General features: G+C 35.1%; 4 protein-coding genes across 4 annotated transcripts in view; 2 read left to right on the forward strand and 2 right to left on the reverse strand.

Annotated features, from left to right (window-relative positions):
• The window catches only part of mAChR-A (muscarinic Acetylcholine Receptor, A-type), a 2,674-nt gene extending 141 nt beyond the window's left edge, over positions 1 to 2,533 (forward strand). The window contains exons 2-3 of the mRNA XM_077438763.1: positions 619 to 770; positions 1,727 to 2,533. Of these exons, the coding sequence (XP_077294889.1) occupies positions 619 to 770; positions 1,727 to 2,525 (951 nt within the window). The 3' untranslated portion in view covers positions 2,526 to 2,533. The remainder of the gene's footprint in view (positions 1 to 618; positions 771 to 1,726) is intronic.
• A 30,092-nt stretch (positions 2,534 to 32,625) lies between these two features.
• bs (serum response factor blistered) lies at positions 32,626 to 120,348 on the reverse strand. The gene is made up of 5 exons (XM_077438705.1): positions 119,731 to 120,348; positions 110,100 to 110,354; positions 36,177 to 36,295; positions 35,341 to 35,447; positions 32,626 to 35,259 (listed from the first exon to the last, which is right to left on the reverse strand). The coding sequence occupies exons 1-5, from the start codon at positions 120,220 to 120,222 to the stop codon at positions 35,120 to 35,122; spliced, it is 1,113 nt and encodes a 370-aa protein (XP_077294831.1). The 5' UTR covers positions 120,223 to 120,348; the 3' UTR covers positions 32,626 to 35,119.
• Positions 120,349 to 132,511: 12,163 nt separating this feature from the next.
• LOC143917225 (cytochrome c oxidase assembly factor 5) lies at positions 132,512 to 133,489 on the reverse strand. Its single transcript, XM_077438709.1, has 4 exons — positions 133,401 to 133,489; positions 132,958 to 133,125; positions 132,753 to 132,854; positions 132,512 to 132,678 (listed from the first exon to the last, which is right to left on the reverse strand). Exons 2-4 carry the CDS (start codon positions 133,063 to 133,065, stop codon positions 132,637 to 132,639), a joined length of 252 nt encoding a protein of 83 aa, XP_077294835.1. The 5' UTR covers positions 133,066 to 133,125; positions 133,401 to 133,489; the 3' UTR covers positions 132,512 to 132,636.
• CysRS-m (cysteine--tRNA ligase-like protein, mitochondrial) lies at positions 133,378 to 140,101 on the forward strand. Its single transcript, XM_077438700.1, has 3 exons — positions 133,378 to 133,631; positions 133,734 to 135,709; positions 140,002 to 140,101. Exons 1-2 carry the CDS (start codon positions 133,521 to 133,523, stop codon positions 135,234 to 135,236), a joined length of 1,614 nt encoding a protein of 537 aa, XP_077294826.1. The 5' UTR covers positions 133,378 to 133,520; the 3' UTR covers positions 135,237 to 135,709; positions 140,002 to 140,101.
• Positions 140,102 to 144,179: the final 4,078 nt, after the last annotated feature.

The following is a 144,179-nucleotide window of genomic DNA, read 5'->3' on the forward strand; positions in this document are numbered from 1 at the left end:
AAATAAAATTCCCTTTATTTACAACCAAATAATAAAAAAAATCTTATTCTACATATATGTATTTGGAAGTTATTTTTTACCGAAGATAGGAAACCTCATATCCACTAAATACCTCAATGTTTCAATATCATCATCAATTATAAAGAGAAATAATAAATTTATTATTGTTTAGATTAAAATCAAATAAAACTAATTCAAAATAAAAAATCAAAACAAAAGTAAAGTTTGAAAGCTTAATGTTAAAGAAAGCTATGTTTCTGTAATAAGTATAGATACTGCGATGAAAATAAAATATGAGTATATGTTCTATAACAACATTTAATTTAAGTTAGCAGGTAATTTAGACTGGTGATCGAATCGATGTGGTTTCAAGCTATTAAAAAATAAAAACAAATATTTTAATACTTTTTGTAATTGACAATAGATGGAACTAATTAAATTGTGCCCGACATTTTTTAAAACTTGTTTTACTATAAATATATAGATGTCACTAGTAAATAATTTATAAGTAAACGATAAATTTATCGGAAAATGGTGGAAAATTAGAAAATCTCATACAGGTAAAAATTTAAGATATTTTTCGATGGCGAAATAACGTTTTTTATGGTTTTGTTCCAGAAGATGGGTGGATGGGGTGGAGTTAGAGCCTGGTGTGTCGCCTGGTGGCACTCCGGTCGCGAGGACTACGACGAGGACGGTGATGAACCCTCAGACATGGGGTATGCCACCCCCGTCTCTATAGAAACACCCTTGCAGAGCTCCGTATCAAGGTAAATTCACAGCATTCCATCTACATTAGACAGTAATGAAGTAACCCTAAACCGCCTCACACTCTAACACACTCTTGAATATATCTATATGTACATACATACAATAATATACACTCGCATACCACCCTTAACACCGAAATCCCTTTAAGGAACAATTTAGGACTAGAGTGCGCGCGTGCACTTTCTTCCATTATTAAATTATTATAAATCGTACGAAAATAGCTGACAACGTGAGTGAAACCACATTTACACTCTACTGTGTACATATCCTCAAATTTACACTGTAATAGCAACGCTCACATTTGATATCTAAAACAGATTTATGAGGCACTAATTTAACTTGAATCTACATAGATTTACAAGTGCACGTTTCGTGTAGTTTTCACCTCCCTTGGGCCCAGCCTCCCCTTCCGTCATCGAAAATTAGATCTCACCGTTACCCAATATAATATTGTGATCTCATGACCCACGTAAATTATTTGATAATAGCCTAAAGTTATCGTTATCAACTAAGTTTAATTGGCGATCTCTACTTCAATACATTACAAGATAATTATCTCCTTTCCTTAGTAAATCCAACCATTTCTAATCAATATTTTACTTTGGGTTACAGGGATGGGAAAGTGCCAACACACTAAATAACATTTAATTTGTTGCAATTTTTCTTTATATTATACTTACTTTGATTTAAACACTAAAAGCCTGTGTATTCTTCAATGTCTCCAACGCTTAAAATTACATAAATCTTGTTCAGCTGGTAGCCGCATCTTTCAAGCACCATAGTCGAGCGTCTTGAAATATGTAAACCAGTAGTCTACATAATGTGATTAATCGAGCTTTGTTCCTCTCAGAACATTAACTTGCTCGCTCTAAAAGATTAGCTATCAACAAGAAAACCAACTTGGAATGTTTTGAATTATGAGAGCATTCTAACTTTTTTTTTTTTTTTTTAATAGATGTACGTCGTTGAACGTCATTCGAGATCCTTATGCAGGTCGTGGAGGACAACCCGTAAATGCTACTGGAGAAGGAGGAACTTCTCCTTTGAAACCTCCACCAGTTCCACCAGCCTCTGCACCCAGAGACTGTCGGAGTTTACCGGCAGCTCGTTCAATGTCCACAGACTCCGTTTACACCATCCTCATAAGACTACCACCGGATAACACGTCGTCGGTAGACCCTGAGAGAGCACCCAGTATCAAGATGATCCACGAGGACGTGCCGGCGGCGCCCAACAGAACAGTGAGAACTCCTCAACCACCACACAGAGGCGACAGTGAATTTAATTTGTCTCTCAATCCCTCTGGAGGACACAACCACTTAAACAGGAGAGCCTCGCACATACCGGACATAAGAATACCATTAAACGCTAAGATAATTCCGAAGCAGTTAGCTGGAAAAACGACACTAATCGCAGCTCACACTAAACAACAAGCTAAGAAAAAGAAAAAGACCCAGGAAAAGAAACAAGAGACGAAGGCGGCAAAAACCCTTTCAGCCATTTTGCTTTCGTTCATTATCACGTGGACTCCTTACAATATCCTGGTGTTGTTGAAGCCGTTGACTGTCTGCGCTGATTATATTCCGGAAGAGCTTTGGCAGTTCTTCTACGCGTTGTGCTACATCAACTCCACCATCAATCCAATGTGCTATGCATTGTGCAACGCCTCGTTCAGAAGGACATACGTCAGAATATTAACGTGTAAGTGGCACAACAGGAATAGAGAAGCCATGACCAGAGGTGTCTACAACTGAACCAGCAGAAAAGAAAATATAAAAAGTAAATATTGCATCACTTCACATCGTTCAATGCCCATCATTCAATCATACGAAAAAAATGCATCATCTACTTCAAGTACCTAATGTTCCCAGTGCTCAAAAAATTTCATAGTTTTCTTTTTTTATTTTTTATTATTATTAGTATGATAAATTACGTCGAATGAATAAAAACTTTTTCTGTGAAAATGTGATGTAATTTATAATGAATATGACAAAAAAACAACTGAAATTCATATCCATTACAGTGAACCCTCGCTCGATGTACATAATTTCATTCCGAATACTAAAAAGTACGACCAAATACTGTAATATGTATGTATAATAGAATTTACTTTTACCTTTTCTAGTAAACACCATTCTAGTATAATTTGTGACTTGTTTTTTTATTATTATCGTAGGTAATGCACGTATGAGAGTTCACTGTAAGTACGAGTCTATAATAATATAAATAAAAACTTTTGATTATATGTGTCATTTTTTATAATAATCATATACAATTTATGAATTAATGTATTTTCGATATTGATGTGTAACATTTAGAAAGATTTACATTTTTCTTTTATTAAATATTAACGAATAGTTTATGATCCAAAGCTACAGTTACACATAAACACACACAAACACACATTTTTACACCAACACATTTGTGGCATTCCATTCAGAACAAACACTTAATTTTTGTATGCGAGATCATATTGCCAAGTATTTTATCAGTGATATGAAAAATGTTGCTTTGAAGATATGTACGTAGATTTATCTGCTCAAAGCTTCTCGATAATGATACACTATGTAAAATGCATTCCACTGATAATATGAAGTTATGAAAAATATTTTATTAAGCTTTTATTGTAGGTTTTTAAATTAAAAAAATAGAATCATTAAACAAATGCTTTTAATGTATTCATTAAAATTCAATTGTTTTTGATATTTCGTATATCTTTTATAAAAAAATCAAGTATGCCACTGTTCATATATATTACACAAAATTCGCACGTAGCAAATATGAACCCCGACTGTATGATTTATATATAAATATATGTAAATAAATTTCATATTTTTAATTGATATATTTGTACGTAATGTGTGGGTAAATAAGATTATGATTACAATAGAGTATATTGTATGTATATGTTCACAATTTGGTGTCTCTTAGTGAGGAATAAGCTATCGATAAACAGTACTGTAATATTTTAAAATATATAATAAAATATTGTAATATTTATATATAAATATAAAATTACACCAAAAAACGCTCATCGACCAAATATTTCTTCGCGATGCTGCGATCAGCATCGTTATCCTAAAATTAAAATACACTAATGTAATATAATTGCACATTTTCGGTTACGAAGAAATTTATTTGACTTTTTTGATGTAGATAATTATGATAGAATAAATTCTCCAAAGCATTTTTGTTGTTGACCTCTTTCGATTTTGATTTCATATTTCTTTAGCGATTGTTAATATGATTGACGGTCAAGAATCACTGCACGTTTGTTATTATATGGTGTAAATATGGTGTAATATTATGACTGATTGTATAAGATTTTTTGTATTTTATTATATAGATAAAACATGTGTATTTTGTAATCTCTCTCTCTCTCTCACGTTTGTAACTTTTGCACACGACAAATGAGGATCGACATTTTGCATCGTAGGGTCCCAATGTGTAAAAAACATACGATAACATCACACGCGTTTTGTATTTCTATCATTTTTTATATTTATTGAATGTATTCGAAAGTGATGTTTGAGCTTATATGAAGATACCGTTTTTTTCATAAGACGTGGTACATAAAATATGTAGATAATGAATGGAATTCATTTTATTATTGTATATTTCATATAATTATTTATAATCATATTTTCACCTTACACCAATTTTACTTTCCTCAATTTGTATTTAAAATTATTATTATTATGAAATTTAATCAACCGAATTCTCGTAACGTTTCGTAAATATTCATAATGTGTAAGGGGAATTTCATATATAAATATTATTATTCGATGTAAATGTGTGAAATAACTACTATGTACTACTACTACTACTATTATTACTACTAGGATAGACATTTTTGTAACCAAAAGTAGTCGATTAGTTAGTAAAAAAAAAATTTAAATGTGGAATTGATGTCTTTGTAGGTGACCCATGAATACATTATGCATATATATATATATATATATATATATATATATATATATATATATATATATATATATATATATATATATATATATATATATATATATATATTTATAAAAAATACTCTACAATCCCCATAATACTCAAATATCAATGGAAACAACCCTTAAAGCTTTTAGATATTTTCCCATCCATATGTGGTTTTTCGTAAAATTAATTATATTTTTAAAATACGTAAAAAAGATTTTTATAGATTATGGAACTATTCTGTAACATTCAAAATATCAACGTACCTTTCGATAGTCTGACAAATCTAAAATTATTCTTTCAATCGCATTAATAATATAATTTAATTTAATTAGGTTAGTTTATGTATTTTGAAAACATAATTTTTATATTGGCTTTATTTTCATTTATAAAAATGCATTTTAATAATATTGTTTGTTAAAAAAATATTTGATTTATTTACACATATTTCAATGTTATAGGATAGTTCTATATAATTAAATTATAATATACGAGTTCATATGTTTTGTATTTTATATCTTTTTTCTAATTCCATCGTTGTGATTTATTAATTTTAATATAAAATACATACATATATTATAAATATATTGATCGATGTGCCGATTGATTCGCAACGATATATAATATAAAATTAAATGTGCGCATGTATAAAATGGTTTAAATCGTATTTTATATGAAAAAAATTGAAAGTTTGACAATCTTCATATAAGATAATAAACACGTTTCTTTCAGTTTAATTTTTTTATTCATTCAAAATTAAATCAACGACGTTGTATTTGTACGTGTTAATTTTTTCCATGACAATAAATAATAAAAAATAACAAATTTTACATAAAAAAGCATGTTTTCGAATTATATAATATAAATACATATGTATTATAGCTTAACTTTCATAACACGAAAATACCGTTTCATCGAGGTAATAATGTGTAACAAATATAGGTGAAAAAAAAAACGGAATATTTTTATTTATTATATGACATCATCCCACTAGCTACCAACAACGCACATTAGTATTGAACAAATACAAAAATAACAAAAAAAAAATCATTTTATTTATAAATGAATAAATGTATGTATTAATTGGTTTTAAAAAATCGGCGAAGGTGAAAGGTAACACGCATACTTTTAAGTGTTGCTTGCATGAATGGCGTATAACGCACTCATTTAACGAACGTGTAACTAAATTAAATTATAATTATGATTAAAAAAATTTGTAAATCATGTTAATAATATGAGAGAAAATAAATGTTGTTTTGTATATAATATAAAATGTGAAAAATAAAATGTGTTTTTGTAATCATCCTATATGTGTTGTTCATATTAATTCATTTTACTTATCATAATATCCTAAACTTTCAGTTTAAGGTAATACACTATTAAAAAATGCACAAAATCTACATATTTCTTCTCATTGAAAATACCAATGACTTGAGCACCAACTTTAATTTAGACTTAAAACATTCACTTCCTTATCGTCAATAAATATTTTAATCGATAAAAAATTGTATTATCTATTAAATCTATGCAGTCACTCCATGCTCTTCTGCGTTGATTATGTTTTTCAATTCAGTCATATCTTTCGTGGGTGATTGTAAAATGTCATCCTAAAAATATATTCAAAGCACATATATAAGTAAATTTCATTTGAGCGCATTTATTTATCGTAACTGCATAAATCACATATGTACGAGTATGTAATTGCAGAAACAAAGTGTTTACACAATAAAATCGCAGAGAAAATGACGCACTGCTAAATGATTCGATTAATCAATACGCATTCGTCGCTTTAATTTGAAACGACCTACCAACAACAGGACGGGTCCGGGGCCCCAAATCAAATTTAAATTTTCCGAGAGGAAAAACCGACGAGCGTAAAACAGACTGGCGAAAATTCAAAATTAATTTGCGTGCGCGAACTAATTGACGTTTCATTAACTCGGACGAAACGCCGACGAATCAAAAGAATATAATTTTAAAAAACAATCTGCAAAAGCGGAATAAATTTTTATTTAATTTATTCCAATTGAATATCATTCAAGTCTAAATTGTACGCAATCTCTTTTATTATATAAAATGATTCCGACAAATTATATAATAAAAAAAAATAGATTCGCAACCGAGTGAATGAGAAATCAATACATCCTACGTTGAAAATACCCGATAAGAAAACCGAATGTAAAATGCAAATTTAATGGAATTGAAGATTACTCACTACTTCCATGTTGTCTTCGTTCGGTTCGTTGAGCATTTTATTCATCTGTCTGTTAACTTTGTTCGCTGAAGCTATACGACTCTGCAAAATCTGTAAAAATAATCAAATGAAAAAGTTGCACGTATCAAAATCCACATTGACTTTATTTCGCTCTACTCATGGTCCTACGATTTATATTACCCAACTTAAATATATTCTGATTCTACAGGAAGCCTACAGGAAGACATAATACCATGAAAATCAAATTTATTTTGAAATATTTATCTTACCATACTATTGTAGATATTTTTATTTATTTATATTAAATACATATTTACAATGGTGTACAACAGGTTGCCCCAGGGTGACACCTATGGAAAATGTTTTACATAAAAATATGTACTACAATGTAAATTTATAACATTATTAAAAATTTTAAATCATATTATATTCAAATAATGTTGTCAAATTGAGGATAGGTGACTAATTTGGTGAGGAACCATTTCAACAATATGACAAAAGTTGACTTCTAAAATATCTAGATTCTAGAATCGATTTCTTGCATTTTTTACCTACTCTTTTCCATACAGATGATAAACTTTTTTATTCAATTTATTTAGCTCGATGATAGTGTTTATGCTAACCACCGAAAGGTCCCTATTTCAAGCCATGGTTTGGCCTCGATTTATAAAGAATTTATTTTGAGTATTTCTCCAGTGCCGCTGGTCAGACATGGATATTTGTGACTCCAAGTCAATCGTTTCACTATCAGAGTTTGCCATTTTATCTGATTTAATTGTTGAAACGGCTCCTCATCAAATTGTAAAATCAATCTACCTACTATATGTCACTACTATTTGTATATAATTTCAAAATTAGAATGTATGAATTTATATTTGTATAAGTTCAAAAACCGTAAGTTAGGTAAGAGCTACTGCAATTGCATGGTAAAATATTAATTTTTAAAAAAAATAATAATAAAAAAGAGTAAATTTTCTTTTTTAAATCAAACTAATTAAACTTTCTAAAAAATCTTACACAAAAATCATGTTTTTATATTATGGAATAAAAATATCATACATACATATATGAGGATAAAATATACGATGAATACTATGTAATAGTCGCGTTTTCGATAGCTTCCATTTGCCTATTGACTAATAAATATTAAGAACCCCTCTAGATGTAGACAAACCCTACTCACCGTCTGTCTTCTCTTCTCAGCAGATTCCAATTTATCTTGCAATTCTTGCAAAGTAGGCGGAGGTGCTTCCACAGTGTTGAGCCTCTGCAATCGTTTTGGAGGACGAGGAGGATGTTTTTTGACTAAACTTTGAGAGCCTTCACCTTCTCCATCGCTCTCCAAAGGCACTTCGAAGGCCAAAGCTACACAATTTCATACATTTATTAAATTGAAAATTATGACATATAAATAGTACGACATTGAATTGAGTGCTTACGGGGTTTAACAGGTTCCGAAGGAACTTCTGGAATTACTTCAGTAGGAATATCATCATCAGAAGCTCCAGTGGGAGGAGGCCGAGCACCTTGAGATGAAGGTAACTTTCCATTGGTACCTCCATCCCCTTCAACCACGCTGGATGGAGCTGAAGATCCACAACCCATTTTTGAATCACTTGTAAACCATCACAAACTCAATAGTTATATGCATACACTATATTGTTATTATGTTCATCATACTTCAGTCAGAAACATATGTAGTTCAGTTAATAAATCCGGAGACACGAGTAATCCTAAATTCAATGAAATTATACTTGTAATTTTAAAAACATTATGAATATTTTTGAGTTTCAATTTCATAGATACAAAATATGATTAAAATAAAATAAATTTATTCAATATATGAGACGTTATAATTGAAAGTGGCATAAGTCTACTTATCTTCAATTCCAAAAATCTCTCGCAAAACATTAAATTTAATATAATGTTTTGCGTTTAGCAATATTAAAAAAGAGCTGGTGGCCTGTAATATCTACGTTTATTCTGCTTTTACGGGATTCTGAACATTTCAATGAAAATCAGAAAAATTGACAATCTCTGATACAAAATGATCTACCTGGAGTCACAAATCAAAGTCTGGCCAGCAGCGGGACTCTAGTGGGACTCAAACTCGTGACTACTCTGCTCGAAAGCATAATATGTTAACCACTAGTCCACAAAGCTGGTGTTTATCTCATGTATTGTAAAAGTTAAAAAAAATATATCCACTAATGTACCCAATATATGTATGCATGAGTCGTTATAGTTGAAAGTGGCATAAAACGCAAAACATTAAATATAATGTTTGGCGTACCAATATTTAAAAATACAGTTGGCTTGTAGTACCTTCATTTTGTTTTTTCCGAGACTTTAGACATCGAATTAAAAGAAGTGATAACAATTTGTGAATGAAGTCAAAAATAAATTTTGTTTTTGGAACTGAAAATTGTACTCCCACCGCTTTCAAATATAACGGCTTATTTCTTGAACGTTCACATCGAATAATATTCTAATGTGGAATGAATGGTTAAATCAAAAGTTCAATTTGAATATAGGAGTATTTGCTTACGAACGAGTTCCTAGAACAAGTATGACAAGCGAATGCGTAAGTTAATTCTAGATTTATATTCTGGAAATCTGGCGACGAGCCGTGGCTCACTTTGGGCAAAAATATTTTCCAAGTATATACACCCACGTAGCTTTGGTCGAAATCGTTTTCCGAAAAAGAGAGAGAGAAAAAAAAGAGAATGAAAAGCGAGTCTCAATTGGTATTCGGGACAACGCGCCCACTAAAATATTTACAACGGGTAAAAACACGTCGCGGAAATCGAGGAAATTTTAAAGGTCACTCGAAAAAGGTCATCAATCAATCAGATTAAAAGCGTCTCATTACGACTACCTGTTGTTGGAGCACGACACCTCCCCTATAACAACACCAAAAAGAAAACCCATGCAAATTGGCTAAATTTCTCAAGAAGAAACATTTCTTTGTGACTTTGTTTTTTGAAAGTGAGTTCATTTTAAAATCATTTCAGCAACGCCATGATACATTTTTATCGTTTTATAATGTATATAGTATCGACTGGCGGTAATTATTTTTAAATGTACTCTACAATTTATTATTTTTGAGATTTCAACGACTTCGAATCAGCGAGTAAAAAATCAATACAAATTCAATAGTCACTTCAATGTTCAACTGCGTGTATTCGACGCGTTTTTACATTAATTTGAACCTTATCGACATGCTTCATCAACATGTCAGTCGAATGACTGTGAAAAGAAGTGTGTCGAATGTAAGTCAGCAGCAAACACAAAATTTATTTACACTGACCGAAAATTTACGAGGAAATCGATCGAATTCCTAAAACAAATTACGATTATTCGAAAAAATTTTTATTTTATGTACATATTTGAGTAAAAATCGAAAGCAACGTAAGAAGAGACTAGTAAAAATACAAATAAATCCTTTTAATGGATATCGATCGGAATATTATCAAGGACGTCGAATTTTACGGTGATAATAATAGCAGTCGTGAAGATATTAAAAAATCGTACCATTAATATTCACGTTATTAAAAATATCTTGTATGACATGAAGCCTTATTCATAGAATACACGTTCCTTGAATTATCGATTTGGTAATACTGGATGATTTTCTGGAAAAATTGGCTTGAAACTATTACAATGTTCTTGTATGAAATACTTAAAAAAGCCATTAATATTATGTATGAATTATATACATACATATGTATTTATATACTTATGTAGTTCATAAATCATTAAATTTCGTAAATTCATGTTTTATACGTTGATATTATTTTTTTATAAAAGTTTTAATTACGTCTGTGACGGTCACGTCGTTAATTATTTATAACTGATCACATCGGGGCCATTTTTAATTTATGTGCAAGCAATATCTTCCGAGAAAATAATGAGGAAATGTTGGCGGGGGCGTATTGGGAAAATTCGGAATCGTCAGCATTCAAATTATTGCCGAGAAAATGCCCCTAGCATTTAGAATACGTGGGACGCATTCGTCGAAAAAACTTCAAGAGAAAAATTCCTATCGGTTTTCTCCGTAAAGCGGCTTATTTTTCGCAGAAAGGTCGATAAATCATTCTCGTTCTTAAATGCCGCCTATTCTAATATAATTTCATTAAAACTTGTGCGCGAAAATTTCAATTAATTAATGTTCCCCGCGTTCAGTTTTCCAAACCGCACAGGAAGTGATCGAAATATCACTCTTCTACTATACTTTTTGACCATATAATATAAACACAAAATCAACATCTTTCATTATGAATACAATAAATGAATGTTTAAAAAAATCTTATATAATAATCTCTCTATATGTAATGCGGTAATAAAATATATGTATGTGAATGTGTATCACCCGATGTCAATAAATATTTCACAGTAAAATAGATTGGTAGCTGTTACACGATATTGATAATAAATCGTGTTGTTATCAGATGTCGATCGACTTGTCATAACGTTGCTTCCTCTGAAAATGCACTTACAATTTGCCTCACTTTATCTAGTCAATGGTTAGTAAAATGACATTTGATTTCGTGTAACGAAATGTCATATTGATCGTATGAAAATTTGATGCAAAAATTATTCATCAAAGTAAGTTTTTATTTTGTGTTCGCATTTTCAAATCATAAACAGTATTTCCCATTTTTAACTGTGCACAAATATCTACCGACTGATCTTTGTTGACCTTAATGACAAAAAAATCGACAGGTCGTGTTAAAGTGAGCTGATTTTGCAAATATTTAAATCCACATATACATACATATGTATGTACTTATATATGCATGTAAATCTCAATTTTTTGACGTAAAAATATATATGATTCATATGATAGTAATATTCAAAATAATAAATAAAATTTAATGGATTGTGAAGGAATTACTTTAAAAAATTTGATTATTTTGTATGAACATTTCATTTATAATATCGTAGATTGAAAAACACAAGGTCGAGAAAGACTAACAGGTGAAAGGTTAGCCACCTCTTCGCCTTAACAATGAACTTGACTATTATTATCGTTTACTGGAACCATTAATTTTACACGGGAGTAATTTATAAATTCATTACATCGCATGTTGAGAAATTTCATTTAAAAATCGAATTGTTTCAAAAGATTTTTTAATGTCAAAAATTAGCATTTAAATTTAAAATGGAATATACACAACTGATACACAAAAAATAAGTATAACATATCGAAGGCAACCATTTAAACGGTTATTAATACCATTTAAACACATTAATATATATGAGCCGTTATAATTGAAAATGGCAGAAGCCCACTTATCTTCATTTCGAGAAATGTTTAGCAATATTTAAAAAAAACCGGTGGCTGTGATACGTTTATTCTGCTTTTCCGAGATTCTGAATGGGTCTACGTGACGAGCCAGAATGTTAAATTACAGAAAATACAAATATCGCAAGGCAAAGATCGAAAATCGAAAGATCTTAAGTCGAAAGATCAAAAAAAAAAGGGTGCATGGTAAACGGTACATACTCACTTATTTGCGCGAGCAGGGTACAACAGGAACAAGAGGAACAGGCTTTTCTCCCGTATTCTGCGCGCGCACATTAATACGGGAGGAAAAGCCTGTTCCTCTTGTTCCTGTTGTATCCTGCTCGCGCAAATCAAGTGAGTATGTACCGTTTACCATGCACCCTTTTTTTTATCTTTCGACTTAAGATCTTTCGATTTTCGATCTTTGCCTTCCGATATTTGCGTTTTCTGTAATTTAACATTCCGGCTCGTCACGGAGACTGGTAAGTACTATAGTGCATATCACAAAGCATTAAAAAAGTCAATACAGGTGCTTTTCAATTAAACTTTTATGTGCATACTAATAAATTCTAATGCAAAACATCTGACCGAAACAATTCCAATGCAATCAGTGTTCAATTTCCCACACAATTTGTAATGTATTAACACAATTTGGCCACGCTATCGATTGTGCTTATACTCGTATACGTATGTATATTATAGCGATCGATTATAGTTGTTATTGGACTGTTTGTGCGGGAGTTTACATGTCGTATGCGACTACCGGCCACAGTTGTCGTGTGTGTGCCACTAAAGCTTCGGACAATCGAGCCTCTACGTTTATATCGGGTGGACGTGGGGGCATTTGGGGTGGTTCAGGTGAGCTTCTAGCCCCCCAAACTCCTGGTGGGGGTGCTCGATGGAGGGTTAAGTCGGCTAGGAACGCCGCGAAAATTCACGCGGGTGAATGAGTCATCGCGGCGAGCTTTCGTATTAAAATCGGCCCTAATAGGCAACATAAATACATATATGTATATTTATCTTGATCACTTTATTATCGTGACATTTCGATCTGGTCGTAAATTAAACGAAATTAATCCGTTGACTCTGATTATAGTTTGTTTTGCCCGGAAAACCGGCCTGAATGATTTGTAGGAAAGTCTAGAAACTAACAGAGTTTAATTCGTTTTCTGAATAATTCATTGCACTATTTCTAGTGTTATTGAGGTTTTTTTTATGATATAGACGTAAAACTGTGTATATTAGCGATATTAAAATATATTGCCTTTAGAATCACTACATATAATTCCGAGATCATCTTTCACATAGCAATAATACTTATATCGTTAAATAGATCAAAGATTACGATTTTTAAAAATTACTTAGCCTGGTTTCTTCACAAAATTCTATAAATCCTGCAATGATTTTAACCGTTTTCAATTCCAATGTTGTTCGTGAAGCACATTTACCAGGCAATAGTAACTTATTTTTTCAATTTTTATAATTGTTTTAACTTTTAAAATATACATGAAAGATGATTTTTTTTTATTAAAAAATATTAACCGGCATTTCAGTACTGTATGTACATATGTATATCCAATTCAGTGGTTCCAAATTAAAAACTGTGAATTTGCATAGCGGATATGTACATGTATGTACTTGAGCATAATTAAAAAAGGGCGGCTTAAACTTTCGCCCAATGAAAAATAGTAATTCAATAGAATAAAGAAATATATACATATGTATGTATGAATCTACGAAGCTACAGGTAGAAACAGCAATTAAATATCGAAAAATTAATACACAAATACAATACAATAAGTACGATAAGAAACGACCAATATGAAGGAAAAGAATAAAAAGGCAGAGAATCTTTAAATATGGTTCATCGGACGATGTTGATCAGGAAATATTTTAAGGCTTCAAGTGGCAAGCTTGAAATGATCAAATTCTTAATTTAAGCTTTTGCTAGCTATTTGATACCGCTGTGAAATCATAAAACTTCATCGAAAGTTTACAAACCCAGTCAGTATTGAATGCTAACAAATTCAATCAGATCAATTTGTAATATATTTTTTTTTTTCTATCCACGAACTCCGTCTATTGTAATCAGTTTCACTATATCCTATAGTACTCCTTTATTTTTACCAAATAAATAATGTGATGTTTCAATATATACATATATGGTACATATGAGCTGTATTATATTGATGTTTTGATATGAGCGCATAAAAAAGGTGTCGCGTCGCGGCTTCACCTGCGGTTGCCGAACAGCCCTCTTCCGGTTCGCATTATCGTTCCGGTTTGGCCCTTTCACCCTTTTCCGACCGAAAAAGGGAAATGTGGGCCGACGTGTCAATCGCACCGGCCCACCCGACAAAACACCGCGTGCTGCCACTGGATTTCACGGCGAAGGGTTGATCTACACGTGTATTCACCTTATTGGTAAGTATTAGTGGGAATATACATTCTTCAAATATTAATTTAAAAGAAGCGGATTTCTGTGGAAATTAAAATAGTATAAAAATTATGTCCAGAGTTGCAACTATTCACATCATTTGAATCAACAATAGTTTCAATTTTATACGAAAAAACTGTAAAATCAATATCGTTGCACCCATTAATAGATCAGTTCAAGTCCATCTTTCAAGGTTTGCTCTGTGATTATTGTAGGAACTTTAGATACTATGGGTATAAATAAAATTTAATATGATACATACTCAATGAAAATTTTTTTTTGATTTTGAAATGCTTTTTATTATTACGAAATTATGTCCACAATACATCTTATATCTATTTTAATAGCTACTGATCTACTTATAATTTTCTATTTTACAATTTTATTTTATTTGGTTAGTAATCATAGTATTATATTATTCTAATGTTAATGTACAGCATAATAGGAAAAATAGCTCAAAAACCTATTTACAGTTCAATGAAAAGATAAATATGTTCTAATATATGAGTTCCTATTAATTAGAAAAATTGAAGGACCCAATATAGTTTGTTGTAAATACAGGTATATAAGTATAGTATTTAATATTATATTTGGATCGCGTTAAGCTACATAAGTAGAGGAAAAAACAACATAACGTGATACCACACTAGCGATAATTGCATATCTAGCGTGATGTCGTTCGCTTCCGGTTTTGATGCAATGATGCAAATGTACATTGTCGCTAATGTGTCATTGTGTTTTGTCGATCGCATTTTCGCACACAAATCCCCAGCGGACTATCGATTTGAATATTCGATTCACGCTAGGGACACCTGAAACGTGTTTCCTATTTATGCAAATATTCGGGAACGTGATCAATGAAAATTACTTATTACTGGAATCTAATTAAATTAAAAAAGCAGCTATGTATGTATATTTTTCATCGAATATGGTTTGGTTATCTGAAAGCGATTTCCTTAAAAACAACAAACTACTAACAAACGCAAACTCTAATAACATTTTTCATCGTTATATCTTGTAATTTTCGTTATTTCGAATTGCTAAATAAATTTTCAGTTCTTCTTTCCTATCGCTTTTCTCGTGTTAGATGGTCTTCTAACTTCCATAATCGTATCTTCCGACTACCGGTTTCCCAGTAGCAACCCTGATCTGGTCATTCCATCTTGTTGGTGATCGTCCTCAACGCTTCCCAAAACGTCAAATTTTTCCAGGATGTCCTGAACTCACCTCGGGATGTTCCCAATGAGGATATTTCTAAGAGAGATTAATGATAGCTTATCCCCAACCTTCAGCGCTCGATGGAGGCATTGGTTCTTCTCGCTCTCCAGGTGATTCTAAGTATCCTTCTCCAACACCACATCTCAAAAGCATCTATTATCTGCCTTTCTCAAACTCGTACCGTCCATGTCTCCGCTTAGATCCGAGATAAATTAAATAGTGTACAACATCAAAATCAGATAGAGCATCCATCCTCAAAAGTTGAATTTTCAGTTATTATATTATATCAAATTGCTTTATTAGAAATGTAAAGTTGAATATTTTTTAGATTCAGTCCCACCGATTTAAAAAACGCTACCACTAATAATTGGATTTTGTGGAGATTTCACCTCAACATGATTAAATATTATTTAATTTCTAAAAAGCAGGAATAGCTCAATATAATTTATTATAATCTTCATTAAAAAAAAGTGATTAATGTGTATACTTGATTGATTGCCTTAATGATTTACATACTGACTAAATTTCATCAAAGAAATTTCCCACCATAAAGAAATTAGAGTTTATAGTGACATCTATATATAAAAAGTAAAACTTTTCATACAGACAACGAAATTTCCAAATAAATAAATAAATTATAATATTATTTTTTTTTCATCAGCTTAAACATAATTAAATTTAAGCATTTTTTTACAAGCGCAGGCCGCTTAGGCCGCAATAGATTCGACCCTAAAACCGGCCGTAAAAGGAAAGCGACCGTAGCCGGATAACCGGAGTGTAATTACTGTTTACGCGGAAAAACCGGCCAGAGAAGCCGAACCCTCTCCCGTTTTTACGAGTGGGACCGCCGCCGCAATTACCCGGGTCCTCTTGTTAAATTAAAATAAATTAATTGTACGCGCAATTAATTAATATAGGGCAAGGCGCAACCTGCGGGGCCAATTGTGCGTGAATTTCGCGTGAAAACTTTCACCCTGTATACCTAGGTAATATGTATATATAACGCTGTTTGATCGGTTCGAGTGATTAATGGGACGCTCTGTCGCCATGACACCGTCGCTTTATTATTATTGTAATTTTTTTTATTATTTTGCGCGCCGCTATCGATTTTTGTTCGCAAACAAATCCGGAACATTCAACCCTTTGGGTGCCGCATCGCCGACAGGCAAGGGTAAAGTTTAACGACCACAATTGCCGAACGGCACTTTTCAGGACAGTGGTCGTAAACGAAACCATGTCACAATTGAGTCCAGGGATAGCGAATACCTAATAAACGACGTGTGCTCAGAAAGTTTTACGGCTGCTTTAATACAATATGATATATACAAAACGATATTATTTGTGAAATATGTACATACATAGGTTCTTCAATATCTAGAGTAAGGCCGTCACTTTGACACATATTTATAAAGGTGAATCGCAACATGTGATATAAACATTGAAAAGGTTTTTGATCCCCCATTAGTAGGTGAGAATATTTCAAAGAAAAATGAGAGAAAATAAATCCTACCCACATACTAGGTGAGAGTTTTTCACATACATACATACATACATACACGTAGAATTCAATCGGATGGGACACGTGACAGAGCGGATAAAATAAGACACATTTTAAATATACATATACAGGGCTCAAAATGCAAACTTTCACAAATGGACTCGATAATTTTCAAAACATGCTTTTAATTTTTTTTATTGTATTATAATACATAATATATGAACATATCCGAGATGGGACTAGACATTTTTTCACCTGGGGCAAAAGGAAAGATTTACGCCCCTATTTATATATTTTGTATTTTCAATAAGGATTTATTAAGCAAAAATAAGATATTACAGGAATAATAAATAAGGAAGGACTTAATCATAGTTTAATGAGGGGCGATAGATGACTTTTTCTTTAAAAACATTATATAATTTATATATTAAATATGAGTTTACGTATTTTCAAGATTAGAATATCTATGTATATACATATATACACACATATATATGTATATATATATATATATATATATATATATATATATATATATATATATATATATATATATACATATATGTATATATTTTACAAGAGATATAATCAGTAGGGACGTGGACAAAATACTTCAGCGCCAGAGTTCTACCCCAATTTATATGTGTTTCGTATCTCAATTCACCCCAATTTCGAGACAAGTTATTAATTTGATAAACGTTTACAAGCTTGAAAACTAAAATCAGTGAAAAAAAAGGGTAGAACAGCCTTAGTTCACTTTTGGACGACGTGACCTAAATGCGCGGCAAAGTTGTAAAGTGGCCGGCGACAATAATTGAGTTTTTATCGTCAATATCGATTGGGTATTCATACGAAAGGGTGATGGGACCGTTTGATAGCGAAACATCGATCAGTCTACCACTAAAAGAGGTCTGGGGCCTATTATAGGCTTAAAGTTCTATTTCGAAAATATAAAATAAAATAATAAAAAAAACAATAACAAAGCAACAATACATCAAAATCCACCGCGTACGAATTAACGTTCAACATCGACAAGTGGTCCAACTGGTATATATTATATACTAGCTGTATTACCCGGCTTCGCTCAGTGTTTATAATATAAACCGCTTAAACATGACTAAGCTAATTTAATTAAAAAAAAAAAAAAAAAATTAAAAATTAAAAAAAAAAATTTAAAAAAAAAATTTAAAAAAAAATAAAAAAAAAATAAAAAAAAATCAAAAAAAAAATCAAAAAAAAAATCAAAAAAAAAATTAAAAAAAATCAAAAAAAAAAATCAAAATTTTTTTTTGCCTTCTAGGGCTTCGCCCTCGGCGCCCCCCTGAGCCTTTGCCTTCTAGGGCTTCGCCCCTCCACGCCCCATGAGCAATTGCCGTTTAGGGCTTCGCCCCCATGATCAGTTGCCTTTTAGGGCTTCGCCCCTCCGCGCCCCCATGATTAAAAGCCGTCTAGGGCTTCGCCCCCCTAAGTTAATGCCTTTTAGGGCTTCGCCCCCCGCGCCCCCAAGATTAATTGCCGTTTAGGGCTTCGCCCCCCTTAGTTAATAACTTTTAGGGCTTCGCCCCTCCGCGCCCCCATGATTAAATGCCGTCTAAGGCTTCGCCCCCATGATCAGTTGCCTTTTAGGGCTTCGCCCCTCCGCGCCCCCATGATTAATTGCCGTCTAGGGCTTCGCCCCCCTTAGTTAATGCCTATTAGGGCTTGCGCCCCATGAGGCTGGGCCCCCCGGGCCCCCTTCGGGGCCCCACGGGGCTGCGCCCCTTGTGGCGCCCCCTTTTGAGCCCCATGGGGCTGCGCCCCATGAGGCTGGGCCCCCCGGGCCCCCTTCGGGGCCCCACGGGGCTGCGCCCCTTGTGGCGCCCCCTTTTGAGCCTCATGGGGCTGCGCCCCATGAGGCTGGGCCCCCCGGGCCCCCTTCGGGGCCCCACGGGGCTGCGCCCCTTGTGGCGCCCCCTTTTGAGCCCCATGGGGCTGCGCCCCATGAGGCTCGGCCCCCCGGGCCCCCTTCGGGGCCCCACGGGGCTGTGCCCCTGTTGGCGCCCCCTTTTGAGCCCCATGGGGCTGCGCCCCATGAGGCTGGGGCCCCACGGGGCTGTGCCCCTTGTGGCGCCCCCTTTTGAGCCCCATGGGGCTGCGCCCCATGAGGCTGGGCCTCCCGGGCCCCCTTCGGGGCCCCACGGGGCTGCGCCCCATGAGGCTGGGGCCCCACGGGGCTGCGCCCCCCGGGCCCCCTTCGGGGCTGCGCCCCTTGTGGCGCCCCTGGCGGGGCCCCATGAAGCTACTCGCCTTGCGCCCCCGCGGGGGTGAATCCATTGAAACGAAAAAAAAAATCGGCGCCCATGGATCGAAAAAAAAAAAAAATCGAATCACGTGTTCGATGACGTCACCGATCTACGGACGACGAAGACGACGACGACGACCAAGGATACATACATACATACAAAGTCTCTTTCCAAATTATAGATTAGAAGATGTATGTATATATTTTCGAAGTCTCATTAGTTACGTCATATACACATTTCGATTCAAACTGTTACCTAGGCGTTTGTAACAATACTGAAAATCGCGCCATGTCATAGCGGCCACTTTAGACGAGCGCGACCGACCTTCACCCTGGGTGTTTCTCAAATTTTGGAAAAGGCGAGTGACGTAAATTTTAGGGAATGGGATAGGGGATGGGTAACAATGGTAAAAGGCAGCGAGCACTGCTAGGTACACGAACCAAACGAGAAAAGATTGATGAACTTGAAGTGTGTTTGCGCAACATTGTTGGCAACACCACGCACAGTTCCAAATTTTAAAGTGAAAAATCGAATTCGCATTTTTCCAACTGACAAACCATGAACTCAAATAATGGACAAATTGAAAAGCAAGTCTTTATTTTAGGGAAACGCTAATATTTCATTTAAAATTGAACTTTTTGTATGCTAAATCGGTAGAATTGCGGGTTGCGTCTGAGCGACACATATGGTGTCAAACTTGTACATATGTATGTATATAAATTTATCGATTATAAATTTGAAATCACATTCAAATAGTGGTGACATAGTGAGTAGGATGGTTTTGCCAATTTGATGAGCAACCATTTCAGCAATGAAATCAAATAAATTGGCCAGCTCTGATAGGATATTTATGACTTGGAGTGACAAATATCCAAGTCTGACCAGCGGTACTACAGAAATACTTCTGAATAAATTCTTTTCAATCGAGGATAACCCAGGGCTTGAACCCGGGAACTTCTAGATGCTTAGAATTAATGCAACCACCGAGCAATTCTGCTAGCGTATAAAGTAAACAATGACCTTTAGACCTAAAATTTGATTGCATCTATGTATGTGCAATCGATATTTTTATGAGCATTTGTTACAGTTGAAGTGTATCTTTCAGTTGTAATATATTTTAACTAGTTGAAATATATTCTAACTAGCTTGGTACCAATTTGGTACCGTTATAGTTGAAGTGTATTTTCAGTTGTAATATATTTTGTCTAGCTGGAATATATTCCGTCTAGCCCACGTAAGTTGATTTATATAATTCAACTATATGTTGGTACCAGGCTAGATGGAGAGGTTAGGTTTTTGAGAAAACTACACTCGACTAGAAATATTAGTTGGAAAGTCACATTTTTGCTGTCAAAACTCAATTGTAATATTAAAACTGGCGCATATTGCTGAAAGTGTATTTGCGCTTGTAGAGATGTAATTTACTAGTTGAATTGTATTCGTATATGAATGACCTAAAACGCCAGTTGGAATGTATTAAAACTGAAAATACACTTCGACTGTAGCACATACACTGATTCTTTAATTTTGTAGTGAAACCCTAAACTTTATTGTATAAGATTTATCCTTCAAATATATAATTCAGAAATTGATGGTGATGTCTTTGTATTTTTTTCCATTTCAAATTTAATTAAAAGTAATTATAAAAATCCTAAAAAAAAATAGGTATTTCATAATGCAAAATCAATATGAACATATGTACATACATGTGTATGTATGTATTATACCATTTCAATCATAAATATGCAAGTATAATATATCTGTAGATCTTTCAGATTGAAAATTACATGGTGAACCAGAATCAATCTGCCATATTATTGCAAATCGTATGGTAAATGATGACAAGTCGCACATGCATACACCGTGGAAGGAATTTATGAGTGATTTACTACAAATACCTATAATTTCTATGTACGTATGAATATTTGAATACCAAAATGGTGTTCTATAATAATGAAATGAACCTGAAATAATATTCACCCTTAATGCTATTCAAATTACATATTACACATTACTCATACACATATCCCAATAATGATGTATAATATAATCAAGATGAATGTGGCCTAAAATTTTCATCACACAGCTCAATGTGCAAACTACACGTCATGTAAAAACAAAAATTAAAAAAAAAAGCACTAATAAATTCTCAACATTTCTAAAGTAAATTAACAACACGGTGGGAAAGTGCTCACGAAAAACATTAATGGAAAATTCGAGTAAAATTAATTATGAGCGACGGCGTCGCTCCCGAAGCAGAGTCACCCTCGCAATTTGTGTTTACATAATAATTTAATTTTTATTCAGGCGCCATTGCTTAATTGTAATTTATTTTAATACGATTATCGAATAAGGAAGCGTCGAGCCTAGAGCCGGCCCCGAAAAGCACATCGCCGTGTCAAAGACCCTCAAATTAGCATCGGAGCGTCGACATTGACGTGCCATATTTAACGATTGAGAGCCTTAAACGAAAGCCATCGATACAGTGGAGCATGGTGGCAAGTTCAGCGCACCGGAGAACCCCGTACGAGGTTGCATCTCCCCAGTAAGGGGCGCGAGACCTTAAAAGGAGCACAGCTTCCCAAACTGGCAGCCAATTTTGCCAAATAGAGACTGGTCAGGAAGCGGGTCCCCCGTATGGGGAGGTCGATTCCGGACTTTATTCGGTATTATATTCACCCACTGACCGAATGCGCCCAAACCGGGCAAAAGTGACATAATTGGTGCACTTCCGATTGCAGGTCGACTCAACTGGATTCGATGAATTATTTATTTTTTTCGACCATTACTATCAGTTCGACGGGTCAGTGCTAACAATACATAACAACATTCTTTCTAATAAATTCCATAAATATTTCGTCAAAACAAATTACTTTGATATAATCCGTGAAAATTTTTAAAGAACTTTTAAGGGATACGTTTACTTCAGATATACATTTGATTTAATTACAATTAATTTCGAATGCAATTTAAATTATAAACTATATGTAAAATATTGATCGAAGTATATAAGATTGATGATTTCATTGCATAAGAATTTTTCTGCATTAATTAATAATTCTGTATTCGTTCATGAAAATTTATGAAAATTAACAATATGAAATTCCTCACATTATTATATGTTTTCACATTTACGAAATTCCTCAAATATTTAATTATATGTACATACATTTCTACCATAGGTGCCATGAGAGGTTGCCCCAAGGTGACACCTACATATTGTTACGTATACTAAAAAGAGCCGCCGAGTAATTGCGATCGGATTAGGCCGGGTAACATCCTGAGAGACCGTGTGAATGGTGTAAGTGGTTTTAAGGATTAGCGATAAGCTAAGTGCATGTAGGCTAAGCAATCGCGACCGAGTTGGCTGGTATTGGTCCTTTCGCAGAATTGATCTGTACCGTGTCGTGGGAATGTCGTGGGAAGACATATCCGTACGTGACCATAACAATAGGTAAACAAATTAGACGTCGAAGATGTCCTGAGAGATCTATCCCTTATAAGGCGATACTTAGGCGATATCAGGTCATTCTGGACTTAGCACTGACAGTGCGTGTATCTCCTTAATCATCAATAAATGCTGTGATACGACTGTTGGCCTTTTACTTGGATCCTCCACCCACCCCTACGCAACAATATATTAAATTTTTTTTACATAAGTACTAAACATTATAATACAACTATAATAGAATACAATAGCGTCATCTATGAATAAACTGGAACAATCAACAATCGAAAAATTCAATTTACGACGAATTTTTCCAAAAAACACATTCTACATACAATGTCGGTAAGTATATTTTAATATCAATAAATTTGATATGCGACGAATTTGCAAGAAACTGAAGGGTTGGGTGCCGTCACAACAATTAAGATAATAAATCGAGAAATCCGTTTTAATAACTACCCAGATCTCGCAAGCAGCGTACATTTATTAATTTATTTAAACAAGTATACACACATTATTATTTCACACGACATCTATGGTCAAACATTGCAGATAATTATTGTATTATTCAAGGCCAATTGATTGATTAACAATCATCGCGACATCTATGAACAAATGTTTGTAGCATTTTAAATTTCAACAAATTTTGAGATGCTGTAAATTCAAAAATTCTGTGATAAATCATACAGAATTGCCAATTTGTTGGAACCGTTTCCAATGAATTTAAATAATTTGGTGAACTCTGAAAGGAAGCGATCGACCTTGGAGTCACATATCCGAAGTCTGGCCAGCAACAAAGCCAGAGATAGAATCCGTGACCACACAATTGAAAGCATTGCACACTAACTATTAATCTATGCTGCTGGTTCATCAAATAATTACTGAATTCCGGCCGGGATATGAACCCGCAACCTTCTCACAGGTAAACAATGAGCTAAGCTGTAAACCGTATGTGATATTTTTACAAATAGCTAAAAATGGAGCTTTCGAGTTGTTATAAGCACCCCATTTGAAGCTTAGTCGAAAAGCTCTCTTGTCAGTTCGTGCCTACATATATTATTAATAATTTATTTCACATGGCATTAAAATAATAATAATTGATGCCGGTGTTCTCCCCTGGAGCATATAATGGCGGATAGGCGAGAGTTTCTCCTTCCGGAGTAGACGTTCGCGTGCCGGTCCCGTCGTGCCCATTTGTGGTCCAGAGACCACAAACGCCACAAGACCACAAAACCAGAAATGCCATTTCGAAAAGGCAAAATCAACACTCGCCATCGCCGGACGCGGCCATATGCAGTGGCATGCCGATAAAAAATGAATACTCTTTCCTTACGCAAAATACTCTCGTTGCGACGCAAGAAAAGCGAATTGCTACACGCGATTATACGCAATCGTAAACGAGCCCATACATCATACCAATAAAGTATACTTGGATCAAGTAAAGATGATCGCAAGATGATAATGCGATGATTTCTCCGAGCGTATACTTTTTTTTAATGTAACAAACTCGCTACGAATACTATTCCTCGGATACTATTCCTACTAATATTTATATAGTATACTTGTACTTGCAAACCCTGACAGATTTGTTCATATTTTTCCAATTATTTAACAGACATCAAAAACAGTTTTTCTTGATTCAATAAGTCGACAGTACCATATTGATAATTATAATTAATATTAATTATAAATCGCGTGTATACATATGTGCGTATCGTATGTATCATTAACACATGTCACTTTTTTGCACACTCTTAATGATGCATGGCCAGGTATTGAATGTTTTAAATACTTTCACGTTTTACATGCATTTATGTGAATATTTCGTAATTTTATTTATTCAAGTATCCATACATGCTCTTGGCTGGAAAAAAACTGTTGAATAAATTATAATGACAACTTCGTTAACCCTTTCCTGGTCTTGTTTTCGTGACCTCAATTCCACAAAAATATGTTTTTCATTATATACAATTTTTTTTCATATAAATTTCAACGGAATTTAAGTGAACTTAAATTCAAAAACTTACCGTAGATACTGTCTATTTTTAAATAAAATTAAAAACAATGTATAGATATAATACGTAATAGTGCGTTAATTTCGAGGAAGTAAATTTAATAGGGCAGTTCAAAATGTGCACCGTTCGCGCAAGGCATGCAATTAAATTAAGCTGCACAAACAACCTGTTATTTACTGCTCAGTGAAAGAAAATTCTGCAAGTGTTGCAAAGTTTTCCCGCGGAAAATTATACACCGTGGCGTCGGCCAACTTCTTCGCGTCTCGCATTTCCGGAATACGAAACTTTGTAAAAAGAAAGAAATTGGCAAAACTTCAACGTCAAAATTGCAATGGACCACTCTCGCGTTGCATGCATGCTTACATGGAAAAACTCGCGAATTTTTTTCACGTCCTGGAAAACACATAAATTGGAGGGAGTGTCATTAAAGTTTGAAACGTGTGTGATCGGCATAAAGAGAAGGCCAGACCACTCCTCGATCGATCATCACTCCTTTGTGCCCGAAGAAGCTTCCGGAATTTTCAGTTCGGTCTTTTTGTAATGATTGACCGATCGTTTCATATGTATATTTATCACTTTTCTAGGTCACCGATACACTTTAATATTATTACACTATCTATTACCTTGTAATACGACATAATTCAATGATTGTACTGTGCGTAATAAATCACGCATAAGTGTCACAACAAGCCCTTTCACAAGTAATGGAAGTAAAGAAATATTAAATATCGATCGAACCTGAAAAACAAGTCAAATTTATTGTAATACAGACAAATCCACGTATGTATGCATATGTATGCTGATAATATATCATAAAATTTAATCTCCAAAGCTTGAAATCTAGGTTGAATCTACCACTTACAACACGTCAAGCATTACATCAAATTAGATACACCTTTGTTAACAAAAATCACAATACTATTTGAATTCGAATCATAATGAATATCATTTATACATATGTATATAAAACACAAAACCCAAAAATTAAACATGACCAGTCGAGTGCAGAAGTGAGTGGACCAGAGGATTTTCCATCGTCCAGGTGCCTACCAGTCTGGTCGGATTTGCCTATTTGGGCTGTGGAGGTTGGCCGAGGAAAAAAGCGAACCCCTTATTTGGCCCCCGTGGGGCGGAGCCTCGCTTCCTTATACGGGGGCCCCGGCGCCCTCCCACCAGGCCCCCACCGCACATTACGCATGCAAAAGTGACGAAAGACACTTCGCTACCGAGAATCGTACGAGCCGTACAAAAAATAAGCGAATGCTGGATGTAATCATCCCCAAAGTTCGAGAATTCCATACTGTCAGCTGACGAGTCGCAGTTTTGTTTATGTCGGAATATGTAGTAATGAAATTCAAAATGCGGTCGGAGCTTTAAAACTGGGTGCACTTAAGCGGTGCAAATAAATAGTATTTTATTGCGTCGTAAAACTACCGAATTGCCACTGAATAAAATAGAATTGTAATGGCACTATTTAATATACTCAATGGGACACTTTATTCATGAGAGACGACTTTTCCCAAATAAATTTCGAGTGGTTGTCTCGACAAGGAAACTTTCTGAATATATAATAATAATACGATATCGTTCTAAAGTGACATACTATACTTGATTTCAAATATTTTCCATTCCCTTTTTATGAAACTAAATTTTATGATTTAAAAACAACAAGAGTAGTAGTTTATGATTTAAAACATCTCAAGTAGAAAACTTTTCAATTCTTGTCATCATTCTTTGTAAGAGTATTGAAAAATTAATAAAAATGACAGAATCGATAATAAGTTTTGAGTAAATTTTGTATTCAAATAATTAATAACTAAATTTTGGCAATGAACGATTGATTTGGGTTTAAATAATATCCGAATCTTGCCAGCAGCTACATATGTACATATGTACATACGTATGTCTGTGGGTATAATGTACCCAAAATTTAGAACTTTTGAAAATATGAAATAAATCTTTCAAACTTATTCGGAAATAAATTCATAAATATCAGTTTGAACTTACTAGCCACGAAATATCTTAAAAATGACAAACAATTCCAAAATATATTTATTTGTTTGTATAAGGCCTAACAATGCGCCTTCCTGGTCAATTATAAACATCGATAAACAATTTATTTTAATTTTACAGTTACATGCAGACATCTATGGATAAATTTGGGAAACATATTTGCAGCATTTTATTAATCAGCAAATTCGAGATGCTAAAAACTCGAATTTTGCCAATTTGTTGAAACCATTTCAATGAAATCAAATAAATTGCCAAACTCTAATAGGAAGCGATCGACCTGGAGTCATATCAACATCCGGCCAAGGATTGAACCCGTGACCACTCAGTTGAAAGCATTACACACCAAGCCAAGAATTAAAATACTTTTAATGAAAAACAAGGCTCTGCAAAGGGTGAATTACTAATAACTTAATGAAATTCACTATGACAAATCGTATAAAACGAAAAATAGATCTAATCATTAACTTCGTGTACACTCAAAAGGATTGACAGATATCCATTACATAAAATCATTTCGATACAGAACAATCAGCAGGAAATAATTACATTTAATATAATCTAAATTCATATACCCAATTCTTACTAATAACCGTTAGCATATTCGAATAACTTTTTTGGTTACTATCTCAATAAATTAAAACTTTCAGTGAATAAAAAATCAGTATGATCCATGTATGAAGGATGTAAATTGACCAAACTATAAATTGATCCATGTACAATTTGAAGGAACAAATTGACCAGAATTGTGCAAACGTGGATTTTTCCCTGAAAGCAACCAATTGACAGACGTCATATTGAATTCGAGCATCATAAAATGTTCATATGAATAAATTCTTTATTGAAATACGGCACGATGATCTGTTGATGGTATCGGCTCGGTATGCGTCCCGTGTCAAAGCGACTTAACGGATTTTCCTTTGAATGGTCACCATGGTCCCCTAAATGGCCTCTGACTTCCTGCGTCCGGTTCGATGCAAGCATATTAATCACCGAATATTAATTATTAATACGCGTAAGTATACCTACGTATATTGTTTCGCAGATTGCATGACACGTACGCGCGCAAAACGGGCGGAAAGCTCGACCGATAACATCGGCGCCTCATTGTGTCGCATCTGATCGATTTCTGATATACATACATATGTATTATATATTATACCTTCATATAAATATTCACATAAGCTGAAAGTACTCTGCTAAACTCAACTGTGCAAAAGTCGTAAATTATTTTTCTAACCAATCAAGATAAAAGTATGATAAAAATTTATGAATACTAATTGATTGACTTACATATTTTATAGGCAGCCATCGTGTTTTCGTTCACCCTTTTTTATGTTACTATGCAGTAAAACAATTGAATACGGTTAATATTACAATTCAAATTAATTATGAAAATAACTAATTTTCTTATTTTTTTAATCTGAAACTGTCACTTCTTTTGTTTTTGAATAATATAATACGTAAGCCACTAGTCTATTTTAGGAATTATTTATCAAAAAAATAAAACTCGTTGCTTAGTTAATTTATCAAACAAAAAATCACCGATCGCCTCATAGATGGAAAATAAATTCGTAAAACTATTATATTGAAATATTATTATTTTATTGTGAAAATAATCATAGGGAAAACACTGAAATGGTTGGTCATGCTAAATTCGTTGAATTTCAAATTCATAAAACGAGTCCTGTAAAATGTTGACATTACAGACCACCTTTTGTGCCACCGATGGTGCTCTTATACTCTACTTTTTATTAGAAAAATATTAATTTATATGTATTATATTTGTTATTTTGAACGATTATCGCATGACCAACGTCGACGACTGTAGTGTTGCCCTAAATTTTATTTTTATTTATAATTTACTAGTGGTTTTACCCGGTTTCGCTCGGTATTTTTAATATAAACAGCTTAAACATGGTAAAACAATCTAATAGTAAACATTAATTTATTTTTTTATTAAATTTATTTGAATTGAAAAAAAATAATATACAACGATATCGATATCGTCGTCATAGAAATATTGATTTGTTTCAGATGTTCCCAACAAACCAAAGTTAAAAGTCTCTTTCGAAATTATATATTAGATTTTTACCATAGTATCAGTGGCGTGCGCTGAAATTCTCTCTCTTTTTGTCGTACAGCCTTACTTAATGTGCACGAACGGGATACAAAAGGAACAGGCTGTTCCTCTTGTATCCTGCTCGTGCACATCAAGTAAGGCTGTACGACAAAAAGAGAGAGAATTTCAGCGCACGCCACTGCATGGTATCATTATGGGATTACCCCAAGGCGACAAGGCGATTTGGTCAACTTGGTACATTTTTATGTACTTTATATAAATTTGAAATTGAATTCAAATAATTGTGACAAATGAGGGTAGGTGGCTTATTTGGTAAGACCCGTCTCGACAATGATATCAAATAAATTGGCAAACTCTGATAGGAAACGATCAACCTCGAGTCACATCCAAAGTCTGGCCAGCAACTCTGGATCAGGGCTCGAACCCGCGACCCCTCAGTTTTTAGCATATTAGATATCAAAGAATTATGTCATGTCGGATAAGAATCCAAATTTTGTTACTACGTGTGTAAATATGTATGTACATACGTACATAGATATAGTAAAAACAAGTAGGAAGTAACTTGAGAGGAAAACTTCTCAGCAAATTTGAATATCAGATTTGGTTCTAAAGACAATAAATTTAAATTCATAACATATAATACGTACATGTATTTATTTAACATACTTGGGGGAAGCGGCAAAGCCGTTAGACCCGAGGGGTTTGACTTATACATATATATATATATATATATATATATATATATATATATATATATATATATATATAAATTAAATGAGAAATAAATATATAAAACATTCTAGATAACAATAAAAATAAAAAAGAGGAAAAATTAATCAAGAAAAGAAATACTAAATAAAAGAAAATACAAAGAGGTAAAAAAATAGAACAGTAAAATAACGAAAATATAGAAAGAAATGAAGATAGATATAGGAAAAGAAGAATTATAAAAACCCTTTAAGAAAGACATTTAAAGTTTAAAAAAGACATCTAACTTATTTTTAAAAATATTAAGGTTTTCAGAAATTACTAGATTGTTGGGAAGACTATTCCAAATGTTAACTCTGTTTGAAAAAAAGGAATCTTTGATTAATTTGTTCGATTTTTCTTTTAGAAGTCCGATAGTGTTGGGATGAGTGTTGGCATTGAACATAAAAAGGTTGGACATAGGACAATTGTAATGATTATTTGATACTTTAAAGATTTCGTTTAAATCGCCTCTTCTGTACATGTGTATGTACCTATTTTCTTTTGAAAACTTTTCATTATTTACACAATATTAATATATGTAATATAATACATTAATAGAAATTGTAAGAAATAAGCGGTTTTTTATACATAGCTGTGTTCAGGTGTTCGTTGGGTTATTAAATTTGAATTTAATTGATGCGAATTAATTGAGAACAGATTGAAACCAGAATCTCTCGCCCTGTAAAAGTTTTAATGATCCGCACTTCCGCAAACGACGGGCGGGGATCCGACGGATCGGCTAGGAGTTTGGCGGCTGTCGAATTCCGAATTCCTAAAAATCTCCGTCCGCAAATTATCCGGATTTCCGTCGGGAGTTTCGCGGGAAAAATATCGCGCCTTGTCGGGGAACGGGAGTGATAAATTTCCTGCGAAATATCCCCGAGGCCCCGTTTTCAGCTGAAAAAGTTATCCGGCAGTGTCGATAACTGATTGCGATTCGTTTCAAAAGTTTCCACAGACGCGATTGAGTGGCGATATTCCGAACAAAGTCAAGCCGAATTCGCCAGAAGCCAAATTTTGACATATTACCATCCTCCCTCCTCTCGGCGAGTGCTACATTTCCCAACGGTGGTCATAAAAAGCGGATAAAACTTCAATGAAGGTCATAACACTGACTTTCGTTTAGATATCGACAATTGATTGACACAATCAGATTTTTGAACCAAAAGGGACAAAGACTAGTTTTTATGCGTTGACGAATATGGCCGTCACAACACAATGCTGATCAGGAAAAACGATGCAATAATAATTCCGTGTTAAGATACTCGAGAATGCAGAAATTAATTCATAATTTAATTAATAATACCAGGAGCGAACTGAGGTATCAGGAAATACAAAAAAATCTGAATGTCTGTGTCTCATTCCACCCCAGTATAAAAAAGTATAAACATTCACTTTTTAAAAATGTATATGTACATGGTTATTCCTAGTTATTTATAGTTTTAAGGAAAACGAATTCTGTCGTCCGCCATATTGTTCAAGATGGCGACGGATCGATCGTTCGGCTTGCGATCGAAATTAATTCACGCACTCGGTGTATAATTTGAATTTTGTTTGTATTTCGGTCGGTAGCGGAGGTGACGCACCGCCATATTGTCACGACCATTACGAAAATAATAATTGCAAATGGCTGCCCTTGTTTGGCACAATAACCAAGTGCGCCACTGAAATAACAAGCAGCGCACGCGCATGCCGCTAATTTAAATCGTCTTTTGCAAACCGATCCGATATACATAAATATTGCAAAAATAAATTCGCTCGTCTTTCATATCGGCCGCCATCGCCGATTCAAAATGGCGGATGCTGTGAAAGTATTGTGAAGTTTTTCCGTCACTCCGAATGATACATTATACGAGTTTAAGCTCAACGAGCTGAATATGGATATCTTCGGAAAGAGTACCTGCCACATCGTCTCAATATAGACAAAGAATGTGTTACTTTTATTTTCTATCGTCTTTATTCAAAGTAATAACCTTCTTCGTTTATTTATGTATGTATGTATGTATATACTAGCTGAATTTTACATGTTACCAAAAAACTATATAAACCGTATATTTACATATATTTTAATTACAAACATTTAAATGTGCCTTAATTTGAAATGTGCCTTAAATTGCAATAATAAAATTCACTTACGTATGTGCATATACATATGTACATACTAACTGTTCTAACAGATATCGTACATTGTGAGTTTTAAAAAAATCAAACTTTGATACTGCGCATAATATAAACTCAAATGCCTGAATGCTTTGTATTTAAATAATTTCAATGAAATATACAAACATGATTAAAATGTATAATTTTATATGTATAATATTAACTGAATAAATAATGAAATATGCTAAGCTATTGTACAGAAGAATTATATTATACATGGAAAGATTTTACAGCATCATACATATGTAGATTATTTTGGAAAAATTACAAATATTATTATAATATACATTTATAATGAGGTTTTAAAATTGTGTGTATATATTTTTAATTAATCATAGTCATATGTATTTGTACTAAGAATAAATTCATAAAAATGATGGATATAAGAAATGGAAAACATACATCAATAAAGGAAAATTCGAAGATATAGTATGTATGTATATGTACATATGTATGTAGGATCATTCAATGGAAAAGGTTACTTACAAAAACAAAATTGAAACTTTTCGAAAATCAATTTATTTTTGACTAGCATATAACAAAACAAAACTAGAACGCAAAACGGTCCAAAAACGAATTACGTTATTATTTATAAAAATAATAATAAAATAGTGAAATAATGAAGAGGAAAAAAAACAAAATTCACACATTACCCTTAAAGTTATAAAAAAAAAATAATACAAAAGTAAGGGAAGGACAATTGTATCAGTCGAAGGAATAAATTTGAAAAATTTTCACAATCCCTTATAATAGATACTGTTACAAGTACATAGATTAACATTTCAAATTGTTAACATATCCAAAATATAAAAAAATTTCAATTCGCAATCGTCACCTATTAAAATGTGTACAAAAAACTTACATAAATACAATTATGTATGATATAAGTGGAGTCAGATTGAATATTTGACTTCAAAATCAAAATATTAACAAGACGTTTTTTGTCATTAATGTTCTGCCTACAGTAAAAGAACAAACTACGCATTTACTATACATATTCTACCACAAACATGTTAATATTATTATTATAAATAAATATGCATTGATGATCTTACCTATAAAAAAATAGATTTATCGAACACTTTTTACTGGAATATTTATTCAACTATTCTATCAAGTATAAAATTGTTGGCTGATGAGAGAGGTAGTATAAAATTTTAATTACAAATATATGAATTGGATTCAATGAGTTACAATTAAAATCTGACTCCACATACATAAAAATCATGAAGTTCTAATACAAACAAACACGTATAAATCACATGAAATTTAATGAAAACATTCATTCAATAAAAATTTGATCAATAAAAAAAAATCAATAATATATTTTTAATTTAAAATATCTTTCTTTTCTCTATTATACACGGTGTGAACCGATTTCCTAAATTTTTTTTAATTTATGGTTTAATTTCTAAAATTTTCTAATTGAAAATATAAGCACCAGACAATTGTCATCGACTAATAATAAATCATCAATGATGTCAAAAATTAAAAATACCTACTCTCTTTTGCGTGTAATTTCTCTCCCATGTCTAATAAATACTATTGTATCATAATAAGAATATTACAAAAGCCCATCGCAGCATAATTATTACTATATGAATATATTAAATATTGATTTAAAATGAAAAGAAGAAAAAACGATCAAATATTTATACGACAAACTAATGTGTTACATTACTATGTACTATTATTAATGACCTTACATAAAAAAATGCATTCACAATATATTCACATGTGTATGTAGATATTATGTTATGAATATAAAATGTTGATTATGAATTAAATGAAATAAATGTAATTCATTCCAAATATTGTACATACATATATAGGTATGCATCATTAAGTACTTTGATAATATTATATTGCATTGAATGAGTAAATGAATTATGCACACCTATTATGCATCCATCATAAATCAAATTTTTATAAAAGGAATATAACCTCGTATATATTATAACTCAAAGCTAATAATGTTATTTTATGTCAACATAATACATTAATAAATAATTATGACTGCATTAAACTAATAAAAGCTTACAAATTATATTACCAGTAAAATTTGGCAAGTGTAGTTAGAATTTTACAATATAAATATACAAACATATATGAATTTACTTTTATAAATACTGCAATGAAATATTTAACTGAGATATGACATGATTTCTCATAATGATGGAAAACTTATGTTTTAACAGAGTATCAAAAAACTACACTATGTTCTATAAATGTGTACATCATATACACATAATTAAGTGCTTATGTATGAGATTACATATGCGCGATTGAGTGTGTACTAAAATTATGAAGTATTCTTATGAAAATAAAAGCCAGTTAGAAAAAATAAAATTAGTGTACAAAACACTTAAAAACACACATGAAATATACGAGTAGTAAACGTATATGTATTTTATTTATATGTAGATGATGCTAGCATACAGATGATTGTAAAATTTTTAAATGTTTATAATTTACTAATAATAATAAAAATGCACTTTAACATTTTGAATGAATTAAAATAGTACATCATATAATTTTACTTAGAAGTGTATAGATTCTATAATATGATATATGTATATTTTTATAAATTTTTTTTTTTGAAAAAATATTTTACTATGTCGCTACAACTTCTTAATTATTTGTGTGTAACACATACATATAATCCGTTTGTATTAAATCCAAGAAATTAATGCTTTCACCTAGAACGTTTCAGTCGAATGTGAGCGCACACATGCGTGCGAAATCATATGTGAACACGAGATTAAATATATTAGAAATAGTGACCTCTATACAACGATGTCGGTCCAGTTTAAAAACTGCGAGATCGAATACAGTACGTTGCTAAGCTAAAAACAATCTTAAATAAATAATAAATGAAAATCGGTCGTCGAAGTTCACGCGGCGAAGAGCTTCGAAAAATCGAAACCCACCGAAGGATTTAAACGGCCGAATCCATCAAAAAGTAGTGGCGAGAGGACGTTTTTGCTCCGCGTGTCACTTCCTTGACTGCCGAGACAGATCTTGGAGCCCGTTGGATTGTTGTGATGCTACCGTCGTCGTTTGTTGTGATGCAGCAGCCGCAGCCATCGCCATCGACAACGGGATAGTTATAAATTGTGGTTGACCGTTACCACCTGAAAATCCAATATGTCATTATGAGAATGAGAAATATTGAGAAATAAGTAGCGCATTTAAATCAAGAAAAGCGTTGATACCCTGCTCTTGTGCTTGTGCTGCGGCTGCTAAACTAAGGATCATACCGGGCGGATAAAGAACACCACCAGCTGCACTGAACAATGCATTGTTTTCAACATTCCCATCTCTGAAATCATACAATTACAGATTTAATATAAATATAAAACTATTATATAAGTCAAGTTTACAATAGTAGGCTAGAATATCACCACCCACTTAGAATAAATTATAACAATCCATATTGGACGACTTGACTTCGGTTATACATGGACAAAATTGATCATACAAGTTGTCATAGTACTAGAAATGTACATCTGTTCTATATATGTACATTAATTTAAGTTTTTATGACGATCCATCAATTCATCACATATGTAAATAAAATTAATAACTAAAATTACAAAGTATGTATGTACCTACTATGTATTATGAAAAAATCGAAAAACCCATTTTACATAATGACACTAAATTATACAATTCAATTTATGTTTCTACATACGTAAGCACAATGAACATATTCAGCTTTTACTCAACTATGTACATATGTAAATTGTTATGGCAGCGTGTAGACTCCTCCACAACTATGCCCAAAAATGTTTATAAACATAATTTTATTTATTGTCGCTTGGGTTTAGCTAAGCACTTCAAGCTTATAAATAATGTTATTGTTTTATTCTCATCCGTATTAATAAAATCAATGTCTCAAACGCAATGTAATAGTCAAATACTAAAACGACGAATTGAAAATTATCTTTGGAGACGAAAGAAATATGTATGTATATATTCATAAGTAATATTGACATTTTTTGTAATTACATAGATAACGGTAAAAGCATAGTTTAGACTTTTTAAATACCTAGGAATATTTGAAGTTTCTGGGCTTGGACTCCTCTGCCTTTGTCCTGGAGATTCAGCTTCACTGCCCGAATCGTCTCCACTCTCTTCCCCGCCAGAGCTCATCGGCGATCGTTCCACCTGCGAACAAAAATAAAATCGAACATGTAATAAAGCACACTTTGAAGGAACAGCAAAAACCAGCAAAATTTTCAATTCCCATCGAATATAATAACAAACAATGGGCAGTAAAGGGATTCCGAACAGTGCGCGCGCCGCAAAAAGAAACTCTCCCGTATTAACGAAGGGTTGATCTCGAAGCAAGCGAATAAGTTTTATCGCAAAAAGCGTCAGATTCCGCGCTGCCGACGGCCGGCGAAGGGTTAAAACTTGAGCGCACAAATAGTAATGAACATAACATAAAATAGCGATCGCTTACGTCTCGCACAAAGCCTTTGTGTTGTCCGTTTGATGTTTATACGGCGGGCACGAAATGCACGAACTCTGAAAAATAGGAGGACGGCCGACCGGCAAAGGGTTAATTGAATTCGTTTGCATTCGAAGCGGGTCATTAGCATCCCTTATATGGATGACCGATAAAAAATATGTATATGTATAAAAGAACAAGGTGACGTAACCTACGATTTTCCATACCTATCTGAGAAAATCTAGTGAAACTCAATAAGACAATGATGCAATGCGAATGGAATTGCATTTGTCAAAATTATGTATGTCCTTCCTTATATTGCGCGAGTAAAATCGTTAAAAATAATTAAATACGAATATAAATATATATGTATGTATTATACAAGTTCCAAGCGTTTTGTAATTGAAATAATGTACGCAAGTAGAAAACACGCGTATGTGCAACGTCAGAAATTGTCAATCAATTCATTTTTAATTCAATTGAAAAAAATTACAATACAATCATATTTTCTACAGTTCGAATTCCGGGCTAAGAAAACAATCAAATAATGATTCTAGATCAAATCAAAAGATTTTTCAAGTTTAAGCATTGCCAAATGCTAAAATTAGGGATCCCAATCGAATATTCGAATATATTCGCCCGTTTTTCAATACTCATAAATTCGAATACTTATTCGTTGTTTTTTTTAATACGGTATTGAAAGTCAAATTTTCTAACCGTAAACATTAATCAATCACTACTACCTAATTATAAATCGAGAACGTGTATTTCTTACATTACATCAATTGATATTACTTTTACAATTACTTGCTGAAAATAAAGACTACAGGATAATAATAAAGAATTTTCAGATAACTAATGGTTTTCTTTCGGAATGTAACTAGTTACATTCTGAAATTATTTACACATATATTTAAAAAAAATACATATATTTCAGCCTTGTTTAAGCGATAAGAAGAGTGAAATTATTTTTCAAAATAAGAACATAATTCTCCTGTATGTAATATATTTGAATATTCGAATATTTTACCATTTCGATATTCGAATTGATTTTACGAGTATTAGGGACCCCCTAGATACAATCTATCAATACATCTGATTATGCATTTCAAAACAGAATGTGTTTATTTTTATCCTATACTATAGCTAAACAAATCAATTTTCAACTTAAAATCACCAAATTTTGTATATTATCATGATAAATGTAGACGGGTTTCGAAGGGGGTCAGGGTGCTTTTTTTCAACTTTCATTCACCCGAGCAAAGCCGATATATGATATAATATAAACCAGATAAGAGTATTGCCAATTAAAAAATATATAACAATACGAATTGAAGCATTGTATGACATCTACTTATTCATTTTATACCTATAGTAATAGGTTAGGTCATAAATTTGATCAACGTGTTTACAACTTATACCAAAACAAACATTATTTGCAACTCGAGTGTTGAAGAGTATCTCGATATAATAAGTTGTAGGTATTTTATAATATAAATATAGGTATAAATGTTCCGCTGTAAGAAATTTTCCAATGTTCGGTATGAGCGCGGTATTTCGATCGTACAATAGCAATTAAAATATTAAACGGCGGCACGAGTGAAAAGTCTCTGTATAACAGGAGCCCGGCGGTCTGGCGGAGCTGGCTGGTCTCCATATGAGGAGAGGCCGACTGCATCTGGTTGGGTGACCACCAGCGCCCACCTGTCTGCACCTCACGACCGATGGGAAACTAGGAAAATCGCCGATGCACTCTCTAGTAATATTTTTTATATGTGATTTGTGTCACAGAAAACGACAAAGTAGTGATACGAACGACAAATACCTACATATTTTGTAATACATTCTTAAGAATTAAAATTTGATACACATTATAAAAATAATCAGTAATATTTATTATTTTTAATACTTCTTTTACTGCAAATTGTAACATAATGTAAAACCGATAATAAAAGTGGGTTGGATAGATTTTCCACAATGTCATATTGCTCTAATATAAATACAGTAGTTCATTTTTATTATAGCATTATTATGGCGATTAATTTTATAAGATACCAATAAGATTTATTTAGTCTATTTCTATATTTATAAGTCTTTATTTACAGTTTACTTGTTTTTATATCATGTTTTTATATATTTTTCAAATGTAGGCCATTGTGGCGCATTAGGTTCTTCCTGTAATGCCACAATGGTCCAAAACTATTAAATAAATAAATAAATAAAATAAATAAATAAGATAGAAGTAAAAATAAAGGGAAAAGATTACTACCAATTACTAATAGTACCACCAGTAAATTTATTGCTAGTATCGAAATGCAATACGAAAAGCTATAGGGTTCATCGTTGACGCGACCCTGGTTCGTATTAAAAGCGAAAAAAAAACACCTTGTTGTTATAACGTAATCTGTTATGTATGCCAACGCTTATGGCGAGGAAAAAATATACGTACAAGCTGGTAAATAAGCAACGAGATTTATATGCCTATAACGAGAGAATACTACAGAGTTGAATTGCACGCCGATTGGTCAACCGACTGACAGTTATTTATATTAGAAGGTGCTGATGAACAATTTTCTCATGATATGAGCATACTATGAGCTATAAAGAGAGAAAAAAACACGAACACATCAAAATCGAATCGTAGTTCCTGAAAGCGCGACGAGATGCGGAGGCAAAAGCCAAGCGACAAGCAACAGAATTAACATATAGCGACTGTAATTAGTCCAGGCCGCGTTTTCAGCCAATCATACGCGATTTATGTAAACGCATTCAAATAAATCAAATAGTCGTACACATACATAAACAGTACATCACAAAATGTGGTTCCCTAATTATGTATCTAAGTCGAGTATACATATGTTACACTCCAAGTGTTCACTCCAGTTCGTTCATATACGAACTATTTGTTTTAGTTTAAGTGCTAAAAGTCAAAAGCTATCTTCAAATAGACTTACATGGTGTCGTATGAAACTTATAGGTGTCAAAACATTTGAGATGTCAAAACGCCAAGTATTTAAAAAGGGGAATACTATGGAAACCACATTAAAACGTTGATACAATTCCCGTTTCCGCTAATATTCAAAATATTGCCAACAAGGGTAGGCATAAATACATAGAGGATGAGACAAACGATTGAGAATAAATGATTAAACTTTTTCCTAATATTTTGTGCATGAACAAACTTCATAGTTCGTTTGTCAATTTGTCCTTTTTTGTACACTATAACTGGCCATATTGGTTCGTATAATAAGGTAAAGCTATTAATATTCATGAAATAACGAAATATACACTTGGACTGTAACATACATATATGTATATACATACACGCCACTCAAATTTCATTGCAATGATAAGTTAAGTATTATAAAGAAGTCTATTATAAAAAATAGCGAAGAACACAATTAAGTAAATAAAAAATAACGATTTTTTTTTTGGAAAATCAATTTGAATTTTTCAACAATAACCTATTTTTATCAAAAGAAAAATTATTTTACTACATATGTATGTACGTATGAATATTTGTTTTCGTATTTTCCAAAAATCAACATACGATTTTGAACACTTACGAAAAACTGTAAATGCTGAAGACAAACGGGTCTACCTCACGGGCCGGAATGTGAAATTACCGAAAACGCAAATATCGGAAGGCAAAGATCGAAAATCGAAAGATCTTAAGTCGAAAGATCAAAAAAAAGTGTGCATGTTAAACGGCACGGACTAAATTCTGCGCGCGCACATTAATACGGGAGGAATAGCCTATTCCTTTTATTCCTGTTGTATCCTGCTCGCGCAAATTAAGTGAGTATGTACCGTTTACCATGTACCCTTTTTTTTGATCTTTCGATTTTCGATCTTTGCCTTCCGATATTTGCGTTTTCGGTAATTTCACATTCTGACCCGTCACGGAGACCGAAGACAAACATAGCCCTTTACAATCAACCTCCCCCCCCCACCCCGAAATAAAAAAAAAATCAAATGGAATTATATAAAATGGAAACTATATGATAAATTTTAAATTACTCACATGCACCATGCATTTATGTTACAGTTTAAGAACCGCTCCTCGGCGTGATTGATTCACGATAATTTCAATACGAAACTATTCGATAAAATCTCATCTTTTTATTGCTGACCCACTAAACAGAAAAGGCCTACAAGGTTATCGATCCGACGACACATACCAAAGGTTTAAGAAACCTCACCGTCTTACTGAAATTTTTTCCATCTGGAAAAGAAGAGCAAAGATTATCCGACTAATGCAATTCGAGAAACCGGAAACGGGAACGGATACGAGAACGATTTATAGCCCACACATTCGTAAACTCTACCGTGCAATTGCGTATGTTCTGGTTTTCTTTTACATTTTGCAAAAACCAACAAACGGACGGGGGTTGGCGAAGTGAGGCTGGACAAACAGGGGTTTTCCATTAGCGGCAGAACAATGGCGGTCGGCAACTGGTCGCAATTACAACTGTTTAAGCCGTTAATTTATATAATTCCGTGCTGGTTTGCATTGTTTAGCCCACGCGGCGGCAATGCCTTTACCAAGATCTCGACTAAGGCAGCGATACTTAACCTGCAACCACGTGGGAGAATTAAGATATATTTATATTTTACAAGAATTAAGACCCAAGTGCCAAAGAGAAACCTAGTAAATTTATTGACGAGCAACTCTAATTATATGTTCTCTTTAATGGACCGCTGATAGCAAACTATGCAAGATAAAATCATTCAAAAAACTAGGCATTTTTGAATGCTTTTTAATAGATTTTAATATAATTTTCATATAAAAATTTCATTTGAAGAAGGAAATAAACGCCTTGCGTTATCAATTTTTTTTTTAGTTCAATCAAGTTCTAGCAGCGGCAGCTAATCAGATATTCATAAATGGAATTGATAGAATAAATAGTATTTATTTATCCGCGTTTATTATTTTTAAAATGTTATTTAATATTATTATGATAAATAAACAAAAACAGACACAGGAAAAATCTTCAGAAAAGACATAAAATGAAATTACAAAAATAAGATGATTTATTTGAAATCACCGTGGATCTTGGCCAAATATTTGAAGAAGTATAGAATATGTATTTCATATACATACATACTATGTTCCAAAAAAGATTGTGAAACACTGCATAAAAGGATCCACATTGGCCAACGGACCGGTCTCAGGAACGATATCATCAATTAATTTAACCATAACGTTTATTAATAACCACAGGTAATATATGTACATATGTATATACTAATGACCGTAGACAATAGATACAAATTTTGAAAATCTAGTGAACGGATAACTCATTCACGGCCGATCGGGCAATTAATTAGCACACTATATACAATATATACATATTTACATGTATGTATGTGTATTATAATCGTTCCGATTCAGATAACGCGAATAGCGAGCTGCTCGTAGTACGGGGTGGGGACAATGGATTAAAGCCGATAACCGCTTAACCCGAACGGTCGGGAGCATAATTAACGATATTCATCGGGATAAATAAAACGATCGAGTATCGAAGCTCTCGCACATGTGCAAAACGAAAACGGTGCATTTATTATTCCAGTGGCGGTTCGTCCAATGATACGATTGACGTATCGTATTTCTATGATTTTCAATGACTCGAATTGTGATGATGATGATGATTGAATGCGAATTCTTCACTTATGACTTGCCGCACGTTTAATATTCTCGTCGTAATAAACTTAACATAATTTTAGTGATGCAAAAATTAACGTGTATTTGCACGCATAAACAAACAGTCACATTAAAGGTGACGATTGAATTTGTGCATTCAAAATTCATCTTTTAATAAACTAGGCAGTTTAGTAGAAGGTTGGCTGCTTTATTTTTAAGTATTTTGAGAGGTGTTCGGGCTAAAATAATAAAAAAAAGCTCGTATTTGTTCATACATTCTGCTGATCAATGGTTAGATTTTTGAATATAGGCGTTTGTTTACCAAGTAAGGAATCATGGATAAAAATATCCAATTTTTTCGATGATTAGAGTTTGTATGTAATCAGCAACATAGCTCAGTAGTTACCGTGTAATGGTTTCAACTAAGTGGTCATGGGTTCATTCCCTAGCCCAGTGTTGCTGACCAGATCTTCGATAGATATATGTGTGTATGTGAGGTTTTCTATCAGAGTTTGTGAATTTATCTGATTTTAATGGAACGGTTCCACTTAATTGTCAAAAACCTTTCCTGTTTATACTCGAATATTATAAATATGCTACCCCCTCTGTGGAATGTATGAATTTCTCGAAATATTATCGTTATCAAATTTGTCCATAGATCTTTTTGTTATAGATCTCTATGATAATGTATAAACATAATTTTTTATCGATGTTTATAATTGGCCAGGAAAGCGCATTTAGCAGGAAGTTTAACTGTTGGGCCTTACTGGTATATTTATTTTTACATACATATATACCAGGAAGGTCTAGCAGGTAAACCGCAATGCGCCTTCCTAACCAATTAAAAACAATGCAGCATATTTTTATTACATCAGTCGCTGAATTACGAGACACTGAAAAGCTCGAAATTAACGAGACTTCTATCTAGATATCTAGATATAATCTAAACATCAAACCTGGATAACAAATATCCAAGTCTGACCAGCAGCATTACAGATAATATAAACAGAATAAATTCCTTTCAATCGAGATTAATTCATGGGAACGAACCCGGCGACCTCTCGATGCTAGGCAAAGCCCAACCACCGAGCCATATTGCTGACTATGTATGTATAAGTGTTACAGTAGAAGTGTATCTTCCAGTTGTAATATATTTTGACTAGTTGGAATATATTCCAATTTAACAGTGAAAATTGTATATTCGAATCCATGTTTAACAGTGAAAATTTTTGGCATACTGAAGTGCACAACACTTGAAATCATGGATATTTGGACTAAAATATGGACTGTACTCTAAATATTCCTAGATATGTTTTCAATTTATGAACAGATAAAAAAATAAAATTTACATCCTTATTACTTACGTATGCATATAAAAGTGATAAATAATAATAGGAAAACCATCAACTTCTTTCCCTCAAAAATAGAGAATAATCTGAAAGACATATTATATTCGCAAAAAAAAAACACTCGAAAACCTATTAAAAACAGAACTAAATGTAATGGAAAATATCTCGGAAAATACAATGTACATGTAGATGTAGGCAGTATAGTCAGCATCCCGGGGTAAAACCTGGTCAAAGTTCACAATGGGCTCCACCATACGCCACTGCATTAAAATACGAGCATGATTATAGAAAAGCGGTTTAAATTTCTAGTGTTAAACGTCGCGCAAAAGAACAAAGTCCCGGTCAGAGGACAACAAAGGCCTCCTCCGGCTGGCACAACGAGGAGGACAAGGTGGCTGCTGCAGCTCGTTATTGTCGATGATGACAACAAAGGGCTGCTGCACCGCGCGCCTAATTCATCGCGACAACGGGGTGTCTTATCTGCCCCGGAGGGCCGACAATGGCCGCTAATGCGACCGGTCCATATACAGAAGATGGCCACATATATTAATTGTTATGGCCGCCATGTGAATCACACGGTTAATGACTCCGCAATGACACAATAAGCGAATCCCGAAACGGCGACGTGCAATTCTAAGAAAAATCGCAACAATATGTTTATTATATTACAATATAATATGTCAAACGGCCAATAAGGCTGACAGAAAAACTATTCTTCAAACTTCACGATTTGAATTATTCATTAATTGATTGGGGTGAGTGTACTTTTGATTTTATCCGCGCAAATTGCACGACACTCCTCACTACATACATATCAAATCGTATGAATTCGAATGATTTCAAACAAGCAAACATAAACATCTCAAATGTCCCTGTTTCTCTACGACTTATTTATAAATCAACTATTAGAATAAAAAAGTTCATCTAGCCTGAGCACGTAGACCATTTGTGGCACGCGTGCCAAATTTTAAATGGCACGAGTAAACAATATAGTCAAGTTTTATTAATAAAACTTAATGTTTAATATCTGAACCGGTCAACTGTATGTATGTACGTATAATATTATATGTTCAGTTCCGATACAAAGCTTTAAATTTCAATTCGAAGTGTTAAGATCATAATTTTATTTTCAAATACACCGCACATTAAAACGGTAATAATATCTTCTCTTTATGTGCCTATCATAGGAGTATTGTAAGATGGCCAATAGCGCTTCACTGCAATATTTTGTTAACTGAAATCATTCGAAACGCTCACCTTATTACTATACTTTCGATACGCGCATGTCAATAACAATAGAATCCTATTACGACCTAGCTTACGACATCGTAACCACGTGTAAAATAATAATAAACATGATGAACCTATAAAACCCGGCTACCGTTTAGATTCGCGCACGTGCTCATTGTAAAACTTCAAATGATAGTTTTAAACGTCGATTAAAAACTTTATTCAATTGATTTATTACGAAAGCGGATACAAGAGTGCATCACTTTCGGGAAAGACTGTAAGCGATGTGATCAGATCAATGATAGATGAAATACACGCTCGTTGAGCAGAGATTGTGTTTCGATGGAAAATCGTGAACGGCCGCGAGCGTTAAACTCGCGCTATGGAATATTATTTTATTTTTCACGAGGAAAAGTTTATAAATACGATATGAAAATGTAACACGGTGTAAATAATACGGTGCGAGTTAATATGCAAATTTGACGTATCTAGTGAAGGGTTAGGTGCGGTTCATTAATGTTAAGGGCGGTTCAGGTGTGCTCATTCAAAGTGCATGATGCATGATCTCGAGAGTGCAAAAATACAACACCTCGGGTTCTGACACCTTATCATCTTCACACTCGTGATAGCCTCCAAAGAAATTCATACAGAACCAATTAACCCTGCGAAGGCTGGTGGTTGAATCATTCCAATTTCAAGATCAATTCCTTTGAAAAGTCACAACATCAAAGGTATTAAATATGATTAAAATCTATAACTCAATACACATACGTATATATTATTAAAATTCACACACAACGTTCTTAAACTTCGTAATATCTATGTAAAAATATCTATCTGAAAGTTATACACAGTATGAAAGTGGGCGATTTTCTTAGTAAAACTCATATTTCAAATACATAAATTTTAAGAAATTAAATCATAGTACGATGCTAATGTTGATTTTTAATATAAAAATATGATTTCTATATATAGTAAATATATGTATATACGTAAACATATGTTGAATTTTACAAATTAATAAAAAACAACTACTGTATATGAAATGGACCTGTGAAATTAAATAAGCAAGTGCTTTCTCACTATAATACATAATTGAGTATTGTAGACCCCAAAAGTGCATCGGAAGGTTAACAATCGATCGTGATACAGCGGTACGTGGAACGAGCGTTTTGATCGTCGGTTAATACGAGCCGTAAGTAAGTTGCCAGCTGGCTTATCATTTGTGCAAAACTGTGAGAACTCAAGCCTATCCTATATAATACATCGAACCGGTAAAGGTGATAATTTCACGATTTAGCCACACTGTTGCTATGAAGGGTAGAAATTTCTCGATAAAACAAAAACGATAATAATTGACGACTGACCGGTCGGGATAGTAATTTACTGTTGGGCATCCCTGTAAGGAAGGACACCGTATGTTTGTCGAGCGTTGCGTTACACACAGAAGCAAAAGGTTCATATATCGCAGAGTAAACATCAACTTGTTTTATAATAACGTCACGTGCTTGCTATACTGCATCTCGCACTGATGTCATTTATATCATTAGCGCAATGCGCTAAGAAACTGAAGGCGAAAAAAAATTATATACAATACCAGCGTGGGACAATGGCTTCTGATGCTAAAAATTAATAAGCACTTTTCGAACGCGTCGAATCTCAAAGATTAAATATTTTTTATAGTGCAACCAATTGCATTAAATACGTAAGATCGAGTTTTATGGCTATTGTTGCATTGTTCGAGCGGCTAATGGGGGGACGCGCGCGCGCGCGCACGTTACAAGGAACCAACCGAGATGGGCAAAAAATGGTCTCAAGCTTCCAAGACGATACCGAAGATATGTATGATGAGTGGTCGAAGAGATCACGATCCTTGGAAACAGAAGACAACTGGAAGATCGAGAAGAAAAAAATTGCACGGACGAGAAGAAGAAGAAGACGCGAGGACCGCATTTCGCAAGAGAAGCAATACGAGCTCCGAGAGTAAATTGCTGCCGGTTTATAAATAGTCGCATAATGTGAACACTGTGTGCAATAATGCGTATATATTTTTTCCAGGACTAAAAAGCTCTGCTTTTACTATTTTAAACGAATAAATATGCTGAGATACTTCTAAATGGTGTGCATAAACAACCAGGAAAAAGTTACCACATTACTGACGGGAGACAAACCAACTAAGCAAATGTCGAAATCTTTGGATAAAGCTTTCCATAAACACAAAATATGTAATTTCTGTTTTAATTTTCATATACAAAACATCCGTCAACGCAAACATATCAACGTAAAATACTGTGTGTACCGGGCATTAAGAAAGAATTAAAAGTATAGAAGTTGTTATAAAAAATAATATACACCAAGTTTAAGTCCATTAAACTCTATATCAAATTGAAATCAATATATCGAATATAAAAAAATAAAATAAAAGATTTAAATTATATCCTAGACTTAGAATAATATGATCATCTATACATACTAAATAGGTAAACAAAAAAAAATCGGGAAATTTCTCTAACGGAAGCAAAATTACAACAAAAATACTAAATATTAGTACTTTACTATTTAAAAAAAACAATCGTAGATGTCATTTTTGAGGAATTGACTTTGCGGTGACGGTGTGGCATAGTAAGGGCTTTACGATACGTTACGTTTGTAACGAGTGTCGGGTTTTACTACTAGTGGTCCCGGCGTGCGTACGGGCCGCATCCTTTTAAGGACGCGTACGCGAGAACAGGATTCCTCTCGAGGATATACTCTCCCGGCGAACGAGGGACAGAAGTGTCAAACTGAGGGTCGAAGACAGATAGACAAACCCAAGAGCAACCCTCGAGCACAAATCTAAGCAAATCCCTCACTATCAGCCAATCGATACTTGAGGACCAGAAAACAGAACCAAGAACCAAATATATAGGTACAATCGTATGATTATTTGGGTCGATCGGGAAAGATGCAGGGATGCTTTCTGGAGTTTGTTTCAAAGTTTGCAAAAAATATGGCAGAGGGAATTTCTCGGAGCGAGGATGCTTCGTCCCTGGAGTCGAGCACAATTCGATTTGCCGTCGATCGACAACAATAAATACGCTATAGGTTGAAGGCGGCAGTAGCGGCAGCAGTAGCAGAAACAGCGAGCGAGCGACCGTTGGGCAAGATTTAGTGGTTGGAGCACGCATACCGCGAGGGATGTGTGCGCGCGCGTAGCCCATCAAACCAGATCAAATGTGACGTTGACCAGGGCCGTCGTTATGCACTTTTTACTAAGGGATACATCGTTGACTCAATTAAAAACTGTTCGCGTTTAATGAGAACTCTATATGGTACCTAAATGGTACCATGGTACCCAAATCAAAACGAATGTACCCATATATTAATGTATGTATGTATATAAGTACTTGCCAATGATATCATCAACTGCACATAGGAGCAAAAATAAGTCGTGTCAAATAACATACGAGAGGCAAACATAATATAATAAAAATAGTAAGCAACATGTTGCTTCCACACTAGAGTTCCTGCTTAGCATTGAAGTGTTGTCGCCCCATTGGCATACATTTATTCGTTAAGTTTTTATTTAAGTGCTAACTTTTATAACGAGTAAACGGATATAACGTCATGTAACGAACTACTCGCCTAGTAAGGCAGTTAGCTTATCGATTGTTTTAGAAAGCTCAACAACTTCCACTTGGCCTTTGACGCTTTGATAAAATTTAATATTCGGAATCTTCATTCCTTCCTCTGTTATTTCCAATTCCATTAAGGCCACCCACTTGAAAAATTTATAACAAGATTTTAAATTAATCATTAATTTAAAAATATATAATTTCGGTAGACGTTTATAAACAAAGCAAACTGCAGTATATTCGCTTGAACTCCACACTATACATACATTTGTATTTTATTTTTGTAGGAAGAACTAACAGGTAACCCCAATGCGCTTTGCTGGCCAGTTACAAACATCGATAAACATCCAGTATCATAGAGACATTCAATATTACTAATATTTCGAGAAATACATACATTTTACAGAGTGGGTATCAGCAATTTTGAGATGCCATAAGCTCGAATTCGCGAGAGACAAGAAAATTTTACCAATTTGGTGAAGCTGTTTCAATGAAATCAGATAAATTGGCAAACTCTGATAAGAAACAATCGAGCTGGAGTCACATATGTATATTCAAGGTCTGGCCAGCAACACAGGGCCAGGAAATTAACTCATAACCACCCAGTTGAAAGCTTTATACGCTACCACTGAGCTACATATGTACATACATATGTTTGTGCAAAACAAGGAATTTAAAAAAATAAAAACTATTTCCGATTCAAATTACATTAGTTCATATTTTTTATATCTATATTTATATTTTTACAGTGGCGTGCCGTGAAAATCTCCGTTTTTGCCGCCCAGACTTACTTACGTGTGCGCGAGCAGGGTACAATGACTAGGTGACGTCATACGGAGTCTCCTTGTATAGAGATTTTCAATTGTACACTATTGAAACAAACGAAGAGTTTACATTTCATCTGGTTCATATTATATGAAGTGTGAAAAGTTAATTTGACAAAAAAACATTTAAACAAATTATGCCACTAGAATATACAAATGCAGGGCCGCCGAGAGGAATCCCGGGCCCTGGAAAAGTTATTCCATGCCCTATGAAAAACCTAAAAAAGATCTTATAGATATATTTTTAATGTGCGAATAATTAAAATCAGAACTATTAAAAAAATACTTATATGTTAAATGCTATTTTTTGAAATAATCGAATAAGAAAGTATGATATAACAGGTACGATTTCACATGGACAAAAAGAATTCGCGGATCAAAAAATAAACATTTAGCATTAAAGAAAATATGTATTTTTATGTAGAATAATATAAAATATCAATATCGATCAGTCGAACGTCCCAACACGGGGCCTCTCAAGCTGTCCGGGTCCTGGAACTTTAACCCCAGCTTCCCCCTCCACTCGGATGCCCTGATAATTAAAGAGCGGACCCCGAGCACGCTGTTCATTGTACACATGTTGTAAATGCATTTTTAAAGGTTTGCCGAACCTTTTTTACAAAGCATTTACAATAATGGAACAATAGACGGCGAGCTTCCGGTCCTACCTCTACTGATAATATTTTTAAACAATCCTAAACTTGAAATGTGTATGGAAAATTCAATTTCGCTAACATTGTATCTATGTATGTACAATATACATATCTATCGTCTTTCGATGGACAGTTTCGTCCAATTTGCGCAAATCGCACGAGCCGTCCTTGGTAGTAATTTATACGCAGTCCGGCCCTGTTCCTTGCGAGACGGGAGCCTGGGCCCTATCATTATTCTCTCCCGAGCACATACATACACAAACACATTGCATTGTATTGCGATCCAATAAAAACAAGCCGAAGTGTGGTGGCGCGCACCCGCTCGTGTCCCGTATAATGAGCCGACATAGCGCACCTGCCGCATTTTCCCGGACAAATTCACCCCTTGGCCACCCCCGAAGGGAGGATGACGCACGCCACTGCACCCCCGAAGATGATAGACGTCGGTGGAAAAAATCGCCGCGGCGAAAGGTTGAGATTTGCCAAGAGGACGTTTGAGAAGGGCGGTTTTTCGCGCGCGGCTGACTCACCGAAGATAATGAATAATGGAGGAGAGACAACAACGAAGAACAAAAGCGCAAAATGGGAATAATTACTGGTCGTAGTAAGCGATTAAAAAGCGTATAGCGCATTTTACGATGTCTTTTACTCGGAAAGCTTCCTTATGGGAAATTCTTTTATTACATTTTTTTGTAATATTTCTCATTGCGTGATTCCCACAACGTATTCATCGAGAGTATCGATTGCGCTAATGATCAAATACGAGTACGTCACTCAAACTTTTTTAATGCCTTCACAAGTTTTGATTTTTCCTACTTTATCGTGACAGGCAGTTACAACATCTACCATGAAATATAAGAGAAATGTGTCTAAAAGAGTGATCCCAACTCGACGAATTTTCCCCTTTGCCTTCAGAGGTAGACATACATACAAAGGCTTACATTAGTGGATAAAGAGATAAAAATATATAGTATAACTTTTACAAAATATCTATTCTATATGAATTTTCCCAATTCATAAACTAAGATACATAGCACCTCCAAAGAAAACTAGTCTTAATAATGATTTTTTTTTATATATAAAACATCGTAAACAAAAGAAGTATCCCCGAATAAATAAAATTGATATCAATTTTATCAAAATTAAAGTAATTCTTTGAATGTTTTCTGGTTTACATACGTACATACATAGGTTAGGTACATATATGTATGTATATGAGATCATTATAATCTTCTATATTTTATTTGCCCGATTTAGTTTAATTTTTTAAAAAAAATTATATATGCATAAGATTTCCGTGAAATTGTTTTAATTGAAATAATTTGAAAGCATGGGTATATTACCTATGTATATTTAGCTTAATTTTATGTTATCATTTCAATAACCAATGTAATATTGACAATGTCAATGAAAAGAACAATCTAGGATTACTGTTGAAAGATAAAATAAACCATATGACCATTATCGAGTCAAGTTTTCAAATTTATTAGGTCATTGACTCAATTCAACAACCACTAAGATTCATGTATATACATATTTTTCACATCAATCAATGACTTCTACAACACACAACTGAAAAAGAAAATCAATGCAATACCAATAAATAGATTGCTTTAATGACGCTTGTATAATAGACGGTAGATTCGATCTCCAATCAAGGTTTGGTTCTTCGAAATTGAGTCTTCGACTTTTTGTACGACGAGGGCGAAGGACCGCTCGGCGGGTAGGCTCCAGCTCGTCCTCATATCGTATGTATTTTATTCGGATATTCTGGCGCGACAATAGCAGGGGAACGCCCGCCTATTTCGCCCAAACTAAAGCTCTTTTTTTACCTCAGTTCGGAATTTTCGACTGGACGTCCAAGACGAAAGGCGGCACGTCCAGTCCGAGTTGAAATTAAAATAAATAAATACAATAAATGTGAGGTGGATAATAAAAAAGCGAAATATTTATCACGCATGGTCACACTCGTCAAATACGGATTCCGCGAATTCGGAAAAATCAATCGTAAAAAATTATATGGTAGATACCTATTATACTTTACTGTGAATCCATTCTGGCCTGTATACGTAAGTAACCCAAGATGCGACAAGAAATTTTAATGGCTAGTATATTGATAAAAGGAATGGATTTCAGAATTGGCAAATTAAAACGCGGTACATTAAATTACTGTAATAGCATAACAAATATCTATTGCTTGTTTTACTTGTGTATTCTTTATGACAAAAATATAAGATACTAGTTGTTCTACCCGGCTTCGCTCAGTATTTATAATAAAAACAGCTTAAACATAGCGAATCTAATAGTTAATATTCATTTGTGTTTTTATTAAATTTATTTGAATCGAAAACAAAAAATCGACTCGTCATAGAAATTTTGACTTGTTTACGAAGTCCCCCCGTCACCGGGGCCCACGGGGGCTTTCGCCCCTGACGCCCCCCGCCCCCCGCCGTCCCCCGTTCCCATGTTGTCATAAAAACTTTCCCAACAATTCCCAACCAACATTACATATCTTCTCTCTCTCTCGAAATTATATAATAGATATCAAATTTATAACGAGTAGTGAAAACCGTTTCAAACTACAATTTAATTGTTGCAAAGGTATTATATTACATAATACTGTCGCTTATTTTAGGCACTAATAATCTACAGGAGGCATCGGCAACCAATGACCCACGGGTCATCAAGTGACACATTTTTAAGTGACCCGCTCGAGTTAACCGGTTAAGGCTAAAGTTCTTTTTTCTTATAATAAGTAACAAAAAATGGGTTGTTTTATATTTTATTTAAAAATATGCGAAAATTCAAAGACTTATATTCGTCGTAAGATGACTGAATATTAGACTAATTGACCAGACTAGACTTGACTAAGTTGACGTCACAATTCGGAATCAGTGGAGCAAAGGGAGAATCTATAGCAATTTTACTATGAGTAACATCTTTACATATGTTATATGTACATATATTATAATTGAAAATATATGTATACATACACATACATAGCAAATATGAATTAAAAAAGTACACAAATTTCCAAATTCGATTGCGAATTTTTAAAACTAAATTAATCATAAAACGGTAGAACAAATTTTCAGTGAAAATAATTAAAATACAATTGACTGATCTTCTTAAAACATGATAATTTAACTGTAAAAGAATTTAAAAAAAAATCTTAAATAAAATAATAGACCTAACGAACAATAGATGGCAGTAGACGACATGTCTTAATATAATATATTTAAGACATTCGGATAATTTTAAAATAAAAACTTTGAAGGAAAAGTAAAACATTATTAATCAAAATTGTATATTGCAGGACAGTTGTATCGTCACACTGCAATAACTACAACACTAGAAAACATGTAAATATGTATGCATATAACTGTTGCGCTTTTCTTCCCATTTCCACCGCCGAAAAAGAAAATTCCCCAGCATACGATGTACGTGCACGCGCACGCATATCTCCAATGCAACAAAACCGCATCGAATGCATCGAAATACAAACGCAATAAAAAGCGTCGGGCGCCAACAAATGGCCGGTGCCCCCGTTTTGGCATTCTATGACGCGCCGCGCTCACACAATTAAATTGAATTATTGAAATTTTAATACGGGGGCCCCGGGACGCCGGACAAAAAAGGGGTCCCGGGACACTGGTTTCTCGGGAGCGGGACACGTGTTTTGTGGCCGCCAGCCGAAATATGGTTTATTTGGCCGTCGGCTCATACGTGGACAGATGCTCGCCGTTTTTCCACCACCCCCTGTATACACACATATAATACAATATAATATAATATATTCCATGTGGAGCCTATTATTTTATGCGATATATAAAAGGTTCCGACGCAGTCATAATACATATTGAGATATGCGGACGACAGGCATTCGTGCGCAAAAACATTAGATACTAATGTTCTATAAGTATCAAATTATGTTCATCTACCTTCGCAATATTTAAAGGCAGAATGCATACCCAAGCCAAATCTAATTTACATCTTTGGAATTCTTAGGATATATGAATTACGCATATATGTTACATACATATGTACATATATTGCTATATATATGTGCTTAAATAAAGATTTATTGGTAATTTTTATAATAAGAAGAGCATTGAGAATTTTTCTTGAAATTTTTGATGAAATTTTCCACAACTACCAATAATTTTAAGATTTTTTTTAATTCAGTTAAATGTGGGACAATGCAGTATGATATCCATATAAGAATTCCATATGTTCAATTAATTTTTAACCATTATTTATCAGCCAAAATTTGATATGTGCAAAAATGTACACTTCTTTGAACAGTTTCAACAAAATGTACATATTTTATTTCATTAAAAATGTTGAAATAAATAAATGACATAAAAAAACGCAATAAAAACATTCATATTCAATTTCAACAATATACGAACCGATCGAGTGATTTTTTTTATTTAAACATACCAATGCATATGCAACTACTTCTTGATTTTTAATTTCGGATATGAAAAAAAATTAATGGAAGCATATATTAATAATGTTATTAAGGCATCCGTATCAAAGTTCCAAGGTTCGTAAAAAGAGCACCTATCGTCGTATTCTTCGATTCAATTTGTCGTTCGCATAAAAGAAATAGACGCTAATGAAGAATACGTATTCACTTCACGGAGTTCGTAAATCGACCCAACCCTCGTATATATATATTATTCGAGTTATGAAATTTATTTCATTCATATACATAAAAATATTGAGACGTCATAAACGCATACCGCGTGTCCACGGCATAATAAAGCATTTAATTTTTTTTTTAATAAGCATTAGACTCGAATACGACCGTAGATTCGTATACGAAATATTTGTATAATATACACGCGCGTGTGCAGTGCATGTGCAACGACTCGGGATGTTTTTCGCGAAAATGCATCGTATGTATGAATGTTGCAGATGGAAAAGTGGTCGGAAAAAATAAAATACAATAAAATAAAGTGCTCTTCGCAACAGAAGCGGAACAAAGTAAAAATAAAGAGGATACTTTATGACAATTGACCGAGTGGCTCCATTAATCACAAAGAGAGGGGTAATAAATATCAATGAAACGTAAAAAGGTTAAGTTTTACTGGACACACGAGAACACGAAATATTACTCGGCAAAACAGACCGAACCGACACGAAAAAATATTTTATGTGCATTCAAATAATTTTACGGTACAAAGAAAAGTCTATTACACGGAGGTAAGAAAATGAACGAAATCATGATTCATGGTTCAAGTTTAAATTGTAATAAATAAAAATCCATCTGATATGGTTTCACTTTCAGAAATCGTCTCTAAACTTTGTTCATGTTCACTAAAAATAATAAAAGAACGAATCGAAAGTATTTGGTAAGTCTACACAAAAAAACGAAAAGAACCATCAGTTTTTGGAATATTAAATGGAAATAATATTGATATGACTGAGATATGAAAAACCGAATTGAAGTCATGTCTTCCTATTTGTGATTTATGTATGTATGTAGAACCATAGAGCTACATACATATGTATCTATGCATAATTAATGATTTTATTGTTTTTTATATTATTATATCGTAAAACTGATGTATCTAATCAATAGCTACAATTATAATACACATTTAAAAATCAAATTAACATTTAGACACAAAAAGAAACAAAAATGTTGTCAAAAGCAACATATCCGATCGGCGATTCTTATTATACGGACAAATGAGATCAGAATAACCGCAATCGACCAAAATAAAAAAAAATCCAAATAAAAATGCACGAGCGTGTGATGCGATGCACAATATGTATAAAGTAGTGCTTTATGCAAATGCGCACGGGTCGTGTGCATCAGCAAGACCGGGAGCACCAGATACTGCACCGACGATCAGATTCCAGATTGCATATCCAGGATGCAAGCAGAGGCGCAACGGAGGCACCGAAAAAACACACCGAATCGTCATCATCATCCATTCCACGCGAACAGATTGAAATATATGTACTGCTTATACTAGAGAGGATGTGGCATCGGTAGATTGTAAAAGCTCGGTGACAAAACACGTTTGTATGTGACGCGCGGACAAGATTTATGTTTCAAGGGATTTCTCGTTGCATCAATCTTTTGAACGATCCCTGCAAATATGTAGGTAATTGAAAATCTACTGTACATGCATTTACTTTATCTATTGTATATGTATGTACATCTACGAATAATCAATAGATAAGTATGCATACGTAGGTTTATAATACATACAATGAAACTCTTTGAAAATAAAATTCAAAGATAGCGTTTTTTTAGAATTTCCGTCTTTGATAGGAAATCAGCAATAGAAAAAAATAATATAAAACCATCACGTACGAATAAAAATGACTTCCGAGTATACCGCTTCTGAAAAATTTACATAACGTAATTATTATGCATAACTATATTCACAACAAATCAGTTATAAATTAAGGTATGGATAAAATCGTCTAGATTTCTATGTATGTTTGTAGGTATGTATGTAATCCAAAAATTGTTATCAGAAGTAATACTTCTGATTGTAACAACGTCCCTAGACTATATGCCACCCTAAGGCAAAGTTCAAAATGCCGCACGTTCTAAAAATATGATATAAACCAAAAAATATTTTTCATAAATATAATATTTTAGATAGATATTTGAAATTACTTTTTTTTTAATTAAAGTAATTTGGATTATCTTAATAATGCCAGGTTGACATGATACGAGTGCACTCAATCGTTATTGGGACGTTGCCACGTTACGAGTAGCATCCAAGTGACCAAATTAGCGAAGTCGGTCTGAGTGTACTCGTATCGTGTCAACCCGGTATTAGATCAGTTGAAGATTAGTGGTCCGTTCTTGAATGACAAGTTATTATCTAAATTTAAACGGTATACAATTACTTCAATTTACAATTAAAATTAAAATTTCCCTTTTCGGTTTGCCGATCCTTATAATGTGCCGCCCTTGGGCATCGCTTTATTTGCCTATGTCCACGGGACGTCTCTGAGAAGTACGAATATAAGCTAACTCTAGCAAGATGCATCCTTACTAGATGATAATAAATCGAAACCCATTATTTCAAAATTTAACTTATTACCACACTAAATATCCATCAATTCCATCCAATCCGCCAAATTGATGCCTCTTTCAAGTAAGTAGTGAAACAACCAGTATACCCTTTCCAAGATTCCTCTATGTAAATACCAAACTAAAACTTTTTTTAATGTACATAGTAATCGAATGTGGGTTATTGAAGTTAATTATTGAAGGCATCGCGAGCTGCACATGGCTTGTAAATCAGCGCAACGCACGGTTCGGTATTGTTCGAAAGGGAGGTCACGGTTGCAGGGCGGGTGGCTGCGCCCCTTGGGCGGGTCCTGCGCCCCCGGGCCCCGCAATACACAATAAACTATACCTAATTGCGGGGCGGCGTTGACGATGCCGCCGCAGATAACGTCAGGGGCGCCCCTGAAGCAGCGGCACGAAACCATTGACACTCGGATACTGCAGTAAAAAGCGATACATTCGACTCTAATCTATGTACATAGTTAAGTTTGATGAATCAAAGCTGCAACATTTCAAAAACAACCCCTTACAATGAAGTGACACAAATTTGAACTATGAAGATTATATAAAAATAGGACAATGTTCTAAAACTATTCGGGTGCAGTGTATATATAATGTAACAAAAAATTACATAATTATGATGAAAACTTTATATATAATTTTTCCTCGATGCAAAATACACAAAAACCTTAAATAAATTCGAACTAAATTGATACTAAATTAATCCCAAGAAAATAACTTGCAATACTAATATTCCAGTTTCAGTAGAATATAAAAAAGCACGAGCATCGATGGTTATTCATAACTTCTGACATGTTCTTAGAGTTAACAGCAATTCAGTTACCTCGTACCGATAAAACAAAAGACAGTTCGCATTATAAACCAACATTGTTCGCAGCTTCATAAATCCATAAACAAATTTATAAAATATGAATCGCTTAGGTATACTATATGTACATATATTAAAGATAATACAAATACATACCCACCTAGTGTAATTACATACATATACCAAATATGTACAATATATCGTGGGAGAAAAAATACAGTGCGCACTGTGTAAACACTTAGTATTAACAAGAAGGTGCCAAAAAGTCATAACATTCAATCAGAAGTAGATGGCTCCCCATTGTGCGGTAACAGATTTATGAAACGTTTACGGAACACATTAACACTTAACAAACTGTGTAAAGAAAAGCCTTGTGATTTTTACGTGACCGCTTTGAACGTTGTATCATACACATACATACTCGGTTTTATAGGGTTGTCGTGAGCGAGATCTCGACTTCATGACCATCTCATCTTGGCACCTAAGATTTAATAATCGTATCGCATAAACAGCCTCTTTGGCGGAACCTCTCGCTGGCACGGGGCGCTACGCCCCTCTGTCGACGGGGGCCTCGGGGGTCCCCAGGACTCCGTCGTGCTGGCCTCGGGGGCCCAGGCTCGATTGCGTCCACCATTTGCATAAACACAGGTAACGGACAACGGCGAGTTCGCCCTTTTCACCGCGTGTTGCGCGAACCCGGCACTTCATTGTCGTTTTTCCGAGAAATTCCGACAGTGTACCGCGAATGCCACTAGTATATCTAGGAGATATTTAGATCGGACCATGTAAATGTACATACATATGTATGTATGTATGTACATATTCTCAATATAGTGTAATAGGAAAGTAAACATTGTATCTCATGATAGATATACACAATAAAAAATAAATCAATTCGTAAATTCACCGATGATGGAAAACAAATAAATATATCAAACAATTTGATACAAATTAAACAAAATAATAGTTTTAATTTAATTCAAAATTTAGTATATTATAAAATAGGAAGTGTTCATTATTTTTATCGTGGTGCCATTACAGTTGCCCCAAAGTGACATCTAATGGTTTTGAATTGGTACATATGTTATATAAGTTTATAGAATATAAATTTGAAATTATATTCAAATAGTGGTGACAAATAGGTAGGTTTCGTTAGAATTCGGCCAATTTCGTTGAGAAACCGTTTCAACAATGAAATCAGATAAATAGGCAAACTCCGACAGGAAACGATGAACTCGCAAATTTCCAAATCTGATAATCCGAATGAATTCTTTCCAATCGAGGTCAACCCAGGGTTCGAACCCGGGAACCTCTCGGTGGTTAAAATTAACGCAATCATCGAGTTTCCTTCAGTTGTTAAAAAACTATAATAAACGAATATTCTGCATGTACATATACAGTGCCGGTTTTAGGGGAGGGCTGGGTCGGGCGGCCCCCGAGGGCGCCAAATAAGTTAGGGCGCCGCATGATGCGCCAAAGACGCTCAAAATTTTAAAATTAGAGCGCCAAAAGCCATACAAAATTTGACATTAGAGCGCTTAAGGCGAAATTTTTTTTTAAGAGTGTTTAGAAAAAATTGCCCGAGGGCGCCATTGGGTGTAAGGCCGGCACTGTACATATACATACATATAGTCGGTATACTAACAGGTTTGTAAATGAATTTGATTTTTTTTTTAATTTGCTAAGTCAAAAAATGAATAATGATTTGGTTATAAAATAAAGAGCTTCACCTTCATGATTTTCGAAAAAATCGATTTTCTCAAAACAAGGATTTTTGACTTTAAGCTTTCTGCCAGTATACCGTCTATATAATATACTAGTGGTTTTACCCGACTTCGCTCAGTGTTTGTAATATAAACCGCTTAAACAAATGGCTAATCTAATAGTAAACATTAATTTGTTTTTTATTAAATTTATTTGAATCGAAAAAAAATAATATTCAACGATATGCTCGACATAGAAACTTTGATTTGTTCGCTGACGTCACGGATTCTACGAACCAAACAAACATACAAAAATCTTTTTCGAAATAATTATTAGATTTACATACATATGTATGTATATAAACATCAACCGTTTCATATTGCACAATGTACCAATTGCACCCGTTGCACAATGGTACAAAACTAAATACTACTCTACGCCAGAACAACATTCAATCAGTTATACTAGATTCATTTTGGTCACTGCTAAAGAGAAAAAAATCTCTTCGTCACCAAACCATTTAATGGATTTACAAAAAAAAAAAACAATTTCTAGAAGACTTAACTGCAGTTACGTTTTAACGAATATTTCAACATCAGTGAGGTTTTGACAATACGCCATATTATTAAAGAGGTAATATCTGAATCACATCGGACGAAATTTCAATACGGCACGGACACCATTATGTGAAGCAAAAAAAAAAAAAAAAAACGATTGTGTAAAAACAGAGCGAGCGCGGAAGCTCGCAGACGCAGTCGTCGTACGTTCCGACAGAAATACACCCTTACCGCGGACGTGGGCGAAGGTCCGATCCCTCACTAAGGAAGATGTCGGAGGGCTTTTTATTTAATTTTGCATGCTGGCTGTCCCGTGGCACAACGGCCGAAAGGAACGAGAGGTTACAGCGAGCCGTTTGTATCGGCCGGGCCGCTTCGACGGCCACTTAGCGGTGACGTCGGCGCGCCCTGTTCTGTCGCGCGACGTCAATTAACGTCACCGCTCAATAACGCCGACAAAATAACACACATCGCCTCCAGATTCATCACGAACTTCCGATTCCGTATGATTAGTCCTTTGATCTAGTCCAAACGTCGGTGAGATGTGCGGTGCAGAGCGGTGATTAAGCGGAGAAAATTGCTTCAAGTCACAAACGTCGCTGTTTAACATTCACACACAGTAAGAGAAGCAACTGTAGCAACGTTTAACAAAATAAATATATTGGATGCGTGAGCAACCCATAACATTACATGAAGTATGTACATATGAAGAAGTAGGCATAGCGGAAGACTATCGTCGTGTGCGATGTTCAATTATTGGAATCGATCGTATATTTATATGTTGTTCTGTAGATACGACTGACGCTCTGCAATACAGTATCGAATCCATTAACACAATATTTGTAATGACACATCCGCGTGTAACGGAAAATCGCCATGTCCGAGAGACCAGGTGGATGTTTCAGCCCATCTGGGTCATACGAGTCGAGCGCGGTAACAACGGCGAGACGACAATAAAATAAATAGTAAAAAAAAACGAAAATCAAAAGAGAAGATTTCCCTAATTCGGATATCAACAACTTTTTTACAATATAACAGAACAATCCGAGTTTGAACGATTTGATGGATCGATATGAATTCAGACCAGACAAGATTATTGCAATCGATTCCGTAGTATCGAGATGATGCAGCACGTGCCATCGACGATGCAGTATGCGCTGATGGGCGCACCCTCACATCCGTTCTTAATACGAGAAGCTGCTCTGTGCGTTGTTCCGTCTGGTTCGTAGAATGCACCGGGGTCACTGGGACATCGAGACCACGGATGTGCAATACTTCCACAGAGCCAACCTGAAACGGATGCACGATGTGTCGTATTTGCGACGAGAAAAAAATGATATATTCACTGGATGTGATACGATACTGGAGAGTGAGCGGGAGGGAGGGGTGGAACGAAATTCCAAGAATGCATTATTGCAATAACTATGACAGGTCAATTTCCCGTCGAATGGTTGAAATGCTCGAGCAATTAGCGGGAATCTCCTGCGAGCCGAGGAATCGTTCGCATCGTATACAAACATTGCGAGACAACCAAGCTTTCGCACAGTCCTTAACGACAATTAATATTTCCCATCGAGTCTGTAAAAAAGTCGTTCGTACGAGACCGTACTGTTGATGAGCTTTTTAAAAGCTCCATCGGTTGCAGAAGATACCATCGTAGGTGACTCATACGAGGAATAAATCCGTTCAGTATGTTTTAAAAATTACTTCTCTAATTAATGTATGCATTTATGTACATGTGATATATCATATGTACATATTTACTTTTGATAATGCATACTTTGTAAATTTAAAATGGTAATGCTTTATCATGACGAACATCATTTCAACCACATATTAAAGTTTCTAAAAGGGTTGCCTCCAGAGTGTAAATAAATGGACACATTTTCCTTGCATACACAAGTGGAAATTTATGAAATATCTTCTTTGTCATATGTACATACATACATATATACATTGTATGTACATATGTATATAATACATACAGATGAGTATTTGTTTTTTTGTCCATTATGCAAATCTACGGATTACAATTTAAAAACATACATACACACATACATGTAAATCATAGTTGGGTTTTCAAAGTTGTTGATTTTAAGAGCCAAATTTTTAATACTCAAATGAAAACCCTATCTACCGTCAGAATAAGAACACGTAAAAATTATCAAAAATTAATAATAATGGTTTTGTATTTAAAATAATACGAAATTGCATACTGAAAACTCAGTATGCAATATAAAGACAATAAAACGATTTCAATGTGACTTCCAAAGCGAAATCACAGAAAATGTGGATGGTGGAAGTACTCCAGGACCATCAGACGGACGAAGATCCGACCTTCTGAAGACCAGCGCGTTCAGGACGAGTTTTTCACAGGCGACAGGTTTCGAAATGCGACTCGGAGCCGGCGCGGTGTCGTTAACCCTACGACGACGGTACGCCCTTTGAATCACAAATGGCCGATAGAATAATACGACAGGTTTTTTTTTTACTACTCTCTTTTCATATTGTCTGCTGTAGGGATTCCTGCACAAATATATATAACATATAGAGACAGTACAATACCAACAAAAATGCATTCAATAGTATAATGCGCAATTAGCGATAAAAAGCAGCAAATAAGTAGTCGAGAGTTCGTCGCGATACTTCGCTCACATCTTCCGATCGTCTCAGTGCAATAAATAAATTTTAAACAGAAAAATTGACGTCACGTCTCGTTCATCTTGGCCTACGTGTTCGAAATTTTTAAAATGGCGGCATGGCCTCTTCCGGAACAATCGCCATAAAGGCGGATAAGGAAGCGAACGTGGTGTCGTATTTTCGCACACGAGCGCGATAATGCAAAGAAATCGACAATTAAATAAATAAATATACGATAAACGTTATAGTCCATTGTGCGAATGCAAATCTTCAGTCCAATTATGGAGGGTTTCGTTCGATTAACGGTCATTTCGGGGTTACATAGGTGTGACGTGCTGGCGCGTTTAATATTTTCTAAATATTTCTATCTACAGTTTGATCGGCCATATCGGGCAAAGTAGGGTTGATTAGCATATTAGAAACGAAATATTTATAATGTTTGACCGTCGGAATAACGGCGAACATGTGAAATCGGAGTTAATTGGGACGAAAAAATATAATTAATTATTACGCCTACATGTGACCAAATTTCGAGCTCGACTCTATAGCGTTCGCATCCGGAACGCATCGTTCCGTTTCGAAACACCCAAGACAATATTCTCGATTTCGTACTTATGTATGTATGTACTCGAAGAGTAAGTTAAGAAAAGTTGTCGTGTACAGTGTGGACCTTAAATGGCCAGTATCGGTCAACGAGGCCGCAATCACGCGTGGCTCGTAAATAAACGCATCCGGCAGACCCACGTGCCGCCGATGCACCCGGAAACTGCAACAAGACATCCGGCCTCTACAACACAAGATGAACTCTAGCCTTTGACACCTCTATTTATAATGTATGCATTATATTAAACGCACGCATTAAATTTAATTGTTCAAATTCTGACCCAGATCCTTCGATACTTATTACCGCAGCGTTGATTATTCGCATTCAGTACGTTTAAAAATGCACAATGAATACTGCTTGCAAGTTTTATTGGTCGCACTGAATATGGACAACAATTAAACGCGTCGTAACAATCAACAATGTAAGTAATTTGTACGAAGTCACAAAACGTACTAATAATAAAATGTGAAACAAATTATAGTTTATTATAAGTTCTAGTATGGACTTTGAATTTTTATTGCACGAAATAGTCGACACTGATTGTAATATCATAATTCATAACTTAGTTATCAAATAATCATACCTCATCCTAGCCATAATAAAAAAGTGGATAGTAGTTTGTAGCGGCTTCCAAAAAGAAAGATTAGATTTCAATTACAAAAAAAATTATTTAGAGAAAAAAAACGGTTTAAATATGGTTTTTTCCATTGAATTATTACAAATATTTTATAGAAAATAATGTGACTTATCTAATATATAATTTCGAAATAGCATATTATTTTTTTTCGATTCAAATAAATTTAATAAAAAAACAAATGGGTATTTACTATTAGATTAACCATGTTTAAGCGGGTTATATTACAAATACCGAGCGAAGCCGGGTAAAACCACTAGTATAATATAATCGTGAACTAAAGACTTAAACTCATACAATCGAACCGACACGGGGTACGTTTTCTCTCGATGCAACTGCACTACAAACACACATACGAATAGATTTGTTCATACTAGTATTTAATATTAAAGAATGGGATTTAAATTTCGTTCTACAGATTAAGGAACTGATTACACCTGAGTTTACATTAGGGTTTCAAAAAGTCATGCAAATAATAAATTAAAAGTTCGAAATTTCATTAATAAAAGTCAACCATAAGCCGAACGAAGATACAGTTTTCCCATCACTACGCTGAAAGACAGTATTCGTAAGAGATAAATATAACTTCATGTGAATGTACAAATCGATGGTTGAATTAAACATAAAGTTGTAAAAATATAGTCAAAAAAACAATGGTAAGTTACAAAATCAATTGCGCAAGAACCTTCCGGTACGAAGGCTACGAATGATGCATCCAAAATACAAGCAGATGATGCAGAATGATTAATGCATAGTGACACCGTCGGAAATAATCAATTGTGCAAGCATGAAAACAACTGAAAAGTACTTTTAGGAAAAAATATATAAATAGTAGTACATAGATATAAGAACGACTATTCACTAGTTTCTATTCATATCCGAAAAATTAACAGATGAATATGAATGATAAAAAAATTAAAATTCACAATATGCCCTTTTGCGAATAATAAAATGCATCGGTGCAAAATTCGAATCACGGTCCATTTAACCCACGGCGTGCGGCCACTCTTCCTGCGCATTGCGTACGTGTCCCCCGTCCGTGTTCCGGTGTCAGCTTTTCGGTCTACGACCCGGACACAGCCGGAATCTGTGAGACCCGAAGCACTCGATAAGGACATTGTCCCGTAACTCAAGTCCGGAAGTTGTTCGCTGCGCGAGAGTTTTGTCAATTTCCGTACAAACGGACGCAGGCAGTGGAACGACCTGTACGTTCATGATGTTTAAATTATCACTTATTTATAAATATGTCTACAACTTAGCGTGAATGTTTAAATGTTAAATTAAAAGACCGTTTATATGTAGGAAGCAACAGTGGTCCTTGAGGTCACGAAACAACACGGTAAACGTAAGACGTGCATCATCACAATTGGCACAGACGATTGATTCAAGTTAATCTCCGGTTGAATCCTGCAATCCAACTTATTGTAATTCCAACGAGGAGACGAGGACGTATCCAGTGGTTGATTGTAAAGTGTGTTCGGAATAAAGGACATATGTTGTTTGTGGGTACGTTTGTATCCCACGGTTTCTATTGATCTACCATCTATACAAGAATATAAAAGGAAAATATTCTGCACCGCAAGAATTAATGCATAACAAAATAGATAGAAAACAATGAAGCTCGAGAGTGATAAAAGCGCATATTATAAAACAGTATAGATATAAAATTCAAAAATCAAATTCTGGTCATTGAAAGGTATCAAATTGAGTTTTTGCACATCTCAAATTTACGATGTATAAACGTGAAATTTATCGGATATAGCTTTCGAGTTCGGAACGGATTTGGAAACAATGCTTCAAGATTGAGATAAGAATATAAATAATTCATTTGCCACATAACGAGCCTGCCGGGAACGGCACTCAAAAGAGGTGGATCAAATCATTTTTTTATAAATCGAAATGTATCTAAAACGAAACTCGCTATTTATTATAACCAACATAAAAATATGGATCAATTTGTAATATGCTGTTTACATAATAAATCATTTTAATATGATATTTACACGGTAACAAAAAATGTGGAGACGTGCGCTGCGTGGACGTGTACGGACAAAACTTAAGATAAATAATATTATAGCACGAAAACATCACAAATATGGACATCGAATAGTCGAAAATCAGTTTTTTTAACAGATTTTCTTTTTATTTATTTTTCCGCTGAGTTGTTAGCTCCTTGACGAGGACAACCCACACGAACAACGTGATCTAACAGGTCATCGGCACTGAACGAACGCAAGCAGTTGCCAAATCATTAGTAGATCGGAAAACTGTATATGTATTTAGTTCATCAAGATCAACATTATATGATAAAGCCAATTGTAGATGTCGTAAACTGCAAGATAAACAGAGGAAGCGGGTTTGAAATCTATCCGCGCGTTGATGTCACTGAAATTTTCCTTGTATACCTATAGAAAAAAACTCCGTGTGCAAATATTAACAAAATCATATTATTACGCGTAATTTTTCAATTCGCACTAAATAAATTTAACGTAGAATTTAAGGCAAAATTTTTAAAGATAAATTTAAAAAAATCTTATCATCTGATATATGATATGATGATATAGACGACACAGTGTTTCACGTAGCATGTTCTAGTCGTAATGATTAGATGCTATATTTTTTTCCATTGAAGTAATGTAACATGAAAGGCTTCGATGCGACATTTTAACACGTCATTGACGATTGCGATTGTCGTGGCGAAAAATCGAGCATTGAGCCAGCTAGATAATACTAGCATGTGGGTTAAGCAGTGGATAATGAGTGCTAGGTACGGTGACCATATAAGGCGAGGCGGCAGGCGCGCGTGGGGGGGCGGCCCGCGCGCTGACGTCATGCCGATCAGGCAGGTGGCTGAGCCTCCGCCCCCGAAATAAGAAGACCCCCCCATTAAATACGACACTGCTTATCTCTAAAATGTTTGAAATTCTAGTTTGTAACATTTTGGTATTTTTATTATAATTTATATAGACTTATTAAGTTTTTTGGATTTAACTAGTACCTATGTACATACATAGTTAAATCCAAAAACTTACATTTAAATAAGTAAAATAAATAAAATTATTAAATAAATTAGATTTAGTAAAATATACTCACCTTAAAAATGATTACCCAAGTTTGTCATTGAAATATTATGTCAAATTTTTTTGGACATGTATGTATATAAAAAAAGAAACAGCATTTCTGCTATATAAAAAAAAACTGAGATAAACTGAAAAGATTGTGATGAATCGCGGGTACGAACTATATTTTTTCTGTATAGGTAATAAAACCTACCACTAGTAATTTTAGTTTAGTTTAGTTTAACAAAACAAATTTAGTCTGCTAGATTACAAAAGACACCTTCATTGTCTTACAACACAAACGTAATAAATTACATTTAAACATGCAATAATGTTTGGAAAGATCAATTGAAGAAATTTAGGGAAGAAAATAATGAAGATCTTATTATATTTGAGAGACGAAAGGTACGAAAAGTAGATCTGGTAGGTTCATATGTAGATCTGGTAGGTTCTGGATTCAAAGGATTCAACAAATTCCAATCATAAGTACAAAAATTTTTACTAAATTAATACTAATTTACACATACGCTATTTACAACGATAAAAGTACATATATGCATGAATGCAAGGCCAACGAGATGGGGGGGGGGGGAGCCCGGGTAAAAGCCCGGACTACTGGAGGGGCCACACGTTGGAAATCGTACCTGCTATATCATACTTTCTTATTCAATTATTTAAAAAAAACAGCAATCAACATATACAGGTATTTTTCTAATAGTTCTGATAGATTTTTTGCATATTAAAATATTATATAAGTTTTTTTTTACATAGTTTTTCATAGTGGCCGATATTTTTTCCGAGGGCCCGGAATTCCTCTCGGCGGCCCTTTATGTATGTACATATATAATACATAGATATTTTTGCACATATTGAATCTGACAAGAAATACACAATCAAATTTAGTTTGGTTCACTATTCAAACTGGATTCTAACAAGAAATCCTAAGCCAATCATGGAACTACAAACCTACAATAGCGTAAATCCAATTAAAAAATTGATGAATTTTCCGACTTTTTCGAGAAAATTATTATCATTTTTGCCTATTCTTAATGATGCTTTTTCCAACTAAAATATATTCCGCTGAAAAGAAAATTCAACAAACAAATCGACCGAAATTTTCCAGTCAACAAAAGCACATCATCGAACAATAATTCAAGCACACGACGAATAAACGAGCCGCTAATTAAACAAAACAATACCCAACACATATTAAATGCGACGCAAAACTCAAAGAAAAAGTGGAGGGGGTGTAAATGGACTGAAAAAAATCGCCAAATTAATTATGCGCCTGCACACACACCCTCGCAAGGGAGCGTGGCTTGAACACGTACGTACACGCACGCACACCCGCTCACACGAATCCCCCACCGCCATTGGTCAAAAGCATTCCCACCCCACCTCAGCGGCACAACCTACCACGCGTGACGTCACGGATGTAGGCGGAGTCACGGCGGGAAAGGGAGCCGAGGGGTGGGGAGAAGCAGCAGCCTCAGTGCCTGCGCGACCCCACCGGAGTCAGCTCGCGTCACGCTGCGTCACGATGATCTCTCCGCGTCACGCACACCTGCGACTTCGGAACCCCGTTTCGGGATCTCCGCGACCTCCAACCCCAAAAAAACCACCGTAGATGGGGAGCTCGTGGTCGAAATAGCCCTAGGAGTACCGGTCCCGGTGAAAATTCGCGGAAAACTGACAACACATACATTGCATCGATCAACAGGTGGGTGTTTTTCGTTGGCTTTATACCTAATATAAATTTTCGCAATTACTGTGCACATGTGGGTAGGCGTGGATGGAACGTCTCACGCACGTGTCGCAATTATAGATAAAGCACATTATTTTACAACATCGTAGCCGGAAATGTGTAGGTTTTAACATTGATTTTCTATTCGCCGCAGGAGCCGTCCTCGCCCTTACATTTGTGCGTGCGTGTCCCAGATGTGGAAAATACTAAAGGTCAGTACTGATTTCAATTATTTCACGTTCAATAATAAACAATCAATGCACTGCTTTTTTATAAGTAGTACAATTTCAAAAAATACAGAAAAAATTGAGTGAAATTTAGATTGGTGTCAGAATTATGTATGCTTTCTATTATATTATGTGTGTAATATTTACAATTTTTAATGTATCTATTTACGTAGTAACAATAGATGAAGTTTTGTGATTCGAACTCAGAATCGGTCACTGATCACGTTTTCATGATCTAGAAAAAATGTGTGTGTCAAAATATTCGTTTAAAATTTATTAAAATGAAATATTAATGTTAAACAATATAAATATCATTGCATCAAACATATCATTGCATCAAACATATCATTGCATCAAACATATCATTGCATCAAAACTTAAAAATAAAATATTAACAGATTTTGCTGGCTTATCTACAAAATTTATAAATATACATACATAAAACTATATACATACATCTTATTTACATAAATAGTATATTTTGGGTTTGATATAAAAACTTAAATAACCCGTAGAAAACTTAAAAATTAATTGCATTAAATGGCCGACGGCATTTTCATTATGCGTCGTAAATTTTAAACAGAAAGCAAATATCAGCTAACGGACATTTTTGTATTGACAGATCATGGATGAAGATACATACAAAAGATGAAAATGCATACAAAAGATGGAAATACAGCATACAACAACACATAAACAGGTAAATATTACATTAATTTATTGCATTTAAGTAATCCTTTGACATCACTTATGTATCATTGAGCATTGGCTCAATGAAATGTGTAATATTATTTAAATATACAATGATAACATCAAAATACATATACAATCAAAGTATTCGTGACTTCAAAGGATAACCTTACGCCTTGTACACTAACATATCATTTGCATGTGAATCTGATTTATATCTATTATACATTGATATTTGTTTATTAACTGGACGCTTGCCGAGCGTATGGTAATTAATCAATTGATTTCGGTGGAACGATTCTTAATTAATGACACTGGGTCGGGTTCAATTCAATTACCAGTATTTGATTATTCCCATAATTAATCACTTAAAACCAGTTACTACAACGATGATTAATAGGCATATCCGTACAACTAAACGTTTCTATGGACAAATAAAAAATAATAATTCAATTCGATAAAAAAAGACGATACGATTCGAACACATATTTTGATATCTTTATGTATGCAGGCACATACGTTGTCTACGTGATTGATTCGCGAGAGAAATTTAACACAAGTACCCATCACTCCAGATAACGTGAGAAAAATCGAGATCGTATATTTCGTACTTGCATTTTTTCCGACGAGCTTTTCTAACAAGTCACGTGTGTGTTCGCTTGAGTCACTTACACCGTCGTTGTATTTGTAGTGAACGATTACGTGCTAACGATGCGTTATTGTTATGAGTGCATTGTTTTCGACTCTTTTGTCGAGCAAAAGATACCTATATATGTATATTGTGCGAGATCAATGTTGATTGTATCAACGGAATTTTGTAAAAAAAAAGACAAATGAATCACGAGACGATTCTTTTGAACTTTTGCGGTTTTTCGGTTCTTTCGACACAAACAATACGACCGACAACCCCATACAATGTTAACTCTCACGTGTTCCATATTACATCATTTGACATATTAAATGCAAACGTTTCGCCTTTATTGTGTCAATAGTAACTTTCAATTACAAATACAAACAAAAAGTGTAGGTAAAGATCTGACGGTGCATCTAAACATTAACGCTCATTAACCGCCCAACTAAGTCCCGATATCAAAAAATCGTTGTAAACGTTAATTGAACACGTGTGACGATGTCGAAGCGACAGTGACAATGTTGCGCAACTCTTTTAACACTTTAATTGCCCGGCGTCGAGTTGAGTTCATCGCTTAGGCGCCACCGTTTCGAGGAGTTGAAAGATGAACCGGATCGCGTACCGCCGGACGATTAGGTCTCTGGGCGGCGGATGCTAGCCGCCTAGGGCGAGAGGCTACCGACCGCCCACGCCATAGCCGCCCACGCTTACAACACTGCGCAAACAGTGTCGAGTGCCCGCGGCCCGAACCGCCTAAGCACACATTGCCTTTCTCACGTTCTACGATGTCTTTGTGATCCCTGGCCACTTATTAGAATATTTTTTTGTGTCAAAAACATTCATATCTTAATGCAGTGATCATCAACTGCTTCCGATGACCACAGAAACGACCGATTTAAGAAAAAAAATAGTATCAAATTACCGTATATTAGATTCCAAGTACATAATATATGTATGTATGTATATGATTTCGACTTACAAACGGTGATCGGATAAATGCACTCAAGAGAGCCGCAATCTCGAGACATCCAAACTTTCAAAGATGCTCAAGAAGAATTAATTCAATAGAATACTACAAAAAAGCATCAAAGGGTATTTGTATGTTATCCAAGGATTTTTTTAACCCTTTTTTGTGGAATTCTATTACGTAACATATTCTTGAGCGCCTTTGGAAATAAGGATTTTTCGAAACTGCGGCACTATTCAGTGCAATTCAGTCAAGCATATGAATGTAAATTTAGTAATTATCGAAATCTAAAATTCTTTTTTCTTAAAAAAAGTATGTCTGACGCACAGACAGACTGGGTGACGTCATACCGAGTCCCCTTGTTTCCTTCTTGCGCACAAGGATGCGCGACAAAAATAGCGAGATTTTTACCGTACGCCACTACCACTGATACATACATACATTCATGGCCCGCACATGCCGGGCCCCTGGGTAGCATGCTTGAGCCCCCCCCCTCCCCCCCAAAAATAAGTTTAAAAATTGAATTAAAAATCTTTAGATCAATATTATTCACACTACACATTAAGAAGTAATAAAATAAAGATAAGTGATAACATAGACATATTTTCACAAGTTTCAAATAGAAGTCATGGTATAAAAATAATAGCTAAGATACCACCGACAAGTTACTCCTTGAACATACATAACTACGAAATACGAAGACGAAAGACACTTATTAAATTTAAAAAAATAAATAAATAAATAACCTCGGCGACACGTGAATACCAGAAATAAAAATCCAAAATCGGCTTTATGCCATAAATAAGCTATATGTACCAGCGACAATGTTTTAAAATATGGTCCAAGTCCTCAAAGTCAGCAGTCCTCAAAATAGTGTAGGTATGTAAATCAAAAGTAAGTTTGTATTGCTCATATCATTATTGTACAATACATTGACAAAAACCGATGTATCTCAAAATCTTAAAATTGGCACTTTGATCCTTTTTTATTTCCGATATTCAAATTTTGTTCTTCAAACAATCCAAAAGTCATAGGAATATACATATTTACTAGCCAGAATATACAAACTATAAAATTTCAATGACTATAAAACTTGCAGTTCAATCTTACATGCTGCAACCCTATACTTTGCAGGAACAGCAAGAATTAGAACATTAATCACACTTAAAAATCCAATAGACGACGCACATCGAATCAATCAATTCCAGTATCGATAATACTGATACTGAAATGATTTGTTTTTGATTAGTGTTAAATTACAATCTTTCGTCTGGCAATTAAACTCTTCGACTTAAACCTTGAAATTGAACTCAATACCCGCATATATGTACATACACATGTGTGTAGTACATGTACATATGTACGTATATAAAATGACGAATTTCAATCGAGAAACAAACATGAACAAAAGAAGGATGCAAGTTTCGAATCCCGATCGGCAAGTGTAGGTAGGTAGACAGGTATACAAGCACGTATGTGCCTTCAGTCGATTATACTACTGATTTCCGTGACCGGCATTTGCATATTGCGGGACCAATTGCACACAATTTACATCGAATTGATTACGCGCATACATTGTTTGCAAAGTGAGGCTCGAAAGCAGAATACACATGTTCGAATTCGACACTAGTAAAAATACATACATACATATACAATTTGATAATAAGAACGAGTGAAACTGTCGTATGCGACTACCACCGTGATTCTCTGCCGGCGACATTTGCATGCGAAACGTAATTTATTGCCATTTTCATTTTCTCAAAACAACAATAAATCACAAAAATCGTATATAAACTGACCGATTTCGAATATATTATGGCCCAAGTACTTAAACGACCCGCTATAGATTTTCGATATGTTGGTTAATGGACTTTTGCAGTAGGCAGTGCAACACTGATTACGGTGATCATTAACATTAAAGTAGACATATTTGTGAACGAGTGTAAGACAAGTAAAGTCTTCCTACGTACACATAGTATAAAATCTACTAGGTACAATAAAAAAGTAAATAAACAAAATGTACAATTTTGAAAGCAAAATGATGTTACATGAAACTCAAGCTGAACCATGACTTCTTTAAAAAGAAAATCCCGTAAAAACAATCAGTATTCAATCAGATTAAAAAATTCACATTTATACTGCAAATAAAATTGTCTACATTCTACCAACATATCGATAGCCTATTGGATACCTATATATGTACATATATAGTTCCAAGTTGTTATATAATGAAAAATAGTATTTACATAATACCAACATCGGTAGACCGCATACAACAATGATGCCCGAATTCGCGTATTGCGAAATTTGTGTCCCGTTTCCCACAATACCAATTTCGCTCTGTTAATTTAATTACGAAACTGCAATATGCGGTGCATTTAGATAGCTGCACCGCAGCCGCCGTGTGCAATTACTCCAAATTACACGTGTAATAATGTTCACAATTTTCGAGTAATTAAATTATGAGAACCGCGATAATATTTAGAACCGCGGCTAAATTACGACATAAATATTTATACGTCACGCGCAATAAATAAATAATAATCGTGCACGAAAATGCGAACTTTTTAATTTAAACTCACAGCGGGTGATTCGAAACATCGTTTCGGTTTAAAGAATGAGAAATGGAAAAAAAAAAACAAAAATACATAATATGTAAAGCGATCGTGAAAAGTCACTTATTTAGTGCACAGCCATACATGACGTGCAGAGAGATGTGCAATTGTTGCAAGCACGTATGAATCAAATATCACTAACAAAAATATGTACATTGCTATGTAATAAGTCACGGCGGTGTCGTGTAGCTCTATGATGTAATTGTAAATAGGACGCGTCATGAAATAATTCGAATATTAAGTACAGTATCAAATGTTTTGGTAATTTTAGCGGCATGCTTGAAAAATTCCAATCTTCTGAATTACGTTTGATACATTTTCAATGTGTAATAAAAATGTGACGATTCAAACGAAAATCATATAGATAATTAAACAATAATACTACTCGGAGCTTAATTGAGCATGAAAGCCACTAACGATCAAAGTTCAGGGTGTCAAAAATCATATCGAATTTAATTTAGAATAATATGTGTATGTACATACATAAACATTAACTACAATTGGCAACAAAAAATTATCAAAATTCACATACAAATACATATGTAATAAAATTCAATATACATAAATACATAATTATCAAAATTGTTACAAAGAACATAAATACTTTACAAAATTTACTTATTGGATCATTAAATCTGGAATGGAATGGATATGTAGCATTTTTGAAAAGAGCATGTTTGGATTTTGAATTGAATAATTGATAAACTTATTGAATTGCGCCAACCCTGACAATTTGATCAATCAATCAATTGGAATCGACTAACGGCGGACACTAAAGCCATCGCCCAAATAATAAGACGTAACGAAACAGCGTCGACACAACGCACTACATACTAAAGAAATAATAAATAAAAAAAGACGCTAAATACACGAGCAGCTAGCGGCCCACTTTAAACTGTATCGAATCCCACTAAAAGCTCAGAGGCATCGAATTCCAAATCGCGAACCGACAAATAATTGGGTCATAAAAGTAAATGTACACAATGAAGATCTTTTATCAACTGTTCAGTGGACCACATACAGTAGATTCAAATATATTTTAATTATACTTCATCATTTTTTTACTCTTTTATTTTATTGTTTATATTTACATTGCTTTTGTTCATTTTTTGTTGTATGTACAAATTCCTCAAATATTTTATATAAATTAATAATAATTTTCTCATATCTTTACTAAGTCAAACCAAAATAAAAGATCTTAACTCAAGTTGGGCCGCAAACACATACGCAGTGTTTTTAATAAAATCTTATTTAAAGGCAGCCAAAACACAGCGTGTTTTTAAATCCTCATACAAATATTCATACAAATAAAAATTACAAGATTTAGTTTCAAACTTTCATTCATAGATATCATACTTGCATATCTCCATGCAATATATAAATACATTTAAAAATATCTATTTCTAACGTTTAAAGCTTGAATTTCTTGAAAAAATATTCCACAAACGATTTCAAATCCTTAGATACTGAAATTAGATAGTTTTTTTTTCGAGTAGCACAAATTTACACATATTTCTCAAATTGAATATTTCATTCAAATATATATATACATACATTTTATTCAAAACTGAATACAGCTATCACCATAGTTTGAGAAATACTGATCTGATAAATTATAGAGTCGAATACAACTATAAAAAAACTGTAATCCAATTTTCAAATTGACTGATAGAAAGGTTACGGAGTTATGTTTAATTTACAAAACCTATTATTTTTACTGTTACTTTGCGAAAAATACGTGAACTATCATACAGTTTTCAGATAATTGGAGTATTCCATAATGAGTTAAGTAAACTAACCAATTCAAGTATTCAATTACACAACATGTTTTTAAGCGGTCCTTTATCCTTATTATTTGAATTACGTTTTGTTTGAAGAAAAAATAAATAAATACCCTCGAACCAAAAAACATTAAGAACCCCGCTACAAAATAATGGCCGACAGAATACGCTCGCCGTAACGGCATAATAAAACTTAGAAAGTGAGCATAACGATAATAATAGTGTACGGAACGAAGGTTGACGATACCTGCGGGCAAAGAGCGTGAGTCAACCTGCTACCGTGTGCGGTGCGGCATATGAAGGAAAACCGGCCGGTACGTGGTAAACTGACGTCGATTTTCCCGGCGTTTTCGGCAAAGACGTCAGCATCGCGACGAGGGGCTCCACTGGCAAGGGGCGCAGCCCTTTCAGACTTCGACAAGCGCCCCCAACGGGGAAAGCCCACACAGCTGGCGGGAGAAAGCGCACTCCCTCCCCGCACTACCTCGCTCCGCATCGCGTCAACAAAAAGCTTTGTGAACTGAGAGCCTCCTCTACGCGCAACCGACACGATTTTTTTTTGTACACATACCATATGAATAAATAAACACGAAAATATGCCTCTCTAAAATATTGAGACGTTTAAATTCCGCATTGAGTGTAAAATCATCATTAAATCTTAGTTCAAATAATATTTAAAAACGTAAACGAAAAATTTCCTGCTATAATATAATAATTCACATCTATAACACTTACATTCGAACATCCAAAACAGATGAATAGAATTTAGTCAATCTTTCCTACCTGTTCATATTTTTAGTCACATAATGCAAGACAAAAACACACGACTATTGAAGGCACGACAACTGAACACAGCGGCAAGTTTACTGACATGTGAACTTACAGACCACCGATCACAACCCGCAAAAAGTTTGAAATAGTATTTTATTTTATCTTTAATTTATACGAGGAAGGCCTAACAGGTAGCCCCAACACTCCTTTCTGGCCTTCTAACATTGCACATTTGATACAAGTAATATACAAAGTACATACATACATATCAATTAATATCTAAAGAGATATCTATGGTCAAATTTGTAAATTTGCAGCATTTTAAACAATTCAGCAAAATTCGAGATTGCTGAAAACTCGAGATTATGCGAGAAAATGGGTAAGGTTGCCAATTTGTTGGAACCGTTTCAATAAAAATCAGATAAATCGGCAAACTCTGATAGGAAACGATCGACCTGGAGTCACAAATCCAAGGTCTGGCCAGCAGAAACCAGTGGGATTTGAACCCGTGACCACTCTGCTAAAAGCATTATATGCTACCCACTAGTTTATTCTGCTGGTATGTAATATAAATAAAATAAATTATAAAATAGTCATGTTCTTTTGTCATTTGTTCAATTGTCTGATCACCTACATATGTGTATGTATATGTATGTATAGTACATATATACGTACATACATATATAGTATTCTGCCTACATAGAAAAATAAAAAAAAATGCATAGTAAATTTTATTATATTATATACATATAATGTGGAAAGTCTAAAATAACTAATAATTTTCTAAATATAATATCATATGATATGCATTAAAGTTTCAACTATATTTGTATTATTACACTGTAAGTTTTCATTTGACATCAAATTTTCTGTAAAGAAATTCGGCGAATGTTTCATACGAAAAGTCAAACACTTGAGCTATTGCTCACTTACAAAATCTATTAACCCATCAAAACAAGTGGATATCACCTTACATAGAGAGAGGCTTTAAATTACTAACGTAATAGGTAGAAGCGTGGTACTAACTATCTGCAGAACCTCACACAGAGATGACCGACCATCTGTTTGTGAAACTATCCGACTGTATTCTTTTTTTTACGGCTTTTCTTCATCAGTTATTCGTACAAATTATAGCCTCTCAGAGAGCGTAATGAGTGGGGCCAACCTTTAACACGTTCGCGTCGGATCGCTTCCCAATTAATCGTGTGCGTTGTCGAACGATTCGACTTCTGTATTATAAATCTTCGCGGCCGTTCAATTACCGCGTTACGAAAACGCCGAGAAAAAAAGTATTGAAAAGACGCAGTAGCGTTGCTAGAAATTTCGAATGCAACAAAAAAAGACGAGCAATAAATAATTGCGAATTGAAGCTGAATTTTATTTTTATTACGTGCGATATTATACCGGTACACTGGGCGGTCTTTTTTTCCATACATACATGCTCGGTTTACTTTAAATAAAAATATCAAACTACATACATATGCACATTAATTAGTATCTACATCAGCAAAAACAGTATTTACTTGGGCAATTTTTCAACGACATAAAAGGCATTGGAATTGATTTCAAAGAGGCTTTACAATTATATCACACATTTCATTAGTCAGTAATACTCGCAATTGGAAACCAAATGATATTAATTAACTAACAATTTAAACAAATTGCTCTTCACATATTTTAACGATGTATGAACCAATATTGAAATATTTATATTTTTAATTTTAAAAAAGCTTAAATTAAGCAATAATACAATTAATATCACATCTACATATTATATACTAACACTATATTTTATACTGAGCCAAAATAATACGATTTCAAACCATCCCACATACACTATAACTTAGAGGTAGGATAGTCACAGTGCTATCCATTGTTCGGCAAACCTTTAACAATGCATTTACAACCTTTGAACAATACACGGCCCCCTCAAGCTCCGGTGACTACAGTATAACTAAACGCACTGCAAATATTAGTGTATTGCCCGTTGATATACAACACTGTTAAAATTGATTTAAAAACGACATAAATTCAACTTCAAACTTATAAAGTAGCCCAAATTTTCACTTTAACACTAAATCTGTAATGAAAATTTTGCGTAAAAAATATCTATTGTCAAAGTACGTCAATGTTAACTCAGTTGAGGCGAGAATTTTAAGAAATCAATAATTAAACTTTTATAACTTTTTTAAAAGAAGAAGATACACATCACGTACGTACATACATACATATGTAGGTATAATTTAAGACGTTTAGAGTCTTCGCGGACGGAACGGTGTTAATGGTCGCGCACCGTGAATAATTAAGTGGCGTTTAATTGAGTGGTGCTCGGGCGCCAGACGCGTAAACGACGCGCCGCCGGCAACGTGTTAAAACTTGACTTACGACCGTATGACTCACGACAAGTAAAGAAAATTCATAGAGTAGAAAACATTTTCACACACATATGTATGTACATACACACGCACGCTCGAGAATACGTCATTATTAAAAGCCAGTGATTAGAGGCCCGATCGCGTCGGTCGATTGATTGAGTTTTTTCTCTTATCCTTTCCTCCCACCCCCCCTTATTCTTTATGATTTTTTTTATCTCTGTTGGGAGTTTTTACGCCGACGGTGTCGCCATCTGTCGAGGGGCCCTCGAGCGCCAATTTTCGGGGCGCCAATTAGCGACGCAATAGCCGTCGATTTTGATTGATGTCGCCATCAATAAGAGGGCGTTTAGGCGGTGTCGTGATCCGCGTGGAAATCCGAGCCGGCGCGTTTTGATCGATCTCGTTGGCGGGACTGAATTTATGGCGGCCGTAATTCTCCTCGTCGACGAAATGTACGGAAAAAAATGAAGTTAATCCGACGATTTTTTACGCTAATGATTGGTTATCTGCCGCATGTGTGACGCGTATAAATAAAATAATAATAAATAACGTGAAAAAATTAGAAACGCCGGTTGTGAACTGTCGTAAAAAAGGTGGGAAGCGAAGCGACGCGTGTAACGTATCCGAAACGAAGCCGCCATTGAAGGAAAAGCGCAGGAAAAACTAGTCGAAGTCGAAATATTACGAATGCTATGTTTTTATAGTGATTCGATTTTTAAGAAAAAATATCTCAGACCTGCTTTAAATTTCATTTAAATGATGTTTGAATATAATTTTCTTTAATAATAAGCTTGACAAGAAATTAATTTCCAGCACCTTTTATCGAACGATAAATTGAACAATAATAAATGAATAATTAAAATGTATGCATACGAATATGTATGTAAATAAAAATAGTTTTATATTACCATTAAATATATTGACCTTAATTTATTTTCATAAAATAAACAAATTTTCAATAACAACCCTCTTGAAAATTCCTATGTCTATTCCGATTAACCTGATCCACCACATATTTCTCTCGAGGCTTAATAAATTTATTCTCTATTTAAACAATACGTGCGGGGGCTCGCTTAGCCTAAGAATCGTCCTCGGCGTCGAATAACGAATGCATTCGCTGCATCGGACACAATGCACTGTCGTAAATCATGCGACGAACATGAGACGGCACCGGCGCCAAAATACCTGCCCTTGCACTGCACAATCATATTAACATATAATGAAAATACTTAAAAATAAATAAAAACAGATTAAAAAACTGGCGAATCGCAACATGTGCAAAATCTCGTCCGACTTCCGAAATACGTAAGTAATATGTATAGGTACAATAATAAATGCGATTGTTGAATACTGCTTATTATCATATGCAGTATTTGTTTGTCGATTAAGTTTTTACTTTTTTTTATTGCATATATAAAAATATTACGATCGCTGTAAAAGATTTTATAGGCAATTTATAGTGTATTGACAAGTCCTAAAGCGCCTTTCGAAGTGCGTATATATATATTTATTTATATATATAAACGTTCGACGTTTCGCTTCTTATCTCTCCTACTGTCAACGGATTTTCACAAAGTGACGCGGATAAATTACGCGAACGTGCGAAAGTAAATCACATCGCCAAAACAGTATGCAAATCGAGATCGCATTTTTTAAGCGCGAAAGGGTTCAACACAATACGTAACGACACGATTGTTTGTATTTTTTCCATATAAGGATTAGCGGAAACAGTTCTATATTCTGCATATACGCAAATATTTAAACGTATGCAAAATAAATCGGTCGGTAGTAAAAATTGACGCGACGACGACTTAATAATAAAATAAATTAAATTGAATTTATTCCAACGGTGTGTGACAATGCACGAATGTTTATATGGCAAATAAATAAAAATGGAATGTATAATTTAAGTCGGTGATGTTTACAGGCGAAAGCGAGCCTTGTTTGTATCATAGTCAGTAGCGATATAGGACGATTTTCGCGTGAACTATGAAGCCTACGCACACAGCGCGTGCCCCATTCGTATACTACGTTCGATTGGAAATTTATAATATTTTAATATATGTACATATACACAAAATATATTTTTTTAAATACTGGAAAACATAACAAAAACTTCATATTTATTAATTAAATCATCGATTCGATGCTAAAACAATAAAACAAAATACGAAATTTAATTTGCGTTATACATGAAAATAATAAAAAAAAAGCTTTAATTGATTTTCATTTTAAATATAATATTATATATGAGTAATACGGTAGTACGGAGTTTTATGGTGTTTAAAAAATTAACATCCAATATATAATTTCGAGACCTTGTATGTATGTAAGCTTTAGTTCGTAGAATCCGTGACTTTGAATTTAATAAAAAACTTTATTCGAAAAAATTTTAATAAAATCAAACTATTCAAATAAATTTAATAAAATGTTTACTATTAGATTAGCCATGTTTAAACGGTTTATATTACAAATACCGAGTGAAGCCGGGTAAAACCACTAGCATATTATATAGCTATGTACATACGAGTAATGTATGTATGTGTATTATATTACATTTTAAAAATTAAATATATTTGAACTGCCCGATATTCAGATATTAGCCTACTTTGTTTTAATAATCATTATAAACAATACATGATCAACAAAATGAATAATATATCGTAATTATATTTTTAGGTTGATTGTTGTCTAGAATATTTAAATATTCATATCAAAGACTATAATACTGTGGTCATAGTGTGAGAGTAATAGATATTATATTAAAAACATAATAATATATCTATATACAGTAAATTTATTTACATGTATTAAGTAAAATTTTAAAATTTGATATACATATGTATGTTGATACATTTTTCCTATCATCACACATTTTTTGGTAAAACCTTTCCAAACTACATTAAAAATTTCCACTTAACTCCAATATAAAAAATTAAAACTCCATTATAAAACCAGACTTTTTTACAAGGCTCTTTTATTGCAACTTCACTCGTTCTTATACGATTCAAAAACCATACAGAAAATATTTAACGTCTTTTAAAAATAAAGAAAAAAACACTAAGCAAGCTTATATTATAAAGCGAAATGACGAACATGGTTATATAAATTAGCACGTGATAAATAACTAAATTTATGACATATTATTAGATTGCATTCGAGGCATGTCCACGACTGATCGAACATAGTGTACGTGGTCTCGTTTGATATGTGAGCTTTGCGGTGAATCACAAACTGGTCCTGGCTAAGAGATTTACCTCGCGGGAGGAATCCCTCCGCGAGCGGCACACGACACAAAACAACCAAAGGGTTAAGACGGTTATCGAACAAATTAACCGAAGCCCGATAAGACGACAGTGATGCCAAATCTCTAACTTAAAAAACAAAATCAACAACAGATAAAAAAAAAAAGAATATTCGGCAAAACCAATTTACATATTACCTTTTTTAATTGGTAAAAATGCGAATTTGACACCTGATACGTAGCAATGTTGGCATTTGATATCGGAATTGAAAATTCGCACTAATCGGAGAAGAGTTATTCCAAGAAGTCGGGGTCCAGCACACGACGACCGACCGGGTGCATCTCGCCGTTGCAATTATCTGCATTTTCTGACCGTGTCGTCCGCCATATACTCAATAGTATGGTGACCAATACGCCGTCTTCCGTCTCGAATTAATCAATTTACGCGCAATTTCAAACGACTAATTAAGACATATTGTAAATCTGACCAGTACAGTGACATTAGTATTACAAAATCGCTTATCGATCGACTGCATATATTATAGGTATAATACGTATGTAAAATCGAGTTTGACACGTGCTCTGTATAAGGTAGCTGGACGAATTTGTGACTAATGCAAATTAATAAGCCGTGCTTGTTAATTCAATTCGCGTGTTTATATGAATAAATTATGAGTGGCGTGGTAGTGGCACATTTACACCGGTGAATACGGGCATTCTGTGCCAGGAATGCCTAAATTAATAAACAACCTCAATTTTTTCCATACCATTATTCCTTGTGAATCACTTGTGATTACATACAATTCAAAAATGATATTGGATGTGATTGAATTGTTCTCCATTTTAAATTTTAATCACGATTTCAATCTTTTTAGAACATTAAAAAAAATTCATACAAATTTCAATGCTATTTTATTGTAGTAAACAAATCTTTAGAAAAAAGCCGATTTCTTACAGTGAGAAAATAACAATAACCATCCACCTGATTCTTAAAACATTTTCTATATATTATAATAAAAACATAATAAACATCTAATTTAAATAACACATCTCGAATAACAAATTTTGTCTTATTTATTAGCGTCCGTTCGCCGACGACATGAAACAATACCGCGTCGGTTAGGGCGCGCATCCTTTCGGCTCGTTTTTTTCGGTACTGATTCGACGCAAAACGACGAAAAAAAAACAATATCGAGATCCCCAAAGGATTCCACCACGTTTATTTACAACCGCATTCCGGGCGGGATACACCGCATGCGCATTATCCTAAATATTCGCGCCGACAATGCGTTTTGCGAAAATGTGCAATCGTTAACGGACGCCACTGATGTAAGCGGCAAGAAAGTAGCGGCATTAAAACGACACTTAACGACCTGATAAAGGTGGCGAAGTATCGCACGCGCGAAATTATGCGAACGCCACTGCACTGCACTACACTGCACTGATCGAGATACTTTTATGCAGTGTGCGAACAATTTAAATTTCACAGTAGCAATGTGAAAAATAAAAATAAAAAATGAAATTGTCAAAAAAGATAAATAAAGAAATTAAATAAATATCTAGAAGTATGACGAATTGAGATCAGATTATAATAACTAATGCCCGGACCCAGAAGGTGCCGCGTATTGTTCACACGTTGTAAATGCATTGTTAAAGGTTTGCCGAACCTTTTTTACAAAGGATTTACAACAATGGAACAAAGAGCGGCCCCTTGGCTATCCTACCTCTAATAATAACTGATTAAAATATTATTTAATTGCTTACGATATTTTAAACCTGCACTTCGAAACTTGTAACACTTGCATACATACATATGTATCCATTAATTGAAACAACATAATAATATTTATTAATTTGTTTTTGAAAGACGTTGCAATTAATTAATAATATGTTAATTAATATAATATCTTGATTTTATCTAGTTGATAATATTGTTCCATACAAATACTATATTTTTACAAAAAAAATCTTATCCAATTAATTGATGTTACTTAATACATTCAATTATATCGAAACTTGAACAAAAACGAGTTATCATAACCTCGTGTTTTTGAAAAAATGACTAGACAATTCTTAAAATCAAGTAGGCCACCTCAAATAAGAAAGAAAGAATATACTTATTACATTTATGAATACTGCACTATCGATAAAGAGGATACTCACTATCTCTATATGTATACACAATTGTCATAACAAAAACCCGAGTATTCTCATTAATAATACAACACATTTAGTTAACTTTAAAAAAACATTCCCTGGTGAAGACATTTGATCACTAAAATTTATAGCACCTGTAATGGTAGAATACGGAAAATGTAAATTTTTCTAAATTATAAAATTACTTTCACACAATTTTCTACATTGCAATATGTAATTCGATGATATAAAATCATTTGGAATACACGAAAGACTATAATAAAAATAAATTTGAAGCATGCGGTCACAACACATTAACTAGTGAAGATTAATGTTCTACGAAATCAGCTATGTATGTATGTATGTATGTACATACATATGTATGTACATTTGTTCAACGGTTCATCTTGATACAGGGCTGTCGCGGTACATATTTTTATTTTATGAATTCATACCGAACTTTATTAAACGTAGATTTTTACCACATTTAATCGTCATTTATTAAACAAAATATTCAACGAATATAAATCCTATTCTCTAACAATATTTCATATCAAATATGTATATATTTGGCACATTTAAACATTTTAAACTATCGATCTATGATCATTACTCTTTGCCTGAAAAATATAGTTATCTTTATCACAACCTCATAGAATCTAAAATCCACCCAACCAATTTTTAATTATTGAATAAAAAAATGTGCTTTTAAAAGTTAATATATTTCAACGTTATCATTATTTTATGAACATCATTGGAATTAGCATTTTTTGTTCAATTTGTCAATTATTCATTCAAAACTTATAACATTGCTGCAATGCTGCGAACTCACTTAGCCAACTATTATTATTATGTATAAGGATTCAATTAGCCAACTATTATTATTATAAGGATACAATTAGCCAACTATTGTTATTGTAAGGATTCAATTAGCCAACTATTATTATTATAAGGAAAAGTGACAGTATTTCGCGTCGCGGCAACCACAAATATATCCCTTCGGGAATAGGCTTGATTCTACGTAAAAGTAAAAAGAACGAAAGAAAAAAAAGGAAAGGAACCAAATTAAGACGTCAGATAACGATAGTGCTGACAGTGGGCGACGAGATGTGCGCTGCACAGCAAAGTAACCAACCTGTTAATTGTCGAAGAGGTTTCGTGGACGCGTCGCCGGTCTCCCATTGTGCGAGGAACGATCAGGAAGAAGACGAAGTGGACGAGGGGACGACAGAAGGAAGACGTTCGTGCCGCGCATCCGAGATGAGTTGACAATGCGCAACTTTTTGCCGAGACGCGCACCGGAACCGTGGGATACCCGACCAGTCGCCATAAAGCGTGATTGACGCGGGGCCGGGACACGAGGCGGGACAGCCTCTCGTGTCCCGCGGGCTAACATCGCCAGCCAGCACCGCATCGGCCAACGGCGAAGATAACGAGCGGCAATTAGCGGATTCGTCCAGATTGACGGATAATTGGTCGGACGGAACGTTTTGCGCAATGAAAATTTTCAAAGACGACCCGCTTGATTTATTTGACGATCATTTAAATCACATTGATTAGTCGCCTCCTTAATTTTGAACTTGCGACTTTATTATATATTTTTTTTTACTAATTACTCACGCCGAGTGTGAATAAATTTTCTATCGAAATATCGATATGACTCACACGAATTCAATCAACAATCGACAAAAAATTATCCACTCGAAAGGCCGAACACTTGTTTATCCATTCTTGTCAAATATATGTACGTATTATATAATCCTAACTGAATTGACCGGCATCGCTCCAGCTTATAAAAAGCATAATAAAAAGCTTGTAAAAATAGCAAAAACTTTTACTGTATTATATAAAGAAAAATCAAACCAAAAAAAAATATTTAAAAAATTATGGAATCTATCTGATTGGGTCCGGAGAATTAGAAAGATGTAACTGCAGATACAAATTGAACTCCAATAAAGTTTACCGAGATTTCGTCAGTTTACGTGCAGACACTCGGCAGACTGATGTACAGCAATGCCCACGTATGATATAATATGTGTAATATGACTCAACAGAGTAGATGTGCGATGTTTACTCAAAAATAGACACTATCTCTCACTTGAACTTTTCCGAGTGAGCGTACATAAACACAGTCGAGTAAATTGACCGTTAAATTTGTATGCATAAGCATGAGTGTAAAACAAATACAAATCATTGCAATGTAATTAATAAAATCTATATACATATATTTGAAGAACATTCGAAAGCATAACCCTGATTATGCAGTAGATATAAAAAAAGTAAATTAACACTGATCAAACAAAACGTAACTTAACGATTTTAGCACTTAGTGCGTGATAGAAAAAAACTTTTGATGGAACGGATGCCACCGCATAAAAAAGCACTATTGAAACTCTTGCGATCATTTCCGTTTAGGAGCGTATTAATTTGTTTTAAAATTCCAATTATCACATCTTAGCCGAGCTGTCATGTAACATGACAATAAAATAACTAAACAATGTAAAAAAAAACCTAAACATAATCCCGTTGATCGATCTAATATTAGTTTAGTGTCTAAACAACGGACCGACCAACCGGTCCTCCTGTTTTTACCGGTCTATCTGTCCTATTTATTAGATTTGTGCGTTGTCGGCGTGTGTATAATATAGTGGACGAAAAAGTCTTTTAGAAGCCGTTCACCGATCCGGTTTGTTTCTGACAAAATCAATTAAATCGAGCGCCGATCGAGTGGGCGACATGCCCATACTGAATTTTATGAGTGGTCACATCAAACTCGAAAAAAATCAAAAAAAAAACGATCCACATATGACTCACAAGCGAAAATTGATTTAAAAATATATACATTTTTTAAATACTTTGCGGCAACCCTGATTCAATTAAACGTTTCAGCGGCCCGCACATCTGGATTGACGCATTAATATGGATGACAATCGTCGGGGTTGTTGTGTGAATCTGACGGCGCAAGGGACGAGAATGCAATTAATTGTCGATTTCCGCTAACCAGGACTGGGAATGCATCCGATGCGCTTCGTATGCGAAATTTCGTTTCTCGAGAAGAGCGCAAAGATTCATCTCCGCGAGAAAATACGGACTAGTCGGGGACGCGAACGCGATAGATGGAAACAGGTTTGCAAAAATAAATAAATAAAACAACATAAATAAATATTTGAAATCGTCGCATTCTCCAATGCAATTTTCAGAAGCGAAATGCATTGGCGATATTGTGCCGCGTTCACACGGTACCGGTTCACCTGTTCAATTAATGCGCGTCAACAAATGATTATTTCATTGAACTAGAATAAGCAATTGCACAATTTATTGATCGGTTACGTGATAAAAGCATTGGGTCTATTTGAGCAAAGAATAATGAATATGAAAGTTATCCCTCCCTCACAAACTTATTAATTCAACTTTATGCAAATTATCTTGAAATTACTTCGAGTAATAATAATTATATTCTGAACCTAACAACATAGAAATATTAACAGAAAGTAGAATAAAACATTAAATAAATCCGACATTTCATACTGATTTATTAAAAATAAACAAACGGGAAATTTATTCGTGTCGCTGAGAAAAAAACTACGTCAAATGATACACATTTATTTAGAATCCGTACGGTAGTTTGTCTATAAACAAACCAAAAAAAAAACCCAAATACCTAAAATATAATCGTATACTTAATGGACTATATTTTTAATGACTGTCAAGTCAAAGTAAAATATCGAGCGCCTAGTTTCTTACATGCAAAATTTCGCATTACACACGGATATAATTTTACAACAGGGTTCTCCGTAAGTTCTAAATGTCTAAATTGGCTGATAACAATGAGTGCAGGATCGCTTTTTCTCAGAAATATTTCTTCCTTCCATGTTTAACTAAACTTTCAGCCGTCTCTAAATTTTGTTTACATAAGGAACACACTTTATAAACATATGTACATATGTACGTTTCACAAAGCACATTGCATATTTGGTAGAAAAGACAACAATATTTAAAAAACTTTTGTTCATACTATAATTAACCAGTATTGTACCCGTTGATAAATATTTCAACGGGGGGTATCGTAAAAAGAATTTGATACATGAATTAAAATAAAGTTATATGTATAATAATTATAACAAAAAAAAAAAAATTGTCGTCGTAATCGTAACTGAAGTCGGAACCGAAATTGCAACCGAAGTCGGAACCAAAGTCGTCATCAGAATCGGAATTAAAATCAAAATTGATATAATAGGTCTAAAATTTGTTTTTTTGAAATCTCCATTCTTGTTTATGCACTCACCACATACACACGTCCCTTCCGTTTGAGTATGTATTATTAAAAAAAAAACTGTCTTTTGCAAATAGTAGGTGCAAACCGAGAATAGAATTGACCTATCCATATATGATACATTCCAAAATAAATAAATAAAATACACAGAATGAATTCTGTAGTGAATCTAGTAGGAACATACCACCTATTAGTATCACCCAGCCCTGCAAACAAACACCCACCAAATTGAATCCATCAAACCAAAAATAATTACGGGCTCAGCTGGGTAGTTTTCCAGCCCGCTTCCGGGAAGGAAAGGAAGCAGCGTGTGCGCGTGCGCACTGCATTTTTATGCAGCCTCCTCGTGGGAAACCGGCCGTAACGGGACGCTCGCCGCCAATTTGTGAAGAAAATATCGCGACGAGTTCAAAAACGCACAAAAAACAAAAAAGAGCTACAACCTACCGCCGATGGAGAATTTTTCGCGCACCAGACTACTTACTCGAATTTCGAGGGCGAACGCTAGTTTGAAACATACGCATCAATCTTCCGTCTCTCGGAATGCCGCGACTTTCGAACGCGAAAAAAGAAGACTCTGAAATTTACGACCGTTGCGGAAATTTTACTTCGGCACGTGCAATTCGAAACCGGAGTACTCGATATATATGTATGTATATTGTGCGGTGTATGATAGCTACGAGGCGCGTAGGATGCGTAGCGTGTGGGAGAAGACCGGGACTCTATGTAGTTGCGTCACGCTCGAGAACGACCTCATATACGCCTTTACGATAGATTGTCGCCGATCGCGAGACTCGTTAATACAAAATTCAAACCACGTATAAAAAAGAAGCCTTTGACAAAAGCCTACTTTCGATTTGTTTACGCACTTTGTCGCCCGTCGCGAGCCTTGACCCCGAGTGTCAATCGACGAGGAAAACGTAAATAAACGACTCGTTAATTTTATTTTAAGAATCCTATAATATACATAATGATTCATTGCTCATGATACAAATTGCAAAGTTAAAATAATTAAAAAGGCTCATCAATTCACTACTATAAAACTACTCATTGTTAAAGTGGTGTGTATCTACTTGATTTAAAGTATTTACTTTGTCGAAACATCTTTTCGAATATAGTAGGACAATAAAAGTATACATATATGTATGTCTGTAATATAAATGTAATTTAATAATTAGTATAATTTTCCTGCGTAAATAAAAAAATACTTTTAAGGGATCTATATCCTGGTGTCACGACAAATCACTCACGGACTTAACACTCAATATAAAGCATTGTCAAACAAAATAAAATAATGAAATATTCTTTTAAAAAACGAATATGGGTAATACACTCTGTTGTCGTCACTAGGGATTACAATACCGAAAGTACCGATACCGATGGTATCGGTATTTGACCGAAAACAAGTTTTTGGTACTACCGGTACTATAAACTAAATAAAAGCTTTTGAAAATCCGCAGATTTATCAAAATAATTGATCTGACTTTTACAAACGATTGCAGTGATCATAATTTACACGTTAATTTGAACTCTATATGATTTAATACATGTGTCATTGCATCGATCAAAAACTATAAACTTTGCATACATTTAGTTACTTGGCATATTCACTTTACATACATTTACTTGCGTTAAGTTACATAATCGTTAAATACTTTTCTGGGAGAAGAAAATGCAATAATTAACAAACATTAACTCATTATGGACCGCCCGAATTTTCTGAAAAATCTATGAGAGTCCGCGTATTTTTCCCAGAGTAACGATAAAATAATAGGTTTCTTAAATTAAACATTGTAACTCCTAAACCATTTTATCAATTAAATTGAAAATTTTAATACAGCTTTTTTATAATTTTCATAGACCGCATAATTTATCAGATCAATATTTCAACTATGGTGATTGCTGTATTCAATTTTGAATAAAATTAATATAAAATATATTTTCACGTTATCTACGTATCTTATAAATCATTGTGCTATTTATTTTAATATAAGATTCAATTTGAGATGTATGCTACGCAAAAAAAACAGTCAATTTAGATATCTGAGGATTTGAAATCATCTCTGAATATTATACTATATAATATAAACCATATAAATATTTATCGATATTTTGGATAAAGATATACTGGTATATGATATCTATGAATGGAAGTTTGAAACTAAATCTTATTCATTTTTTTTATGAAGTTTGAAAGATTTAAAAACTCACTCGCTGAGTTGACGGCCTTTGATTGAAATTTTATTAAAAACACAGCGTATGTGTTTACGGCTCATAGTGAGTTAAAATGTCTAAAAGCAATGAAAATCTTTTATTACTCTGTATAACTTTAGTATACGTAGTAAATGACTTGAATAATAAGGTTAAAATTGATGGCTATAAATAACATTGTTACCTAAGAAAAATCACTCATTTTTTATGTGTAGTTTGAAATTTTTTATTAATAGATTATAAAATATTATACGTGTAAACTGAAATAAATTTGTATCGCTCCATTTTTGGCAATTCTCTCCAGATAAGCTCCTCCATCACCCCCTTATAACGCGAACCGTGAATCATTCCTTACAATAAAACGATAAAATGTACACAGTTGTCCGTGTGTATTTATTTTTCACCGGTTCGAGTTCGTTTTCGCGCATTCCCAATCACCATTATATCGCGCGTCTATTTTGACAATGGCCGTCGAGATTGGATAGATTGCAAAGAAACGCCATCAACGGCGAACAACAAAAGAGGGCCAACGTAGTTGTCACCTCTTCACCTCGAACACTCGCTCCTCGCGATGATGATGCGGCCATTTTACCGCGGGCCATTGTCATCGTCGTAGTCATCGTCGAACGCCACGATAACCATCTGCGATAACGACGACGCAGACACCGCGAGAGAAGATTGTACAAATTTTATTCGAACCATTATATTGTATTATCGATTGTAAATAAATTCGTAAAATGTTACGATTCTTCGACGACGTTAACGCGATGTTTACATACATACAGCACGTGTGGAGCGCGTGCGCAAAGCTCATTGATGGCATACAAAGTGAATTTAAAAAATATCATACGTAATAAAATGGTCACCAAACGGAAATATTTAGCATAGATTTACAAGACGACGATTCGATTATGTGTCTACACATTGAATGTCAGATATCAAAAGATTAAATTACTTGAAGCAGTCATGCAATTTAAAAATTGCGTATGAATTAAGTATCAAATTACTAATGTTTAATTTTTGATTAAAAACATTATTTACTTTAAGTCTTTTCTTCATATATACGAAGAACTTCATTTGACTGTTATCAGGTCTTGCTTTACATACATACATACAAATGTATCAAACATGTTAAATAGATTGGTTACCAAACATACGACAAATTTTAAAAAAAGCTTGTAGCTAATTAAATAAAAAATTGTTTTGAAACAAAATTTAAGCAAAACGTCGATAGCTACAAACCATAATTAGATCGATAAATTAAATAAATCTTAATTTGAAAAGTAAATACACCAAGACCACTGACATGAATTTAATTTAAAATCAGTCAATAAAAATATTCAAAAATAAGCCCTAAAAGAATAAACCAACATTATTGTTAACTTTCTGCACCTCCAACCCATATGGATTAAAAAAAATAAGAAATTGAAGAAAAAATCTCTATTTCCAACACATCTGCAATCGTACAAAAGATTTTGCAATACATATTTTTAACGATCGATAATGTTCAATTCAGATATTAAATAACAATCAAGTGTATCGTAAGAGTAGATACCCTTGACCCTTCAATTTCCATTCAAATCGATTCCGAATCGCGAAAATTACAAACAACGTCCATTCATTCATATCACGTTGCAATACATGAATGATTTCTGCTCTAGTTGCACTAATGACAATAATAAAGGTTTTATATGTATATAAATATAATAATGATATTCATCGCGTCCCACGCGGTCAGTTCAAGGCGAGATTGCGTCAAAGTTGCGTCACGTTTTCCGTTGCAAAACTTCTCAACGAGATTTTCCGACTGAATAGTCCAATTTTATTATCCACGCGTGAATGGATCCTATTCAACATCAACAAACAACACAAAGAATATAACCTAGAACGTCTTTTTGATGAAAAGCGAACGCGACACGTTCTATGTAGCTAAAGGCGAGTCCAGTCGAACGATGCGAATATATAATACGAGCTTTAGGAAAATCTACGAATTTATGTGCGATAAATCAACAAGTGAAACGAAGTGTTTCAAAGGCCATTATGCATTGTATATCGTAGGTATAGTCAATAGGTACTATAATATAAGCGAAGGTAGATCGTTGCGCGCGCTTCGTTGCTCAGCATCACCTTCCCACCTCCGGGCGACGACCATATGGTCCCGATGACGTCACTTCCGGGGTCGGAGGACACCAAGCCGCGGCTCGCGAGACCCCGAGACGACCAAAGTCTCGGGATCACGACACGACCGGTCGCGATTACGAGTACAAAACTCTCATTGATAAGCGTTGAAAATTTGAAGATGCGAGCAGCTTTTATCAAAAAAATAAACGTAACATTCAGATTAAAAAAAACATCAAACTACCGCTATTCGTCCTACTAGTTCGGAAGCCGCAAAATGAGTACGAATTGCGAAACGCATTTAGAATATTTAATCAGGCAACAAATTATGAACTTTGAACTTGTGAGAGCAAGGAATGATGCATTTTTGTCTGGTGAATGAAAGTCGAATATACAATGTATATGTATACATATAATACGTTTCACTGATTCAACATATGTTTTTCGATTTCGAATCAATTTATGACTACATTTTTACTTCGGAATTTTTTTCAAAATAATTTCATAACAGGATGATTATCCCTTATATTATGCGCCGCAAAATAAAATTAATCAAAACATTCTTTGTATTGCTTTTCTCAAAACTCAATATGCTAAAAATTGAAATGAACCTATACAAATTTTTCAAAGCCCTCTGCTACACCGACTCTCGTTATTTCGACTGTTGTTGACTTGAACGGGATTTTGCATAATGTATACAATTTTTTTTTTTGTATTCACGTATGTAATATCCTTAATATACGAGACATATTTTGATCATTCATAGATTTTTAAGCTACACACCTTTAAAATATAAGAAAAAAACGTTCAATTTAACTTACTATGTATATTTTTTTAATAGTTTTTTAACCTTGTAAAATAAGTATTTCACTGTGTGAAACATTTTTGTATATGTACAAACTCGACGGCGAGATACTCCGAAAAAGTCGAAAACACGAGAGTCAATATATTTCAATTCGTTGGAACGAAGTAGTAATTTTTCTAACGTGTTATTCGAGCACATGTTTGAATTACTTCAAAAATTGGTCATAAACCATAGCAAAACAGTATTTGAAAGTTCTAAATTAATTTAACTCCATATGATACATTAGCCGATTGACATTTTATTTTTGTCATTTCAAATAAAAAATATATATACTCCTAGCAATGTAACAAAAACCTCCTTTCAAAATCGAAACAATACATTATATGAAAATCATAAAATCGGACAACCCCCAGAGAGCGAATAATCAAATCTTCGATGGCGAGCGTGTTAAAAGTGCCGTTTACTTCTAGTTTAATTTATAGGTTCAATCGAGCAGGCTTTCTTCATATCACAAACACAATCATATGGCATGGCATGGTATGTGTATGCATGGTGTTCATGTGTAATGGGGCGCCGGTCGGCCGCCGTAACTGACCTCGGCGCGGCGCGGGATTTTCGGGGCCGGGGAAAGAGGAGCGAGGGGCGGCCGCGTGTCGCGCGACCATCTGGTGGCGGGGGGCGCCGCGGAGCCCCAGCGCGCCCCCGTCGCCGCTCGGCGCCTCCGCCCCCGAGTCCGTTTCGCCGCGACGCGCCCCCCGTACCAAACCGCGTCCCGATATTCCAGCGGGGGCGCGAGCTACGCCACTATTTCGGTGCATGTGATCGCCATATTTGGTAGGTTGCTCTCTCGCCGACGACGTATCTACCTGACAGACTCCCCCCCCTCCCCCTGCCTCGCCCCGTCCACCTCGTCCCGCGAGAGCCTGCGACACTTGTGCCATCGTCATCATCGTCGTCGTGGTCGACAACGTCATCCGCGGATTCGCTCTTGATATCGGACCGTTCTAATCAAAGCCTTCGACCGAGGTTCGATGACCTTTTCTTACTAAGTAGTACTAGTTCGTAAACAAAACCAAAATACTATAGTATACTATAAATGTAACCATATGTTTATTGAGTAAAATATTTTGATACAAAATTTATATAACGTTTTGTGGGAACTGCTAAAGGAAATCGTTTGGGAAAAATGCATATTTGAATTGTCAATTCCATACAAGTATCTATTATACATACATATAGGTATATTTCCATAAAATTCGAATAATCAGAATCAATCACTATATGGTCTAACAGGTTCGTAGGTTGCATTTTAAAATATATCTTAAGCAATTATAGTTTTGTATTTACATATTAAGCTAATCTAATATATAATTTCGAAAGAGACTTTGTATGTATGTATGTATTTTTGTTTGGGTCGTAGATTCCGTGACGTTCAATTTAATAATTAATAATAATCGTAAGTGAAAGTAAGAGGAGGTTTGTAAAAAAACAAATACATAGTCAAATAAATTTAATAAAATGTTTACTATTAGATTGGCCATGTTTAAGCGGTTTATATTACAAATACCGAGCGAAACCGAGTAAAAACACTAGTCTAATATATAATTTCGAAAGAGACTTTGTATGTATGTATGTATGTATGTAAGTTTTGGTTCGTAGAATCCGTGACGTTAAATTTAATAAAAAGAAAAAAAATGAATATTCAAATAAATTTAAATAAAATAAAACTATTCAAATAAAATTAATAAAATGTTTACTTATTAGATTATACGTGTTTACGGGGTTTATACATATTACGAATACCGAGCGAAGCCGGGTAAAACCACTAGTACATTATATATAATAGTCAAACAATTTCCTATTATAAGTTGAATTTTTGAAAGCTTTTCATTATATGATATTGGAATTAAAACAAAAGTTAAAGATTTTTTAACAGGTCAGCTTAAACCAAAGATATTTTCTCATAAAATAACGATTTTCAGTCAATTCATAATAATAAGTACCAGTGGCTTGGCGTGAAAATCCTCCTGTTTTTATCGCACAGCTTCGCTTAGCGAAGCTGTGCGATACTGTGCGATAATTCAAGCTACTCACAACGTGGGTTGACACGATGTGAGTAGCTTGAACTGGTAACTTGGCCGTCCGAAACGTTCAATAAGAGATGAGGGATATAAAAAATGACCGCTTACACGAAAACCATGTGAAACGTATAAGAGGTTAGTAAAAACGGTTGGATGACCTATTGCCATGCTGCAAGTAACATCTAAGCTACTCGCATCGTGTCAACCCGGTATTACGTCTACAAGAGCAGGATACAAGGGGACTCGATATGACGACACCTAGTCCTCTTGTATCCCGCTCGCTCACATGTAAATAAGGCTGAACGATAAGAAAAAACAGGGAGATTTTCACGGCACGCCACTGATATGCACGTACATATGTATAAATATCTCCAAATGATTTCCATTATCACTCTCTATAGCATAAAAAACTATCCAAATTCGTATATACCCGTAATTCTAATATAAATACGATCTAAATTCACAAAGTATTATGTGTAGAACTCGAAAATATGACTAAAACATATTAAAAAAAAGTGGTCATACGGTCGCAAGATGTTGATTATTGCGCCAATATGATCCACTTTCCCCTGACCGGAAAAATCATTCGATTCATCAATAATTTCTGACACTTCGTGTGACAGTCACGATAAGTCGATGCGAATTAAAATATCCTATCTATTAAATTTAATTAATTTATATTTGTACGGTCGACTTCTATGTAGGTTGCATTTTACAGACACGCAACTTGAAAATAAGCAAAAATTAAATCTGAAAATAGTGTATATATGTATGCACATACATATATATGTATAATTTACGATAATGCAGAGCGTAATTTCAAACCGAAAACTTCTCAGTCATATTTACTACTCGTGCCAAATAATAATGTGTACGAATGCCTAGAAAAACTAAACAATGATAGACATAAAAACTATGGCAAATTAAAAATAAAATAAATAAATATCGAAACGCTGAATTATTTCCCCAGATATAGGCTTTGAAGAAAAAAAAAACAATTTTATGTGCTCACTACTCGAATGTTGATTCTCGCATTACTCACACGGAGTCATGCCAAGCCAGACGAAATAAGTTCAATGTACCTAAGACGATTGTATAAATTGAGGATCGTAGAATGAAATTTGCTATAAATTTCGTGTGACGTGTGTACATAATATAGACATGTATATAAAGGGGTTAAAAATATTTATTATACAATGGGGGACGACAAACATGCTTTTTGGAAAAATACTAAACAAGCGTATCAAAAAAATGCATTGTAAAAAAATAAACATATGAAATAAACATGTGAAAATAAAAACAAACATGCCAATAAATAATGAAAAAATAAAAGTAATAATATGAAAATGTTTTATGTATAAAATGTGTGAGAGAACATTAATAATAACAAAATAATACAATGACATTAAGTTGTTACAGTTACCAAATGACTAGAATACAAAAAAAAAATCGTACAGTAAATAAATTATCACACGTAAAATTTTAGACATCGTCCTTTAAAAAAGACAATAATTAATAATTTATTAGTTAATTAGGAATCAATATTAATTCATTTATTTGTTTTGTTACAGATCTTATAGAAGAGAGCTTTACGAGATCTACACATTGAAAGGAGGATGTCTTTACAATTAAAAAAAATCGTATACACAAAAAATCAAAAGTACAATTAAGTAGCATTATTTATAAATTAATATACTCTTGATTAATAATTATACAACCTAACAGGAAAAGTGGTCCATTTATTGTCAATCATAGGAAATTTCAATCGACTAGTGAATGTATAATCTGTATTTTATTATTGTAACAATGAAATGTATAAATGAGAAAATAAATTATTTATATAGTTTGTGTTATTCCTTTATCTCCATCCAAATAAAACCTAAAATTGTATTGAAAATGATTAAAAAAAATTGAGACAAGGTGTTTTGTTTTGTAATTTGATATTCTCTCTATTCATACAATAAAAATGACCTAGTACATGTTCAATGCCGCACAACAAGAAGTGAACACTGATTTATTTGTTGATATAAATAAAGCATAAAAAACGCAAAATGTAAGTTGAAAGTAATCAAAAGGCCGCTTTCGCCAATTAATCATCGAGCTGTGGGAGTTTTAATCGGCGAAATTAATTCGCAAAATTGCAATGTACGCGACATTTCTTCGGCGAATCGAATTATTTGGAATCGATATTGCAACTATATCGCAGGGCATTTTCTAAAGTAGTAAAAGCTCTCGGTGAATTTATCGAGTTTGCTACCGTATGGAAGTTCGTTTTACACTTTTATTAGTATCGATTGAAAACGAAACGTGTTCCAATACACGAGTTATATGGCCGAGCTCCGACTACCGGTTCTGGCGGGTTATCTTTCCATCATCAGGTGTCGCGCACCTGACGATCGGAAGATAATTTATCCTGGATCGATATCAGAGAAACACGACGAGGATTGACAAGATTTTTTTAGAAGTTTCGAACAAAAAATAATTGCAACACTACCTCCTAAATTTACACGAAAACGTGAATAAAATACCTAACAAATAACGACTCAGTAAATAAAGAAAAAAAACTTTAAATTGAAATTAAATTAAATTGTATAAAATAAAATAAATTACTCATTTAAATTCAGAGTTGTTCGCCTCTGATTTGATTCAAAGAGAATTCCGCAATAGTTGTAAATATAAACAAACTGTAATTCCGCTACAGATACTACATAAATATGACTTTTTATTTGAAATGCAGTTTAAAGTAAAATTTGAAATTAAAAATAAAATTTTCCAAACAAGCTTCGAATGAAGCCTCTTCTGAAGGGCATTTTCGATAATCAGGTGTCGACGAGCGTGAAGACGATGATGATATATCAGCTCGTTTTGCCGCCGCAAGTTCGGCAGTTTTCAAGCGAGGTTCGCGGCAAAAAAAGGTCGGCCCCCGAGCGGTTACCCTGCTAGCGATTCGACATCGAGCGCGCTCTGAATACTTAATTCGGTTACCCGAAGAAAGGCCCGGACAATAAGACGATTTCTTATCGTAGTCGTCGTATAGTGAGTCTTTTTTGGGGGCCCTTCGAGAGTGGGTACCCACGCGGCCAGACAGCGGGGCCCTTTGTGCGAGAACGACTCGGTAATATGACTGATTCCGAGGCGCGCGCGCGAGCAGGGGACCCCTGCAAGATTTATTGCGAGAACGCGGATAAATCATCGAAAGCATAAGAGTGGACGTAAAATTAATGTCGGAGAAAGATGATATTTTCATATTTGATATGATATCAAAGAAGCTAACAGAAGAAATGTGTAGATTGCACGATATAGAAAACATGCCATTATATATATGTAAGTACATACTACGCTTCGATACAAATTATGACTTTCAATGCCCGATCTGTATATGAATGATTAAATAAAGAATAACTTGAGTAACATTATCTTTTTTTATTTTCACCCTAATTAAGAATCATATTTAATGGTGATGAGAATGATTCGCAGCTTGATAAACAAATTCGATATACATACACGTATGGGTTTCATATCTGTCATTAAACGGATCGTAAATTTATAATTTGATGTAACTGCGTATAACTTCGCTATGAGAATATTGTAATTATTGTATGTGTTCACTTCGTATTGTGTGCCCTTTGTGTGCGAGAGTTAGTATTTCATAAAACATTAGCAATTAAAAAATAAATAAAAATAATTCGATTGCAATGAGTATCATTTCGTTCGATTTATTATCACGTCGTAATAACAATTCAACAAAATATTAATAAATATATTTGTTTAAAAATAATAAAACTAAAAAAATCGTTGCGTTATCAACTATTCATCAATATATTCATATATTTATATAATAAACTCTTTTATTCATTCACTGGACCACATAATCAACTACAAAAAAAAACATAATATGCATGCTAACTTAATATTTTTACAAAAAAAAAATCAATATATAAATATTTACATCATACAATGTCATCTCATTGAGTTTTTATCAAATAAAATACACAATCAAATATACAGAAAAAATATAAAAATCATTACAACTATAGACATCACAATGAAAATGTACCTTATTCGTTCGTTGTATCAAATTTTATACTGTTGCCAGTTTTGAATTATCATAACAAAAAATAATAATAAAAATATTCAACTACTTCAAAAATATTTCTAATTACAAGCGTAAATACATTTAATGAAATAGCTGAATATTTCTTGTCCTAAAATGAAAATTGAAAATTCAGCGTAATAGACAATCCATATTGATGCAGAAATTTTTTTACAGTCGCGATCATCAAAAATCTGTTTTATCTCCTGTCGTCATTGGAATAAAAACGACCTTTACGATTGACTCTCGGTATGCGCCGTTTCAACTTTGTTGACATGAGATTCGATATAAATAATAAATAAGTCACCACGATGACTCATCGTCAAACTTCGTGACCTGTTCGATCGTCAAATAAAACTAATGTCAAGATGACATGAACTTGATTAAATTATCGCACGACTTTCATATTATTAATTTAAACATTAAAATAAATTCGAATACTTTACGCTTTGACCCCCAACGTACGCTCACATGGAAAGAATATCACGGAACGAGGTATGCTAAGCGCCATTTTTGTAATTAAAAGAAACAATTAAAATGATATAATATATACATTACGACTATGCATTGCTGTTTGAGATTAATATGGAACACGACATTTTATGGTGACGAAATGTATACTAAAATTAATTAAAATGTAATGAAACTCTTTATCATATGTGTATTGTGTCTACCACTATGGCGTATGCTCGTGTAAGTGAGAAATGTATTATTTATAATCGTTATAAAAAAACTTTTAAAGTAATGACCATAAAAGTCTTATGAAAATTGTTGAAAAAGCAAAGAAATAAAAATGATAACATGTTTTTCCTATCTCCAATTTTATTTTATATCGCCAGTACCGTTTTGACATCTTTGAGGAACCTGCTGATTGAGATACAACTGTCCTACAAAAAAAACTTTAGATTAAATTGACTAAACCCTAAACATCGCTTCATAAACAGTATCATCAATAATAATTTTCTAATGTATGAGATTTCAAAACAGCCGCAGCGATGAATAATGAGACTACCTTCGCGTGGTTTGAATACGAAGCTGACGCGAGCCACGGTGTGGCCCAACAACGATGATGAACTACCTAAATATGCGACAAATTAATCGTCACCGTTTAAAATGCAAATAAAATTAAACAAAACAATGAATAAACGAGCCTGAGGTGAGAGAGGAGGGCGCGGCGAGCGCGTGCTGCGGCCGCGACTCATTAATTCGAATTCGATTTTATTGTCGTGAAAAATGCACACCGCGCGTGCAGCCTCGCGGCGATGACGTTCAACATCAGCGGGTGCATCTTGGAGAAAATGAGCGTTATAAAAATAAGTCCATAACGCGCGGCGGAAGACCAGAGGCACCGAATTAACCGGCTAGAAGCGGCTATGCCCAAAATAAACGGCCACAATGTGTACAGTGCGGATCGACACTCGAAACTGCCTACGACGAGGAAGAGAGCCAGGCCTAAATCGAAACGTACCCGTTGTTACAGCGTGTGCAGTAATAATATGTCTAAATATTGTCTATCAATAAACTAGACACTAAAGTGTAAAATTTTCTGAGAAAAGCTAGCAAATTCGAAGACTCAATTGATGCGGTGCAGATTTAACTGTGCGGGAAAGAAGCCAAAGCCACAACGCTTAAGCTCATTACGAATTATATTAATAGCGGAATAGCTACTAAACTAATATTTAATCTAGGCGGATATTAGGAGGATATGAAACATTGTGCAATCTGATGTGGGTGTACATTTTGGGTTTACCGGGACATAAGGATTTTTTTTCAATTTAATCTATTTTTTATTAATATAAAATTTATTTAATAATTAAATATTTGAAAAAGGAAACATGTATTTATTAACTGGAAAAAATGTAATTATAAAAGTTTTATTAAGCTTAGCTTTTGAAGAATACTAAAAAAATTAAATGAGAATACGAAAGCCTATTTCTAGATTTGGTACAAATATTTCCAGCAATGGAAAAAATTCTTTCAGTTTCGGTCGAAGTTGGTTTTAAAGTTAAAAGGGATGAAAACAACTTTTTTTAATCCGTTTTTTCTCCAGTTAGCATGAATATTTTGATTTATTTTTTAAAGTCCAGATTATTTGTCTTTCATAACTCCTTATTTAATTCTTCAATCATCGTCAAACACAAAATTGTCTCATTTCATTAATATCTAAAAGAGTTTCTTCCATGGTGGAATTGTCATACAAGAGAATACACTTGCTTCATAATATGTAGTTTCATAGTAGGATATATAATACATTCGCCTTTTATTATAACATTTGAAGAACGTTTTGACTGAAAGATTTTTCCCGGGATTTGAGATAAGAATTCCCAGGACACAGGATATCTAAAATTCGGTAAATTCTCGAGAATTTATGTCCCGGGTTGACCCGGGCAGAAAACCTAGTGCATATGCATTGAAACTTGCTTCTAATGTTTTTATTTTTTTTACAATATTATGTACTACTCCTACAGTGTGTCCACATTAATAATAAACGATGTTTACGTTAGGCCGGTGTTCAACGGAAATAAACTCCGTTGCAATTGTTAAAGCCGAGATATTTGAGTTCGTTAGAAACTGCCAAAAAACAAGAACGACATTATATCGTTGCAAGTGAAAATAAACGGGACGCGTACGGGATAGAAGTCTGAAAATAAAATTTAGAATGGCCTCGATTTCTTTTTGTTTTTTCGTTTTGTTTTTTTATGCAAAACGGATGAGATTTACCTTGAGGGGGCTGACACGGGTAAAAATCACTAAAATCTGATAAAAATCGTTATAAATAAAATCTCTTGAAAATAATACAAATCATTAATTAATTTTAAAAAAATCCTTATAGGCAGCAGGGTCAGATCGATCTCTAATTAACATCAAATAATACACACACCCACGCACACTCGACTGCTTGTACCCACAAATTTGTTCAAATACGAAAAAAAAAGCTTTATAAGGAATTGTCCTCGCGACATGTGTAAACGAAACTTCAAATCGCACGAAGATCTTCTAAACAAAACTAGTCAACGATAATATTATATTACAAACGAACAATCGATTCGTTCTAGTTTCGGAAGCACGTGGCCGGAAAAATATGCGACAAATTTTTCAACGAAAATTTTCCGCGCGATGGCTCGCCAAATGCATAACGCGCGAGTGTGTTGTAACGGAGAAAATTCGGCGACCTTGAATCTCAGTATATGCTGAAAAAATATGTATGGCGCCGATGAAAATAAATCAAAGACATCACGTGGTCTTCCAAAAACAAAAAAAATCACCGCCTTTAAAATTCACAACAGCTTTACGATTCAATATTAAAAATGGTATATTACTATGGAAATAGCCTTCCCGATCAAACGTGCGTGCCAAAAATTGATACGCCTCTATCCCATTACACAGAAACAAAATTATCAATACGCACGTTACCTATGTATGTATGTATGTATATAAGAATAATAAAGAGATGATATCGGTCAAGTTGACATTTGGTATCCAGAGTATACATGTGTGTGGTGAAGACTGAAGATGATTCAAAAATAAAAGTGTGTCATTTGAAACACTGAAGATAATCAAATTATTTTACAAAGTAATCATTTCAAGCAACTCTCGTGTGTTTGGGAGACCTGTTGCATTGACTAGGGCTGAACTTGTTGCTTCTTCCATAGCTTCGCCGATTGCCCATCTTTTCCATTACATACAATTTTGATAAAGTTACAAATGTGGAAAGACCAGCGGCGTACGGTGGTGGGACGAGAACGACCCGCCCACGGGGTACCTCTGCGAAGGTTCCGAGGCCAATCGCATTCGAAAAAACGCAAAATGTGGGCTCGGTGTCTGCGACCTCAGGCCGAGATTAAAAGTCATAAACGGCACCTGCTGAACCTACCCGATTTAGATCTAACTCGTACGACAAATCGAAAAGAGCGACCAACGCGTCCAACTTTGTCCAACGATGGAATTTGAGGGGCGAAGAACTCGAAGCAGGAAGCAAGCGCAGAGGCACAAACTCACTAACCGGCCCCGATGACGACTCGCGGGTGTCATAATCGAAACAAACAGTGTATGCATTGCATTTGCATCGAACTCGAGTGAAAATAAATGATGACGTTATACATACTTTAAGAGCTCTCGAAGACCATCTGTTTATCATAAAACAAAATGCAAACTTAAACTGAGTTTATATGTAGAGACGAAAAACTAATCACCATTCATGTATTTCGTATGAATGTACAGCAGTGCTTCTTAATATGTATATTGTTTAAGAATAAACTTTCCTTGGATGATATCTTATGGTAATGTTCTCCACTCGCAACCCGTCCATCTCCCGTCAAAAAACAACTTAAAAGTTTCAACTTTACCATGCGTGGCCTTACACTGAAAGCATCCAAAATACCGAAATTCAATATTTAAAAATACAGACACTTAAATTTAGAATGAAAAGATACGAAAATTCTAACATTCGCTTGTGTCAAGGAATAATAACGTAGTAAGAAGTAAATCTAATGGTAAGAACACACTCAAAGGTTCGGCGCGGGACGCATACGTGGACTCATGCGGTGAGAGGCGTAACTTCACCTCATTATTAATTCGTACGATCTTATTATTAAGTTTAATAAGTTTCTCATAAATTTATTCAAATATTATAATCACCGTTATCGATCACTATCAAACTATCAATACAAGAAACACTGCAAGGGATGAGGGACGCGGCGGCACAGATTTAGCGTACGTTTAGCGTTTTTTGCAAAACTACCTAAAAAAAAGTGTTTTTACTTTACCTTGTATTGATATATGTAGGATTGACTGTGATTTTCTGTATTTGAAAAATGTTGGAGAAATTTGTTAAAATAATAAGTACAAATTGACAATGACCTGAAGATGCACCCATCACAGCTGGAGTCTACTTAGACATGCCGTGCCATACGTTTCAGTGTGCCTTTCCAGTCGTATTTTTTTCTCACCGTCACCTTTTAGAATTAATAAAAAGTAATTGACGCCGTATTTAAAAAAATCTTTGCAAATACCTCCTCTCTTAATAATGTCAAATTAGAATGAATGTATACACTTACATATGTAAATGAAACTTGAAATTTGAAACACAGTGATCTGAATCGACTCCCGCTGCGGTACAAAGGGAGAAACGCGTAAAAAAGATCGTCAGTGAGCATACATATATAGGAATATTCTATAAACGGTAAAAATTCCCAGTATGGGAGCGAGCGTCTTATGAGGGAATATTATAATTAGCGGCCGGCTGGTGGGACGCCGGCGTCGGGACGCCCGGTCCCATTTCTTCTATTTCCGTCCCGGCGTGCCCATATACAACATAACAGCTTATTTGGAGCGCGGGAATTATTTCGGGATAAAATTTGGCTGCGCACGCGCCCAAACCGCGTCCAAACCGACGACCCACCGAGTGATATAACACCGGCAGCGGACGAGCGCGCTCACAATGCGCTCCCAGGAAAATCCCAACTCGGAAAAATCAAGAAAACCGCGCTCCCTCGGCCCGAATCGACTACGACGACGAAAACTGAAAATAATACGCAGCCAAGGCCGAATAAGAAAAAAACAAAATGAAATGAAAGAAGACGAAAAAAATATAGGCGACATTTAATTTCGTTTTCCGTATCGGAAACCGAGCCAACATTTCGCCGCTGCGAGAGCGACAATACAATGGAATGTCTCCAAACGAGATTTGGATTTGTAAATTTGTAATTCGCTCGTTTTCGAAAAAGCTATTCGCACACGCGATTAAGAAAGAATGTAATTTTTAACACCCCCTACTACGTATGTGTCTCGTCGGAATAATGGCCAAGTTTTTGGCAAATACCGACTTTTTTTTCAAATTTCGATATATAATATAATATATAATAGATATAATAGCCAATATATACAGAATTTAACCACTGAAAACAACAATCCAACATATATATAATATGTTACATTTGGTTTTTAAGAAATAAAGAAACAAAATGCTATAAATTTGTTTTAGTTCAAATAATGTAAAAAATTTAAGCGATTTCAACAATGTATTTAAAAACTAATAGACAGAGCACAACTAGAAATTTATAATATGTTCATTCAAAAAAAAAATCCTGTCCCCAAATATAAAAGGAAAAAAGCTAATCTACAACCAAATCGACAATACTTAAATGTTATAGGGAAAATTTTCGAATAAAATTATCATGCGTGATTTTGAGTACTCTGCATCAATGTGGGGTGGTACATTCTCAATTACGACCGACACCTAATTGCCTCCGAATCGGCAAATCTCGATTTTGGCGAGGAGCACACGTGCCACGGCGACCATTGAGCAAATGATTCGACTACATAATCAATGTTTACACGTTTGTCTTCAGCGCCATATTTGTACAAGAGCGAGCCGGTCACAACACCCACCCACGAACTCGATACCGATCGCCCGGGAAAACTTCACTGGTTCGACCCAAAAACAGCCAAAACGAGCCTTAATCGGTGGGTCGACGAGCGGGGGAGGGGCGAAAAGAGATGAGGAAGGCGAAAAAAATATATATGCGACTTCGAAGGAGTAGTCATCGCGAAATCGCGCTATATAAGTCGATAGCGAAAATCTAAACCAAGATTCGGAGCCGCGCTATTAAATCGGTTCAAGGTATCGGTTGAATGCGGCATTAGCGAGAGAAACGGGTATTTAAAATCAATAACGAATCAAAGAATCCGACAGTGCAAGAGGACACGATGGAAAAGTCAGATACAAACATGCCAAGAAAGCTTAATTACCAAAAAAATAAATAAAAAGATATATCGGACGACAGTCGGGACAAATCTGACAGCGTTTGAACTACAGTGTGATACAAATGTGTTCGACATTTTCAATCCTAATATTTATTTTATTACCATCAAAGTGATACAGGGCAAAATATAAACAACGATTGTTTCAATGAAGCATAAATCTAAAAAACAACAAATAGTTTCATTAAGACGAAGTTATAATAAAAACCTTGACAAGTAATAAATATGTTTGATGCGATGAAATCAAGTATGAAATTAAGAAAACGGGATATTGTTTCATTAACTTTCCTGCTAATATATTGTCTACCATTTCACGAACACATTAATTGATTTAACATTTTTAAATTGATAAATCCTCTTATTTATAGACCAACCTATGTATATTCGCATTTGCCGTTTCAAAACTACATCCATCTAATCATAAAAATTTACATACTATATTAAACAAGCTATATTTTTGTGCAAGTTAGATTAATCGGCACCCAAATAATCAACTTCATCACAAGCCTACGTTCACGTATGAAGTCGACCGCTAATGGACCGACAATCACTCAATGGAAAATATACATACATGCATACACATAATGTAAATATATATGTATATATATATATATATATATATATATATCGATAAAATTTTAATTATAAGAAGATGTCGCAGCATCGTCGACCTCACGTATGGTTCCGTCAAATCGACATCTAGACGGCAGATAAAAGAATCGTCATCCGACCAAATTGACATGTCAAAATTGATTGAAAGCAGCCCCACCCCGTCGGCGGAGAGTGGTCACCGATGATGGTCAAATAGAAAAAGCTGGAGAGCGATGCTGTAACAAACGGATCGATGTAAAAAACGAACGCGGCACTTAAGCATGTAAAATATTCGAATTTATGTAGGTATGTAGGTACATGTGTTTTAATAACATCGTAGGAGAAAACGCACTGAACGGGTATTCCGACTCTGCATACTTAATTCTTGTAATACATCTACCGCTACACGTCGAACCGATGAAAAAGAGTAGCGATAAAAAAGATGACAAAATATTGATGACGACGCGATTTTTATTCCGATTTGAAAATATAAAAATGGCGAAAGTCGCGGACCACACGGTAGAATTGGAAAGGTCAATCAATTAAGCGCACGAACCAAAGATGCTGCGCGTTTAACCCCTAAGTAACGACGCTGTATTTAATACACCAATTGCTTCGATGAATTGTCCTTAAATACAAATCGATGGCACATATTTTACTGGTTATTTTCATGTAATTGTGTATTTTTGATGACTACACGGTAGCCAAATACATATGTATAATAGAATCGATAACGCTAATTCAAAGAAAGTATGTATGTAATTAAAAATATACACAAAATGAAACTACATGCTTATATAAATGAGTAGACAAACTTTCAAATCACATGCATCAAAAATTAAATATTTTATGAATCGAATGAGATTTTGCTACGTATGAAAAGTGAATGATGATAGTGAAACAAAAAGTATATTTTGATTTACCATGTGATAGTTAAATAGTCAATATTACCATAATCTACTACATAAAGACTAGTTTGAATATCTTTTTCGTTGCTCGGATTTTTCAGCACTCAGTATTGACACTTAGAACGATAATAGCACTACCAGTTTGACCAGTGCGCCAATGACACTCGTGTTAAAACTTCCACCTCTTATTTATAAATTTAAATATAATTATTATAATTCGTAAATATATTTATTTGACAGTATTGTTCGCACACACTCACTTTGCCACTGATTATATTATAACAATTTATTTACAACAAATTTAAAAATGATTACTACTATTGACAATTTTCTTCTGAATTATACAAATAATAATTAAAATAAAACACACTTGCACAATTGTCCGTGCGTTCAGGGGTTGGTCGACACTTAAAATCACAGATCATTGTATAATCATAGGAAAAAGTATAACTTTTTTCATTTCATAATCATTTTGATTGTTCTTACCACTACGATATATAAATTCATGGATGGAAAATATTCAACTAGTAGAAAATCATCAGTCAATTTTCAATTCGTTCACGGTTGAATGTTTTCGTTGTTACATTTTTTGATACACATGCCATAAAAAAATACCACTACTTATGGAAATATCAAATAGGTACTGTTATATAAAATTACATTGAAAATTGAGCCACCAATAGTGATAGTATTGTTATAGCACCGTGTATGTATAATATAATATGTACATCAAACATGTTACAATCATGCCAATGAGTTGCTCTTAAATGCTAACATAATCACACACGCAAAACATTATGGATGATGCAATGAACAGAATAATGTTTAGATAAATGAAAATCAAAATTAAAAAAGCAACCGTGCAAACTACAAACAAGTACAGCAACAACAACAGTGCCAAAGCCTTCCATGTGCATTCCGGTAATTTTATATTATATTATCGACAATAATTTTAAGCAATATATAAATGCGATTTCGGATGTCAAATTACATAATGCCGCACTACGTAGGGTTAAAACTGAATAGAAATGACCTATCGTTAACCATTACCGACGTCAAATATTTCGCAAACCCAATCACGACCAAAATGAATATAGACTAATTCGCTACATTATCGTTCGAAGCGTTGCACAATAATTTTGTGAGCCAACGCTCGAATAAAATCTTTGGACTTCTATTGCTAATAGTTGATATATTCTTTCTGCACATTGTGCCAAAAATGTTTATATATTGATTCAATGCCGTCAGAATAAAATTTAATTAGACCGGCAACAGACTTTTTTTTAATTTAACAGATTAATTAACTATAGAAATATACTTTGTTGTTATTCGTATCTCACATGAACGTAATCAAAGGGTTAAATAACAATAATTTAATTGTAAAAGATAGAATTATGATAATTCTCAAAATCTCATAATTATTTATTTATTTATAGTTATTTATATATAAATTATCAAAAATACTTTTCGGGTACACAGTTATATTTTTGCGATCTGCTGAAAACTGTGATGATATTGAAAATGAGATTGAGAAAAGTTAATTATTTTTATTTCAGCCCTTTCCATTCGTCCATGTGAAATATGCCTAGAATTCCCAACTTTAAACTGTGATTTTAAAACAACCATGACATTTCGAGTATCGCTGGTTTCGCCATATATAACGTAACTTGTGTCGCGTCACGCCTTCAGAAGGGAAATATTAACTTCCGGCGTTTCCCAACTTCCCAAAAAATATGACGATGAATCTGTACCTATCAAACTACTCGAGAAGAGCCCTCTTTCTTAGGACGACTCAGATTCCACCGTCGCGTTTAACGAGACCCGAGTCTCGATGAGGTTATAATGGCACATTACAATGACCAGAATGCACGTGGAGCGCGCATCGCAGCCGCACTACCGCTGAGGATGACCATGCGTCATGTGCGGATGCGCGTACTGCTGCGCCAGCGAAGATGGCAGCGGCAAGGGGGAGGCGCAGGGCCCATGCTGATGATAGCCCTGAGGGGACATGCCCATGGAATGGTGGTCCATGTGCTGGTAGCCCTGCGGTGCACCCCCATGCCCGGCCATGTGGCCCGGCGACCCGCCGTACACTAATTGCCTTACTTTTGTCTCCTCGTCGGCAATGTTGTAGGTGAGCTCGGTCTCCTCGAAGCCGGTGGCGGACATGCGCTGGTCTCCGCCGTGGGCGGCACCCTGGGGTGGGTCCGGAGAGTTCAGGCACGTCTGGATCAGGCGTTTGCCCGAATCGGACGTGATCATCGGCTGCAGCTTCCTCGTAGCGAACGTGTACACGTGACCGGTCTCTGAAGCCACGAGCAGCATCACCTGCGTGCCGGTCAGCGTAGACAGCTCGTAGGCCTGTAAAATAACAATGAACGTTAGACACGTGCTTGCTATGTAGATCAAAGCAAAAAAAAAACTAAATTAATCATAAAAATTCAACAGACTATCCGACAGCTATAGCACCCCAACTCGAACAGCTGTCACTTTAGAAAAACTAAATATAATAAATCCAACTCAAATCATCGGCAGATTACCCAACTCCATCTTAACAACACTCACAGCTCAGCAAATGTGCAAAGACTCGCTCGAAAATCAGCTGATGGTTTGGGTTCGATTTAACATACATAAGTTTATAGATTTCGATCCAGTGACGTAAATGCTTTATTAGTACAATTCTTACAGTCCCTCCATTTTTCCATATATACGGATTCAATGGTATTTTAAAATACAATCTTGAGATTGGAAAACATGTTCTAATAATTCCGAAGTGATTCAAAAATCATTTTCATTTTTTGCTATTAAAATAATTTTCTTTAATATTGTTGGTAATTTTTATTTGCTTCAGATTCACACCGGAAGATTATATAAAATGTTTAGTAGAGTAGCAAAGTCATGCAAATAATGATAGCCCAACCTGACAGGGAGTCCAAATGTATATATACTCAATATTTATCATTGCCCAACTTAAAAATATCGAAATTAAGAAAAATGACGTACGAGTCGTACTTTTGTGTATACAAAATATTATTTTGCTTCACTGCCGGTAAGCACACAGCAATAAAACTATGAAACAAAAACAAAACCGTTGTTTCATTAGATATTTATTGCGAAAGTGGGAGGCGGATTTGCAAAATTTTTGCATTAGGGTCCAAAATTCCTAGCTACGCCACTGCTGCGATCTATTAGATAACGAAATGACGATGACCTCGATTTGACAAAGATACTATCAATGAACTGCCACGTTCCATGACATTATCACATGTGTTTAAATTAATTGAATGGTCACTACTAAACCAACCCTTAGCATAATTTGCACGAAGAGCAAGTTTCATTAACATCATCAGAGTTACTAATTCCAGTCACATGTCCAAGAGCAGTCACTATTCGATGATCGAAAACAACATTGCATCAAATGGTCAAAGAGACCGTTCGGAAGAGTGCCGCAAAGAGAAGACAAGCACAAAAATACTAAACATGCGTAAATTGGAGTATGCATACGTACAGAGGTACGCGCAGTCGTATTTTGCATCATAGGAACGTGCGCACGCGCACAATGGGGCGAAAAGACCACTCGAGAAGAATAACGCTATAGAAATCGGCCGACAGATAGAAAACAGGAGAAGAAGACGTTAACACAATGCGTACGTCAAGTCGCGGCCGCACAAAACGATACGGAGACGTGTCCAGAATAGTCAAACGGACGAGAGACGTGGGAATCGAACCGTAACGACACGTCCATCGTCCACTCTTCGGGGGAATACATACGTACGAAAAGTGGATAATCCTGTTAAGAAAAATCAACGGCCGTCACTGCAATCAAAGGAGACGTTCGCTAACGAGGGGGAGCCGAAGAAAAATTGGGTAAAACTAGAGCTAAGCTCGCGCTAAGCCCAAAGGCGTGTCGTGCCGGTATTCAGGATCACAGCACAGAACGAAATCGCCTACAAACCATTAATCATCGCTTTGATTTATTGCAAGACCACGCAACCAAACATGTGAAAATCGTGAAAAGGTGAATTGACAAAATTATCGATTATCAACATATGCAATACAAAATGTACGAACATATGGGTATATTCTTGTTCAAATGCAGTTCCTTCAAAAGTACTTGCGATTACGAAAATACATATAAATATGTGAAAACAAACCACACTAGCTTGATTTGATAACTTTAAAAGCAAGAGGATATCTAATAATTTTCAATAAGTCGAACAGCACCGATGCAACCATATTAAGCTTTGAACAACTGTACACTTAAAATAACATAGCTATTGATTATGGCATTAATTGTGAAGTTTAGGTGTATTACTTTGATATTTGAGATAAGACTTGTCATTCCATTGAATCAAGGAGTAATAACTACATGATCACTTGGAGTTGTAGGATAGATAGATGAAAGAAATTATAAAAATTTGAACCAACAAGGTCTAACAAGGATGATCGATCGTTCCCGCTGAATCGAGTAGGAAAATTAACCAATAGGATCAGACCTGAATTTAAAATTTTGTCATTGGAAGACCCTGATAAACCATCAGTGTTGGGATATTTCCATTTTATTTATATTAAGTTTAAATCCCCAAAAAATACCAATTGGCATATTTTGTCTCATTCACTATAAAAAATTTATCGTATTAAAATAGGTGATAGTGAAAGGTTTATTCAATCGATTGAATGAAAATTTTATTGTTTCACAATTGTTAATTCGCATCAATAACATCAACATTTTTGCAAGAAGGCCTGCAGTGTGCAGTTTGGCTGTCATCGATGGAATATTTGCAAAACTGGGCCGTGACGATGACGATGTAATGTCGGGACAGTCGACCTGGTTGAATTAAGTGAGCAACAGCAATATTAGACGCACTGCAATCAACTCTTTAGTCTTGCTCGATGAATTGGGAAGAGAAACATCTACATATGATGGACCTGCTTTGGCGGCTTCCACAGAGAGTAGAGTGGCAGCCGGCAGAGGTTATCACACAGTGTTTTCAACTCATATTTTGTGTATAATCATTGCAATGCTGTTAATTTGGTACCTATGTACAAAAGTTTAATCATAGGTGTCGCCTTGAGCAACCTGTAGTAGCAACTATGATCGGGGTTAATATATAATGGATAAATAAATAAAGATATTAATATGTAAAAAAAATTTTGGTATCATTGTTTTGAAAAAATATTGTAATACTGTATGTTTCTTTTTTTAATAATAATAAATAAATAAAAATAGAAGTAGGTTAAAAAATTAAACTACCTATTTACTAAATTAACTAAAAGTTTAAAAAATTCACAATTATATTCACATAAAATAAAAATGTTACAACCGCATTATGAATATATAGAATTAAACGTTTCAATTAGCTTGAGCTAAACCATTCTAACCTCACGCTCCGATATCAATCAGTGTGTGATCTTGTACAATGAGATCGGACTGGATTAGATTAAAAAAAAAATGGAAACATTCTTAAAATCAAAACAAAGGATGCCAAGCACTACAATAAAATTACCCGACTAACCAGTGTTAACGATGAGCATTATGCGCGTTTAAAGTGGTACTAATTAGACAAAACAAAGACGGCGCGAGTTAGAAACGTCGCGGGCGTATGCAGTGGGCGTACTCAGTTTGCGTAAAAGAAGTTGCTCGGATAAAAACGGTCAATTCATTAAAATAATAATACAATATTTCCTTTAATGTCCGTCGCGCGTTTCGAAAGTCGTCTGAAAGTGAAAATGCAATATTAAAAGTATATAGCCGAGTGTGCAGCCAAAACTCTGCTGCGGGAACTTTGCTGCGCGGTCAAGTTCGATCGATTGCCAAGAGAATGCACAACAGTAGCAGACGTAATGCAACATAGCGTCTACCAGACGAGAAATTTAGCACTATCAATTAGTCATCAATTCCTTTGAACACAACCTATATAAAAATATTGATACCACACATGGTGTGTAAACGTGATGTAAGTATCCTAGGAAAAAAAATATTAGAGTTGGTTTGAGGAAGTCACCGATATTTGCGGTCATTATCAAAAATTACGAAAAATATTTAAGTCAAACTGTTTATTAGTACTGCTTGGAGTCCTTTCTATCGCGTTTATATTAATAATAGTTCTACAAACTATTCCTGTAATTCCTTTTTATATACCTATAGATCTTGCTCTTTTTTTAACAATATTCCCCCTTATATCGATCCTTTTTGCTTTAAATTTATATTGTTTGGTCATTGCTAGTAGTAATATATACATATGTATGTACATACAATATATCCCATATCTAACATTATTCAATGTTGTTCTGCATTTTTTTTTCATTGCTGTCTAATCTTTAGAAATGTTTTTAGTATCAACGTTAAATACGTTGTAATGCTGTTTGTTTGTGTTTTTTTTTTTTTTAATAAATAAATCAGTTAATATTATCTTATCGACTAAACTCTATCAACTTTAATAATAAAACCACGTATTCTATTAATTTTGCATTTCATGACCACATCAACATTAGTTGGTTATCGTTTTACAAACAATGTTTCACATTCTTTCGCAAGAATTAAACAACATTCAACTAAACAAACTAATACTGAAAAGGTTGACCAAAATCGATACACATTTGAGCCATATAAACAACATAACGAATTGCCTAAATATTATAAAATAAACGAATCAAAGATCGTCGTCTGGTGTAAACATGATAAATATCAAATCGTATCAATAATCACACCCAACTGTTCCCAATGCACGTTACAAACCGTTAAACAACCTCAAAACCGATAGAAGGAGACTAATGTAGATTATTTGCACTACGTATCAACCAGCCCACGGTCAAAACTGCAAATAATACGACGCAATACATATACACATACATAGATAGTGCGTGCATCGCACCGGTTGCATCACAGCACCGGAAGGTTACAGAATCGCATCGTAAGATTTCGTCGAGGACATCCAGGCCCAGCCCCAGACCGAGACAGAAAGACAGACAGACGAACGGACGGACGGATAGAAAGCGGCAGTGGGGTATGCAAACATGTGTATGTGCATATATCTATCTCTGGATTGGCGAGGACGTGCACCGAGAACAATGCACTCCGTGGCGTGATGCTGCGAGACAGATGGCCGGCGAGCCATATATCCCACGGTCAATCCCGTGGCTAAATTGCACGGCACGACTAATTGCAGGTACGCGCCACTTTCGAGCCGAGTAGTCCGACGAAACAATCCGAGGGCTCACATTGCGCGATTTGACAAATTCGTGTAATTGTGAGCTCTGGAAGTGAGCGGTAGGTAGGTACATGGGTGGGTGGGTGCGCTCTAGGTAGGTCAGTGTTTCCCACGCGTTATTGGGCATATATCTGTACGCTGACGGTTGACCAAACATTCAATGTTTGGTGTGGCACTTAGTGACGTTACGGTCGACAAAACGACAAACATCGATACCTTGTTAACCCTATCGTTGCCGCTTCGAAATACACTACCGTAAATAAACTGACCGAAACCGACAGATAGACCGTTCGCCTCGGGTCCTGGAGTTGGAAAGTGACGTAGACGTCGAAAATTTTATGCCATTTTCTTGATGGTTTCATACCTACAAGTCTACGAATAGAGGCAATATTTGCTAAAAATTATATAAGCAATAAAAAGAAGAATGTTAATTAATGCAGCAAAATTTGAATCGTTTTACTACAATTGTACGTACTTGAAAAATCAACCGATTCGATAACTACATACATAGGTACTACATGGTATAGTGTAATGATCCCGATAGCTTTTGACACCGCATGTTTCCTGGAAAATAACAGACGTTATCGAAAATCTTCACATGTGAAACATTCCATTAGGCGAGTGCTTGTCTTTTGTAACGCACACTCCCATTTACAAGATGCGAGATAGCGCGCGTAATAACTTGAAACCCTTTCATTTCCATGAATGTGTGTACAACGAATATTTTCACAGTTCGAAAGGCGAAAGAGTACATACATATATTGAATTCCGATAGAAATGCGACAAGTCCTGGAACAGTGAGCAGGTGTGTTGAAAATAGAGTGTACGAAACGAGTGAAATCAAGAGTTAATATGGGATTTCGCACGTTTTCGACCCGGAAATGAAAATGTAAACGGGCCGAGAGTCCACAGACGAAAATCGGTCAGTGGATGTGGAATGTTGCCAAACGGCGTTTGTTGCCGACAAAACACCGCACCAAAACATTCACAATCCGCCGGTTTCCTGAAGTTTTCCACGATCTAAATCCGACCTAAAACTATATGGGATTAAAGTCGACCTAAATTCGTGCGGGCGGCGAACCGTTCCCAGTCTAAATCCTACAATGATTTCATTCAAATCACCCCAACAACATTAACAATTATATGATGTAAATTGTTATCTTATACCACAAAAACAATCAAAATATGTTTTACATACATACGTGTGTCTGTACATACAAAAGACATTTTACCAGCGGCGTGGACAAGTTGTTAGCATGTTATGCTTTGAGCAGAGCGGTCACGGGTTCGAGTTCCACAAGAGTCCCGTTGCTGGCCCGACCTTGGTTTGTGATTCCAGGTCGATCAATTCTTATCAGAGTTTGTCGATTTTTCTAATTTTCATTGAAATGGTTCCTGTAAAATTTGGCATCTAATACCCTATCTCTCTTGTTAATCTCAAGTTATTCAGCGTCTTGAGGTTCGCCAATCAAATCATAAAATGCTGCAAAAATTTATTCACATATGTCACTGTGAATGTTTGTATGAATTCGCATGTATAAAAAATACTTATGTGTATTGATTTGTTGTATCTTTATAAGTGCACTCGTCACTTTGAAGCGATCTGTGAAGGCGAGTGTTCATGTTCTATGAAATAAAATAAAAATTACTCTACATGTATGTATGTACATATGTATATAATATGTTACAGTTGAAGTGTATCTTGCACCCAAAAACTCCATCAATCGAAGGCTACCCACGCGAAATATTGTACTAAAGAGAACTCGAGTGCCAATGTTCCGTGATCAAAATTTTAGTGACGTGCGCGAGATCGCTTTTTGCGGAATAATCCGTTGGAATATAATCCATATTATCTGGTAACAACTACCGTTATAGTTAAAGTGTATTTTCAGTTGTAATATATTTTGACTAGTTGGAATATATTCCGTTTAACCCACATAAGTTGATTCATATGACGAATTACATTCCAACTCGTCAAAATAAATTACAACTGAAAATACACTTCAATTATAAGTTGGTATCAGGTTAGATGGAGAGGTTGGGTTTTCGTGAAAACGTCACTCGACTAGTAAACTGAGTTGGATAGTCACATTTTTTTTGTTTTGAACACATTTTTATCGTAATAGGATACTCATTACCATAATTCGTAATAGCTAGCAAATATTAACGGATTATTGAATTGTAAAGCATTCGTAAAAACATCAAAACTGTCAAAACTCAACTGTTTTATTAACTGGTGCACATTGTTGTAAGTCTATTTGCGTATGTAGAGTTATAATTTACTAGATAATTTGTATTCGAAAATGAATGACCAAAAACGCTAGTTGGAATATATTACAACTGAAAATACACTTCAACTGTAACATACATATATAATCAAATCGCCACTTTCTTATTTAACATTAATGTATTTATAAATAAAAGCTTTTAATGAAAAATAAGCACACGGTTTTGATTTTTTAATTACTATATATATATATTTGTACAAGACCAAAAATATATGTCGATTTTGTACAGATGAATTTGAGAAATAATTTGTCAATTATAGTCAGAATAGTTGTTAATTACCATCAGCAACTTTTAAGTGATGTAAGTCTCAATTTGTAAAAATTGAAATACTTATTGCATGCTAATGGATTTAAAAATATGTTTTTTATTTTATAAAACGTCCACAGGTGGAAATTTTCTGTATATATTGTACGATGAAATGAATATATATTTTAAAACCTCACTCGAATGCTTGCTTGCAAGTAAAATTTTTATGAAAATATACCATGCCGAAAATTGTTTACAATAACTGTATTTCCAATTTACCTAAATATCAAGATAAATATATTTAAAAAAATAGTAATGGGATGATGTTAGACAAAATATTCAATGGTGCTTCATAATTTTCTTAAATAAGAATGAAATAATAGTGTCATGCCACATTATACGATGTGATATACATATGTACATATATAAGTTTCCGACCAGTGACATACGCACAAAACACAATATGTCCAAATGAAAAAGCTGAAAGGTTTATTTTTTATTAAATAATCAAAAAATAAATGCCAAAAACCATAAACATATGTATGCACTAATTCAAAATTATCGAAGTTTGATAGCACTCGAGACTCGAGGAGTTACGCACAAGAAGAATCGACGACGATACATAAATATTGCCATATTTAACGCACGATTTCCCACAACATTTCACAACAAAATCTTCGTCTCCTTTTACGGCTCGGATTTATTGCATTTATTTCACATTTTGATGTGCGCGCGTGAATCATGCTCATTTACATAAGTGGTTCTATCGCACATGCCAATAATACACGCTAGTTTACATACATATTTACATACGGGACTGTGTGCATCGAAACAAATAGACATAGGTAATAAAGTCACAGAATCAATTGTTAAGTCCACAATCTCAATCGTTATCAGAATGAGCACGCCTAATATGGATTCGAAAGCACGTTGAGACCGCTTTTTTATATACTACATATGTATGTATTGTACATATTATTACTAATCAAATCTCAAACCTATATACAAGACAACCTGTGGATAATGTATCGAAATACTTAAATCGTAATGAATATTGAGTGCTACTGCACCGACGGACTTTTGCAGATTGGTTGGTATTTAATTTGGAATACTATATATGTGTGTGATTACGATTATACAATATGGAATTTGATTACAATTTCAAAATATATAGTGATCATGAAATACGACAACTTGTAGACAATGTGTATAAAAAAATACGAATTGGTCATTGAAAAGTCGTATTTGTCATATGAAAGGATGTAAATGATTTTGCTGAAAAAAACTGTGAGGCGAGCTATAATTAATTGTTTTTATACAAGATCAACAAAAATTCACTCAAATAAAAGGGTCAAATCTACAAAATAATAATAATTTATTTGAAACATATGTATTTACCGTAAAATGAATGTGACTCAGATTTCAAATCGATACAGAAAAAATGGCCGTTTTGTGCGGCATGGTACGTATATTCGTTTGTTTCAAAACGAAAATCGTAAAATTTAAATTTAATTAATATTTTTTAATTTTAATTCTGATTGGTCCAAATCGAGCCAATCACATTTGGACTTTTCAAACTCGTCACACGCACACACAAACACGCACGCACATATTATATACAGCACACACGTGTCAATATTTTGACAGCGTCAAATCGCACGGCGCGTTCGTGAACCCCGCGCGGTTTCCGTTGCACAACGTTCGCGAGCAGTCAGCTGTCAAAGTATCTCCTCGAAACACAACACGAACGGTGCGAAATGAAAAGCGACAAGATCTAACGAGGACATGTACGAATTGACGTGAGTGAGTGAGTGAGTGAGCGAGGAGGTGAGATGAGACCAAGTGTGGGCTCGTTCGCGAACGCGCTCACCGGTGCGATTTGACGTTTGATTGTGGGGTGTGAGGTGTGAGGTGTGAGGTGTGGGGTGTGGGGTGTGGGGTGTGGAGTGTGGAGATGGGCGCGCGTGCGCCGATCTCCCTAACCTGTTTACCTTCTTCATGATGCCGGTCTTCCGTTTGGAGAAGGTGGTGTACCGCCTCAGCTTGTTGTCGATGTACTCCATCTTGATCTTGACGCGGCCTTTGGTCTTCTTGCCATTGGAAGGCGGCGACTTCTTGGGCACGAGCGGCGCGTAGTCGTCGGCCAGCTCGGGCACGGGGCACGGCTCCATCAGGTGCTGCTGGTGCTGCTGCTGCTGCTGCTGCTGGTGGTGCTGCTGCTGCGAGTGCTGCTGTTGCTGGTGGTGCGGCTGCGGCTGGTGGTGCTGGTGGTGCGGGTGGTGCGGGGGCGGCCTTTCCTCGTAGCAGTCGGTGTTGCGCTTTAGGCCGCGCGGACAGGCGGCCAGCAAAGGGGGCGGGGGCGGCGCCCCGGGGGACTGCAGGGGCGCACGCAGGGGGGCGTACAGCTCGGGCTCCAGGAGACCCACGTTGTAGGGCAGGAAGCGCGCGTCGCGGCCGCCGCCCACTCCGCCCGGCGCCTCCATCAGACAGGGCCGCGACTAGACTCGATCGCGACCGCAACTGCCGAACGCAGCTGCAGCTGCACACTGACTACGCACACCGCTCGCTCCACACTACCACCCCACTCCACTTCCCTACCCCTACCCCTCCCGCCTCTCCCTCCTCCCGCTGATCCCCTCCACCATACCCACCGCCGGGCACTCGCCGCCGAATGTCAAACTGCGGCACGGGATTACGATTGTGCAAATTTTCCTACGGCGAAGCTATTTTTCAAAGAACACTTTTAAGCAACGTTGCCAATTATATTGCTCGACAACCATCCGGCAATATTTTCAGCATCACGAGCGCAATATGTGGCCCAACAATATGTAGCTCGATGATTGCCGGCTACAAGCCTGACCCCTGACGAGAGGGGGTATCAGCCAATGCTGATTCGGTGATTATTCCCCACAAAGGGATCTCGCAAACTTCATTCAAATCTCGATCACGGAACATCTGGCACCTGAAAATTACATCCATCGAGAGCTACCCATGCGAACTATCATACTAGCGAGAACTCGAGTGTCAGATATTCCATATTCGCGATTGGTAAAAATTATCGTGTGCGAAATCATTCATTTACCGCCGATGCTATTAAATAAAATAACAATAGACTTCTCCATTGTCGTACAAAGCAAGAAATCAAAAAAATGGTTGACAATAGTGAACCATTTTTTGAGTGAAAAGCATCGAGCTCTGCTAATAACCAGAGATCGGCGGCCAGGATTATTTTCAGCACAAAAAATGATTCACTATTGTCAATTACTATTGTCAACCTTTTTTTCTTGCTCTCTTGCTTTGTAGGACAATAGTAATTGACAATAGTGAACATTTTTTTGTGCATAAAAGAATCCTGGCCGCCGATGTCTGCTAATAACCGAGTCTACCTCGTTCCACCAACTTGCAATATCTCAAGACTCGTTTACTCAAATTTTTCGGTGTATTTCGTCGACGAAATATATATACCAAATATGTCGTTTGTATATATATGTAGTATATAAAACACATATACGAAAATGTACATAGTGAAATACTTATTTTACGAGATAAACGTTAACTGTTGAAAAAATATAGTAAGAATCATTTTTTTTTAAATATTTTAAATGTGTGTTAATAGCTTAAAAATCTATGAACGATCACAATATGTCTCGTATATTAAGGATATTACATACATGTATACAAAAAAACATTTTTATATACAATATACAAAATCCCGTTCAAGTAGACGAAAAGTAGAAAAAACTAGTCTCGAGATATTGCAAGTTGGTACAACGGAACGCACCGCTAATAACCATAGCCCGGGTCATCTTTTATAATATTTAAATTATAAATAATTTTTATACCAAAAACTAACTATTAGCCAGCAGCATAGCTCGGACGTTAAGCTTCCGTCAAGAAGGTGCCGGGTTCAATCCCTGAATGAAAATGAATTTTTCAGAGTATGCTGTTGGTCAGACCTGGATTTGTGACTCCAGGTTGATCGTTTCCTATCAGAGTTTGCCAATTTTCTCTGATTTCATTGTTGAAACGGTTCCCGGAAAAAAAAATTGGCTAAAAATCCTTCCTACCTACTATGTCACCACTATTTGAAATTTGATTGATGTACAATAAAAATGTATGTACAATTCATAGATGTCTCGTTAATTTGCGAGTTTTTTCAGTGTCTCACAATTCAACGACTTATAATAAAAATGCTGCATTTCTATTTGTAATTGGCCAGGAAGGCGCATTGGGATTTACCTGTAAGGCCTTCCTGGTATATATGTAAAATAAAATAAAATAATAATTAAAAAAACGCCAGAAAAAAACAAATTGCACTAATTGAAAAAAAAATTCGTCTTAATTATGTGTAAGGAAAAATAAAACGGAGTGAGTTCGAAGTTACACCAGGACCCAGATTTTCTCTTTGCCGCTCTGGTCGGCAATTAGTTGCCGTTTTGTTACTGACCAGAATTTGCGTTTATACCAGATGACACAATACGAGTGCAAACCGAGTCTAATTTGATTACTCATACGTTGAGTGACCAAATTATATGAGTGTACCCGTATCTTGTCAACCCAGTATTACGTGCTTCATATGCTCGAGCGACATCAAATTCTTCGTGGTCATATTACAAAATAACAAAAATATGAATTACCTAAATAAATGTGATTTGATGAGTCTTATGAACCAAAAAACAGAACTGGATAATTATCTTGTTTTAAATTTATCGAGGATTTCCAAGTCTGATTTCGCAGATTTTATTTGTGTAATCAAATCAAAAATTTTTTAAAAATGACACAATTATGAGAAGAGCGACTCTTTTGAGGTTTGTATTTATTTAGAATATAGAACTCGTCCATGTCTCGTATTTTACAAAAAAATGTAAAGCAAGTTGTTTTCGTTGAATTTTCGCAAAGTGATATCATCGGCTATATAGCGGCAATACTAGGCAACACACGGCCATACCGGCAATATTGAAGCAATATTTGTTATCAACGCGACTATATTGCCGGACTAAGTGCCCATACCACATGCTACATTGAAATATTGGCGTAAAAATGAAAATATTTGCGTAAAAATGAAAATATTTGCGTAAAAATGTTTAAGGATCGTACCGGGAACATTGTTTCAGCGTTTTTGAAAGGGGACAAAAGTTAACCAGTTTGTAGCTATTTTTATAAAACCTGATATTTTTTTGAAAAAGTTTTTAATCGTAATGTTCAATCTTGTTGCAATTTTTGCTGACCCAAACTTTTACAAAGTAACGAGATTAATAATATTTCATCAAATGACATGTCCATTCCTGGCCTGGCCAAATCTAGAAGAAGGCAAATGATGACCCTGTTCTGCATCTATGTATTTGTCGACGAATTTAAATCAAAGGATGCTGAATTGTGTATATACATATGTGAATTGTTTAATATTAATATCTGTAATACTAGATCCACAATTTCATTTTCTATACCATTTTACAATAATAATATGTCAAATAACGATACCCGGATTTGCCGCCTCCACAACAGTGAACAAAAGTGCCCTGATCCTTTTTCTAACTGTCCATATGTTGACTTTCGAGGCTAAATTGAAGAATTTGGCTATTATTTAATTTATATTAGCTAAATACATGTACGTACATATGTAAATGCGCCACAGGCAAAAAGAAACCTTATTTTTTCAATGAAAAAGTTTTTCTATAATTATGTATATGGTATATGGAATACTGAGCAAGTGCAGATTTATTATTTGTGGTTTTTTTTTTAATATTTTAATATACTCGAAAATTTTATCCTTCAAATAGCACGAACCTCGAGAATTTGTCCCCTAACCCTCTATCGTCAGACCTATAAATGACACAACAATTTTTAACAAAAAATATACATAGTTCATTCATTTTTATGAGCGTGGTCAACCTAATTAATTTTGAAGCACGTGATATTATCAGGAGGGCTGTGGAGTAGGTTCAAAATTTACCGACTCAAAAACACCAATTACATTTCATAATACGACTCCGACCCTAACTTGAACAATTTTAGTAAGATCGATTTTTCTTGTTAACGTATAAATTGTTAGTTATTGAAATAAAAGCGATTTCCAAATTTAAAAAATTACTAAAAATTGACAATGTTACCCAATTTACTGACTTATTGATAATGAAATAGGTATAAATAAAAAGTAAGAACATTCATAGTGTGCGTATATTAGATTCATACACAAAAAATCAATATGAGACGGAAGAAACAATCGGTTAAATTCTTGATTTTTATGAAGAAATTTTTAAATTTTAATTTATTAGTGGATTTTCTGGATATATGATAGTTGACACACATTATATAATCTTTAATTAATAGTATACATATACCGTTATACCATTAATTAAAGAAAATAATAAAAAGGATTCGGAGTCGGTTGATTTTTTAAAGGTTTTATATTTTACGACTCCGGTTGAAATGCTCTTACTCCACAGTCCTGGATATTATACATATGTACTTACAGATATATGGTCAAATCTGCAATCAAAGTTGTATAGTCATAATATCAAATTTATTTTTACGACATTCCTTATGAATCGCATCGCTTCATCGATAATTATAATTGGATATACATATTATGTATCCGACTCGAAAATCATCTCGATCAGTTCACATTGTATAAGCGCAGCGCATCGGTCATTCATTCAAACGAAGATGGAAGAAATGCATATAGTGCGAGCGCGTTATCTATATTTAGTTACGGCGTGTATCCGATTACGGCAACACGTGCTCACGCCGATCCGCAATTTTGACAAACGCTGCCGCGGCAAGAGGTGGGGGGATGAACAGAGACACGTAGTATTTGTGTCTCTGTCTGGCGCCCGTACCTTTGACGGTGCAAGAAAGAGACGGAAAACAAAAACATTGGTGCGATTGTCATGTGCAACACGTAGACAGCCAGCGGCTCTCAACCGGTGGCGATCAGGGCACGCGACCGCAGACCGATATGGCCTGTGACTCCTAATAAGGACGACTCCTTCGGCGATTAGTGGCACGAGCCCACTACTTTGATGTACACCGCCATGTGAATTTGACACTTGATACATTTCGTGATCATGAAACACTACAAAGAGTAATAAATACAAAGAAATTTTAGTCACATGGGCGAATTTATTGTAACGGTATCGAAAATGTACGTGTTCGAGAAATGGCTTCCCGTTTTGGCCATCGAAAATGGTCGATCACTTGCGGAAATAACTGGACGGAAATCCGCAGGCTCGTGTATTGTCGTGATTTTTATTTTAATATCAGGAGGTCTATTTGCCGACAGTTAAACCATGTCTTAAAGTAAGTTATCTATAAAAATGTAATATAATGTGTTTGCTGTTCATATGTATTTCAATTTTTATAAAATTCAGTTAATTCATATTAACAAGTTTTGTATTTTTAAATATAGCTCAATTATGCTACATGTTAAATGGTGGGTTGTATAATCTAATATATAATTTCGAAAGAGACTTTGTATATATGAATTGTTGGTTCGTAACTTTTTAAACAAGTCAAAATTTCCATGACGACGTGGTGACGGGGGACGGGCCGAGGGGCGCCCTGGGGGCGAAGGCCCGGGGCGCGCCGGGGGCGAAAGCCTGAGGCGCGCCAGGGGTGAAGGCCCAGGGGGATGCCGGGGGCGAATCCGTGACGTTAAATTTAATAAAACAAAAACAAATGAATATTCAAATAAAATAAATCTACTCAAATAAATTGTTTACTATGAGATTGGCCATTTTTAAGCGGTTTATATTACAAATACCGAGCAAAGCCGGGTAATACCACTAGTCTAATATATAATTTCGGAAGAGACTTTGTATATATGAATGTATGTACGTAAGTTTTGGTTCGTAGAATCTGAAACCATTCGTTTCTGATTGGCTGTCGTTGAATATTATTTTTTTTCGATTCAAATAAATTTAATAAAAAATTGTTTTTTATTGAAATTGAATTCAAAATCCTTTTAGTTCCACGTCAACTATTTAGATTTGTTGATTGCTGAAAAAAAATAGATAATTAATTTTGGAAAACCTTCGTTGGATAACTCGCTTTTCACTAATTTCACAATACAAAACAAATATATGTATGTATGTTACAGTGCATGTGTTCATCTCTTTCGTTCATGAACATACTAGTTTGTCCATACACGAACCAATCTGTTCATTTATACTGTGCCAAAAACGAACTATTTTGTTTATGCACAAACTATTAGACATAAGCTTAAGTAATAATTCTCAATCGTTTGTTCCGTATTCAATTCTATATTATAGTAAGAATGTAAATCTCACCGATGTATACGTTGTCTAGTATGTGTATACATCGTCAAAATCATCTAGTAACAGTGTACACGGGAGAATGATATCTGATATAACTCTTAACTCCATCGTTTTACCTTAACCTAAAATCATAGGTAATACGGATGTAGTTTTAAAACTTATACTGTATATTGAATCTTGTTAATTATTGTCTATTTCGTATCAATCCAACAATAAAATGGTTATTTCATATTTGAATACAACCGGTTCCATTCTTGAGCATAAAATTCATTAAAAGAGTAACATCAAAACTAGCTTATCGGTCAAACTTTGATCAGATGCCTTTGGTCAAAACAATTACTAGTGCACTGCGACAAGTGTGTGAATTTGCTAGCCAATTTATACCTTGTGTAGTAAGACTTCCTGTGAAATCTAGCATTGTAAGCTTTACCTAAAAATCAAAGCTTCTTTATGCACTTACTAGACAGTGTATATATCTGCGAGACTTAACGCTTTTACTGTTACATATCCATATGTGTAGGTACATAATTGGGTTGATATGTTTTAAAAATCCGAGGAAATGGGAATTATAGCAAAGTAGTTATGCGGATACCACAGAATTTCCCATTTTAAATACTTGGCGTTCTGACAGCTTCAAATGTATAAACAAACTAGTAAGTTCGTAAACGAACTAAAATAGAAATTTGGATTGTAACATACACATAATTTTATATTTCATATGTATGTATTTCTTGTGACACGTTTGTCTATCTGTTCTTTTCATAATATGTACATTGGTACATACTAGAATTTATTGATATTTACCACCCTCAAAATTCAAATATGATATAAAACTTGCATCGACGTGTTTCCGAGTAAATACAGCTTGATTCTGTGATATTTTAATAACATGAAGAATTGATAAAGTCCATCTGACTTTGAAAATCCACTTTGACATAATGAAACTATGAACAAATTGTACAATAACAGAATGAAACCAATAAAAAGCTTATACAAAAATTGTAAAATTTTCATATAATTTCTAATTTTTAATTATATTAGAAATAAGTTTTATAGTAAAATAATCAAATTAAATTGTGGTGCTAAACATATACACATACCAAGTTCTTAATAATAACGTAGTCGAACGAACTCTTTAAGCTACGCCGTAGCACATAAGAATCAATTTCCTAATGCGGGTATATTTTTTATAATAAGAGTACGTATTTTCATTTTTAGATATTATTTGGAAGATTCAATGTTTAATAAGATTTACAAGATGAAGACTGTTTTGAAAAAATAAAACTAATTTTTAGTTCAATCATTTCATGCAATCGCGCAAGTTGACTGAAAATCCAGTGTTTTTTGAGTTCACTGGATTTGCTAAAAATCCATCAATATTGTAGGACCTCAATTGAAATTGGCTGTGGTGACAACGGGTCGTTCACCGACCGGGGATAACAAAGATTGATAGTAAAGGAGCGTGCCGAGTATACGTGGTCCGATCCTTATTAGGGTGAGGGCCTGTTTTGCCCCGTGCCGGCCGATGTCCTTTCAAGGAAACCCGTCATCTGTCATCAGTCCATCCTGGCCACATCTTACAACCGTCCCATACGACGCATTCCACTATTTTGTTAGCATTCTAACCCCCGCCATACTCCATCTTGATGGCGGCGCTGCGTGCCTTACAACAGCCTGAAAAAATCCTACACAGTACGCTACTACGATATTTATTACAATTGCAATGTCCTCTGCGAAGTTGTAAATTATCGCCCTTATGAATTTTAAACAAGCGTCAAAAAAAAATCTGTACAAACTGGTTGGACGCATATTTTCTTATTTGACTTTAGTATTCTACGTTTTGCAAAAAACATTTAAGTAGTAAGTGTACATTATATTGTAGAATAAATAACAATACATGTATAATAATGAGTTGAGTTGTTAAAAAATTAAAATAAAACAGGTTTTTTTTTATTTATAAACTGCAACTTGATTAGATAATATGTGTTAAAAAACCATTAACCATTGCCTCAACTCAGAAAATTCTTTAAGCAGTTTTCTTTCTGATGGAATTTATTTTGAGTTGCATTGCTTTTGTAGACACCTCTTTCGAATATATTAAAAAAATAACGAAATTTTTTGCTTTTTCCAAATTATTTGTTTTAAAATCTATTAATGGATGTATAATAGTTGTAAAGAAACTGAATTTTAACTTTAATTAGCGAGCGCGTGGCGATTTCGATTTCGTGGCGCACGGCAATAAATGGATTAAAAACAATAATAACACTGAGCAACAAAAAAATTACCAGAGCGGATACTAACCAATCTTTACTAAGTTTTGCCCACTGAATTCGAATATGATAATTATTTTTGTTGGTTGGTGATCGTTTACGAGATATGAGCGTTTAAAAAAATGCGCGGTTTTTACACTTTTTTGGCTTTTGCGATCTTTAACTCAAAATCTAGCATTGTTGTGCTCAAAATTAGTATTGGAATCAATAGTCAGATGTTTTCTATTGATTGTGATATTTTATTGTTTTAAAAAACTTATAATTGATTGTCTAACGAATTTTAAAAGTTAAAAATATATATTTTTTTACGGATTTTTTCTCCGTGCTATTTTGCGTTTATTTGCCCACTTTTTTATTTCACGACGTTTATAAGGATTGGTTTTCTATCCCAATATTTTTTTTTTTATCTAAACGTACTAACTCCAGCGATTTTTGCGTAAGAAAGACTTTCGTTCAGTTCCCGTATGCGTATAACAGAAGAAATTGTGAATTGAGTCAAACAAAAATAGTGTTTTTCGGACTGAAAATTGGACTTCCGCCACTTCCAAATATAACGATATAATATCTACTATTTACACATCACAGGAGTGCAATTTTTTAAGTTTTAACGAAGAATTTTCCTACGATTTTTTCTTTTCTGAATAACAATCATATAATGAACATTTTTAACCAATCGAATTCAAAAACCATTAATTATCACTAATTTTCGTAATACGTGAAATAAATTTAAACGTGAAACAAAAAAATGTTTTCCAAAATACACATAATCGGAACCTATGTATGTATGTACATATTTATCAAAAGTTCTACACGCTACACGACTATAAAAGTACAATTTTACAAAATGCAAATTAATCGTAGCTTCCACTTTAAAATTCAGAAAATATTTTCCGACCTCGTTTACATCGGCATTACACGTGTACAAAACCGATTAGGTGGAATTTCCACACTGCCGTGTACGAATAATAATACGGGCAGAATTATATCGCCTTGTCTTCGAGGAGACGTGTTCGAGCAATTTATCTGGTGGGTTTGGGCGGGACGTTTGAATCGACCGTGGTGCACAATGAGTCTGCAGGCTGAGTATATCTGTATATACATACATATGTACGTATTATTGTTAAAGGCGGAGGTGGTCTCCGACACCTACGCCGATTGTCGAGCTGATGCTGCACTGATATGGCTCTCAAAGACGACCGAGCGAAGCAGGCAAAGTTTCAGATAAGCCATCTGAGAAGCCCTACATTACATTATCGTCGTACTCAATTCAACCCTAACTAGACTGACGTTCACCGTATAAAACACCAACCCCATAAATACCATCGATAAGAGACACAGTTGTGGAAAATCGCCATGTTAGTAAAACTCATTTGGATAGAATCCAAAAGTGATAATGTACCATGTGGTATACACGTGCTGGCAAATGTACATATGTACATATGTACGTAGGTATCAATGTAGAGCGATGTAAACTTCGACAATACAGTTTGATTTAAATGTTTAAAATTTTGTTTTTTTCGCATGCTAAAAATAAATAAAAAAATGCTAAAAGAACTACTAAAATGGCAAATCAAGCGGCGTGTGAAAATATTGAAAAATATAGCAATGGATGAAGATTATATGTAGATTGAATAATTTGTATATAAAATTATTATTTTGAATAAAAATACTGTTACGTAGGGGTGGGTGGAGAATCCAAGTAAAAGGCCAAAGTCGTTTCACAGCATTTATTGATGATTAAGTAGATACACACACTGGCAGTGCTCAGTCCAGAATGTCTTGATATCGCCTAAGTACCGCCTTATAAGGGGCAGGTCTCTCAGAACATCTACGACGTCTAATTTGTTTACCTATTGTTATGGTCACGTACTCGGATATGTATTCCGACGACATTCAGCCCCATGGTATCGGTCACTTTTGAGAACTCCACGGGAATGCGACCGAGTACCGCTATCGCTGATAAGTGCATTCATTGTTTAGCCGACAGCACTTAGTCTAGAGATAATCCTTGAAACCAATTATAACGGTCGCATAGTGTCAGGGATGCGCCTTGGCCTAATCCGATTGCCGGCGGCTCTTTTTAGTATACGTTACAATACCATTATTTTATTTTACTACCGCCATCTATGTTTAAAACTAATAAACAAACGGTGGATAGACGTCAACGACTATCTCGCCGGGCAAATTTAAAACGTGTCTTACACGATATTTTTGCACCATCGTAATGGCGGAGGATCCATTTAATTATATTGATGACCAAAGTGAAACGTAAAGGAGGTATGTAATAAAAATGGATGGCAGATGAGCACAATACACATACATATATATGTATGTATAAGTACGCAAGTAGTATCAAAGTGGATTTATGTATAAATAATAGTAAGGCGAAGTAAGAAGAGGTATGTAAAAAAAAACAAGGAAGCCCAAGTGGACACTGGTCAGATGAAATTAAATATGTGTAACATGGTGGATAGAGGTGGCAAAATATACTAGTTGAAGGTTGAAAAAAAATAGATGAAAAGATTTCAGGATAGATTCAAAGGACGTTAATTGAAAGCAAGCGAAAAATGTGGGGAATAAAGTATGTATATACAAATATGAAGATTGCGCAATATATGTAACTAGGATAAAAAAGTTTCTACCTGGATACTGATTAGTCGATTCACTTCAAATATGTATGTATGTAAGGTTAAATTTAATAATGAAACATAAAAGAGGTTTGTAAAAAAACAAATGAATATTCAAATAAACTTAAATGAAATAAAAATATTCAAATAAATTTAATAAAATGTTTACTATTAGATTAACCACGTTTAGGCGGTTTATGTTACTAATACCGAGCGAAGCCGGGTAAAACCACCATTATATTATAATTTGTACTCACAAAAACTAAATAAACTAGTCCAATACTAAATACTAATAACGCAAAGTTTGACGACTTTTCTTTTTTAATTGGGCTAATAGCCTGTATCCAGGGCCGCCGAGAGGAATCCCGGCCTCTGGAAAAATAATTTCTGGTCCTATGACAAATTAAATAAATAAATATCTTATAGATATATTTTTAATATGCGAAAAATCTATCAGAACTATTAGAAAAATACCATGTATATGTTAAATGTTATTTATTTTTAAATAATTGAATAAGAAAGTATGATATAACAGGTATGATTTCATGTTCGAAAAATAATAAACATTTAACATTAAATAAATATACATACATATGTATTTTTATGAAGAATGATATAAAATATCAGTATTGGTCAGTTGAACGTCCCGACACGGGGCCCATTCGAATTGTCCGGGCCCTGGAACATCACGCCAGCTTCCCCCCCTCTCGTCAGCTCTGCCTGTATCCACAGTCAAATGCACTAGAATTAGATAATGCATTACTCTTACATTAAATTAGATCATTATTACATTAATTAAAAGGATAGAAGTTGAAACCAAAAGTAAGAATGTGTCTTTTTCACAAAATTTTGTTAGGGGAGTCTATGTTGAAGTGCCACGAGATAGTATAGCAAATTTGATGGATCTAAATTGAAACTTCTAAACTTAAATATTGGACAAATGAACATTTATATTATATATTTATACAATTGAATATTGTAATAAAACAATCAAAAAATATATCAAGTACTTGTTACAATATTATTATTACTAAGCTAGAAGAAATGTGTAATTACAAAACAAACGAATGCAGTTACTCAAAAATTATATATGTAATTTAAATTATCCAAATAACTTTTAATTTTATTTTACGTTTATTACAATTTACAATTACAAATTAAACCAAAATTTAATTTATATTTCTTTGTGTACAGGTTAAAAGTAAATGGCGGAAGGAATTAAAGGAGCATAAACTAATTATCACTATATTTACAATAGGTGAGTGTTCCATTTTAGTCTTAGATACTGTAAAGTAACACAATGCACACATTTCCATATTGAGCTTGCTAGCCCTTACTGTTCTCAAACAATACAATGAATTATCTTAAGAGCTGTAAATTCTTTGAACTTGTAAACTACTTATATGTCAAATTGAATTAATTTAAAAATACACATGTATGTATTCAATGTGAGTTTTAATGGATCGTATAATTTATTTGTTTTAAATAATTTTTCAAGGTGTGGTACTGTGTGAGTTTATTTATCCATGCTGCAAAAACGAAGAATTCTCAAGTGTGACTAATTCAATAATATTTACGGATTTATGAAAAAAGAATCTTAATTAGACATTTTTTTATTTATTTATAAAACTAATACATAACGAAATATTAATAACACATTTTTTTGTAATTATTTCATAATAACCAGTTTATACGGCTATTACTTATTAGTGAAAATACTGTCACTAATATCCCTTGCGTCCTCTAAATCTGACACGGTTATCCATCTGTAACATATAAATATCATATTAATTTTACATTTGTACTTGATTATGAAAAAAATGCATTAGGATTTACTGACTATTGATCTTTTGCATTCAAAAAAGGCGTTTCTCAAACCAAAACATTCTTCTGGTACATTATTATCGGGATTTTTCAGACATTCTCTTGGGGTCTTCTTAAACTATAAAAACACAATTTAAAAAAATATATATAAAAAATCACACTTTTGTAAAAATACAATCTGAAAATGAATAATAAAATGTAATGAAAGCCAAAATATTTACCGTTTTGCAACATTCAGACTCTAGTAAACACATTTTAAGACCGGCACGAAGACCAGCACAAGCACTCTGATCTTTTAAGCGCTCACCCTCAGCTTCATATTCAATCATAATTCTGTATTGATTTTTCTATGCCAATACACTGATTCCCTAGTGAGTCACAGATGAATGCTAAATTGCAAAAACATAACATAATATTATATAAAAACATACTATTGACCTAACTTTTAAATTATGAGTCATAGTGGTGGATTTTTTTAAATTCATAGACAAAATGTATAGTTTGCATAACCTAAATTGTTCACTATATATAAATTGTAATAATGGTACAGCATTGATAGAATACAATATATAAAAGGGCTTATAATGCATTACAGAATAAATTTACAACTGATTTATGTTTATTATATGGTATTTTAATAGAAAATCCAAACGAAACCTTTCACCTGTCAAAGCCACCAAAACAAACTGACGTTTAGCATAACCTCAATTCACTATCAGCTGAGATTGTAGTGTTCGTTGGTTTGTCACATTCTGCCAGTTTTTACATAAGTTTGAATCTCAAAATGAGAATTCCCATCAGTGTTCTACGACAAACGAGCCGTAATTGCGGTTATCTCGGAAATAAACATGACTTACTTTCAAAAACTGACAAAAACATTCAATCGTCTAAATTTGTAAGTAATTTGTCAAAATTCTATAACCTTTCAAATGAAAACCAGACTACCGCACAAAAGTACAATTTGATATCAATTCAATGCAATCTCTTTTCATTTCAGTCGAGTGATGACACACCTTCAAATGATTCGAAATGGCATCAACCATCTGGTACTGATACTGGAATCAAAATGTACAATTGTGTGGCGAAGAAAAAAGTTCCTGTCATATTGAAGAACAATTTTGCTACGTGGTATTCTTGTGGTCCTACTGTATATGACTCGGCCCACATAGGACATGCAAGCTGCTATGTTAAGTTAGACATTATACAAAAGATACTAATCAATTATTTCAATATTGATCTAGTTACATGTATGGGTGTCACTGATATTGATGATAAAATCATTAAAAAGAGTATTACCACTGGTAAGAGTATTAATGAAATCACAAAGACTTACGAAGCTGAATTTTGGAAGAACATATCTGATTTAGATATCACTATGCCCGATATTGTAACCAGAGTAACCGATCACATACCTTCCATTGTGGATTTTATTAATGAAATTATGAAAAAACAACTTGGATATAAAACATCTGATAAATCGATTTACTTTAACACTATTGACTATGCAAATTATGGAAAATTGCAAAATCCCCAAGAAGATGACAGTTTAAATACTTCTAAAGAAAAGAAATCAATGAATGATTTCGTTCTCTGGAAAGCTCATAAAGTGGGTGAGCCATTTTGGGAAACTGAATTAGGTAAAGGTCGTCCTGGTTGGCATATAGAATGCTCGGCGATGGCAAGTCGATTGTTTGGTGGGACCGTTGACTTCCACGCAGGTGGAGTTGATTTAAAATTTCCACATCACGAAAATGAAGAAGCCCAGTCTTGTGCTTTTCATGGAAACGACCAATGGATTAACTACTGGATTCACACAGGACATTTGCATTTAAAGAATGACGTTAAAATGTCCAAATCACTAAAGAACACAATGAGTATTGATGATCTGCTGAAAAATTACGATGCCGACACATTCCGGATGGCTTGTCTGATGTCTCACTATCGAAACTATATGGAATTTCATGAAGAAACGATGCACATAGCTAAAAAAACTGTAATGAAAGTAAAACATTTCCTAGCAGATTGCAATCTTTACGTGAACGATGTGTCATATAGGGTTTCAAACCATGAAGATTTATTAAACAAATTGAATGAAACTAAATTATGTATTGATGAAGCATTGAAAGATGATTTCAATACATCAAAGTGTATTACATCCATTATTCAATTGATGATGGAAACTAATTTTGTTATGGTATCAAAGAACTCTGAAAATTTTAAACCTGCTGCTGTATCGTCAATTGCAAAGTATATTATGAACATAATGAGTAATTTTGGTTTATATTTAAATAGACAAGCCGCGAATAGTGAACATGATGTAGAGGGAATAGTAGATGCAGCCGTGAAATTCCGACAATCTGTAAGATTACGTGCTATAGAAACCAAAGATAAAAATTTGTTAACAGAATGTGATAACTTTCGTTCTGCACTTTCTGCACATAATATTAAAATTAACGATGTATCCAAAGACCAAAAATCTTCTTGGCTATTTAATAAGTAAACCAAATCACTCTATATAGGATTAATATTTTTAAGAAATATACTTTTGTTGAAATTAAATATTTTTATTTACATACATTCCATTTTTTCAAAAATACTTTTCTACACATTAGATCAAGTGTTATTATTTCACACATTGCGATCGCGCACACGACAATCGTTGCCATGAAAATCGAGTTCTCGTTAGTACGATAGTTCACGTTGTCCCTCTCGATGGGTGTACTTTTCGGGTGCCAGATGTTCCGTGGTAAAGATTTTAGTGACTTTTGCGAGATCGTTTTGTGCGGAATAATCACCGAACCAGATCAAGTATGTCAAATATGTATTTACTTCCTATAATGACGACAGTTCCAATGCATATTTTTTATTTTCATATCAATAGAATGATCATAAAATTCATTCTGAAACAATCATTCAATCCATATTTATTTTAGAGTGTGAAGTTATCTAATATATATTTTCGAAAGAGACTTTGTACAGACTCCAGGGATGTTCAACTCGAGAGCACCCCCGAAAGTCGGTTTCTTAGAAGCTCGTGGTAAGCGTGGGCGGGGCTGGTTTCCTCCAAGGGATCTACAGGTCGTCGTCTGCGGTCTGGTCTCTGCTGCTGTCGGCTCGGCTCGATGTATATCTCTCTCTCTCTCGTACAGTGTGCGTAAGTGAGGGTGATACGGGACAAAGGCGGGAAATTGAATAGTAATGAAAACAGGTTATAATTCTGTTTGTATGGTAACTGTATTTTATATATATATATATATATATATATATATATATATATATATATATACCCAGAGATCAAGCAGGGGGGAAAAAAAGGGGGGGGGGGAGTCCGACTTGAAATTAGCGCGCACGTGTTCAAGAGGTTATGATAACCTCACTCAACCACGTGGCTACGTGATCTGACTTCGACGAAGAGAGACCAGGAATTCCTCACTTCTCACCGGACGTATACTGAAGCTGTACTTCCAGTATCGTCTGCCGATCAAGGCTGAGCTGATCGGGACTCGGTGGTGGGAACCAACTCGGTAGCGAACAGAGATGTTCACTCGACCGACGCGGAAAACGAATAGGAGGCGGGGACGCGCGCTCGGCGCCGATCTCCCTCCAAAACGGCTCCTTTGGTCGTAACGCCACGAAAGCTGACCATGAAGACTTGGTCGGAACATACTCCCCCCGTTGGAAGTCAGAGGATCGAATTCCAAAACAAACAAGAATTAATGGTGCACAAGCGACTAATGAAATACACAAAAACCAAGCAAATAAGCAAAAAAATAACAACAAAATAAAAAACAACACAACACATAACCCAGTCAGCAAACAAAATAACATTAGTCCATCGTCAATTTCCCATCCTACATAAGCAGCTGACTAAGCCGGCAAGAAACAAACAAAAAATAGACAAACAAACAACCAAAACACCAACAAATAACCAACACCAATGCTAGGTAACAATATTGTTCAATCGTTATATGTCCCAATCTATCCTGATAGCTCTATTACAAAGCACCAATCAAACCAACAAGAGAAGCATAAAAGAAAAGCAACTCAAAAACTTAAGTTAAAACACATAAACTGAATCCACAACACAGATACAAACAACGCGCCAACTTTAATGTGGGACGTTATGAACGTTCGCCACACCGTTGCACAAATTCACTGAGTGCTGCTCGACTGGCAGTCGAGCTACTCGCCGGACTGCTCGCTTGGTGTTGCTGATGGAGGAGTAGTAGGACCTACTCCTGTGCCCCTGTCTGCCAGGGGCCGCTGCTGCATGTGCTGGTGTGGTAGCACCCTCGCTCCGGGCTGATCGACCAGATCCTCCTGCTGTTGCGCAACTAGTGGTGCGCCAACTAGGAACTGGCCAGGAGTTATGGGAGCTGGGTTGGGAAGGTCGAAAGATGTGAGGGTTAAAGGGCGCGGGTACATTGCGCTTCGGCAAGCGGAATCTTCGTACCGCGGAAATACGCGATTCGTCCAGGGGACGCGTAACTGTCTTGACTGGACGTCTCGCGCCAAAACAAGATAACGGATCACGACCCGTTGTGTGATGGCAATTCCGAGAATCGCTTGAAACTGTGGGCGCTTCTAGAGAGCCGCCCAATATCCAGCCGAAAGCTGTATTCATCATCGCGATGCGTCCTCCTCTGTCACCGCGTGACTTGGAGGGAACTAAAATGGTACGTTTGCCATTGCGTAACATCGCATGATAGGCGTCTCTGCCTATCACCATATCCACTGTACCGGGAATATCGAATGATGGATCGGCAAGGGGGAGATGAAGCGGCAAATGGCTCCGAATCTCGGACACGTTGCGCGATGGAAGTTGATTCGCGATCTCGGGCATGATTGCGCAATCGAGATCAACACTGGAGCCCTGATTGGGGATGCGCGGTAGAATTCGAATTACCGCGCCACTAGTAATGGACGTCCTATTTGAACCTATTCCTACCAGGTTGACGTCCATCCTTTTCGACTTTAAGGCGAGTCGCCTTCTTAAGTCTTCAGAGATGAGGTTGAGTTCGGAGCCGTTATCTAACAATGCTCGAACCTTGTGCGAACGCCCATCTCCGCCGCGAACTTGTACTTCCACGGTGGATAACAGGACAATTCGGGCGTGAGAAGGCGATACGCGTCTCACCGAGTGTAAAACCAACGATGATTTTACGGGTTTGGCGTTCTCTGATTTCTTGGGGCTCCGACAATGTTTGGCCTTATTTGAAGGCGAAGTTTGGTATGGAGTTGAGTCATGCAACATGGTGTGATGGGCATGACCGCATTTGAAGCATCTCTGCTTTGTTTGGCACGCGTGAACTATGTGCCCTGGTCTCAAGCAGTTGAGACATAGTCGACGTTTTATGGCGTTCGACCTACGCTCATCACCGCTCATTTGGCGGAATGATGGACAGGCTAGCAGAGAATGACTTCCGCTGCAACTGATGCAGGAGGGGCGTTCCCTCCTCACATGCAGAACTGCTGCCTTCGGATTCGTAATGGTTCTTGGTCGAGGATTCGACTCGCCTTTTAAGACGAAGTCGGCATTTGCCATCGATTGGCACTGGCACGTTAGAAAATGCATTATTTTGCTAAACGTGCAGTCTTCATACTTGGGAGTCTGAAGCTCCCATTGCAGAAGTGTACTCCGGTCGAGTTTTCTGGTGATAAACATCACCAGAATCTCGTTCCAGGTCTCGACCCGGACGCCCAAGTTAACGAGCGCACGTACATGCATGTTGGCATCATCTATGAGACGACGCAGACTGACTTGATTGTTGCTCACGACTGGCTCGGCTTCAAGCAATGCCTGAAGGTGATACTGAACAACAATTTTTTTGTTGTTATAGCGTTGATCCAAAATGGACCACGCGCTCGTAAATGCATTTGAAGCTAATTCCAGGCCGTCAACTAAACGTTGGGGCTCTCCTTTTAGGCTTCCTAGTAAGTATTGGAACCGGGCGATTTGCGAACTCTCGCCGGCCATAGCGGCCAAGAAGCGTTGTGAAAAAAGCGGCCAATTTTGGACGTTGCCTTCGAAGGTGGGCAACTCCAAACGGGGCAATTTTATTGCCGAATTTGATTGCGGTACAGGTGACATTGTGAGGTTAGCGCCATCTAACGGTGAAGCGCTCAATTGCGGCTCACGCAAATTGATTGCTTCGGTGCATCGCACGAAGGCGGCCATATGCTCCCTATCAAATAGGTCCACGACGGATTCGGAGGCCTGCGCCTCTTCTTGGTCCAGCTCGTTTATCTGAGCTTGGATCGCTTCGAATTCAGACAGTAATGGTCTGATTGTTTCGAGCCTGATTCTGAGCTCGAAGATGCTCAGATCGTCCCCCAATTGATTCGCGTTTCTCGTTAACCGAGCGCGAATTCTTTTCCGCGTATTTTTAAGCGTACTCAAAGACGCCATTATTGAAATGCGACGAAATCAAACAAAGGAAAAAATGGACGCGGGAAAAAACAAAATGGACGTTGACGACCAAAAAAATAGCAACAACAACAGAAAAATGCTAATTACGACCAACCTGGATTCGACGACGTTGACAGACCAGCTCTGGAAGAAATCCGGCTCTTTCGAAGGACCAAATGTACAGACTCCAGGGATGTTCAACTCGAGAGCACCCCCGAAAGTCGGTTTCTTAGAAGCTCGTGGTAAGCGTGGGCGGGGCTGGTTTCCTCCAAGGGATCTACAGGTCGTCGTCTGCGGTCTGGTCTCTGCTGCTGTCGGCTCGGCTCGATGTATATCTCTCTCTCTCTCGTACAGTGTGCGTAAGTGAGGGTGATACGGGACAAAGGCGGGAAATTGAATAGTAATGAAAACAGGTTATAATTCTGTTTGTATGGTAACTGTATTTTATATATATATATATATATATATATATATATACCCAGAGATCAAGCAGGGGGGAAAAAAGGGGGGGGGGGGAGTCCGACTTGAAATTAGCGCGCACGTGTTCAAGAGGTTATGATAACCTCACTCAACCACGTGGCTACGTGATCTGACTTCGACGAAGAGAGACCAGGAATTCCTCACTTCTCACCGGACGTATACTGAAGCTGTACTTCCAGTATCGTCTGCCGATCAAGGCTGAGCTGATCGGGACTCGGTGGTGGGAACCAACTCGGTAGCGAACAGAGATGTTCACTCGACCGACGCGGAAAACGAATAGGAGGCGGGGACGCGCGCTCGGCGCCGATCTCCCTCCAAAACGGCTCCTTTGGTCGTAACGCCACGAAAGCTGACCATGAAGACTTGGTCGGAACAGACTTTGTATGTATGTATGTAAGTATGTATATATCTTTGATTGGGAACTTCGTAAACAACTTAAAATTTATATGACGACGATTCGATTTTTTTTTCGATTCAAATAAATTTAATAAAAAAGAAAATGAATATGTACTATTAGATTCGCCATGTTTACACTGTTTATATTACAAATACTGAGCGAAGCCGGGTAAAACAACTAGTCTTATATAAAAATGTATTGGAATAGAAGATTTTACACAATTCTCAACAAATATGGGTTAAGAAAATAATGAACAGCTATTAATAAAAATAAAGAGCATTTAACGATAACACAACATATTATGTCGTGCTACACTAAGGTGGCCATTTTTTAAAATTCAAAATCAAGACTTTCTTACAAAAAAAATATTTTTATTTTTAACTAGTGTTGGACCCGTTGATTTCAACGGGTGGTTTCGAAAAGGAATTGAAACTTGAATAAAAATAAAGTTAAAGATATTGAATCGACTGGTTTCGGAAAGAAATTGATGCACGAATGACAAATTACGAAGTGATTACGAATTTTTGCATCGCCGACCCCCCGACGCCTTTGCCCCCAGCGCCCCCGATGCCTCCGTCGCTCCGCCGACGCCGCCGACGCCTCCGGCGCCCCCAGCACCCCCGATGCCTTCGGCACCCCGGGGGCTTCGCCCCCAGTGCCCCCGATGTCTTCGGCACCCCGGGGGCTTCGCCCCCAGCGCCGCCGACGCCTCCGGCGCCCCCAGCACCCCCGATGCCTTCGGCACCCCGGGGGCTTCGCCCCCAGCGCCCCCGATGCCTTCGGCACCCCGGGGGCTTCGCCCCCAGCGCCGCCGATGCCTTCGGCATCCCGGGGGCTTCGCCCCCAGCGCCGCCGACGCCTCCGGCGCCCCCAGCGCCCCCGGCGCCACCGACGCACAAAAATGATAAATATGAAAAATATGAAAAAAATGAAAAAACTAAAAAAATGAAAAAAAATGAAAAAAATGAAAAAAATGAAAAAACTGAAAAAATGAAAAAAATGAAAAAACTGAAAAAATGAAAAAAATGTAAAAATGAAAAAAATGAAAAAAAATGAAAAAAACTGAAAAAATGAAAAAAATGAAAAAATGAAAAAAATGAAAAATATGAAAAAAATGAAAAATATGAAAAAAAAAAAAAATTGTTCCCCATACTGGTTGACGGTTGATCGTCCGTCACATACAAATATACAAATATACAAATATACAAATATATTTAGCGACAGTCCGTTTTTATATATATACAAATACAAATATACAAATATATTTAGCGACAGTCCGTTTTTATATATATTATAATTTAATTATTAAAAATAAATATTAAAGAATCATAGATACACATTTATGAAAAAATTAATTAATTTTTTAAAACTATACTAGATTGGTTAAAATTGTACTTACTATTTAGCGAACATTTTGAATTTTTTATAGAGACATGTAACGCGACGTTTTCCCATCGTCCCATAGGGCAACACTCGCCCTTTATTTCGAGTGGCCACCCAGGGAAAATCTATATAGGCGCACGCGCAGGTGGCGCGCGGCCTATTCCACGCGAACTCCCGTCGAAGAAAGATCTCTCCTGTGCACGTCTCCAGGGGGAGACGGGGCCGAGAGATCCACCGCCATCTTGCTGAAGAACCGCCACGAGGTCGAGTGTAGCATCACTCCCTCCCCTGAGTTCCAGCCCAACTTCCCCTGCATTCCTCACGCTGTTCCCGGAGAAACCTCAGCCGTGAGACCGACGAGGAAGCTGTTATCAACGCAAACGACTTGCCGTCAGGAACCTCCCCGACCATATACATTTATATAACTATCCCAAGGTTAGTCCACGTTCCTACATAACACGACTCTTGGAAGAATAACGACGTATAACGCCCTCTGCATAAAGACGCGCGAAATACCGTTCATTACAGACATCATTTAAGTTGAAGTCTTCTTAATAGATTTATTAGATGAAAAATATGTACTGCTTTTATTTCACTACTTAACAGGACAGATTCCCAAAAAACCAGCACTGTACGAATATTCACCTTATGCTTCATAAAACTAACAAATACAATGGTTTTATATGTATCGTCAAAGCACGATTCTCTGAGCTAGCATAAAAGCGAGAGAAAAACGTTTTAAAAATTCTTATGCACGTAAATGAAATAAAAATTGCATTGCTAACTGTGCATTTAAAAAACAGTTTAAAGGTCTGTTCATACCTAGTCAGCACCTACCGACTTCAGCAGGTATCCGGCCGTACGAAAAGTATTTTTTGGTACATTTTGTATGGGTATATTCATACCAACCGTCACGTTTACGCCACGGCAGGCTTACAGCAGTACCCGACATTTCCTGTTCATACCTTACAGCAACATCCGTCAACGTATCGTATCCGTTTTTTTTGGCCATCGTGGAAATGGTAATTGGACTGTAGGAATCTCGTCATCGTCATCGTCATCGAAACATTCGAGCATATTCCACAACAACAAACCACATTCCTCGCAGAACTCGCACACGTAAACAACACGTGCACTTCTTGGAATCAATCGCCAAACGTTCTAGTAAGTTCCACCCCTACAAGTCGAGTGGAACAAAACCGGTCGAAGCACACCTGCAGCCATTAAACCAAAATCGAGCGGAACACCCCTACCAGTCGAGCGGAACTACACCGGTCGAAGAACACCTGCAGCCATTAAACTACATCGAGCGGAACACCCCTACCAGTCGAGCGGAACTACACCGGTCGAAGAACACCTGCAGCCATTAAACTACATCGAGCGGAACGGTGCCAATCGTTCTAGCAGGTTCCACCCTAATCGACAAAAACACATTCCTCGCACACGCATAAACACCAGCTGCAACGAGTCACGTGATGCCCAAAAACAATACAAAAGGAGGTCCACTCCAAACAACTTCAGTCGACCCACAGCAGCAAGTGTCGACACACAGCAGCAGACCAGTCGACCCACAGCAACAAGCGCCGACACACAGCAGCGGACCAGCCGAACGAGCCAGCAACACACTGCCGCATCCAGAGACCTTCTGAACATAGCCGAATGCCGAGCCAGCAACACACTGCCATATCCAAAGACATTTGAACATAGCCGGATCCAGAGCAACGACACATTGCAGATCCAGCGGCCCGCACGACACCAAGTCAACAGCCAATAGCCGCTTCAAGAAAACTTCCCCAAATATTCTAATACACTTGTACAATATTTAGGCAAACAATAAAACAACTTAAAACAAGCAAAACAGTGTTTCGTTAGGCTGGGATACGGTCAACACTACCTACCCCGCCTACAGGACTACTCGTCACATTGGGGTGGTCACAAAGACAATTTTTGCCATGAAAATCGCGAATACACAAAATTTGGCACTCAAGTTCTCGTTACTATGATAGTTATCGTTAGTATGATGGACTTTTCGGCTGCCAGATGTTCCGTTATAGAGATTTTAGTGACTTTGTGACGAGTAATTTGTGACCAGTAATCACCGAACCCGTGGAAATATACACGCGAATTACGTGCCATGAGTCTGCCGCTTTTCTGTTTTGAACCAATTATCGATAGTGATAGTTGACAGCTGTTCAATCTTTCGACATGGTTTTGGCGCAAATATTTAAAAAAAAATTAAAATTTTTACGGAAATATTTAAAAAAATTTTGTCCATCATCCACAAGTTCCTTATACAGTGTCCAAAACTCTCCTTCGGTTTTTCTATTTTTTAACATGGGATGCACATCAAAACGCCTCCGTGCTTTTTTATTGCCTTCTTGAGCTTCTTCTTTCAACAACAGCGCGATTATACATAATTTTTCGTTCGATAAACGTCGAAACATTTTTGCTGACTTGTATTCTGACGCGTAGCTACGAATACACGTGTATGCATTCATATTGCAAGTACTCGACAATACGACGTAACCAATATTGTGCCGTATCGTTATGGCCTCTAATGTATAAGTAAGCCGATTTTGCCTTGCACTCGACCAAATTGCTGTAAACGTGACGTGACCGCGACGTGTAGGTAGACATGAATAGAAATGTAATAAAATGACATATTTGAAACGGAGTTGTAGGCGGGGTACAATGTGTTGACCGTATCCCGGCCTAACGAAACACTGTTGTGCTAGTTTTATAAAGTTTTATTGTTTGCCTATGGTTGTACAAAG

This window comes from Arctopsyche grandis, chromosome 9, assembly GCF_051622035.1.
Source record: "Arctopsyche grandis isolate Sample6627 chromosome 9, ASM5162203v2, whole genome shotgun sequence".
In the NCBI taxonomy this organism is placed as follows: Eukaryota; Metazoa; Arthropoda; class Insecta; order Trichoptera; family Hydropsychidae; genus Arctopsyche; species Arctopsyche grandis.

Bases quoted from the DNA above. Each gene is read 5' to 3' on its own strand.
- bs (XM_077438705.1), bottom strand. From the start codon at position 120,222: ATGGAGGCGCCGGGCGGAGTGGGCGGCGGCCGCGACGCGCGCTTCCTG. The intron at 110,355-119,730 runs GTAAACAGGTTA...GTTATTTTACAG, and splicing joins AGACCGGCATCATGAAGAAG to GCCTACGAGCTGTCTACGCT. The intron at 36,296-110,099 runs GTAAGGCAATTA...TTTTGTTCGCAG, and splicing joins TTGCCGACGAGGAGACAAAA to GTGGAACGATCGCCGATGAG.
- LOC143917225 (XM_077438709.1), bottom strand. From the start codon at position 133,065: ATGATTGAATATGAAGCTGAGGGTGAGCGCTTAAAAGATCAGAGTGCT. The intron at 132,855-132,957 runs GTAAATATTTTG...GTGTTTTTATAG, and splicing joins AGTCTGAATGTTGCAAAACG to TTTAAGAAGACCCCAAGAGA. The intron at 132,679-132,752 runs GTCAGTAAATCC...TATATGTTACAG, and splicing joins TTGAATGCAAAAGATCAATA to ATGGATAACCGTGTCAGATT.
- CysRS-m (XM_077438700.1), top strand. From the start codon at position 133,521: ATGAGAATTCCCATCAGTGTTCTACGACAAACGAGCCGTAATTGCGGT. The intron at 133,632-133,733 runs GTAAGTAATTTG...TTTTCATTTCAG, and splicing joins ACATTCAATCGTCTAAATTT to TCGAGTGATGACACACCTTC.